Genomic DNA, 144179 nt, shown 5'->3' with positions numbered 1-144179 from the left:
GTCTCCTTTATGGCTCTAATTTGATCATGGTTAGTGGGGTGGTAGATGTTCATTCTACATTATGGCTCTAATCTGATAGTGGTAGTGGATGTCTAGTCTCCCTTTTGGCTATAATCTGATAGTGGTATATGCCTAGTCTGCTTGACGGCTCTAATCTGATCGTGGTAGTGGGGTGGTAGATGTCGAGTTTCCCTTATGGCTCTAATCTGATAGTGGTAGTGGGGTGGTAGATGTCTAGTCTCCTTTATGGCTCTAATGTGATAATGGTAATGGGGTGGTAGATGTCTAGTCTCCCTTATGGCTCTAATCTGATAGTGGTAATAGGGTGGTAGATGTCTAGTCTCCCTTATGGCTCTAATCTGATAGTGGTAATGGGGTGGTAGATGTCTAGTCTCCCTTATGGTTCTAATCTTATAGTGGGTGGTAGATGTCTAGTCTGCTTTATGTCTCTAATCTGATACTGGAAGTGGGGTGGTAGATGTCTAATCTCCAATATGGTTCTAATCTGATAGTGGTAGTGGGTTGGTAGATGTCGAGTTTCCCTTATGGCTCTAATCTGATAGTGGTAGTGGAGTGGTAGATGTCTAGGCTCCCTTATGGCCCTAATCTGATAGTGGTAATTGGGTGGTAAATGTCTAGGCTACCTTATGGCTCTAATCTGATAGTGGAAGTGGGGTGGTAGAGGTCTAGTTACCCTTATGGCTCTAATCTGATAGTGGTATATGCCTAGTCTGCTTTATGGCTCTAATCTGATAGTGGTAAAGGGGTGGTAGATATCTAGTCTCCCTTATGGCTCTAATTTGATAGTGGTAATGGAGTGGTAGATGTCTAGTCTCCCTTATGGCTCTAATCTGATAGTGGAAGTGGGGTGGTCGATGTCTAGTTACCCTTATGGCTCTAATCTGATAGTGGTATATGCCTAGTCTGCTTTATGGCCCTAATCTGATAGTGGTAGTGGGGTGGTAGATGTCTAGTCTCCCTTTTGGCTATAATCTGATAGTGGTATATGCCTAGTCTGCTTGACGGCTCTAATCTGATCGTGGTAATGGAGTGGTAGATGTCTAGTCTACCTTATGGCTCTAATCTGATAGTGTTTCGTGGGGTGGTAGATGTCTAGTCTACATTATGGCTCTAATCTGATAGTGGTAGTGGGGTGGTAGACGTCTAGGCTCCTTTATGGCTCTAATCTGATAGTGGTAATGGGGTGGTAGATGTCTAGTGTCCCTTATGGCTCTAATCTGATAGTGTTATATGCCCAGTTTGTTTTATGGCTCTAATATGATAGTGGTAGTGGAGTGGTAGATGTTGATTCTCCATTATGGCTCTAATCTGATATTGGTAGTGGGGTGGTAGATGTATAGTCTCCTTTATGGCTCTAATCTGATAGTGGTAGTTGGGTGGTAGATGTCTAGGCTCCCTTATGGTTCTAATCTGATAGTGGTAGTGGGGTTGTAGATGTCTAGTCTCCCTTTTGGCTCTAATCTGATAGCGGTAATTGGGTGGTAGATGTCTAGGCTCCCTTATGGCTCTAATGTGATAATGGTAATGGTGTGGTAGATGTCTAGACTCCCTTATGGTCTTAATCTGATAGTGGTTGTGGGGTAGTAGCTGTCTAGTCTCCCTTTTGGCTCTAATCTGATAGTGGAAGTGGGGTGGTAGATGTCAAGTATCCTTTATGACTCTAATCTGATAGTGGTAATGGGTTGGTAGATATCTAGTCTCCCTTTTGGCTCTAATCTGACAGTGGTAATTGGGTGGTAGATGTCTAGGCTCCCTTATGACTCTAATGTGATAGTGGTAATGGGGTGGTAGATGTCTAGTCTCCCGTATGATTCTAATCTGAGAGTGGTAGTGGGTTGGTAGATGTCTGGGCTCCCTTATGGTTCTAATCTGATAGTGGTAGTGGGTTGGTAGATTTCTAGTCTCCCATTTGGCTCTAATCTGATAGTGGTAATGGGGTGGTAGATGTCTAGCCTCCATTATGGCTCTAATCTGATAGTGGAATTGGGGTAGTGGATGTCTAATCTCCCTTTTGGCTATAATCTGATAGTGGTAGATGCCTAGTCTGCTTGATGGCTCTAATCTGATAGTGGTAATGGGGTGGTAGATGTCTAGTGTCCCTTATGGCTCTAATCTGATAGTGTTATATGCCCAGTCTGCTTTAGGGCTCTAATCTGATTTTGGTTATTGGGTGGTAGATGTCTAGGCTCCCTTATGGCTCTAATGTGATAGTGGTAGTGGGGATGTATATGTCTAGTCTCCCTTATGGCTCTAATCTGATAGTAGTAATTGGGTGGTAGATGTCTAGGCTCCCTTATGACTCTAATGTGATAGTGTTAATGGGGTGTTAGATGTCTACCCTCCCCTATGGTTCTAATCTGATAGTGGTAGTGGGTTGGTAGATGTCTGGGCTCCCTTATGGTTCTAATCTGATAGTGGTAGTGGGGTGGTAGATGTCTAGTCTCCCTTATGGCTCTAATCTGATAGTGGTAATGAGGTGGTAGATGTCTAGTCTGCTTTATGGCTCTAATCTGATACTGGAAGTGGGGTGGTAGATGTCTAGTTACCCTTATGGCTCTAATTTGATAGTGGTATATGCCTATTCTGCTGTATGGCTCTAATCTGATAGTGGTAGTGGAGTGGTAGATGTCTAGTCTCCCTTATGGCTTTAATCTGATAGTGGTAGTGGTGTAGTGGATGTCTAGTCTCCCTTTTGGCTCTAATTTGATAGTGGTATATGCCTAGTCTGCTTTATGGCTCTAATCTGATAGTGGAAGTGGGGTGGTAGATGTCTAGTTTCCCTTATGGCTCTAATCTGATAGTGGTATTTGCCTAGACTGCTTTATGGCTCTAATCTGATAGTGTTTAGTGGGGTGGTAGATGTTCGGTCTACATTATGGCTCTAATCTGATAGTGGTATTTGCCTAGACTGCTTTATGGCTCTGATCTGATAGTGTTTAGTGGGGTGGTAGATGTTCGGTCTACATTATGGCTCTAATCTGATAGTGGTAGTGGGGTAGTGGATGTCTAGTCTCCCTTTTGGCTATAATCTGATAGTGGTATATGCCTAGTCTGCTTGACGGCTCTAATCTGATCGTGGTAGTGGGGTGGTAGATGTCTAATCTCCAATATGGTTCTAATCTGATAGTGGTAGTGGGTTGGTAGATGTATAGCCTCCCTTATGGCTCTAATCTGATAGTGGTAATGGGGTGGTAGATGTCTAATCTCCCTTATGGCTCTAATCTGATAGTGGTAGTGGGGTAGTGGATGTCTAGTCTCCCTTTTGGCTATAATCTGATAGTGGTATATGCCTAGTCTGCTTAGCGGCTCTAATCTGATCGTGGTAGTGGGGTGGTAGATGTCTAATCTCCAATATGGTTCTAATCTGATAGTGGTAGTGGGTTGGTAGATGTATAGCCTCCCGTATGTCTCTAATCTGATAGTGGTAATGGGGTGGTAGATGTCTACTCTCCCTTATGGTTCTAATCTGATTGTGGGTGGTAGATGTCTAGTCTACATTATGGCTCTAATCTGATAGTGGTAGTGGGGTAGTAGATGTCTAGTTACCCTTATGGCTCTAATCTGATACTGGTATATGCCTAGTCTGCTTTATGGCTCTAATCTGATAGTGGTAGTGGAGTGGTAGATGTCTAGTCTCCTTTATGGCTCTAATCTGATCATGTTTAGTGGGGTGGTAGATGTTCATTCTACATTATGGCTCTAATCTGATAGTGGTAGTGGATGTCTAGTCTCCCTTTTGGCTATAATCTGATAGTGGTATATGCCTAGTCTGCTTGACGGCTCTAATCTGATCGTGGTAGTGGGGTGGTAGATGTCGAGTCTCCCTTATGGCTCTAACATGATAGTGGTAGTGGGGTGGTAGATGTCTAGTCTCCTTTATGGCTCTAATGTGATAATGGTAATGGGGTGGTAGATGTCTAGTCTCCCTTATGGCTCTAATCTGATAGTGGTAATAGGGTGGTAGATGTCTAGTCTCCCTTATGGCTCTAATCTGATAGTGGTAATGGGGTGGTAGATGTCTACTCTCCCTTATGGTTCTAATCTGATTGTGGGTGGTAGATGTCTAGTCTACATTATGGCTCTAATCTGATAGTGGTAGTGGCGTGGTAGATGTCTAGTTACCCTTATGGCTCAAATCTGATACTGGTATATGCCTAGTCTGCTTTATGGCTCTAATCTGATAGTAGTAGTGGAGTGGTAGATGTCTAGTCTCCTTTATGGCTCTAATTTGATCATGTTTAGTGGGGTGGTAGATGTTCATTCTACATTATGGCTCTAATCTGATAGTGGTAGTGGATGTCTAGTCTCCCTTTTGGCTATAATCTGATAGTGGTATATGCCTAGTCTGCTTGACGGCTCTAATCTGATCGTGGTAGTGGGGTGGTAGATGTCGAGTTTCCCTTATGGCTCTAATCTGATAGTGGTAGTGGGGTGGTAGATGTCTAGTCTCCTTTATGGCTCTAATGTGATAATGGTAATGGGGTGGTAGATGTCTAGTCTCCCTTATGGCTCTAATCTGATAGTGGTAATAGGGTGGTAGATGTCTAGTCTCCCTTATGGCTCTAATCTGATAGTGGTAATGGGGTGGTAGATGTCTAGTCTCCCTTATGGTTCTAATCTTATAGTGGGTGGTAGATGTCTAGTCTGCTTTATGTCTCTAATCTGATACTGGAAGTGGGGTGGTAGATGTCTAATCTCCAATATGGTTCTAATCTGATAGTGGTAGTGGGTTGGTAGATGTCGAGTTTCCCTTATGGCTCTAATCTGATAGTGGTAGTGGAGTGGTAGATGTCTAGGCTCCCTTATGGCCCTAATCTGATAGTGGTAATTGGGTGGTAAATGTCTAGGCTACCTTATGGCTCTAATCTGATAGTGGAAGTGGGGTGGTAGAGGTCTAGTTACCCTTATGGCTCTAATCTGATAGTGGTATATGCCTAGTCTGCTTTATGGCTCTAATCTGATAGTGGTAAAGGGGTGGTAGATATCTAGTCTCCCTTATGGCTCTAATTTGATAGTGGTAATGGAGTGGTAGATGTCTAGTCTCCCTTATGGCTCTAATCTGATAGTGGAAGTGGGGTGGTCGATGTCTAGTTACCCTTATGGCTCTAATCTGATAGTGGTATATGCCTAGTCTGCTTTATGGCCCTAATCTGATAGTGGTAGTGGGGTGGTAGATGTCTAGTCTCCCTTTTGGCTATAATCTGATAGTGGTATATGCCTAGTCTGCTTGACGGCTCTAATCTGATCGTGGTAATGGAGTGGTAGATGTCTAGTCTACCTTATGGCTCTAATCTGATAGTGTTTCGTGGGGTGGTAGATGTCTAGTCTACATTATGGCTCTAATCTGATAGTGGTAGTGGGGTGGTAGACGTCTAGGCTCCTTTATGGCTCTAATCTGATAGTGGTAATGGGGTGGTAGATGTCTAGTGTCCCTTATGGCTCTAATCTGATAGTGTTATATGCCCAGTTTGTTTTATGGCTCTAATATGATAGTGGTAGTGGAGTGGTAGATGTTGATTCTCCATTATGGCTCTAATCTGATATTGGTAGTGGGGTGGTAGATGTATAGTCTCCTTTATGGCTCTAATCTGATAGTGGTAGTTGGGTGGTAGATGTCTAGGCTCCCTTATGGTTCTAATCTGATAGTGGTAGTGGGGTTGTAGATGTCTAGTCTCCCTTTTGGCTCTAATCTGATAGCGGTAATTGGGTGGTAGATGTCTAGGCTCCCTTATGGCTCTAATGTGATAATGGTAATGGTGTGGTAGATGTCTAGACTCCCTTATGGTCTTAATCTGATAGTGGTAATGGGGTGGTAGATGTCTAGTCTCCCGTATGATTCTAATCTGAGAGTGGTAGTGGGTTGGTAGATGTCTGGGCTCCCTTATGGTTCTAATCTGATAGTGGTAGTGGGTTGGTAGATTTCTAGTCTCCCATTTGGCTCTAATCTGATAGTGGTAATGGGGTGGTAGATGTCTAGCCTCCATTATGGCTCTAATCTGATAGTGGAATTGGGGTAGTGGATGTCTAATCTCCCTTTTGGCTATAATCTGATAGTGGTAGATGCCTAGTCTGCTTGATGGCTCTAATCTGATAGTGGTAATGGGGTGGTAGATGTCTAGTGTCCCTTATGGCTCTAATCTGATAGTGTTATATGCCCAGTCTGCTTTAGGGCTCTAATCTGATTTTGGTTATTGGGTGGTAGATGTCTAGGCTCCCTTATGGCTCTAATGTGATAGTGGTAGTGGGGATGTATATGTCTAGTCTCCCTTATGGCTCTAATCTGATAGTAGTAATTGGGTGGTAGATGTCTAGGCTCCCTTATGACTCTAATGTGATAGTGTTAATGGGGTGTTAGATGTCTACCCTCCCCTATGGTTCTAATCTGATAGTGGTAGTGGGTTGGTAGATGTCTGGGCTCCCTTATGGTTCTAATCTGATAGTGGTAGTGGGGTGGTAGATGTCTAGTCTCCCTTATGGCTCTAATCTGATAGTGGTAATGAGGTGGTAGATGTCTAGTCTGCTTTATGGCTCTAATCTGATACTGGAAGTGGGGTGGTAGATGTCTAGTTACCCTTATGGCTCTAATTTGATAGTGGTATATGCCTATTCTGCTGTATGGCTCTAATCTGATAGTGGTAGTGGAGTGGTAGATGTCTATTCTCCCTTATGGCTTTAATCTGATAGTGGTAGTGGTGTAGTGGATGTCTAGTCTCCCTTTTGGCTCTAATTTGATAGTGGTATATGCCTAGTCTGCTTTATGGCTCTAATCTGATAGTGGAAGTGGGGTGGTAGATGTCTAGTTTCCCTTATGGCTCTAATCTGATAGTGGTATTTGCCTAGACTGCTTTATGGCTCTAATCTGATAGTGGTAGTGGAGTGGTAGATGTCTAGTCTCCCTTATGGCTCTAATCTGATAGTGTTTCGTGGGGTGGTAGATGTCTAGTCTCCTTTATGGCTCTAATCTGATAGTGGTAGTTGGGTGGTAGATGTCTAGGCTCCTTTATGGCTCTAACCTGATAGTGGTAATTGGGTGGTAGATGTCTAGGCTCCCTTATGGCTCTAATGTGATGATGGTAATGGTGTGGTAGATGTCTAGTCTCCCTTATGGCTCTAATCTGATAGTGGGGTAGTAGATGTCTAGTCTCCCTTTTGGCTCTAATCTGATAGTGGTAATGGGGTGGTAGATGTCTAATCTCCCTTATGGCTATAATCTGATAGTGGTATATGCCTAGTCTGCTTGACGGCTCTAATCTGATCGTGGTAGTGGGGTGGTAGATGTCGAGTTCCCTTATGGCTCTAATCTGATAGTGGTAGTGGGGTGGTAGATGTCTAGTCTCCTTTATGGCTCTAATGTGATAATGGTAATGGGGTGGTAGATGTCTAGTCTCCCTTATGCCTCTAATCTGATAGTGGTAATAGGGTGGTAGATGTCTAGTCTCCCTTATGGCTCTAATCTGATAGTGGTAATGGGGTGGTAGATGTCTACTCTCCCTTATGGTTCTAATCTGATTGTGGGTGGTAGATGTATAGTCTACATTATGGCTCTAATCTGATAGTGGTAGTGGGGTGGTAGATGTCTAGTTACCCTTATGGCTCTAATCTGATAGTGGTATATGCCTAGTCTGCTTTATGGCTCTAATCTGATAGTGTTTAGTGGGGTGGTAGATGTTCGGTCTACATTATGGCTCTAATCTGATAGTGGTAGTGGGGTAGTGGATGTCTAGTCTCCCTTTTGGCTATAATCTGATAGTGGTATATGCCTAGTCTGCTTGACGGCTCTAATCTGATCGTGGTAGTGGGGTGGTAGATGTCTAATCTCCAATATGGTTCTAATCTGATAGTGGTAGTGGGTTGGTAGATGTATAGCCTCCCTTATGGCTCTAATCTGATAGTGGTAATGGGGTGGTAGATGTCTAATCTCCCTTATGGCTCTAATCTGATAGTGGTAGTGGGGTAGTGGATGTCTAGTCTCCCTTTTGGCTATAATCTGATAGTGGTATATGCCTAGTCTGCTTAGCGGCTCTAATCTGATCGTGGTAGTGGGGTGGTAGATGTCTAATCTCCAATATGGTTCTAATCTGATAGTGGTAGTGGGTTGGTAGATGTATAGCCTCCCGTATGGCTCTAATCTGATAGTGGTAATGGGGTGGTAGATGTCTACTCTCCCTTATGGTTCTAATCTGATTGTGGGTGGTAGATGTCTAGTCTACATTATGGCTCTAATCTGATAGTGGTAGTGGGGTAGTAGATGTCTAGTTACCCTTATGGCTCTAATCTGATACTGATACTAATCTGATAGTGGTAATAGGGTGGTAGATGTCTAGTCTCCCTTATGGCTCTAATCTGATAGTGGTAATGGGGTGGTAGATGTCTACTCTCCCTTATGGTTCTAATCTGATTGTGGGTGGTAGATGTCTAGTCTACATTATGGCTCTAATCTGATAGTGGTATGGGCGTGGTAGATGTCTAGTTACCCTTATGGCTCAAATCTGATACTGGTATATGCCTAGTCTGCTTTATGGCTCTAATCTGATAGTAGTAGTGGAGTGGTAGATGTCTAGTCTCCTTTATGGCTCTAATTTGATCATGTTTAGTGGGGTGGTAGATGTTCATTCTACATTATGGCTCTAATCTGATAGTGGTAGTGGATGTCTAGTCTCCCTTTTGGCTATAATCTGATAGTGGTATATGCCTAGTCTGCTTGACGGCTCTAATCTGATCGTGGTAGTGGGGTGGTAGATGTCGAGTTTCCCTTATGGCTCTAATCTGATAGTGGTAGTGGGGTGGTAGATGTCTAGTCTCCTTTATGGCTCTAATGTGATAATGGTAATGGGGTGGTAGATGTCTAGTCTCCCTTATGGCTCTAATCTGATAGTGGTAATGGGGTGGTAGATGTCTAGTCTCCCTTATGGTTCTAATCTTATAGTGGGTGGTAGATGTCTAGTCTGCTTTATGTCTCTAATCTGATACTGGAAGTGGGGTGGTAGATGTCTAATCTCCAATATGGTTCTAATCTGATAGTGGTAGTGGGTTGGTAGATGTCGAGTTTCCCTTATGGCTCTAATCTGATAGTGGTAGTGGAGTGGTAGATGTCTAGGCTCCCTTATGGCCCTAATCTGATAGTGGTAATTGGGTGGTAAATGTCTAGGCTACCTTATGGCTCTAATCTGATAGTGGAAGTGGGGTGGTAGAGGTCTAGTTACCCTTATGGCTCTAATCTGATAGTGGTATATGCCTAGTCTGCTTTATGGCTCTAATCTGATAGTGGTAAAGGGGTGGTAGATATCTAGTCTCCCTTATGGCTCTAATTTGATAGTGGTAATGGAGTGGTAGATGTCTAGTCTCCCTTATGGCTCTAATCTGATAGTGGAAGTGGGGTGGTCGATGTCTAGTTACCCTTATGGCTCTAATCTGATAGTGGTATATGCCTAGTCTGCTTTATGGCCCTAATCTGATAGTGGTAGTGGGGTGGTAGATGTCTAGTCTCCCTTTTGGCTATAATCTGATAGTGGTATATGCCTAGTCTGCTTGACGGCTCTAATCTGATCGTGGTAATGGAGTGGTAGATGTCTAGTCTACCTTATGGCTCTAATCTGATAGTGTTTCGTGGGGTGGTAGATGTTCATTCTACATTATGGCTCTAATCTGATAGTGGTAGTGGATGTCTAGTCTCCCTTTTGGCTATAATCTGATAGTGGTATATGCCTAGTCTGCTTGACGGCTCTAATCTGATCGTGGTAGTGGGGTGGTAGATGTCGAGTTTCCCTTATGGCTCTAATCTGATAGTGGTAGTGGGGTGGTAGATGTCTAGTCTCCTTTATGGCTCTAATGTGATAATGGTAATGGGGTGGTAGATGTCTAGTCTCCCTTATGGCTCTAATCTGATAGTGGTAATAGGGTGGTAGATGTCTAGTCTCCCTTATGGCTCTAATCTGATAGTGGTAATGGGGTGGTAGATGTCTAGTCTCCCTTATGGTTCTAATCTTATAGTGGGTGGTAGATGTCTAGTCTGCTTTATGTCTCTAATCTGATACTGGAAGTGGGGTGGTAGATGTCTAATCTCCAATATGGTTCTAATCTGATAGTGGTAGTGGGTTGGTAGATGTCGAGTTTCCCTTATGGCTCTAATCTGATAGTGGTAGTGGAGTGGTAGATGTCTAGGCTCCCTTATGGCCCTAATCTGATAGTGGTAATTGGGTGGTAAATGTCTAGGCTACCTTATGGCTCTAATCTGATAGTGGAAGTGGGGTGGTAGAGGTCTAGTTACCCTTATGGCTCTAATCTGATAGTGGTATATGCCTAGTCTGCTTTATGGCTCTAATCTGATAGTGGTAAAGGGGTGGTAGATATCTAGTCTCCCTTATGGCTCTAATTTGATAGTGGTAATGGAGTGGTAGATGTCTAGTCTCCCTTATGGCTCTAATCTGATAGTGGAAGTGGGGTGGTCGATGTCTAGTTACCCTTATGGCTCTAATCTGATAGTGGTATATGCCTAGTCTGCTTTATGGCCCTAATCTGATAGTGGTAGTGGGGTGGTAGATGTCTAGTCTCCCTTTTGGCTATAATCTGATAGTGGTATATGCCTAGTCTGCTTGACGGCTCTAATCTGATCGTGGTAATGGAGTGGTAGATGTCTAGTCTACCTTATGGCTCTAATCTGATAGTGTTTCGTGGGGTGGTAGATGTCTAGTCTACATTATGGCTCTAATCTGATAGTGGTAGTGGGGTGGTAGACGTCTAGGCTCCTTTATGGCTCTAATCTGATAGTGGTAATGGGGTGGTAGATGTCTAGTGTCCCTTATGGCTCTAATCTGATAGTGTTATATGCCCAGTTTGTTTTATGGCTCTAATATGATAGTGGTAGTGGAGTGGTAGATGTTGATTCTCCATTATGGCTCTAATCTGATATTGGTAGTGGGGTGGTAGATGTATAGTCTCCTTTATGGCTCTAATCTGATAGTGGTAGTTGGGTGGTAGATGTCTAGGCTCCCTTATGGTTCTAATCTGATAGTGGTAGTGGGGTTGTAGATGTCTAGTCTCCCTTTTGGCTCTAATCTGATAGCGGTAATTGGGTGGTAGATGTCTAGGCTCCCTTATGGCTCTAATGTGATAATGGTAATGGTGTGGTAGATGTCTAGACTCCCTTATGGTCTTAATCTGATAGTGGTTGTGGGGTAGTAGCTGTCTAGTCTCCCTTTTGGCTCTAATCTGATAGTGGAAGTGGGGTGGTAGATGTCAAGTATCCTTTATGACTCTAATCTGATAGTGGTAATGGGTTGGTAGATATCTAGTCTCCCTTTTGGCTCTAATCTGACAGTGGTAATTGGGTGGTAGATGTCTAGGCTCCCTTATGACTCTAATGTGATAGTGGTAATGGGGTGGTAGATGTCTAGTCTCCCGTATGATTCTAATCTGAGAGTGGTAGTGGGTTGGTAGATGTCTGGGCTCCCTTATGGTTCTAATCTGATAGTGGTAGTGGGTTGGTAGATTTCTAGTCTCCCATTTGGCTCTAATCTGATAGTGGTAATGGGGTGGTAGATGTCTAGCCTCCATTATGGCTCTAATCTGATAGTGGAATTGGGGTAGTGGATGTCTAATCTCCCTTTTGGCTATAATCTGATAGTGGTAGATGCCTAGTCTGCTTGATGGCTCTAATCTGATAGTGGTAATGGGGTGGTAGATGTCTAGTGTCCCTTATGGCTCTAATCTGATAGTGTTATATGCCCAGTCTGCTTTAGGGGTCTAATCTGATTTTGGTTATTGGGTGGTAGATGTCTAGGCTCCCTTATGGCTCTAATGTGATAGTGGTAGTGGGGATGTATATGTCTAGTCTCCCTTATGGCTCTAATCTGATAGTAGTAATTGGGTGGTAGATGTCTAGGCTCCCTTATGACTCTAATGTGATAGTGTTAATGGGGTGTTAGATGTCTACCCTCCCCTATGGTTCTAATCTGATAGTGGTAGTGGGTTGGTAGATGTCTGGGCTCCCTTATGGTTCTAATCTGATAGTGGTAGTGGGGTGGTAGATGTCTAGTCTCCCTTATGGCTCTAATCTGATAGTGGTAATGAGGTGGTAGATGTCTAGTCTGCTTTATGGCTCTAATCTGATACTGGAAGTGGGGTGGTAGATGTCTAGTTACCCTTATGGCTCTAATTTGATAGTGGTATATGCCTATTCTGCTGTATGGCTCTAATCTGATAGTGGTAGTGGAGTGGTAGATGTCTAGTCTCCCTTATGGCTTTAATCTGATAGTGGTAGTGGTGTAGTGGATGTCTAGTCTCCCTTTTGGCTCTAATTTGATAGTGGTATATGCCTAGTCTGCTTTATGGCTCTAATCTGATAGTGGAAGTGGGGTGGTAGATGTCTAGTTTCCCTTATGGCTCTAATCTGATAGTGGTATTTGCCTAGACTGCTTTATGGCTCTAATCTGATAGTGGTAGTGGAGTGGTAGATGTCTAGTCTCCCTTATGGCTCTAATCTGATAGTGTTTCGTGGGGTGGTAGATGTCTAGTCTCCTTTATGGCTCTAATCTGATAGTGGTAGTGGGGTGGTAGATGTCTAGGCTCCTTTATGGCTCTAACCTGATAGTGGTAATTGGGTGGTAGATGTCTAGGCTCCCTTATGGCTCTAATGTGATGATGGTAAGGGTGTGGTAGATGTCTAGTCTCCCTTATGGCTCTAATCTGATAGTGGGGTAGTAGATGTCTAGTCTCCCTTTTGGCTCTAATCTGATAGTGGTAATGGGGTGGTAGATGTCTAATCTCCCTTATGGCTCTAATCTGATAGTGGTAGTGGGGTAGTGGATGTCTAGTCTCCCTTTTAGCTATAATCTGATAGTGGTATATGCCTAGTCTGCTTAACGGCTCTAATCTGATCGTGGTAGTGGGGTGGTAGATGTCTAATCTCCAATATGGTTCTAATCTGATAGTGGTAGTGGGTTGGTAGATGTATAGCCTCCCGTATGGCTCTAATCTGATAGTGGTAATGGGGTGGTAGATGTCTACTCTCCCTTATGGTTCTAATCTGATTGTGGGTGGTAGATGTCTAGTCTACATTATGGCTCTAATCTGATAGTGGTAGTGGGGTAGTAGATGTCTAGTTACCCTTATGGCTCTAATCTGATACTGGTATATGCCTAGTCTGCTTTATGGCTCTAATCTGATAGTGGTAGTGGTGTGGTAGATGTCTAGTCTCCTTTATGGCTCTAATCTGATCATGTTTAGTGGGGTGGTAGATGTTCATTCTACATTATGGCTCTAATCTGATAGTGGTAGTGAATGTCTAGTCTCCCTTTTGGCTATAATCTGATAGTGGTATATGCCTAGTCTGCTTGACGGCTCTAATCTGATCGTGGTAGTGGGGTGGTAGATGTCGAGTCTCCCTTATGGCTCTAATCTGATAGTGGTAGTGGGGTGGTAGATGTCTAGTCTCCTTTATGGCTCTAATGTGATAATGGTAATGGGGTGGTAGATGTCTAGTCTCCCTTATGCCTCTAATCTGATAGTGGTAATAGGGTGGTAGATGTCTAGTCTCCCTTATGGCTCTAATCTGATAGTGGTAATGGGGTGGTAGATGTCTACTCTCCCTTATGGTTCTAATCTGATTGTGGGTGGTAGATGTCTAGGCTACATTATGGCTCTAATCTGATAGTGGTAGTGGGGTGGTAGATGTCTAGTTACCCTTATGGCTCTAATCTGATAGTGGTATATGCATAGTCTGCTTTATGGCTCTAATCTGATAGTGTTTAGTGGGGTGGTAGATGTTCGGTCTACATTATGGCTCTAATCTGATAGTGGTAGTGGGGTAGTGGATGTCTAGTCTCCCTTTTGGCTATAATCTGATAGTGGTATATGCCTAGTCTGCTTGACGGCTCTAATCTGATCGTGGTAGTGGGGTGGTAGATGTCTAATCTCCAATATGGTTCTAATCTGATAGTGGTAGTGGGTTGGTAGATGTATAGCCTCCCGTATGGCTCTAATCTGATAGTGGTAATGGGGTGGTAGATGTCTACTCTCCCTTATGGTTCTAATCTGATTGTGGGTGGTAGATGTCTAGTCTACATTATGGCTCTAATCTGATAGTGGTAGTGGGGTGGTAGATGTCTAGTTACCCTTATGGCTCAAATCTGATACTGGTATATGCCTAGTCTGCTTTATGGCTCTAATCTGATAGTAGTAGTGGAGTGGTAGATGTCTAGTCTCCTTTATGGCTCTAATCTGATCATGTTTAGTGGGGTGGTAGATGTCGAGTTTCCCTTATGGCTTTAATCTGATAGTGGTAGTGGATGTCTAGTCTCCCTTTTGGCTATAATCTGATAGTGGTATATGCCTAGTCTGCTTGACGGCTCTAATCTGATCGTGGTAGTGGGGTGGTAGATGTCGAGTTTCCCTTATGGCTCTAATCTGATAGTGGTAGTGGGGTGGTAGATGTCTAGTCTCCTTTATGGCTCTAATGTGATAATGGTAATGGGGTGGTAGATGTCTAGTCTCCCTTATGGCTCTAATCTGATAGTGGTAATAGGGTGGTAGATGTCTAGTCTCCCTTATGGCTCTAATCTGATAGTGGTAATGGGGTGGTAGATGTCTAGTCTCCCTTATGGTTCTAATCTTATAGTGGGTGGTAGATGTCCAGTCTGCTTTATGTCTCTAATCTGATACTGGAAGTGGGGTGGTAGATGTCTAATCTCCAATATGGTTCTAATCTGATAGTGGTAGTGGGTTGGTAGATGTACAGTCTCCCTTATGGCTCTAATCTGATGGTGGTAATGGGGTGTTAGATGTCTAGTCTCCCTTATGGCTATATTCTGATAGTGGGTGGTAGATGTCTAGTCTGCTTTATGGCTCTAATCTGATACTGGAAGTGGGGTGGTAGATGTCTAGTTACCCTTATGGCTCTAATCTGATAGTGGTATATGCCTAGTCTGCTTTATGGCTCTAATCTGATAGTGTTTAGTGGGGTGGTAGATGTTCGGTCTACATTATGGCTCTAATCTGATAGTGGTAGTGGGGTAGTGGATGTCTAGTCTCCCTTTTGGCTATAATCTGATAGTGGTATATGCCTAGTCTGCTTGACGGCTCTAATCTGATCGTGGTAGTGGGGTGGTAGATGTCTAATCTCCAATATGGTTCTAATCTGATAGTGGTAGTGGGTTGGTAGATGTATAGCCTCCCTTATGGCTCTAATCTGATAGTGGTAATGGGGTGGTAGATGTCTAATCTCCCTTATGGCTCTAATCTGATAGTGGTAGTGGGGTAGTGGATGTCTAGTCTCCCCTTTGGCTATAATCTGATAGTGGTATATGCCTAGTCTGTTTAACGGCTCTAATCTGATCGTGGTAGTGGGGTGGTAGATGTCTAATCTCCAATATGGTTCTAATCTGATAGTGGTAGTGGGTTGGTAGATGTATAGCCTCCCGTATGGCTCTAATCTGATAGTGGTAATGGGGTGGTAGATGTCTACTCTCCCTTATGGTTCTAATCTGATTGTGGGTGGTAGATGTCTTGTCTACATTATGGCTCTAATCTGATAGTGGTAGTGGGGTAGTAGATGTCTAGTTACCCTTATGGCTCTAATCTGATACTGGTATGTGCCTAGTCTGCTTTATGGCTCTAATCTGATAGTGGTAGTGGAGTGGTAGATGTCTAGTCTCCTTTATGGCTCTAATCTGATCATGTTTAGTGGGGTGGTAGATGTTCATTCTACATTATGGCTCTAATCTGATAGTGGTAGTGGATGTCTAGTCTCCCTTTTGGCTATAATCTGATAGTGGTATATGCCTAGTCTGCTTGACGGCTCTAATCTGATCGTGGTAGTGGGGTGGTAGATGTCGAGTCTCCCTTATGGCTCTAATCTGATAGTGGTAGTGGGGTGGTAGATGTCTAGTCTCCTTTATGGCTCTAATGTGATAATGGTAATGGGGTGGTAGATGTCTAGTCTCCCTTATGGCTCTAATCTGATAGTGGTAATAGGGTGGTAGATGTCTAGTCTCCCTTATGGCTCTAATCTGATAGTGGTAATGGGGTGGTAGATGTCTACTCTCCCTTATGGTTCTAATCTGATTGTGGGTGGTAGATGTCTAGTCTACATTATGGCTCTAATCTGATAGTGGTAGTGGGGTGGTAGATGTCTAGTTACCCTTATGGCTCAAATCTGATACTGGTATATGCCTAGTCTGCTTTATGGCTCTAATCTGATAGTGGTAGTGGAGTGGTAGATGTCTAGTCTCCTTTATGGCTCTAATCTGATCATGTTTAGTGGGGTGGTAGATGTTCATTCTACATTATGGCTCTAATCTGATAGTGGTAGTGGATGTCTAGTCTCCCTTTTGGCTATAATCTGATAGTGGTATATGCCTAGTCTGCTTGACGGTTCTAATCTGATCGTGGTAGTGGGGTGGTAGATGTCGAGTCTCCCTTATGGCTCTAATCTGATAGTGGTAGTGGGGTGGTAGATGTCTAGTCTCCTTTATGGCTCTAATGTGATAATGGTAATGGGGTGGTAGATGTCTAGTCTCCCTTATGGCTCTAATCTGATAGTGGTAATAGGGTGGTAGATGTCTAGTCTCCCTTATGGCTCTAATCTGATAGTGGTAATGGGGTGGTAGATGTCTAGTCTCCCTTATGGTTCTAATCTTATAGTGGGTGGTAGATGTCTAGTCTGCTTTATGTCTCTAATCTGATACTGGAAGTGGGGTGGTAGATGTCTAGTTACCCTTATGGCTCTAATTTGATAGTGGTATATGCCTATTCTGCTGTATGGCTCTAATCTGATAGTGGTAGTGGAGTGGTAGATGTCTAGTCTCCCTTATGGCTTTAATCTGATAGTGGTAGTGGGGTAGTGGATGTCTAGTCTCCCTTTTGGCTATAATCTGATAGTGGTAGATGCCTAGTCTGCTTGACGGCTCTAATCTGATCGTGGTAGTGGGGTGGTAGATGTCTAATCTCCAATATGGTTCTAATCTGATAGTGGTAGTGGGTTGGTAGATGTATAGTCAACCTTATGGCTCTAATCTGATAGTGGTAATGGGGTGGTTGATGTCTAGACTCCCTTATGGTTCTAATCTGATAGTAGTATATGCCTAGTGTACATTATGGCTCTAAACTGATAGTGGTAGTGGGGTAGTAGATGTCTAGTCTCCCTTTTGGCTGTAATCTGATAGTGGATGTGGGGTGATAGATGTCTAGTGTCCCTTATGGCTCTAATCTGATAGTAGTATATGCCTAGTGTACATTATGGCTCTAAACTGATAGTGGTAGTGGGGTAGTAGATGTCTAGTCTCCCTTTTGGCTGTAATCTGATAGTGGATGTGGGGTGATAGATGTCTAGTGTCCCTTATGGCTCTAATCTGATAGTGGTATATGCCCAGTGTGCTTTCTGGCTCTAATATGATAGTGGTAGTGGAGTGGTAGATGTCTAGTTTCCCTTACGGCTCAAGTCTGATAGTAGTAAATGCCTAGTCTCCCTTATGGCTCTAATCTGATAGTGGTAATGGGGTGGTAGATGTCTAGGGTCCCTTATGGTTCTAATCTTATAGTGGGTGTTAGATGTCTAGTTACCCTTATGGCTCTAATTTGATAGTGGTATATGCCTATTCTTCTGTATGGCTCTAATCTGATAGTGGTAGTGGAGTGGTAGATGTCTAGTCTCCCTTATGGCTTCAATCTGATAGTGGTAGTGGGGTAGTGGATGTCTAGTCTCCCTTTTGGCTATAGTCTGATAGTGGTAGATGCCTAGTCTGCTTGACGGCTCTAATCTGATCGTGGTAGTGGGGTGGTAGATGTCTAATCTCCAATATGGTTCTAATCTGATAGTGGTAGTGGGTTGGTAGATGTATAGTCAACCTTATGGCTCTAATCTGATAGTGGTAATGGGGTGGTAGATGTCTAGTCTCCCTTATGGCTATATTCTGATAGTGGTAATGGGGTGGTAGATGTCTAGTCTCCCTTATTGTTCTAATCTGATAGTAGTATATGCCTAGTGTACATTATGGCTCTACACTGATAGTGGTAGTGGGGTAGTAGATGTCTAGTCTCCCTTTTGGCTGTAATCTGATAGTGGATGTGGGGTGGTAGATGTCTAGTGTCCCTTATGGCTCTAATCTGATAGTGTTATATGCCCAGTGTGCTTTCTGGCTCTAATATGATAGTGGTAGTGGAGTGGTAGATGTCGAGTCTCCCTTATGGCTCTCATCTGATAGTGGTAGTGGGGTGGTAGATGTCTAGGTTCCCTTATGGCTCTAATCTGATAGTGGTAGTGGGGTAGTGGATGTCTAGTCTCCCTTTTGGCTATAATCTGATAGTGGTAATGGAGTGGTAGATGTCTACGCTCCCTTATGGTTCTAATCTGATAGGAGTATATGCCTAGTGTACATTATGGCTCTAAACTGATAGTGGTAGTGGGGTAGTGGATGTCTAGTCTCCCTTTTGGCTATAATCTGATAGTGGTATATGCCTAGTCTGCTTGACGGCTCTAATCTGATCGTGGTAGTGGAGTGGTAGATGTTCATTCTACATTATGGCTCTAATCTGATAGTGGTAGTGGGGTAGAGGATGTCTAGTCTCCCTTTTGGCTATAATCTGATAGTGGTATATGCCTAGTCTGCTTGACGGCTCTAATCTGATCGTGGTAGTGGGGTGGTAAATGTCGAGTCTCCCTTATGGTTCTAATCTGATAGTGGTAGTGGGGTGGTAGATGTCTAGGCTACCTTATGGCTCTAATATGACATTGGTAATTGGGTGGTAGATGTCTTGGCTCCCTTATGGCTCTAATGTGTTAATGGTAATGGGGTGGTAGATGTCTAGTCTCCCTTATGGCTCTAATCTGATAGTGGTAATGGGGTGGTAGATGTCTAGTCTCCCTTATGGCTCTAATCTGATAGTGGTAATGGGGTGGTAGATGTCTAGTCTCCCTTATGGTTCTAATCTTATAGTGGGTGGTAGATGTCTAGTCTGCTTTATGTCTCTAATCTGATACTGGAAGTGGGGTGGTAGATGTCTAGTTACCCTTATGGCTCTAATTTGATAGTGGTATATGCCTATTCTGCTGTATGGCTCTAATCTGATAGTGGTAGTGGAGTGGTAGATGTCTAGTCTCCCTTATGGCTTTAATCTGATAGTGGTAGTGGGGTAGTGGATGTCTAGTCTCCCTTTTGGCTATAATCTGATAGTGGTAGATGCCTAGTCTGCTTGACGGCTTTAATTTGATCGTGGTAGTGGGGTGGTAGATGTCTAATCTCCAATATGGTTCTAATCTGATAGTGGTAGTGGGTTGGTAGATGTATAGTCAACCTTATGGCTCTAATCTGATAGTGGTAATGGGGTGGTTGATGTCTAGACTCCCTTATGGTTCTAATCTGATAGTAGTATATGCCTAGTGTACATTATGGCTCTAAACTGATAGTGGTAGTGGGGTAGTAGATGTCTAGTCTCCCTTTTGGCTGTAATCTGATAGTGGATGTGGGGTGATAGATGTCTAGTGTCCCTTATGGCTCTAATCTGATAGTAGTATATGCCTAGTGTACATTATGGCTCTAAACTGATAGTGGTAGTGGGGTAGTAGATGTCTAGTCTCCCTTTTGGCTGTAATCTGATAGTGGATGTGGGGTGATAGATGTCTAGTGTCCCTTATGGCTCTAATCTGATAGTGGTATATGCCCAGTGTGCTTTCTGGCTCTAATATGATAGTGGTAGTGGAGTGGTAGATGTCTAGTTTCCCTTACGGCTCTAGTCTGATAGTAGTATATGCCTAGTCTCCCTTATGGCTTTAATCTGATAGTGGTAGTGGGGTAGTGGATGTCTAGTCTCCCTTTTGGCTATAATCTGATAGTGGTAATGGAGTGGTAAATGTCTAGTCTCCCTTTTGGCTCTAATCTGATAGTGTTTAGTGGGGTGGTAGATGTCTAGTCAACATTATGGCTCTAATCTGATAGTGGTAGTGGGGTAGTGGATGTCTAGTCTCCCTTTTGGCTATAATCTGATAGTGGTAGATGCCTAGTCTGCTTGACGGCTCTAATCTGATCGTGGTAGTGGGGTGGTAGATGTATAGTCAACCTTATGGCTCTAATCTGATAGTGGTAATGGAGTGGTAGATGTCTAGTCTCCCTTTTGTCTCGAATCTGATAGTGTTTAGTGGGGTGGTAGATGTCTAGTCAACATTATGGCTCTAATCTGATAGTGGTAGTGGGGTAGTGGATGTCTAGTCTCCCTTTTGGCTATAATCTGATAGTGGTAGATGCCTAGTCTGCTTGACGGCTCTAATCTGATCGTGGTAGTGGGGTGGTAGATGTCTAGTCTCCTTCATGGCTCTAATCTGATAGTGGAAGTGGGGTGGTAGATGTCTAGTCTCCCGTATGGCTCTAATCTGATAGTGGTAATGGGGTGGTAGATGTCTACTCTCCCTTATGGTTCTAATCTGATAGTGTTATATGCCCAGTCTTCTTTATGGCTCTAATATGATAGTGGTAGTGGAGTGGTAGATGTTGAGTCTCCCTTATGGCTCTAATCTGATAGTGGTAAAGGGGTGGTAGATATCTAGTCTCCCTTATGGCTCTAATCTGATAGTGGTAATGGAGTGGTAGATGTATAGTCTCCCTTATGGTTCCAATCTGATAGTGGAAGTTGGGTGGTAGATGTCTAGTCTCCCTTATGGCTCTAATCTGATAGTGGTTGTGGGGTGGTAGATGTATAGTCTCCTTTATGGCTCTAATCTGATAGTGGTAGTTGGGTCGTAGATGTCTAGGCTCCCGTATGGTTCTAATCTGATAGTGGTAGTGGGGCTGTAGATGTCTAGTCTCCCTTTTGGCTCTAATCTGATAGTGGTAATTGGGTGGTAGATGTCTAGGCTCCCTTATGGCTCTAATGGGATAATGGTAATGGGGTGGTGGATGTCTAGACTCCCTTATGGTTCTAATCTGATAGTGGTAGTGGGGTCGTAGATGTCTAGTCTCCCATTTGGCTCTAATCTGATAGTGGAAGTGGGGTGGTAGATGTCTAGTCTCCCTTATGGCCCTAATCTGATAGTGGTAGTAGGGTGGTAGATGTCTAGTCTCCTTTATGGCTCTAATCTGATAGTGGTAGTGGGGTGGTAGATGTCGAGTCTCCCTTTTGGCTCTAATCTGATAGTGTTTAGTGGGGTGGTAGATGTCTAGTCAACATTATGGCTCTAATCTGATAGTGGTAGTGGGGTAGTGGATGTCTAGTCTCCCTTTTGGCTATAATCTGATAGTGGTAGATGCCTAGTCTGCTTGACGGCTCTAATCTGATCGTGGTAGTGGGGTGGTAGATGTATAGTCAACCTTATGGCTCTAATCTGATAGTGGTAATGGAGTGGTAGATGTCTAGTCTCCCTTTTGGCTCGAATCTGATAGTGTTTAGTGGGGTGGTAGATGTCTAGTCAACATTATGGCTCTAATCTGATAGTGGTAGTGGGGTAGTGGATGTCTAGTCTCCCTTTTGGCTATAATCTGATAGTGGTAGATGCCTAGTCTGCTTGACGGCTCTAATCTGATCGTGGTAGTGGGGTGGTAGATGTCTAGTCTCCTTCATGGCTCTAATCTGATAGTGGAAGTGGGGTGGTAGATGTCTAGTCTCCCGTATGGCTCTAATCTGATAGTGGTAATGGGGTGGTAGATGTCTACTCTCCCTTATGGTTCTAATCTGATAGTGTTATATGCCCAGTCTTCTTTATGGCTCTAATATGATAGTGGTAGTGGAGTGGTAGATGTTGAGACTCCCTTATGGCTCTAATCTGATAGTGGTAAAGGGGTGGTAGATATCTAGTCTCCCTTATGGCTCTAATCTGATAGTGGTAATGGAGTGGTAGATGTATAGTCTCCCTTATGGTTCCAATCTGATAGTGGAAGTTGGGTGGTAGATGTCTAGTCTCCCTTATGGCTCTAATCTGATAGTGGTTGTGGGGTGGTAGATGTATAGTCTCCTTTATGGCTCTAATATGATAGTGGTAGTTGGGTCGTAGATGTCTAGGCTCCCGTATGGTTCTAATCTGATAGTGGTAGTGGGGCTGTAGATGTCTAGTATCCCTTTTGGCTCTAATCTGATAGTGGTAATTGGGTGGTAGATGTCTAGGCTCCCTTATGGCTCTAATGGGATAATGGTAATGGGGTGGTGGATGTCTAGACTCCCTTATGGTTCTAATCTGATAGTGGTAGTGGGGTCGTAGATGTCTAGTCTCCCTTTTGGCTCTAATCTGATAGTGGAAGTGGGGTGGTAGATGTCTAGTCTCCCTTATGGCCCTAATCTGATAGTGGTAGTAGGGTGGTAGATGTCTAGTCTCCTTTATGGCTCTAATCTGATAGTGGTAGTGGGGTGGTAGATGTCGAGTCTCCCTTATGGCTCTAATCTGATCGTGGTAGTGGGGTGGTAGTTGTCTAGTCTCCTTTATGGCTCTAATCTGATATTGGTAGTGGGGTGGTAGATGTCTTGGCTCACTTATGGCTCTAATCTGATAGTGGTAAAGGGGTGGTAGATGTCTAGTCTCCCTTATGGCTCTAATCTGATAGTGTTTAGTGGGGTGGTAGATGTCTAGTCTACACTATGGCTCTAATCTGATAGTGGTAGTGGGGTAGTGGATGTCTAGTCTCCCTTTTGGGTATAATCTGATAGTGGTAGATGCCTAGTCTGCTTGATGGCTCTAATCTGATCATGGTAGTGGGGTGGTAGATGTCTAGTCTCCTTCATGGCTCTAATCTGATAGTGGTAGTTGGGTGGTAGATGTCTACGCTCCCATATGGTTCTAATCTGATAGTGGTAGTTGGGTGGTAGATGTCTAGGCTCCCATATGGTTCTAATCTGATAGTGGTAGTGGGGTTGTAGATGACTAGTCTCCTTTATGGCTCTAATCTGATAGTGGTGGTGGGGTGGTAGATGACTAGTCTCCTTTATGGCCCTAATCTGATAGTGGTGGTGGGGTGGTAGATGCCTAGTCTCCTTTATGGGTCTAATCTGATAGTGGTGGTGGGGTGGTAGATGACTAGTCTCCTTTATGGCTCTAATCTGATAGTGGTGGTGGGGTGGTAGATGCCTAGTCTCCTTTATGGCTCTAATCTGATAGTGGTAGTGGGGTGGTAGATGTCTAGTCTCCCTTATGGCTCTAATCTGATAGTGGTGGTGGGGTGGTAGATGCCTAGTCTCCTTTATGGCTCTAATCTCATAGTGGTAGTGGGGTGGTAGATGTCTAATCTCCCTTATGGCTATAATCTGATAGTGGTATATGCCTAGTCTGCATTATGGCTCTAATCTGATAGTGGTAGTTTGGTGGTAGATGTCTAGTCTCCCGTATGGTTCTAATCTTATTGTGGTAGTGGGGTGGTAGATGTCTCGTCTCCCTTATGATTCTAATCTGATAGTGGAAGTGGGGTGGTAGATGTCTATTCTCCATTTTGACTATAATCTGATAGTGGTAGATGCTTAGTCTCTCCTTATGGCTCTAATATGATAGTGGTAATGGGGTGGTAGATGTCTAGGCTCCCTTATGGCTCTAATTTGATAGTGGTAGTGGGGTGGTCAATGTCTAGTTTCCCTCATAGCTCTAATCTGATAGTGGTATATGGCTAGTCTGCTTTATGGCTCTAATCTGATAGTGGTGGTGGGATGGTAGATGTCTATTCTCCCTTATGATTAAAATCTGATAGTGGAAGTGCGGTGGTAGATGTCTAGTCTCCCTCATGGCTCTAATCTGATAGTGGTAGATGCTTAGTCTCCCTTATGGCTCTAAACTGATAGTGGAAGTGCGGTGGTAGATGACTAGTCTCCCTTATGGTTCTAATCTGATAGTGGAAGTTGGGTGGTAGATATATATTCTCCCTTTTGGCTCTAATCTGATAGTGGTATATGCATAGTCTGCTTTATGGCTCTAATCTGATAGTGGTAATGGGGTGGTAGATGTCTAGACTCCCTTAATGCTCTAATCTGATAGTGGTTGTGGGTTGGTAGATGACTAGTCTCCCTTAATGCTCTAATCTTATGGTGGTAGTGGAGTGGTAGATGCCTAGTATTCTTTATGGCTTTAATCTGATAGTGGTTGTGGGTTGGTAGATGACTAGTCTCCTTTATGGCTCTAATCTGATAGTGGTAGTTTGGTGGTAGATGCCTAGTCTCCTTTATGGCTCTAATCTGTTAGCCGTTGTGGGGTGGTAGATGCCTAGACTCCCTATGGCTCTCATCTGGTAGTGGTAGATGTAAAGTCTCCTTTATGGCTCTAATATGACCCACCACTACGATATGAAGCATGGTGTTATCCAAAACTATAAAATTATGCATGGTGTTTTCCACCATTACTATGTGAAGCATGGTGTTTTCCACCATTACTATGTGAAGCATGGTGTTTTCCACCTTTATGATGTGAAGCATGGTGTTTTCTACCATTATGATGTGAAGCATGGTGTTTTCTACCATTATGATATGAAGCATGGTGTTTTCTACCATTATGATGTGAAGCATGGTGTTTTCCACCACTACAATATGAAGCATGGTGTTTTCTACCATTATGATGTGAAGCATGGTGTTTTCTACCATTATGATGTGAAGCATGGTGTTTTCCACCACTACAATATGAAGCATGGTGATTTCTACCATTATGAATCTGGGACCACCCCTCCCCCTCAGTACAATTTGATCTGTCCCTAATGGGGATATAGACCTGTCTATCAGCTCCATTATCCTACTACCTCTCTGGTCTGGACTAACTAATAGGGATGTAAACCTGTCTGTCAGCTCCATTATCTAACTACCTCTCTGGACTGGACTAACTAATGGGGATATATAGACCTGTCTGGCAGCTCCATTAACCTACTACCTCTCTGGTCTGGACTAACTAATAGGGATGTAAACCTGTCTGTCAGCTCCATTATCTAACTACCTCTCTGGACTGGACTAACTAATGGGGATATATAGACCTGTCTGGCAGCTCCATTAACCTACTACCTCTCTGGTCTGGACTAACTAATGGGGATATAGACCTGTCTGGCAGCTCCATTATCCTACCTCCTCTCTGGTCTGGACTAAGTAATTGGGATACTGACCCGTCTGTCAGCTCCATTATCCTACTACCTCCCTGGTCTGGACTAACTAATGGGGATACTGACCTGTCTGTCAGCTCCATTCTCCTACTACCTCTCTGGTCTAACAAATGGCGATATAGACCTGTCTGTCAGCTCCATTATCCTACTACCTCTCTGGTCTGGACTAACTAATGGGGATACTGACCTGTCTGGCAGCTCCATTATCCTACTACCTCTCTGGTCTGGACTAAATAATGGGGATATAGACCTGTCTGTCAGTTCCATTATCCTACTACCTCTCTGGTCTGGACTAACTAATGGCGAAATAGACCTGTCTGTCAGCGCCATTATCATACTACCTCTCTGGTCTGGACTAACTAATGGGGATATAGACCTGTGTCAGCTCCACTATCCTACTACCTCTCTGGTCTGGACTAATTAATGGCGATATAGACCTGTCTGTCAGCTCCATTATCCTACTACCTCTCTGGTCTGAACTAACTAATGGGAATATAGGCCTGTCTGTCAGCTCCATTATCCTACTACCTCTCTGGTCTGGACTAACTAATCGGGATACTGACCTGTATGTCAGCTCCATTATCCTACTACCTCTCTTGTCTGGACTAACTAATGGCGATATAGACCTGTCTGTCAGCTCCATTATCCTACTACCTCTCTGGTCTGGACTAACTAATGGGGATAGAGACCTGTCTGTCAGCTCCATTATCCTACTACCTCTCTGGTCTGTACTAACTAATGGGGATATAGGCCTGTCTGTCAGCTTATTGAGACAGGGAACTGAGTCCCAAATGACACCCTATTCACGGCCCATAGGGTTCTGTTCTAAAGTGGTGCACTATACAGGGAATAGGGCTCTGGTCTAAAGTAGTGCACTATACAGGGAATAGGGCTCTGGTCTAAAGTAGTGCACTATACAGGGAATAGGGCTCTGTTATAAAGTAGTGCACTATACAGGGAATAGGGTTCTGTTCTAAAGTAGTGCACTATACAGGGAATAGGGCTCTGTTATAAAGTAGTGCACTATACAGGGAATAGGGCTCTGTTATAAAGTAGTGCACTATACAGGGAATAGGGCTCTGTTATAAAGTAGTGCACTATACAGGGAATAGGGCTCTGTTATAAAGTAGTGCACTATACAGGGAATAGGGTTCTGTTCTAAAGTAGTGCACTATACAGGGAATAGGGTTCCATTTTGGACACAGCCAAGAGAAATAAGGAGAGTTAGAGTGACATGTAAGAGATCAGCAGGTATCTCCCCTGGGGAAGGACTGAGCTCAGACCTCCAGAGCTGTGGCAGCCTGTCTAAGGGCAGACACCCTGCCGACCTTAACTGCAACGTAAATGGCACCCTATTCCCTATATAGTGCACTTTGTTTGACCGCGACCCATCGGGGCTCTGGACAAAAGTATTCCACCGTATAGGGAATAGGGTGCCATTTGGGATGCAGGCCCGGCTCTGTTAGCTGGACCCCTGCTGAGCTTTATTGATTGTGGGCTAGCTGATTAGGAGAGGAGGCATTAGCAAGTCATGCCCTTTGTGGCAGAAGCTTGTTCATTAGTATGGAAACCAGACTAGAAGACCTGTTTCTCATTGCCTTCCCTTAGCCACAACCTCAGGCATAGTTCAATATCGGTGCTTTATTCATGGACACAACACCCTGCAAAGTGCTGTGTTCAGGTTATACACAATCTGATGTTGTTTTTCCCCTTTTGAAATATTTTAGCTTTTTGGGGAGAAGTCAAAGATTTCCTTGATTAGGTAGTAGAATGTACACAGCGTGATATGCACGTCTGGTTGATTAGGAAGTACAATGTACACAGCATGATATGCACGTCTGGTTGATTAGGAAGTACAATGTACACAGCATGATAGAAACGTCTGGTTGATTAGGAAGTACAATGTACACAGCATGATAGAAACGTCTGGTTGATTAGGAAGTACAATGTACACAGCATGATAGAAACGTCTGGTTGATTAGGAAGTACAATGTACACAGCATGATAGAAACGTCTGGTTGATTAGGTAGTACAATGTACAGAGTGACAGCAGTCAGTCCAGCACCATTCAACACATGTAGCAGTCAGTCCAGCACCATTCAACATATGTAGCAGTCAGTCCAGCACCATTCAACATATGTAGCAGTCAGTCCAGCACCATTGCTTTCCTCCGGCTTGTCAGAGCACAACCTAGCTTGGGAAATTCTAGGTCCCGGCCAGGCAGATTGTGGTATAGCAGGGACTGTCTGGTCCTGGACAGGCAGATTGTGGTATAGCAGGGACTGTCTGGTCCTGGACAGGCAGATTGTGGTATAGCAGGGACTGTCTGGTCCCGGCCAGGAAGATTGTGGTATAGCAGGGACTGTCTGGTCCTGGACAGGCAGATTGTGGTATAGCAGGGACTGTCTGGTCCCGGCCAGGCAGATTGTGGTATAGCAGGGACTGTCTGGTCCTGGACAGGCAGATTGTGGTATAGCAGGGACTGTCTGGTCCCGGACAGGCAGATTGTGGTATAGCAGGGACTGTCTGGTCCCGGACAGGCAGATTGTGGTATAGCAGGGACTGTCTGGTCCTGGCCAGGCAGAGCATAGCCATCCTGGTTCTCTTACACATTGGTCAGTGCTCTCCGGGATCCTTGGGACTTCCCTTACCCTAATCCCTAAACTTAACCCTAACCCTCTTACATTTGAACTTCATTGGGGCCCCGGATAGCACAGACCCTTACACATCACCCAGACAGGCTGTTCCATGGTGTCCTATGCAACAAACACAAGTGTTTCCTAGAATGAAGTCTGACACGGCCCCCTGGTAATACTTTATCAGAAGCACTATGATTCCAAGAAGAGTCCGTTGAGAGATGAGAGATGAACACGAAAACGAACATCAAGAGAAGATGAACATCTCCTGTGAGTATATTGTCATCATCATGGGAGGACAGGATGTTGTAGACGGTTGGGACTAAATCATCCCTCCGAGTGCTCATATTGTTGATCACACACACAGAGAGAGAGAGAGAGAGACAGTATACAATCCTCTGAAGTGACGTAATATGAAGCCTAATTTCATAGCTGAGTGCCCTAAGACATCAACATTCTCTTCCAACCCTCAGGAGTCAATGAACTGTTTGTCTTCAGGAGTCAATGAACTGTTTGTCTTCAGAAGTCAATGAACTGTTTGCCTTCAAGACTCAGGAGTCAATGAACTGTCTTCACTCATCAGGAGTCAATGAGCTGTTTGTCTTCAAGACTCAGGAGTCAATTAACTGTTTGTCTTCACCTCAGGAGTCAATGAACTGTTTGTCTTCAAGACTCAGGAGTCAATTAACTGTTTGTCTTCAAGACTCAGGAGTCAATGAACTGTTTGTCTTTCAAGACCCAGGAGTCAATGAACTGTTTGTCTTCACTCCTCAGGAGTCAATGAACTGTTTGTGTTCACTTCTATTGTGTCAGTACAGATGATAACTCCAGCTAGACACAGGGGACATACTAAGATGTATAGGCAGTAAACTCTTTGATGCTACCTTTATATAATTCCTGTTTTAAATGTTTTTAGTGATTCATGATGTGTGAAGCAGTGAAGGCCTTTACCCTTTTACAATGTTAGTCATTTAGCCGACGCTCTTTTCCAGAGAGACTTACAGTCAGTGCATTCAGATAGCTAGGTGGGACAACCACATATCTTATCCAGAGAGACTTAGTCTATGCATTCAGATAGCTAGGTGGGACAACCACATATCTTATCCAGAGAGACTTACAGTCAGTGCATTCAGATAGCTAGGTGGGACAACCACATATCTTATCCAGAGAGACTTACAGTCAGTGCATTCAGATAGCTAGGTGGGACAACCACATATCTTATCCAGAGAGACTTACAGTCAGTGCATTCCGATAGCTAGGTGGGACAACCACATATCTTATCCAGAGAGACTTACAGTCAGTGCATTCAGATAGCTAGGTGGGACAACCACATATCTTATCCAGAGAGTCTTACAGTCAGTGCATTCAGATAGCTAGGTGAGACAACCACATATCTTATCCAGAGAGACTTACAGTCAGTCGTCTTCAGATAGCTAGGTGAGACAACCACATATCTTATCCAGAGAGACTTACAGTCAGTGCATTCAGATAGCTAGGTGGGACAACCACATATCTTATCCAGAGAGACTTACAGTCAGTGCATTCAGATAGCTAGGTGAGACAACCACATATCTTATCCAGAGAGACTTACAGTCAGTGCATTCAGATAGCTAGGTGGGACAACCACATATCTTATCCAGAGAGACTTACAGTCAGTGCATTCAGATAGCTAGGTGAGACAACCACATATCTTATCCAGAGAGACTTACAGTCAGTGCATTCAGATAGCTAGGTGGGACAACCACATATCTTATCCAGAGAGACTTACAGTCAGTGCATTCAGATAGCTAGGTGAGACAACCACATATCTTATCCAGAGAGACTTACAGTCAGTCGTCTTCAGATAGCTAGGTGAGACAACCACATATCTTATCCAGAGAGACTTACAGTCAGTGCATTCAGATAGCTAGGTGAGACAACCACATATCTTATCCAGAGAGACTTACAGTCAGTCGTCTTCAGATAGATAGCTAGGTGAGACAACCACATATCTTATCCAGAGAGACTTACAGTCAGTCGTCTTCAGATAGCTAGGTGAGACAACCACATATCTTATCCAGAGAGACTTACAGTCAGTCGTCTTCAGATAGCTAGGTGGGACAACCACATATCTTATCCAGAGAGACTTACAGTCAGTCGTCTTCAGATAGCTAGGTGAGACAACCACATATCTTATCCAGAGAGACTTACAGTCAGTCGTCTTCAGATAGCTAGGTGGGACAACCACATATCTTATCCAGAGAGACTTACAGTCAGTGCATTCAGATAGCTAGGTGGGACAACCACATATCTTATCCAGAGAGACTTACAGTCAGTGCATTCAGATAGCTAGGTGAGACAACCACATATCTTATCCAGAGAGACTTACAGTCAGTGCATTCAGATAGCTAGGTGGGACAACCACATATCTTATCCAGAGAGACTTACAGTCAGTGCATTCAGATAGCTAGGTGAGACAACCACATATCTTATCCAGAGAGACTTACAGTCAGTCGTCTTCAGATAGCTAGGTGAGACAACCACATATCTTATCCAGAGAGACTTACAGTCAGTGCATTCAGATAGCTAGGTGAGACAACCACATATCTTATCCAGAGAGACTTACAGTCAGTCGTCTTCAGATAGCTAGGTGAGACAACCACATATCTTATCCAGAGAGACTTACAGTCAGTCGTCTTCAGATAGCTAGGTGAGACAACCACATATCTTATCCAGAGAGACTTACAGTCAGTCGTCTTCAGATAGCTAGGTGGGACAACCACATATCTTATCCAGAGAGACTTACAGTCAGTCGTCTTCAGATAGCTAGGTGAGACAACCACATATCTTATCCAGAGAGACTTACAGTCAGTCGTCTTCAGATAGCTAGGTGGGACAACCACATATCTTATCCAGAGAGACTTACAGTCAGTCGTCTTCAGATAGCTAGGTGAGACAACCACATATCACACTCGTAGTAAGTATATTCATCTTCAGATAGCTAGGTGAGACAACCACATATCACAGTAGTTAGTATATTCAGATAGCTAGGTGGGACAACACTATATCACAGTAGTTAGTATATTCATCTTCAGATATCTAGGTGAGACAACCACATATCACAGTAATTAGTATATTCAGATAGCTAGGTGAGACAACCACATATCACAGTAGTTAGTATATTCAGATAGCTAGGTGGGACAACACTATATCACAGTAGTTAGTATATTCAGATAGCTATGTGGGACAACACTATATCACAGTAGTTAGTATATTTATCTTCAGATATCTAGGTGGGACAACCACATATCACAGTAGTTGGTATATTCATCTTCAGATAGCTAGGTGAGACAACCACATGTCACAGTAGTTAGTATATTCAGATAGCTAGGTGAGACAACCACATATCACAGTAGTTGGTATATTCATCTTCAGATAGCTAGGTGAGACAACCACATATCACAGTAGTTAGTATATTCAGATAGCTAGGTGGGACAACCACATATCACAGTAGTTAGTATATTCAGATAGCTAGGTGGGACAACACTATATCACAGTAGTTGGTATATTCAGATAGCTAGGTGAGACAACCCCAAATCACACTCGTAGTAAGTTCATTTTTCCTCAGTAAAGTAGCTATCAGCTAGGTCAGAGCTAGTAAGAGGGAAAATAGTCAAGCTCGAGTGTTAGGTCACGAAATGCTTTTCAATATCTAAAAATTAAAATAAAAATGGAAATGATGTTGATACATTGTCAGTATAACACAGTATATCCTACAGTATATCCTACAGTATATCCTACAGTATAACACAGTATATCCTACAGTATATCCTACAGTATAACACAGTATATCCTACAGTATATCCTACAGTATATCCTACAGTATAACCTACAGTATATCCTACAGTATAACACAGTATATCCTACAGTATATCCTACAGTATAACACAGTATATCCTACAGTATATCCTACAGTATATCCTACAGTATATCCTACAGTATAACACAGTATATCCTACAGTATAACACAGTATATCCTACAGTATAACACAGTATATCCTACAGTATATCCTACAGTATATCCTACAGTATATCCTACAGTATAACACAGTATATCCTACAGTATATCCTACAGTATATCCTACAGTATAACACAGTATATCCTACAGTATATCCTACAGTATAACACAGTATATCCTACAGTATAACACAGTATATCCTACAGTATAACACAGTATATCCTACAGTATAACCTACAGTATATCCTACAGTATAACACAGTATATCCTACAGTATAACACAGTATATCCTACAGTATATCCTACAGTATAACACAGTATATTCTACAGTATATCCTACAGTATAACACAGTATATCCTACAGTATATCCTACAGTATAACACAGTATATCCTACAGTATATCCTACAGTATATCCTACAGTATATCCTACAGTATATCCTACAGTATAACCTACAGTATATCCTACAGTATAACACAGTATATCCTACAGTATATCCTACAGTATAACACAGTATATCCTACAGTATATCCTACAGTATATCCTACAGTATATCCTACAGTATAACACAGTATATCCTACAGTATATCCTACAGTATAACACAGTATATCCTACAGTATAACACAGTATATCCTACAGTATATCCTACAGTATATCCTACAGTATAACACAGTATATCCTACAGTATATCCTACAGTATATCCTACAGTATAACACAGTATATCCTACAGTATATCCTACAGTATAACACAGTATATCCTACAGTATATCCTACAGTATAACACAGTATATCCTACAGTATAACACAGTATATCCTACAGTATATCCTACAGTATAACACAGTATATCCTACAGTATAACACAGTATATCCTACAGTATATCCTACAGTATAACACAGTATATCCTACAGTATATCCTACAGTATAACACAGTATATCTTACAGTATAACACAGTATATCCTACAGTATATCCTACAGTATATCCTACAGTATATCCTACAGTATAACACAGTATATCCTACAGTATATCCTACAGTATAACACAGTATATCCTACAGTATAACACAGTATATCCTACAGTATATCCTACAGTATATCCTACAGTATAACACAGTATATCCTACAGTATAACACAGTATATCCTACAGTATATCCTACAGTATATCCTACAGTATATCCTACAGTATAACACAGTATATCCTACAGTATAACACAGTATATCCTACAGTATATCCTACAGTATAACACAGTATATCCTACAGTATATCCTACAGTATAACACAGTATATCCTACAGTATATCCTACAGTATAACACAGTATATCCTACAGTATATCCTACAGTATAACACAGTATATCCTACAGTATATCCTACAGTATAACACAGTATATCCTACAGTTTAACCTACAGTATAACACAATATATCCTACAGTATATCCTACAAAATAACATAATACGCCATAAACCTTATCAATAAATCTATTGCTTATTGTAGAGTCAGTATTATTGCATGTGCCTCCCGCCATGTCTGTCTCGTTGTTTAGTGGGGAGTAGGCCTCCGCTGTGGATTTATTGTCCTTTGGTCGCTTATTACTTATTGTAGAGTCAGTATTATTGCAGGTGCCTCCCGCCATGTCTGTCTCGTTGTTTAGTGGGGAGTAGGCCTCCGCTGTGGATTTATTGTCCTTTGGTCGCTTATTACTTATTGTAGAGTCAGTATTATTGCAGGTGCCTCCCGCCATGTCTGTCTCGTTGTTTAGTGGGGAGTAGGCCTCCGCTGTGGATTTATTGTCCTTTGGTCGCTTATTACTTATTGTAGAGTCAGTATTATTGCAGGTGCCTCCCGCCATGTCTGTCTCGTTGTTTAGTGGGGAGTAGGCCTCCGCTGTGGATTTATTGTCCTTTGGTCGCTTATTACTTATTGTAGAGTCAGTATTATTGCAGGTGCCTCCCGCCATGTCTGCCTCGTTGTTTAGTGGGGAGTAGGCCTCCGCTGTGGATTTATTGTCCTTTGGTCGCTTATTACTTATTGTAGAGTCAGTATTATTGCATGTGCCTCCCGCCATGTCTGTCTCGTTGTTTAGTGGGGAGTAGGCCTCCGCTGTGGATTTATTGTCCTTTGGTCGCTTATTACTTATTGTAGAGTCAGTATTATTGCATGTGCCTCCCGCCATGTCTGTCTCGTTGTTTAGTGGGGAGTAGGCCTCCGCTGTGGATTTATTGTCCTTTGGTCGCTTATTACTTATTGTAGAGTCAGTATTATTGCAGGTGCCTCCCGCCATGTCTGTCTCGTTGTTTAGTGGGGAGTAGGCCTCCGCTGTGGATTTATTGTCCTTTGGTCGCTTATTACTTATTGTAGAGTCAGTATTATTGCATGTGCCTCCCGCCATGTCTGTCTCGTTGTTTAGTGGGGAGTAGGCCTCCGCTGTGGATTTATTGTCCTTTGGTCGCTTATTACTTATTGTAGAGTCAGTATTATTGCAGGTGCCTCCCGCCATGTCTGTCTCGTTGTTTAGTGGGGAGTAGGCCTCCGCTGTGGATTTATTGTCCTTTGGTCGCTTATTGCTTATTGTAGAGTCAGTATTATTGCATGTGCCTCCCGCCATGTCTGTCTCGTTGTTTAGTGGGGAGTAGGCCTCCGCTGTGGATTTATTGTCCTTTGGTCGCTTATTACTTATTGTAGAGTCAGTATTATTGCATGTGCCTCCCGCCATGTCTGTCTTGTTGTTTAGTGGGGAGTAGGCCTCCGCTGTGGATTTATTGTCCTTTGGTCGCTTATTACTTATTGTAGAGTCAGTATTATTGCAGGTGCCTCCCGCCATGTCTGTCTCGTTGTTTAGTGGGGAGTAGGCCTCCGCTGTGGATTTATTGTCCTTTGGTCGCTTATTACTTATTGTAGAGTCAGTATTATTGCATGTGCCTCCCGCCATGTCTGTCTCGTTGTTTAGTGGGGAGTAGGCCTCCGCTGTGGATTTATTGTCCTTTGGTCGCTTATTACTTATTGTAGAGTCAGTATTATTGCAGGTGCCTCCCGCCATGTCTGTCTCGTTGTTTAGTGGGGAGTAGGCCTCCGCTGTGGATTTATTGTCCTTTGGTCGCTTATTACTTATTGTAGAGTCAGTATTATTGCAGGTGCCTCCCGCCATGTCTGTCTCGTTGTTTAGTGGGGAGTAGGCCTCCGCTGTGGATTTATTGTCCTTTGGTCGCTTATTACTTATTGTAGAGTCAGTATTATTGCAGGTGCCTCCCGCCATGTCTGTCTCGTTGTTTAGTGGGGAGTAGGCCTCCGCTGTGGATTTATTGTCCTTTGGTCGCTTATTACTTATTGTAGAGTCAGTATTATTGCAGGTGCCTCCCGCCATGTCTGTCTCGTTGTTTAGTGGGGAGTAGGCCTCCGCTGTGGATTTATTGTCCTTTGGTCGCTTATTACTTATTGTAGAGTCAGTATTATTGCATGTGCCTCCTGCCATGTCTGTCTCGTTGTTTAGTGGGGAGTAGGCCTCCGCTGTGGATTTATTGTCCTTTGGTCGCTTATTACTTATTGTAGAGTCAGTATTATTGCAGGTGCCTCCCACCATGTCTGTCTCGTTGTTTAGTGGGGAGTAGGCCTCCGCTGTGGATTTATTGTCCTTTGGTCGCTTATTACTCGGCATTTTCATATAAAAAGTTACAATCTTGTATTAGAAAGAAACGTTTGTTGTAAAAAGTGCCATAAAGTAGGTTAAATATGATTATTTTGCCAAAAAGTTGCAGGAGCCTCTCACGCACAGCCGTTCACTCCAACATGCTAGCTCCTACAGAGTCAGTATTATTAGACTGCTACATTAATTTGTTCTTTGAGATATATGGCAGGAAGGCAGGTTGTGTAGAGAGGAGAGGGAGGATGGAGGTCGATGGCTTTTAACCGTACAGTTGCCAAGGCGCTCGAGATTCCTGACACGTGATTGGCCAAGGAGTCGATGCGCGTCCACGTGCTAGTTGTGAGAGCGCTCCCGATAGCCCAGCGCCCGTCTGCAACAGAGAGGATGGTGAAGCGAGAGTGATATCTGGGCAACCAAAAATATATTTTCCAGCCGGTGTCATTTTTCCCCCGTTTTTTTCGCTTACCGGTGAGGATTTTTTTTATATGGGATGTTGTAACATTTGGTTTAAAAAACATGCATTTGCTCCGTGTGGCTTATTTAATCAAATAGACGTTTAGTAATGATGAGGTTATTACGAGTGTACTGATATAAGTAGGACACGAGACATCCGGGAAACTTTGAGAAAAAAACACTTTATATCGGAGTTGTGCCTTGACGTCACTAGTTATCACAGTCACAAAGTGATAGAACCGCCCATCTATACAATTTATCTTCTTAGAATTGGATTTTAAACCTAACCCTAACGCCACTGTTAACCTTATGGCTAACCTTAAATGATGACCAAAATTTGTGATAAGACATTCCGACTTTGTGGCTTTGGCAACTATTGGAAACCGTTGTGCCTGTTGTTTCACAGGCGTATCTGCCCTTGTCATTGGCTAGAATGGTCCCACCTGATCTTGCCGCCTCCGGACTGCCTTCCATTTTTGAAGACACTTATTTTCCGTTGTTAGAGCGGCCACTTGATTATCTGACCAATATAATAGATAATCTGTGTCTGACATCAAGCCCCGTTCGTGGTGTAGAGAGAAGAGAAGAGTAAAGAGGAGAGGACTGGTAGAGAGAGTGCCACAATCTGACTGCAAGCATCGATAGAAATAACGCCACATTTCCATTAATTTCCAAATGAATTATCATCACATGCCTTCGACTGACAACTGACAACCTGATCTGAGGGTCTCTATCGGAACACAGAGTCTTCCTCACGGGCTGTGGTCGGGTAGGATACACCTCAAATATCTCTCGTGGTTTAGCTAGTAACACGTATTTGTTTTCTCCACCGGGGGAACGTACCGGGACAACATATCTAGATAGGACAGCTGTACCAGTTGCATTGCGCGCCTCACTTCAGCTATAGGAGCTGTCCCAGGTCCTGGAACCGATTATAGCTCCTAATACATTACTGGCTTTTCAGCCATTATTTATTTTGTAAAGCGAAAAACATTTGACTGAATACGTTAATGTGGGTTGTTTGCTACACTGCGCGTGTTGATACACTAAAAGTGTCCGTTTTTAAAACCGACTAGACTAGGATACGGCCATTTAACATCATATTTGAAAAATAATGTGTCACCTTCTTCGTTGACGGTTCTAGAACATCTATGTCAAATTAGTTGATTGCTCATTTTGAGAAAAAAGTAAGTATTGTGAGGGTTATCTACACTGTTTTTCGCTGAAAGGTTCAGGATTTTACATGTTTTTATTCTAAAACTAGATATTTCTAAAACAGAATACCTAAATTGTAATCCTACAATGAAACAGCCACCCAATAACTCTTCTATCTGCAGTAGGTAACAGAATTACAGTCCATGAACAGCATCCAATAAGAGTCAAGAATCGTTGTTAGCTGGCGATAACAAGGCGATAACAGAGGTTCTGTAGTCTAGTCCAGCCGATCAAAACACACTGAAGACCAGTAAACTGATATTTATCTCTTGTGATTCTCTGATCCACCTCTACCCAGACGACACCATTCTGTATACTTCTGGCCCTTCTTTGGACACGGTGTTAACAAACCTCCAGACGAGCTTCAATGCCATACAACTGTCCTTCCGTGGCCTCCAACTGCTCTTAAATGCAAGTAAAACTAAATGCATGCTCTTCAACCGATCGCTGCCTGCACCTGCCCGCCCGTCCAGAATCACTACTCTGGACGGCTCAGACTTAGAATATGTGGGCAACTACAAATACCTAGGTGTCTGGTTATACTGTAAACTCTCCTTCCAGACTCACATTAAGCATCTCCAATCCAAAATTAAATCTAGAATCGACTTCCTATTTCACAACAAAGCATCCTTCACTCATGCTGCCAAACATACCCTTGTAAAACTGACCATCCTACCGATCCTCGACTTCGGCGATGTCATTTACAAAATATCCTTCAACACTCTACTCAGCAAATTAGATGCAGTCTATCACAGTACTATCCATTTTGTCACCAAAGCCCAATATACTACCCACCACCGCGACCTGTATGCTCCCGTTGGCTGGCCCTCGCTTCATACTCGCCAAACCCACTGGCTCCAGGTCATCTGATAGTCATTGCTAGGTAAAGCCCCGCCTTATCTCAGCTCACTTGTCACCATAGCAACACCCACCCGTAGCACGCGCTCCAGCAGGTATATTTCACTGGTCACCCCCAAAGCCAATTCCTACTTTGGCCGCCTTTTCTTCCAGTTCTCTGCTGCCAATGACTGGAACGAACTGCAAAAATCAATGAAGCTGGAGACTCATATCTCCCTCACTAACTTTAAGCACCAGCTGTCAGAGCAGCTCACATATCACTGTACCTGTACATAGCCCATCTGTAAATAGCACATCTATCTACCTCATCTACCTCATTTATTTATTTATCTTGCTCCTTTGCACCCCAGTATCTCTACTTGCACATTCATCATCTGCACATCTATCACTCCAGTGTTTAATTGCTAAATTGTAATTATTTCGCCACTATGGCCTATTTATTCCTTTACCTCCCTGATCTTACCACGTTTGCACACACTGTATATAGATTTTTCTATTGTGTTATTGACTGTACGTTTGTTTATTCCATGTGTAACTCTGTGTTGTTGTTTGTGTCTCACTGCTTTGCTTTATCTTGTCCAGGTCGCAGTTGTAAATGAGAACTTGTTCTCAACTAGCCTACCTGGTTAAATAAAGGTGTTCTCAACTAGCCTACCTGGTTAAATAAAGGTGTTCTCAACTAGCCTACCTGGTTAAATAAAGGTGTTCTCAACTAGCCTACCTGGTTAAATAAAGGTGTTCTCAACTAGCCTACCTGGTTAAATAAAGGTGTTCTCAACTAGCCTACCTGGTTAAATAAAGGTGAAATAAATTATAAATAAAAAATCTGCTCTTTCCCATCTCTCTTTCAGGAGCCCTTCACACTGCCAGGAGATCACGTTAAGTCATGGCGCAGACAAACAGTTGTAGTCAGAGCAGCAATGGAGTGGCTGATGAATCCCCCAACATGCTGGTCTACAGAAAGGTAAGAAAGGCATCTAACGTAAATAACCTAATGGGTTCTGATACTTCTCCTCAGACCCCCGACCCAAATTGTTCAGGTAGTGGGTGCTCTTTCCATACTGGAATGATAACTCATAGATACCTGCCTTCTATGGATGGTCATGTCTTGGGTTTTGGATACCATAGAATCAGGGGTTTGGGGTGGAAAAGGGTTTGGGTTTTGGATATCTTCATTTCATCTTTGTTTATTGTACCACAAATCCATAGCATGTTATTGCTGCTCTGTGTTCACATTCAATGCTTTGTTTTGTTTTAAAGAAACCCCTGAACACTTTTTGACAATGTGTTGAAACAGAATCTAAATCATCCTCTGACTCTGAATGCCCCTTGGTTTGGTGTTGAAGTAGACTCTGAATGCCCCTTGGTTTGGTGTTGAAGTAGACTCTGAATGCCCCTTGGTTTGGTGTTGAAGTAGACTCTGAATGCCCCTTGGTTTGGTGTTGAAGTAGACTCTGAACGCCCCTTGGTTTGGTGTTGAAGTAGACTCAATGCCCCTTGGTTTGGTGTTGAAGTAGATTCTGAACGCCCCTTGGTCTGGTGTTGAAGTAGATTCTGAATGCACCTTGGTTTGGTGTTGAAGTAGACTCAATGCCCCTTGGTTTGGTGTTGAAGTAGACACTGAATGCCCCTTGGTTTGGTGTTGAAGTAGACTCTGAATGCCCCTTGGTTTGGTGTTAAAGTAGACTGTGAATGCCCCTTGGTTTGGTGGTGAAGTAGACTGGATTCCCCTTGGTTTGGTGTTGAAGTAGACTCTGAATGCCCCTTGGTTTGGTGTTGAAGTAGACTCAATGCCCCTTGGTTTGGTGTTGAAATGTACTCTGATTGACCCTTGGTTTGGTGTTGAAGTAGACTCAGAATGCCCCTTGGTTTGGTGTTGAAGTAGCCTCTGAATGCCCCTTGGTTTGGTGTTGAATTAGACTGAATGCCCCTTGGTTTGGTGTTGAAGTAGACTGAATGCCCATTGGTTTGGTGTTGAAGTAGATTCTTAATGCCCTTTGGTTTGGTGTTGAAGTAGACTCTGAATGCCCCTTGGTTTGGTGTTGAAGTGGACTCAGAATGCCCCTTGGTTTGGTGTTGAAGTAGACTCAGAATGCCCCTTGGTTTGGTGTTGAAGTAGACTCAGAATGCCCCGTGGTTTGGTGTTGAAGTAGACTCTGAATGCCCCTTGGTTTGGTGTTGAAGTAGACTGTGAATGCCCCTTGGTTTGGTGGTGAAGTAGACTCTAAATTCCCTTGGTTTGGTGTTGAAGTAGATGCATCTCAAATGTCTGTTCCCTACATAGTGCACTACTTTTGACCAGGTCCCATAGAAGTCTGGGCCCAGAGTACCCAGAAGCATCTCAAGGCTAAGTTAATGGTTAGAATCTTCATAGGAGCATCGTTAAATCTCTGAGCTGTTTCCCAGAAACCGTCGTTAGTGAAGTTGATGGCTTTCCACTCGTAGAACAGCTACTTGCGCCAGATGCTTTTCTGACCTTCCGCATCACTTTATACACAGAAGAGATCTGCTAAACATAGAATCAAATTTATTTATAAAGCCCTTCTTAAATCAGCTGATATCTCAGAGTGCTGTACAGAGGGCCTCCCGGGTGGCACAGTGGTCAAGGGCACTGCATCGCAGCGCTAGCTGTGCCACCAGAGACCGGGAGGCCCGTGGGGCGACGCACAAATGGCCTAGCGTCGTCTGAGTTAGGGAGGGTTTGGCCGGTAGGGATATCCTTGTCTCATCGCGCACCAGCGACTCCTGTTGCGGGCCGGGTGCAGTGTTTCCTCAGACACATTGGTGCGGCTGGTTGGATTAAGAAGCAGTGTGGCTTGTTGGGTTGTGTTTCGGAGGATGCATGACTTTCGACCTTCATCTCTCCCGAGTACGGGAGTTGAAGCGATGAGACAAGACAGTAGCTACTAATAATTGGATGCTATGAAATTGGGGAGAAAAGTTTATATTTTTTATTTTTTAAAGTGCTGTACAGAAACCAGCCTAAAACCCAAACCAGCAAGCAATGCAGGTGTAGAAGCAATGACGCTGTTTATCTGTCTCTTGGGAACGAAGTTCACTCTGAACACAAAGTTGCCCAACGTCTTTACAATTGAACAAACCGAGGATAAAACATATGCTTCAAATGAAAACCGAGATGACTGCATAAAAAAAACCAAATACAGATATATTTAAATCATATTGAAATAAATATAATGTTGAACAAATCGTCTATTCGTAGTTTACACCTCGATATACAGTGTTGCATGATGACGTGCCAAATAAATCTGTGATTGAGTGCATTATTATACGGTACGCATTAGAATAAGCCGCCTCAATATTTGCAGCCGTTTAGGTGATAATCTCTGTAGGAGCTGATCCGTCATCAGTATTGTGGAATAATTGGAATGTTAAGGTAAGATTGGAATGGAGTAAAGCTGATCCTAGAACAGCGATGCCCTTTCCTTCGATCCCATCAGTATCGACACTATGCTCTAACGACGCACTTAGTGACCGTTCTGTCTGCGTGGTGTTTTGGGAAAAGCAGCTTTGGCCGTTGTAGGAAAGATGTTAAAACACTCCTAAGTTCCATCACTATGGGGAAACCAGGCCCACGTCAAAGGTTGTTCCATCACTATGGGGAAACCAGGCCAACGTCAAAGGTTGTTCCATCACTATGGGGAAACCAGGCCCACGTCAAAGGTTGTTCCATCACTATGGGGAAACCAGGCCCACGTCAAAGGTTGTTCCATCGCAATGGGGAAACCAGGCCAACGTCAAAGGTTGTTCCATCGCAATGGGGAAACCAGGTTGTTTCATCACTATGGGGAAACCAGGCCCACGTCAAAGGTTGTTCCATCACTATGGGGAAACCAGGCCCACGTCAAAGGTTGTTCCATCACTATGGGGAAACCAGGCCCACGTCAAAGGTTGTTCCATCGCAATGGGGAAACCAGGTTGTTTCATCGCTATGGGGAAACCAGGCCCAGGTCAAAGGTTGTTCCATCGCTATGGGGAAACCAGGCCCAGATCAAAGGTTGTTCCATCGCAATGGGGAAACCAGGTTGTTTCATCGCTATGGGGAAACCAGGCCCAGATCAAAGGTTGTTCCATCGCAATGGGGAAACCAGGTTGTTTCATCGCTATGGGGAAACCAGGCCCAGGTCAAAGGTTGTTCCATCGCTATGGGGAAACCAGGCCCAGATCAAAGGTTGTTCCATTGCTATGGGGAAACCAGGCCCAGGTCAAAGGTTGTTCCATCGCAATGGGGAAACCAGGCCTAGGTCAAAGGTTGTTCCATCGCTATGGGGAAACCAGGCCCAGATCAAAGGTAGTTCCATTGCTATGGGGAAACCAGACCTGTATTCCTGAGGCAGACATCTTTAGCTGTGATTATAACTAGGACCAGACCTGTATTCCTGAGGCAGCCATCTTTAGATGTGATTATAACTAGGACCAGAACTGTATTCCTGAGGCAGCCATCTTTAGCTGTGATCATAACTAGGACCAGAGCTGAGGCAGCCATCTTTAGCTGTGATTATAACTAGGACCAGACGTGTATTCCTGTGGTAGCCATCTTTAGCTGTGATTATAACTAGGACCAGACCTGTATTCCTGAGGTAGCCATCTTTAGCTCTGATTATATCAGAACCAGACCTGTATTCCTGAGGCAGCCATCTTTAGCTGTGATCATAACTAGGACCAGACCTGTATTCCTGAGGCAGCCATCTTTAGCTGTGATCATAACTTGGACCAGACCTGTATTCCTGAGGCAGCCATCTTTTACTGTGGTCATAACTAGGACCAGACCTGTATTCCTGAGGCAGCCATCTTTAGCTGTGATTATAACTAGGACCAGACCTGTATTCCTGAGGCAGCCATCTTTAGCCACTATTATAACTAGGACCAGACCTGTATTCCTGAGGCAGACATCTTTAGCTGTGGTCCCTAAATGACTGTGATCATAACTAGGACCAGACCTGAGGCAGCCATCTTTAGCTGTGGTCATAACTAGGACCAGACCTGAGGCAGCCATCTTTAGATGTGATTATAACTAGGACCAGACCTGTATTCCTGAGGCAGACATCTTTAGCTGTGGTCCCTAAATGACTGTGTAATGTGTAATGACACTTCACTTTTCTCAAGCTGATCCTCTCCAACGGACTTGGATGTTGTAGCTAAATACCTGTCAGTTAGGGGAAGTTTAAGTAGCAACGTATTTAAGTTGATCATGTTGTGACGTGGAAGTATTTTTCTGTTGGTGGTGAGCGAACTTGTTCAACAAAAATATGGAATATAATTGTTGTTTTAAGGGGGAAGGTGTTACAGGCTTTGGTTTTTCCATTTATGTTTTGGAAAGTTGGACGTTCGCACGTGGGACTCACCGATCGGCGTCACCTCGTTAGTCAGTATGTGTTACACCTGTGCTGGTTTGCCATCTCACTAGTGGGAATGTGTTTCACCTGTGCTGGCCCAGGTGCTATTTAAGAGCGGCTGGCCCAGGTGATATGTAAGAGCGACTGGCCCAGGTGATATGTAAGAGCGACTGGCCCAGGTGATATGTAAGAGCGACTGGCCCAGGTGATATTTAAGAGCGGCTGGCCCAGGTGATATTTAAGAGCGGCTGGCCCAGGTGATATTTAAGAGCGGCTGGCCCAGGTGATATTTAAGAGCGGCTGGCCCAGGTGATATTTAAGAGCGGCTGGCCCAGGTGATATTTAAGAGCGGCTGGCCCAGGGCTCCAGTTGTCTTGATAGATGCGGAGGTTTAACACCTTCTAGTTGGCGCTCCCTGTTTGATTTCTAGACAATCCTGTATCTGACCTTCCCTGTTTTTGGTTTTGCCCCAACCCTTTTTTGGCTTGCTTCCTGTCTTTAAGATTGGTGTTGTTGTTGCTAGGCAACTTTCAGTGGACACCCCCCATCAGTGTCTTTCAGAACCCCTCCAAAAACCAAACACCTGTTTCATTTGGGTTGTTAGTGACTCTTTGTGTTAATTCCCCCTTTCTATTTGAGCGACAATTTTTATGTTTCTTCCTGGGGAACGTAACAATGTCAATAACAGGAACATTACCTTATCCATAGTCAGCTTGTTTAATAGACGGGGAACATTACCTTATCCATAGTCAGCTTGTTTTATAGACGGGGAACATTACCTTATCCATAGTCAGCTTGTTTTATAGATCGGGGAACATTACCTTATCCATAGTCAGCTTGTTTTATAGACAGGGAACATTACCTTATCCATAGTCAGCTTGTTTTATAGACGGGGAACATTACCTTATCCATAGGGAGCTTGTTTTATAGACGGGGAACATTACCTTATCCATAGTCAGCTTGTTTTATAGATCGGGGAACATTACCTTATCCATAGTCAGCTTGTTTTATAGACAGGGAACATGACCTAATCCATAGTCAGCTTGTTTTATAGACAGGGAACATTACCTTATCCATAGTCAGCTTGTTTTATAGACAGGGAACATTACCTTATCCATAGTCAGGTTGTTTTCTAGACAGGGAACATTGCCTTATTTATTTATTTATTTATTTATTTTACCTTTATTTAACCAGGTAGGCAAGTTGAGAACAAGTTCTCATTTACAATTGCGACCTGGCCAAGATAAAGCAAAGCAGTTCGACAGATAAAACGACACAGAGTTACACATGGAGTAAAAACAAACATACAGTCAATAATGCAGTATAAACAAGTCTATATACAATGTGAGCAAATGAGGTGAGAAGGGAGGTAAAGGCAAAAAGGCCAAGATGGCAAAGTAAATACAATATAGCAAGTAAAATACTGGAATGGTAGTTTTGCAATGGAAGAATGTGCAAAGTAGAAATAAAAAAATAATGGGGTGCAAAGGAGCAAAATAAATAAATAAATTAAAATTAAATACAGTTGGGAAAGAGGTAGTTGTTTGGGCTAAATTATAGGTGGGCTATGTACAGGTGCAGTAATCTGTGAGCTGCTCTGACAGTTGGTGCTTAAAGCTAGTGAGGGAGATAAGTGTTTCCAGTTTCAGAGATTTTTGTAGTTCGTTCCAGTCATTGGCAGCAGAGAACTGGAAGGAGAGGCGGCCAAAGAAAGAATTGGTTTTGGGGGTGACTAGAGAGATATACCTGCTGGAGCGTGTGCTACAGGTGGGAGATGCTATGGTGACCAGCGAGCTGAGATAAGGGGGGACTTTACCTAGCAGTGTCTTGTAGATGACATGGAGCCAGTGGGTTTGGCGACGAGTATGAAGCGAGGGCCAGCCAACGAGAGCGTACAGGTCGCAATGGTGGGTAGTATATGGGGCTTTGGTGATAAAACGGATTGCACTGTGATAGACTGCATCCAATTTGTTGAGTAGGGTATTGGAGGCTATTTTGTAAATGACATCGCCAAAGTCGAGGATTGGTAGGATGGTCAGTTTTACAAGGGTATGTTTGGCAGCATGAGTGAAGGATGCTTTGTTGCGAAATAGGAAGCCAATTCTAGATTTAACTTTGGATTGGAGATGTTTGATATGGGTCTGGAAGGAGAGTTTACAATCTAACCAGACACCTAAGTATTTGTAGTTGTCCACGTATTCTAAGTCAGAGCCGTCCAGAGTAGTGATGTTGGATAGGCGGGTAGGTGCAGGCAGCGATCGGTTGAAGAGCATGCATTTAGTTTTACTTGCATTCAAGAGCAATTGGAGGCCACGGAAGGAGAGTTGTATGGCATTGAAGCTTGCCTGGAGGGTTGTTAACACAGTGTCCAGAGAAGGGCCGGAAGTATACAGAATGGTGTCGTCTGCGTAGAGGTGGATCAGGGACTCACCAGCAGCAAGAGCGACCTCATTGATGTATACAGAGAAGAGAGTCGGTCCAAGAATTGAACCCTGTGGCACCCCCATAGAGACTGCCAGAGGTCCGGACAGCAGACCCTCCGATTTGACACACTGAACTCTATCAGAGAAGTAGTTGGTGAACCAGGCGAGGCAATCATTTGAGAAACCAAGGCTGTCGAGTCTGCCGATGAGGATATGGTGATTGACAGAGTCGAAAGCCTTGGCCAGATCAATGAATACGGCTGCACAGTAATGTTTCTTATCGATGGCGGTTAAGATATCGTTTAGGACCTTGAGCGTGGCTGAGGTGCACCCATGACCAGCTCTGAAACCAGATTGCATAGCAGAGAAGGTATGGTGAGATTCGAAATGGTCGGTAATCTGTTTGTTGACTTGGCTTTCGAAGACCTTAGAAAGGCACGGTAGGATAGATATAGGTCTGTAGCAGTTTGGGTCAAGAGTGTCCCCCCCTTTGAAGAGGGGGATGACCGCAGCTGCTTTCCAATCTTTGGGAATCTCAGACGACACGAAAGAGAGGTTGAACAGGCTAGTAATAGGGGTGGCAACAATTTCGGCAGATAATTTTAGAAAGAAAGGGTCCAGATTGTCTAGCCCGGCTGATTTGTAGGGGTCCAGATTTTGCAGCTCTTTCAGAACATCAGCTGAATGGATTTGGGAGAAGGAGAAATGGGGAAGGCTTGGGCGAGTTGCTGTTGGGGGTGCAGTGCTGTTGTCCGGGGTAGGAGTAGCCAGGTGGAAAGCATGGCCAGCCGTAGAAAAATGCTTATTGAAATTCTCAATTATGGTGGATTTATCAGTGGTGACAGTGTTTCCTATCTTCAGTGCAGTGGGCAGCTGGGAGGAGGTGTTCTTATTCTCCATGGACTTTACAGTGTCCCAGAACTTTTTAGAGTTAGTGTTGCAGGAAGCAAATTTCTGCTTGAAAAAGCTAGCCTTGGCTTTTCTAACTGCCTGTGTATAATGATTTCTAGCTTCCCTGAACAGCTGCATATCACGGGGGCTGTTCGATGCTAATGCAGAACGCCATAGGATGTTTTTGTGTTGGTTAAGGGCAGTCAGGTCTGGGGAGAACCAAGGGCTATATCTGTTCCTGGTTCTAAATTTCTTGAATGGGGCATGTTTATTTAGGATGGTTAGGAAGGCATTTTAAAAAAAAATATCCAGGCATCCTCTACTGACGGGATGAGATCAATATCCTTCCAGGATACCCCGGCCAGGTCGATTAGAAAGGCCTGCTCGCAGAAGTGTTTCAGGGAGCGTTTTACAGTGATGAGTGGCGGTCGTTTGACCGCTGACCCATTACGGATGCAGGCAATGAGGCAGTGATCGCTGAGATCTTGGTTGAAGACAGCAGAGGTGTATTTAGAGGGGAAGTTGGTTAGGATGATATCTATGAGGGTGCCCGTGTTTAAGGTTTTGGGGAGGTACCTGGTAGGTTCATTGATAATTTGTGTGAGATTGAGGGCATCAAGTTTAGATTGTAGGATGGCTGGGGTGTTAAGCATGTTCCAGTTTAGGTCGCCTAGCAGCACGAACTCTGAAGATAGATGGGGGGCAATCAGTTCACATATGGTGTCCAGAGCACAGCTGGGGGCAGAGGGTGGTCTATAGCAGGCGGCAACAGTGAGAGACTTGTTTTTAGAGAGGTGGATTTTTAAAAGTAGAAGTTCAAATTGTTTGGGTACAGACCTGGATAGTAGGACAGAACTCTGCAGGCTATCTTTGCAGTAGATTGCAACACCGCCCCCTTTGGCAGTTCTATCTTGTCTGAAAATGTTGTAGTTTGGAATTAAAATGTCTGAGTTTTTGGTGGTCTTCCTAAGCCAGGATTCAGACACAGCTAGAACATCCGGGTTGGCAGAGTGTGCTAAAGCAGTGAATAGAACAAACTTAGGGAGGAGGCTTCTAATGTTAACATGCATGAAACCAAGGCTATTACGGTTACAGAAGTCGTCAAAAGAGAGCGCCTGGGGAATAGGAGTGGAGCTAGGCACTGCAGGGCCTGGATTCACCTCTACATCGCCAGAGGAACATAGGAGGAGTAGAATAAGGGTACGGCTAAAAGCTATGAGAATTGGTCGTCTAGAACGTCTGGAACATAGAGTAAAAGGAGGTTTCTGGGGGCGATAAAATAGCATCAAGGTATAATGTACAGACAAATGTATGGTAGGATGTGAATATAGTGGAGGTAAACCTAGGTATTGAGTGATGAAGAGAGAGATATTGTCTCTAGAAACATCGTTGAAACCAGGAGATGTCATTGCATGTGTGGGTGGTGGAACTAATAGGTTGGATAAGGTATAGTGAGCAGGACTAGAGGCTCTACAGTGAAATAAGCCAATAAACACTAACCAGAACAGAAATGGACAAGACATATTGACATTAAGGAGAGGCATGCTTAGTCGAGTGATCAAAAGGGTCCGGTGAGTGGAGAGGTTGGTTGGTGATTTAGACAGCTAGCCAGGGCATCGGTAGCAAGCTAGCATAGGATGGAGGTCTGTTGTTAGCTACCTCTTGCGTTCCGTCAGTAGATTAGTGGGGTTCCGTGTGGTAATCCAAATCACACAACAACAACAAAAATAAAAACAATAGATATAGTTATAGAGGCCCAAGAAGAAAACATAATAATAATAATAAAAAATAAAAAAATAAATATATAAAAAAAATTGTCCGATTGTCTATTCAGATAGCAGCCGGTAAGACAGCTAACGGTTAGCAGGCCGCAGATGGGCGTTCAGGAGCCAGCCGAATAACTCCTTCGGGTAGATAACGTCGGCAGTCCAGTTGTGAAGGCCCGGTGGGGCTCCGCGAAAGCAGTAAAACGGGTCCGGATAGGTGACTGCAGCCCAGGTGTGATTGATGGAACTCAGGAGTGATTGACGGAGCTTGCTAGCTCCGGAATAATTGATGTTTGCTCCGGAATCGACGAAGGCCGATAGTCACACGGATAGCAGCTAGCTAGCTGTGAGATCCGGGTATGAATGTCCAGAGAGCAGTCGAAATCCAGGGACATGGAGAGAAAAATTGGTCCGGTATGTTCCGTTCCGAGCCGCGCTGCGCCGTACAGAACTGGCGATAGATTTTCGAGCTAAAGGATAGCTGATGACCACAAACCGTGGTTAGCTGAATACTAACGATTTGCCAGTAAAGGAGCTAACTAGCTTTTGAACTAGCTTCTGGATTAGCTTCTGGCTAGTTTCAGGCTAGCTTCTTGGAGTTTCTGGCTACCTTCTTGGAGGATTACAGATCTGAGGTAAATAATACTTTTTTATAAATATACATTGGTGAGGCGGGTTGCAGGAGAGTGTTTTGAAGATGAGTTGATGGAAAATAAAAATAAAATGTATGTGAAAAAGTTGTAAATATATATATATACAGGACACGACAAGACGAGGACAAAAGACGTCTGAACTGCTATGCCACCTTGGCAGCTTGTTTTATAGACGGGGAACATTACCGTATCCATAGTCAGCTTGTTTTATAGACAGAGAACATTACCTTATCCATAGTCAGCTTGTTTTATAGATCGGGGAGCATTACCTTATCCATAGTCAGCTTGTTTTATAGACAGGGAACATTACCGTATCCATAGTCAGCTTGTTTTATAGACAGGGAACATTACCTTATCCATAGTCAGGGTGTTTTATAGACAGGGAACATTGCCTTATCCATAGGCAGCTTGTTTTATAGATGGGGAACATTACCTTATCCATAGTCAGCTTGTTTTATAGACAGGGAACATTACCTTATCCATAGTCAGCTTGTTTTATAGATGGGGAACATTACCTTATCCATAGTCAGCTTGTTTTATAGACGGGGAACATTACCTTATCCATTGTCAGCTTGTTTTATAGACAGGGAACATTACCTTATCCATAGTCGGTTGTTTTATAGACAGGGAACATTACCTTATCCATAGTCAGTTGTTTTATAGGCAGGGAACATTACCTTATCCATAGGGAGCTTGTTTTATAGACGGGGAACATTACCTTATCCATAGGCAGCTTGTTTTATAGACGGGGAACATTACCTTATCCATAGTCAGCTTGTTTTATAGACGGGGAACATTACCTTATCCATAGGCAGCTTGTTTTATAGACGGGGAACATTACCTTATCCATAGGCAGCTTGTTTTATAGACGGGGAACATTACCTTATCCATAGGCAGCTTGTTTTATAGATCGGGGATTTGTGTTTCATTCGTTCACTCTCTTGTCCTGTCTTGTCCTGTCTGTCACTAGGGGTTGCTGAGGGTTACCCAGTGTGCCCCCACCCCACTCATCTGTTGTGTGCATTTGGTGACATGCCCCAGCGGGTCTCACGTTGAGCCTGTGTGACCTTCCCTGAACGGAACATGCGGTTGACGACGGTGCGTTGACGACGGTGCGTTGACGACGGTGCATTGACGACGGTGCGATGACGACGGTGCGGTGACGACGGTGCGTTGACGACGGTGCGGTGAAGACGGTGCGATGGCGACCGTGCGTTGACGACGGTGCGTTGACGACGGTGCGTTGACGAAGGTGCGATGACGACCGTGCGTTGACGACCGTGCGTTGACGACGGTGCGTTGACGACGGTGCATTGAAGGTGCGTTGACGACGGTGCGATGACGACCGTGCGTTGACGACGGTGCGATGACGACGGTGCGTTGACGACGGTGCGATGACGATGGTACGATTTCGACGTGCGTTGACGACGGTGCGGTGAAGACGGTGCGGTGACGACGGTGCGGTGACGACGGTGCGATGACGACGGTGCGTTGGCGACGGTGCGTTGACGACGGTGTGGTGACGACGGTGCGATGACGACGGTGCGTTGACGACGGTGCGTTGACGACGGTGATTCATCTCCTCTGGATGTGTTTCATTAAGCACCTCGCTAGTCGCCAGGACTTATAATTTGGTCACATGAGCTCAGAGAGCCTCTGGAAATACAGAGGCCCCAATTCATCACCTGGCTACCTCTGCTCCAAGACACCAGGTAGGAGCTCCTCTCCTGTCCAAAAGAGCAACTTTAACAGCAAGATCTGCCCCTGTCTTTTGGCTAAGGTTGCAAGATCGAATCCCTGAGCTGACAAGATAAATATCTGTCGTTCTGCCCCTGAACAAGGCAGTTAACCCACTGTTCCTATGCCATCATTGAAAATAAGAATTTGTTATTAACTGACTTGGCTGGTTAAATAAAGGTAAAATTAAAAAACACCTCAGCTGTTGGTACGTTTAAGTACGATCTTTTTCTCTAGGGACAGTCCTGCCAAAAGCTAGCAGGTAGGAGGGGCTTCTCTGCTGTAGGGCAGGTGTCTGGACCTCCAGACCACGGGGTGTGTGTCATGCCAAACCTTTAGCATGGATCTGCTCTGAAAACATCCCAAAGAATCAAATGACTACATCTGCTATGACGAACAAAGATCAATGAAAGGGCCACTGTTGTGTCGACATGAAACAAGAGAAGTCCTAGGTTAAATGGTTGGACTCTGTAGACGTATGAAATCTTTATATGAGAGAGAGAGTGTGTAAAGTAACAGATGGTTTGTTGTTAAAGGAAGTGCTCAGGTTAATGACTTCCCAGGAGTGCTTTCCATCCTGAGGAGAAAGGCCAGCTGTCATTAATGTCCATGTCAAGCTAATTAAAGGCTATACCCTGCTCCTCCCTCTATGGTTCCTATGGCTGTTACAGAGTCCACCCCCTGCTGCTGTATGGTTCATATGGCTGTTAGAGAGTCCACCCCCTGCTGCTGTATGGTTCATATGGCTGTTACAGAGCCCACCCCCTGCTGCTGTATGGTTCCTATGGCTGTTACAGAGTCCACCCCCTGCTTCTGTATGGTTCCTATGGCTGTTACAGAGTCCACCCCCTGCTACTGTATGGTTCCTATGGCTGTTACAGGGTCCACCCCCTGCTACTGTATGGATCCTATAGCTGTTACAGAGCCCACCCCCTGCTGCTGTATGGTTCCTATGGCATTTAGAGTCCACCCCCTGCTACTGTATGGTTCCTATGGCTGTTACAGGGTCCACCCCCTGCTGCTGTATGGTTCCTATGGCATTTAGAGTCCACCCCCTGCTGCTGTATGGTTCCTATGGCATTTAGAGTCCACCCCCTGCTGCTGTATGGTTCCTATGGCTGTTACAGGGTCCACCCCCTGCTGCTGTATGGTTCCTATGGCTGTTACAGAGCCCACCCCCTGCTGCTGTATGGTTCCTATGGCATTTAGAGTCCACCCCCTGCTGCTGTATGGTTCCTATGGCTGTTACAGAGTCCACCCCCTGCTGCTGTATGGTTCCTATGGCTGTTACAGGGTCCACCCCCTGCTGCTGTATGGTTCCTATGGCTGTTACAGAGTCCACCCCCTGCTGCTGTATGGTTCCTATGGCATTTAGAGTCCACCCCCTGCTGCTGTATGGTTCCTATGGCTGTTACAGAGTCCACCCCCTGCTGCTGTATGGTTCCTATGGCTGTTACAGGGTCCACCCCCTGCTGCTGTATGGTTCCTATGGCTGTTACAGAGTCCACCCCCTGCTGCTGTATGGTTCCTATGGCTGTTACAGAGTCCACCCCCTGCTGCTGTATGGTTCCTATGGCTGTTACAGAGTCCACCCCCTGCTACTGTATGGATCCTATGGCTGTCAGAGTCCACCCCCTGCTGCTGTATGGTTCCTATGGCATTTAGAGTCCACCCCCTGCTACTGTATGGTTCCTATGGCTGTTACAGGGTCCACCCCCTGCTACTGTATGGATCCTATGGCTGTCAGAGTCCACCCCCTGCTGCTGTATGGTTCCTATGGCATTTAGAGTCCACCCCCTGCTGCTGTATGGTTCCTATGGCTGTTACAGGGTCCACCCCCTGCTACTGTATGGATCCTATGGCTGTCAGAGTCCACCCCCTGCTGCTGTATGGTTCCTATGGCATTTAGAGTCCACCCCCTGCTGCTGTATGGTTCCTATGGCTGTTACAGGGTCCACCCCCTGCTACTGTATGGTTCCTATGGCTGTTACAGAGTCCACCCCCTGCTGCTGTATGGTTCCTATGGCTGTTACAGAGTCCACCCCCTGCTGCTGTATGGTTCCTATGGCTGTTACAGAGTCCACCCCCTGCTGCTGTATGGTTCCTATAGCTGTTACAGAGCCCATCCCCTGCTGTTACCATTAGTTACCGTTAACTACTGTTTGTTGAGCTACAGTCGCCACTGTCTGTTGCCTGAGACTGGGGGTTCACTGTGTTCACCAGCCACCTCCCATACAGGCTGGAGTACTGCCCCACAAGAGGAAACAGAGAAGCACAGGAAGAAGGTGGATTTACTTTAGGAGAAGCTAGAGAAGCTTCTTGATCAGAGGGTTTAAATACAGGAATACTATGAGCCAGGTCAGTATTAGGGTAAAGTCCTGTAGGAGAACCAGGTCAGTTTTAGGGTAAAGTCCTGTAGGAGAACCAGGTCAGTTTTAGGGTAAAGTCCTGTTGGGAGAACCAGGTCAGTATTAGGGTAAAGTCCTGTAGGAGAACCAGGTCAGTATTAGGGTAAAGTCCTGTAGGAGAACCAGGTCAGTTTTAGGGTAAAGTCCTGTTGGGAGAACCAGGGCAGTATTAGGGTAAAGTCCTGTAGGAGAACCAGGTCAGTATTAGGGTAAAGTCCTGTTGGGAGAACCAGGGCAGTATTAGGGTAAAGTCCTGTAGGAGAACCAGGTCAGTATTAGGGTAAAGTCCTGTAGGAGAACCAGGTCAGTATTAGAGTAAAGTCCTGTAGGAGAACCAGGTCAGTATTAGGGTAAAGTCCTGTAGGAGAACCAGGTCAGTATTAGAGTAAAGTCCTGTAGGAGAACCAGGTCAGTATTAGAGTAAAGTCCTGTAGGAGGGTTTCCTCTCCTCTTCTGAAGCTGGAGTTCCTCTCCTCTCCTCTTCTGAAGCTGGAGTTCCTCTCCTCCTCTGAAGCAGGAGTTCTCTCCTCTCCTCCTCTGAAGCAGGAGTTCTCTCCTCTCCTCCTCTGAAGCTGGAGTTCTCTCCTCATCTTAAGCAGGAGTTCTCTCCTCTCCTCCTCTGAAGCAGGAGTTCTCTCCTCTCCTCCTCTGAAGCAGGAGTTCTCTCCTCTCCTCCTCTGATGCAGGAGTTCTCTCCTCTCCTCCTCTGAAGCTGGAGTTCTCTCCTCTCCTCCTCTGAAGCTGGAGTTCTCTCCTCTCCTCCTCTGAAGCAGGAGTTCTCTCCTCTCCTCCTCTGAAGCTAGAGTTCTCTCCTCCTCTGAAGCAGGAGTTCTCTCCTCTCCTCCTCTGAAGCAGGAGTTCTCTCCTCTCCTCATCTGAAGCTGGAGTTCTCTCCTCTCCCCAGGCCCCATGCAGTTCTGCTTGCTTAATCCCCAGTGTCTCCTGAGTGGTAGAATATCATGGTCAGGTACCCGTTTGAGACTCATATTTAAGTGAATCAAATGTGAGGTACTTTGAAGCTTTCAGAAAAGAGTGGTGCTGGAGCAGAGAGATGTGGAGGTATGGTGGGCAGCAGTTCTCTCATCCCTCTCTCTCTCTTCTCCTCCACCAAGCCCGTTTATCAATCATTTCATTCCAGAGTTTCTCATCTCTCTCTGATTCTCTGCCAACAGAATCACGCTGTCTCTGACAGCTCGCGCTGTCTCTCGCGCTGTCTCTCGCGCTGTCTCTCGCTCTGTCTCTCGCGCTGTCTCTCGCGCTGTCTCTCTCCCCTAATCTTCTCTTTGATGTCTACTTGAGGCCATGATACTGACTCCAACCAGTCTTTTGTGGGTGTAACAGAAGTAGATGTCTTCTGTGGCAGAAAGGGACCATAGTAGTGGATTCATGTAAACCTCTAATGCCTCTGTGAGAACGTGTTTGTCAAATTAAAAACATGTAACTATATTAAAATGTAAAAATACTGACCTGGTTCTCCTACAAGACTTTACCCTAATACTGACCTTGTTCTACTACAGGACTTTACCCTAATACTGACCTGGTTCTCCTACAGGACTTTACCCTAATACTGACCTGGTTCTCCTACAGGACTTTACCCTAAAACTGACCTGGTTCTCCTACAAGACTTTACCCTAATACTGACCTGGTTCTCCTACAGGACTTTACTCTAATACTGACCTGGTTCTCCTACAGGACTTTACCCTAATACTGACCTGGTTCTCCTACAGGACTTTACCCTAATACTGCCCTGGTTCTCCCAACAGGACTTTACCCTAATACTGACCTGGTTCTCCTACATGACTTTACCCTAATACTGCCCTGGTTCTCCCAACAGGACTTTACCCTAATACTGACCTGGTTCTCCTACAGGACTTTTCCCTAATACTGACCTGGTTCTCCTACAGGACTTTACCCTAATACTGACCTGGTTCTCCTACAGGACTTTACCCTAATACTGACCTGGTTCTCCTACAGGACTGCACCCTAATACTGACCTGGTTCTCCTACAGGACTGCACCCTAATACTGACCTGGTTCTCCCAACACCCCACAGGACTTTACCCTAATACTGACCTGGTTCTCCTACAGAACTTTACCCTAATACTGACCTGGTTCTCCTACAGGACTTTACCCTAATACTGACCTGGTTCTCCCAACACCCCACAGGACTTTACCCTAATACTGACCTGGTTCTCCTACAGGACTTCACCCTAATACTGACCTGGTTCTCCTACAGGACTTTAACCTAATACTGACCTGGTTCTCCTACAGGACTGCACCCTAATACTGACCTGGTTCTCCTACAGGACTGCACCCTAATATTGACCTGGTTCTCCTACAGAACTTTACCCTAATACTGACCTGGTTCTCCTACAGGACTTTACCCTAATACTGACCTGGTTCTCCGAACACCCCACAGGACTTTACCCTAATACTGACCTGGTTCTCCTACAGGACTTCACCCTAATACTGACCTGGTTCTCCTACAGGACTGCACCATAGTACTGCCCTGGTTCTCCTACAGGACTTTATGCTAATACTGACCTGGTTCTCCTACAGGACTTTACCCTAATACTGACCTGGTTCTCCTATAGGACTTTACCCTAATACTGACCTGGTTCTCCTACAGGACTTTACCCTAATACTGCCCTGGTTCTCCCAACAGGACTTTACCCTAATACTGCCCTGGTTCTCCTAACACCCCACAGGACTTTACCCTAATACTGACCTGGTTCTCCTACAGAACTTTACCCTAATACTGACCTGGTTCTCCTACAGGACTTTACCCTAATACTGACCTGGTTCTCCCAACACCCCACAGGACTTTACCCTAATACTGACCTGGTTCTCCTACAGGACTTTACCCTAATACTGACCTGGTTCTCCTACAAGACTTTACCCTAATACTGACCTGGTTCTCCTACAGGACTTTACTCTAATACTGACCTGGTTCTCCTACAGGACTTTACCCTAATACTGACCTGGTTCTCCTACAGGACTTTACCCTAATACTGCCCTGGTTCTCCCAACAGGACTTTACCCTAATACTGACCTGGTTCTCCTACATGACTTTACCCTAATACTGCCCTGGTTCTCCCAACAGGACTTTACCCTAATACTGACCTGGTTCTCCTACAGGACTTTACCCTAATACTGACCTGGTTCTCCCAACAGGACTTTACCCTAATACTGACCTGGTTCTCCCAACAGGACTTTACCCTAATACTGACCTGGTTCTCCTACAGGACTTTACTCTAATACTGACCTGGTTCTCCTACAGAACTTTACCCTAATACTGACCTGGTTCTCCTACAGGACTTTACCCTAATACTGACCTGGTTCTCCTACAGGACTTTACCCTAATACTGACCTGGTTCTCCTACAGGACTTCACCCTAATACTGACCTGGTTCTCCTACAGGACTTTAACCTAATTCTGACCTGGTTCTCCCAACACCCCACAGGACTTTACCCTAATACTGACCTGGTTCTCCTACAGGACTTTACCCTAATACTGACCTGGTTCTCCTACAGGACTGCACCCTAGTACTGCCCTGGTTCTCCTACAGGACTTTATGCTAATACTGCCCTGGTTCTCCTACAGGATTTTACCCTAATACTGACCTGGTTCTCCTATAGGACTTTACCCTAATACTGACCTGGTTCTCCTACAGGACTTTACCCTAATACTGCCCTGGTTCTCCCAACAGGACTTTACCCTAATACTGCCCTGGTTCTCCTAACACCCCACAGGACTTTACCCTAATACTGACCTGGTTCTCCTACAGAACTTTACCCTAATACTGACCTGGTTCTCCTACAGGACTTTACCCTAATACTGACCTGGTTCTCCCAACACCCCACAGGACTTTACCCTAATACTGACCTGGTTCTCCTACAGGACTTTACCCTAATACTGACCTGGTTCTCCTACAAGACTTTACCCTAATACTGACCTGGTTCTCCTACAGGACTTTACTCTAATACTGACCTGGTTCTCCTACAGGACTTTACCCTAATACTGACCTGGTTCTCCTACAGGACTTTACCCTAATACTGACCTGGTTCTCCTACAGGACTGCACCCTAATACTGACCTGGTTCTCCTACAGGACTGCACCCTAATACTGACCTGGTTCTCCCAACACCCCACAGGACTTTACCCTAATACTGACCTGGTTCTCCTACAGAACTTTACCCTAATACTGACCTGGTTCTCCTACAGGACTTTACCCTAATACTGACCTGGTTCTCCCAACACACCACAGGACTTTACCCTAATACTGACCTGGTTCTCCTACAGGACTTCACCCTAATACTGACCTGGTTCTCCTACAGGACTTTAACCTAATTCTGACCTGGTTCTCCCAACACCCCACAGGACTTTACCCTAATACTGACCTGGTTCTCCTACAGGACTTTACCCTAATACTGACCTGGTTCTCCTACAGGACTGCACCCTAGTACTGCCCTGGTTCTCCTACAGGACTTTATGCTAATACTGCCCTGGTTCTCCTACAGGACTTTACCCTAATACTGACCTGGTTCTCCTATAGGACTTTACCCTAATACTGACCTGGTTCTCCTACAGCACTTTACCCTAATACTGCCCTGGTTCTCCCAACAGGACTTTACCCTAATACTGCCCTGGTTCTCCTACAGGACTTTACCCTAATACTGACCTGGTTCTCCTACAGGACTTTACCCTAATACTGACCTGGTTCTCCTACAGGACTTTACCCTAATACTGACCTGGTTCTCCTACAGGACTGCACCCTAATACTGACCTGGTTCTCCTACAGGACTGCACCCTAATACTGACCTGGTTCTCCCAACACCCCACAGGACTTTACCCTAATACTGACCTGGTTCTCCTACAGAACTTTACCCTAATACTGACCTGGTTCTCCTACAGGACTTTAACCTAATTCTGACCTGGTTCTCCCAACACCCCACAGGACTTTACCCTAATACTGACCTGGTTCTCCTACAGGACTTTAACCTAATTCTGACCTGGTTCTCCCAACACCCCACAGGACTTTACCCTAATACTGACCTGGTTCTCCTACAGGACTTTACCCTAATACTTACCTGGTTCTCCTACAGGACTGCACCCTAGTACTGCCCTGGTTCTCCTACAGGACTTTATGCTAATACTGCCCTGGTTCTCCTACAGGACTTTACCCTAATACTGACCTGGTTCTCCTATAGGACTTTACCCTAATACTGACCTGGTTCTCCTACAGGACTTTACCCTAATACTGCCCTGGTTCTCCCAACAGGACTTTACCCTAATACTGCCCTGGTTCTCCTACAGGACTTTACCTTAATACTGACCTGGTTCTCCTACAGGACTTTACCCTAATACTGACCTGGTTCTCCTACAGGACTTTACCCTAATACTGACCTGGTTCTCCTACAGGACTGCACCCTAATACTGACCTGGTTCTCCTACAGGACTGCACCCTAATACTGACCTGGTTCTCCCAACACCCCACAGGACTTTACCCTAATACTGACCTGGTTCTCCTACAGAACTTTACCCTAATACTGACCTGGTTCTCCTACAGGACTTTACCCTAATACTGACCTGGTTCTCCCAACACCCCACAGGACTTTACCCTAATACTGACCTGGTTCTCCTACAGGACTTCACCCTAATACTGACCTGGTTCTCCTACAGGACTTTAACCTAATTCTGACCTGGTTCTCCCAACACCCCACAGGACTTTACCCTAATACTGACCTGGTTCTCCTACAGGACTTTACCCTAATACTGACCTGGTTCTCCTACAGGACTGCACAGGCTGGCTGAATGGAAGGAGACAGGCTGACTGAATGGAGCGAGACAGGCTGGCTGATTGGAGGGAGACAGGCTGGCTGAATGGAGGGAGACCGGCTGGGTGAATGCAGGGAGACAGGCTGGGTGAATGGATGGAGACAGGCTGGCTGAATGGATGGAGACAGGCTGGCTGAATGGAGGGAGACAGGCTGGCTGAATGGAGCGAGACAGGCTGGCTGAATGGAGCGAGACAGGCTGGGTGAATGGAGGGAGACAGGCTGGCTGAATGGAGGGAGACAGGCAGGCTGAATGGAGGGAGACAGGCAGGCTGAATGGAGGGAGACAGGCTGGCTGAATGGAGGGAGACAGGCTGGGTGAATGGAGCGAGACAGGCTGGCTGAATGGAGGGAGACAGGCTGGCTGAATGGAGGGAGACAGGCTGGCTGAATGGAGGGAGACAGGCTGGGTGAATGGAGGGAGACAGGCTGGCTGAATGGAGGGAGACAGGCTGGCTGAATGGAAGGAGACAGGCTGGGTGAATGGAGGGAGACAGGCTGGCTGAATGGAGGGAGACAGGCTGGCTGAATGGAGGGAGACAGGCTGGCTGAATGGAGGGAGACAGGCAGGCTGAATGGAGGGAGACAGGCTGGCTGAATGGAGGGTGACAGGCTGGGTGAATGGAGGGAGACAGGCTGGCTGAATGGAGGGAGACCGGCTGGCTGAATGGAGGGAGACCGGCTGGCTGAATGGAAGGAGACAGGCTGGCTGAATGGAGGGAGACAGGCTGGCTGAATGGAGGGAGACAGGCTGGCTGAATGGAAGGAGACAGGCTGGCTGAATGGAGGGAGACAGGCTGGCTGAATGGAAGGAGACAGGCTGGCTGAATGGAAGGAGACAGGCTGGCTGAATGGAGGGAGACAGGCTGGCTGAATGGAAGGAGACAGGCTGGCTGAATGGAAGGAGACAGGCTGGCTGAATGGAAGGAGACAGGCTGGCTGAATGGAAGGAGACAGGCTGGCTGAATGGAGGGAGACAGGCTGGCTGAATGGAAGGAGACAGGCTGGCTGAATGGAGGGAGACAGGCTGGCTGAATGGAAGGAGACAGGCTGGCTGAATGGAAGGAGACAGGCTGGCTGAATGGAGGGAGACAGGCTGGCTGAATGGAAGGAGACAGGCTGGCTGAATGGAAGGAGACAGGCTGGCTGAATGGAGGGAGACAGGCTGGCTGAATGGAGGGAGACAGGCTGGCTTAATGGAAGGAGACAGGCTGGCTGAATGGAAGGAGACAGGCTGGCTGAATGGAAGGAGACAGGCTGGCTGAATGGAGGGAGACAGGCTGGCTGAATGGAGGGAGACAGGCTGGCTGAATGGAGGGAGACAGGCTGGCTGAATGGAGGGAGACAGGCTGGCTGATTAAACGAAATGACAAAATAATCACAAAATAATAAAGTCGGTGCAAAACTGTGGCCATCCAGTACGACGACATTTTCCTACCAATGAGGACTCTGAACAATCTTTCTCTCAATTCAATTTCAATTCAATTTCAATTCAATATCAATTCAATATCAATTCAATATCAATTCAATATCAATTCAATTTCAATTCAATATCAATTCAATTTCAATTCAATTTCAATTCAATTTCAAATCAATATCAATTCAATATCAATTCAATTTCAATTCAATATCAATTCAATATCAATTCAATATCAATTCAATATCAATTCAATATCAATTCAATATCAATTCAATTTCAATTCAATATAAATTCAATATCAATTCAATATAAATTCAATATCAATTCAATTTCAATTCAATATAAATTCAATATCAATTCAATTTCAATTCAATATCAATTCAATATAAATTCAATATCAATTCAATATAAATTCATGTTAAGGGTCTTTATTGGCAAAGCAAGTGAAATACATAATAAACAGAAGTGAAAAAAAAACGTTTTTAAATAATATTTTTTACAGGAAACATTACACACAAGTTCCAAAAGAATAAAGACATTTCAAATGTGGTATTTCACCCAGTAGATGTGGGAGTTTATCAAAATTGGATTTGTTTTCTAATTCTTTGTGGGTCTGTGTAATCTGAGGGAAATATGTCTCTCTAATATGGTCATATATTAGGCAGGAGGTTAGGAAGTGAGCTGTACTGGTAGGTCCCTTCCTCCCTCCACCCCCACCTCCACCCTGCCAGTACAGCTCAGGTCCCTCCACCCCCACCTCCACCCTGCCAGTACAGCTCAGGTCCTTTCTTCCCTCCACCCCCACCTCCACCCTGCCAGTACAGCTCAGGTCCTTTCTTCCCTCCACCCCCACCTCCACCCTGCCAGTACAGCTCAGGTCCCTCCACCCCCACCTCCACCCTGCCAGTATAGCTCAGGTCCCTCCACCCCCACCTCCACCCTGCCAGTACAGCTCAGGTCCTTTCTTCCCTCCAACCCACCTCCACCCTGCCAGTACAGCTCAGGTCCCTTCCTCCCTCCACCCCAACGTCCACCCTGCCAGTACAGCTCAGGTCCCTCCACCCCCACCCTGCCAGTGCAGCTCAGGTCCCTTCCTCCCTCCACCCCCACCTCCACCCTGCCAGTACAGCTCAGGTCCCTCCACCCCCACCCCCACCCTGCCAGTACAGCTCAGGTCCCTTCCTCCCTCCACCTCCACCCTGCCAGTACAGCTCAGGTCCCTTCCTCCCTCCACCTCCACCCTGCCAGTACAGCTCAGGTCCCTCCCTCCACCCCCACCTCTACCCTGCCAGTACAGCTCAGGTCCCTCCCTCCCTCCACCCCCACCCTGCCAGTACAGCTCAGGTCCCTCCACCCCCACCTCCACCCTGCCAGTACAGCTCAGGTCCTTTCCTCCCTCCACCCGCACCCTGCCAGTACAGCTCAGGTCCTTTCCTCCCTCCACCTCCACCCCCACCCTGCCAGTACAGCTCAGGTCCGTCCACCCCCACCTCCACCCTGCCAGTACAGCTCAGGTCCCTCCACCCCCACCTCCACCCTGCCAGTACAGCTCAGGTCCTTTCCTCCCTCCACCCCCACCCCCACCCTGCCAGTACAGCTCAGGTCCCTCCACCCCCACCCCCACCCTGCCAGTACAGCTCAGGTTCCTCCACCCCCACCCCCACCCTGCCAGTACAGCTCAGGTTCCTCCACCCCCACCCCCACCCTGCCGGTACAGCTCAGGTCCCTCCACCCCCACCCCCACCCTGCCAGTACAGCTCAGGTCCCTCCACCCCCACCCCCACCCTGCCAGTACAGCTCAGGTCCCTTCCTCCCTCCCCCAACCCTGCCAGTACAGCTCAGGTCCTTTCCTCCCTCCACCCCCACCCCCACCCTGCCAGTACAGCTCAGGTCCCTCCACCCCCACCCCCACCCTGCCAGTACAGCTCAGGTCCCTCCACCCCCACCTCCACCCTGCCAGTACAGCTCAGGATATTTTGGCAGAATTCTGCATGAAGAGTATCAATTTGGTGTTTGTCCCATTTTGTGAATTCCTGGTTGGTGTGCGGACCCCAGACCTCACAACCATAAAGGGCAATGGGCTCTATAACTGATTTAAGTATTTTTAGCCAGATCCTAATTGGTATGTTGAATTTTATGTTCCATTTGATGGCATAGAAGGCTCTTCTTGCCTTGTCTCTCAGCTCGTTCACAGCTTTGTGGAAGTTACCTGTGGTGCTGATGTTTAGGCCAAGGTATGTATAGTTTTCTGTGTGCTCAAGGGCAAAGGTGTCTATATGGAATTTGTATTTTTGGTCCTGGTGACTGGACCTTTTTTGGAACACCATTATGCTTGTCTGTCAGGGCCCAGGTCTGTCAGGGCCCAGGTCTGTCAGGGCCCAGGTCTGTCAGGGCCCAGGTCTCTCAGGGCCCAGGTCTGTCAGGGCCCAGGTCTGTCAGAATCTGTGCAGTCTGACAGAATCTGATTCTGACAGAATCTGTGCAGAAGATCTAGGTGCTGCTGTAGGCCCTCCTTGGTTGGTGGCAGAAGGACCAGATCATCAGCAAACAGTAGACATTTGACTTCCAAATCTAGTAGGTTGAGGCCGGCTGCTGCAGACTGTTGTAGTGCCTTGCCAATATATATATTGAAGAGGGTGGGGCTTAAGCTGCATTCCTGTCTCACCCCACGGCCCTGTGGGAAGATTTATTTTTTATTTTTATTTTTTTAAATTTAGCCGCACACTTGTTTGTGTACATGGGTTTTATAATGTTGTATATTTTTGGCCCAACACTACTTTCCATCAGTTTGTATAGCAGACCCTCATGCCAAAATAGTCAAAAGGTATTTTTTTTATCAACAAGGCATGAGGAGACTTTGCCTTTGTTTTGGTTTATTTCTTCGTCAATAAGAGTGTGCAGGGTGAATACGTGGTCTGTCGTATGATAATTTGGTAAAAAGCCAATTTGACATTTTCTCAGTACATTGTTTTCGCTGAGGAAATGTACGAGTCTGCTGTTAATGATAATGCAGAGGATTTTCCCAAGGTTGCTGTTGACGCATATCCCACGGTAGTTATTGGGGTCATATTTGTCTCCACTTTTGTGGATTGGGGTGATGATGCTTTGGTTCCAAGTGTTGGGGAAGATGCCAGAGCTAAGGATGATGTCAATGAGTATAAGTTTAGCCAATTGGAATTTATGGTCTGTATATTTTATCATTTAATTTCGGATACCATCAACACCACATGCCATTTTGGGATGGAGGGTTTGTATTTTGTCCTGTAGTTCATTGAATGTAATTGGAGAATCTAGTGGGTTCTGGTCTTTAACAGTTGATTCTAAGATTTGTATTTGATCAGCTATATGTTTTTGCTGTTTCATCTTTGTTATAGAGCCAAGAAGATTGGAGAAGTGGTTTATACTGTACATCTCCATTTTGGATAGATAACTCTTCCTGTTGTTGTTTGTTTAGTGTTTGCCAATTTTCCCAGAAGAGGTTTGATTCTATGGATTCTTCAATTGCATTGAGCTGATTTCTGACGTGTTCCTTCTTTTTTCCGTAGTGTATTTCTGTAGTTTTAGTGATTCACCATAGTGAAGGCGTAGACTCAGGTTTTCTGGGTCTCTATGTTTTTGGTTTGACAGGTTTCTCAATTTCTTCATCAAAATTGTCAATGTTGTTCATTTTCTTAGAATTTCTGCTTGACATTTTAAAGATTTATAGGGAAGCTGAGAGGTCAATTATACTGTTTAGGGTTTAAACTGCCAAGTTTATACCTTCACTATTACAGAGAAATGTTTTGTCCAGGAAGTTGTCTGAAAGGGATTGAATTTACTGTTGCCTAATTGTTTTTTGGTAGGTTTCCACATTACTTTCCTTCCATCTATAGCATTTCTTAATATTATTCACTTCCTTTGTCTTTGATTCCTCATGACTGAGTATTCCTCTGTTCTAGTAGACTGTGATTTTGCTGTGGTCTGATCGGGGTGTCAGTGGGTTTGACTGTGAACGCTCTGAGAGACTCTGGGTTGAGGTCGGTGATAAAGTAGTCTACAGTACTACTGCCAAGAGATTAACTATAGGTGTACCTACAGTAGGAGTCCTCTCGAAGCCTACCATTGACTATTTACATACCCAGTGTGCGACAGAGCTGTAGGAGTTGTGACCCATTTTTGTTAGTTATGTTGTCATAGTTGTGTCTAGGGGGGCATATTGGGGAGGAAATGCTGTCATCTCCAGATAGGTGTTTGTCCCCCTGTGTGCTGAGGGTGTCAGGTTCTGGTTCAGTTCTGGCATTTAGGTCGCCACAGACTAGTACATGTCCCTGGGCCTGGAAATTATCGATTTCCCCCTCCAGGGTGGAGAAGCTGTCTTCATTAAAGTATGGGGATTCTAGTAGTGGGATATTGGTAGCACACAGTAGGCCATTTTTCTCTGTTGAGATCATTTCCTTTAGAATTTCTAGCCAAATGTAGAATGTTCCTATTTTGATTAATTTAATAGAGTGAGTTAGGTCTGCTCTATACCAAATTAGCATCTCCCCTGAGTCTCTTCCCTGTTTCACACCTGGTAGTTTGGTGGATGGGACTACCAGCTCTCTGTAACCTAGAGGGTAACCAGTGGGTCCATCTCCTCTATACCACCCACCTGGTAGTGTGGTGGATGGGACTACCAGCTCTCTGTAACCTAGAGGGCAACCAGTGGGTCCGTCTCCTCTATACCACCCACCTGGTAGTGTGGTGGATGGGACTACCAGCTCTCTGTAACCGAGAGGGCAACCAGTGGGTCCATCTCCATCGTTTCCTGTAGGATTACAATGTCTTTATTTCTGATTTCTTTGGTTTAGTCCAGGTTCCTGCTCTCTCTCTCTTTTGCTCTCCCTCTCTCTCTCCCTCTCTCTGTGTGTCTCTGTGTCTCTCTCCCTCTCTCTCCCTTTCTCTCTCTCCCTTTCTCTCTCTCTCTCTCTCTCTCTCTCTCTCCCTTTCTCTCTCTCTCTCCCTTTCTCTCTCTCTCTCCCTTTCTCTGTCTCTCTCTCTCCCTTTCCCTCTCTTTCTCCCTCTCTCCCTCTCTCTCTCTCCCTCTTTCTCTTTCTCTTTCTCTTTCTCTTTCTCTTTCTCTTTCTCTTTCTCTTTCTCTTTCTCTGTCTCTTTCTCTTTCTCTTTCTCTTTCTCTGTCTCTGTCTCTGTCTCTGTCTCTGTCTCTCTCAACTAGAGCCCTATGGTAATAATGCACCATTTGGGAGTCAGTCCCTCTAGTCCTCTGAGGTGATTCCAGGCGCATCATCCCATTTGCACTTTACTCATGAACGTAATGTTCTCTGTATTTTTAGAAGACACTTCCTGCAGGTATTTATAGTGTCTGTCTGGGATTGTCTCATGCTTGGTGTTTCAGAGTAAAACACGTCTGGGAAAGTGTTTTGATGTCCTTTAATGTCTGAGGAGTCAGTTTGATGTCCTTTAATGTCTGAGGAGTCAGTTTGATATCTGAGGAGTCAGTTTGATGTCTGGGGAGTCAGTTTGATATCTGAGGAGTCAGTTTGATGTCTGAGGAGTCAGTTTGATGTCTGGGGAGTCAGTTTGATGTCCTTTAATGTCTGAGGAGTCAGTTTGATGTCCTTTAATGTCTGAGGAGTCAGTTTGATGTCTGAGGAGTCAGTTTGATGTCTGAGGAGTCAGTTTGATGTCCTTTAATGTCTGAGGAGTCAGTTTGATGTCTGAGGAGTCAGTTTGATGTCTGAGGAGTCAGTTTGATGTCTGAGGAGTCAGTTTGATGTCTGCTAATGTCTGAGGAGTCAGTTTGATGTCTGGGGAGTCAGTTTGATGTCCTTTAATGTCTGATGAGTCAGTTTGATGTCCTTTAATGTCTGAGGAGTCAGTTTGATGTCTGAGGAGTCAGTTTGATGTCCTTTAATGTCTGAGGAGTCAATTTGATGTCGGAGGAGTCAGTTTAATGTCTGAGGAGTCAGTTTGATGTCTGAGGAGTCAGTTTGACGTCTGAGGAGTCAGTTTGATGTCTGAGGAGTCAGTTTGATGTCTGCTAATGTCTGAGGAGTCAGTTTGATGTCTGGGGAGTCAGTTTGATGTCCTTTAATGTCTGAGGAGTCAGTTTGATGTCCTTTAATGTCTGATGAGTCAGTTTGATGTCCTTTAATGTCTGAGGAGTCAGTTTGATGTCTGAGGAGTCAGTTTGATGTCTGAGGAGTCAGTTTGATGTCTGAGGAGTCAGTTTGATGTCCGAGGAGTCAGTTTGATGTCTGAGAAGTCAGTTTGATGTCTGAGGAGTCAGTTTGATGTCTGAGGAGTCAGTTTGATGTCTGAGGAGTCAGTTTGATGTCTGAGGAGTCAGTTTGATGTCTGGGGAGTCAGTTTGATGTCTGAGGAGTCAGTTTGATGTCTGAGGAGTCAGTTTGATGTCTGAGGAGTCAGTTTGATGTCTGAGGAGTCAGTTTGATGTCTGAGGAGTCAGTTTAGAAGACACTTAGAAGACACTTCCTGCAGCTATTCATAGTGTCTGTCTGGGATTGTCTCATGCTTGGTGTTTCAGAGTAAAACACGTCTGGGAAAGTGTTTTGATGTCCTTTAATGTCTGAGGAGTCAGTTTGATGTCCTTTAATGTCTGAGGAGTCAGTTTGATGTCCGAGGAGTCAGTTTGATGTCTGAGGAGTCAGTTTGATGTCTGAGGAGTCAGTTTGATATCTGAGGAGTCAGTTTGATGTCTGAGGAGTCAGTTTGATGTCTGGGGAGTCAGTTTGATGTCCTTTAATGTCTGAGGAGTCAGTTTGATGTCCTTTAATGTCTGAGGAGTCAGTTTGATGTCTGAGGAGTCAGTTTGATGTCTGAGGAGTCAGTTTGATGTCTGAGGAGTCAGTTTGATGTCCTTTAATGTCTGAGGAGTCAGTTTGATGTCTGAGGAGTCAGTTTGATGTCTGAGGAGTCAGTTTGATGTCTGAGGAGTCAGTTTGATGTCTGCTAATGTCTGAGGAGTCAGTTTGATGTCTGGGGAGTCAGTTTGATGTCCTTTAATGTCTGATGAGTCAGTTTGATGTCCTTTAATGTCTGAGGAGTCAGTTTGATGTCTGAGGAGTCAGTTTGATGTCCTTTAATGTCCGAGGAGTCAATTTGATGTCGGAGGAGTCAGTTTAATGTCTGAGGAGTCAGTTTGATGTCTGAGGAGTCCGTTTGACGTCTGAGGAGTCGGTTTGATGTCTGAGGAGTCAGTTTGATGTCTGAGGAGTCAGTTTGATGTCTGAGGAGTCAGTTTGATGTCTGAGGAGTCAGTTTGATGTCTGAGGAGTCAGTTTAGAAGACACTTAGAAGACACTTCCTGCAGGTATTCATAGTGTCTGTCTGGGATTGTCTCATGCTTGGTGTTTCAGAGTAAAACACGTCTGGGAAAGTGTTTTGATGTCCTTTAATGTCTGAGGAGTCAGTTTGATGTCCTTTAATGTCTGAGGAGTCAGTTTGATGTCCGAGGAGTCAGTTTGATGTCTGAGGAGTCAGTTTGATGTCTGAGGAGTCAGTTTGATATCTGAGGAGTCAGTTTGATGTCTGAGGAGTCAGTTTGATGTCCTTTAATGTCTGAGGAGTCAGTTTGATATCTGAGGAGTCAGTTTGATGTCTGAGAAGTCAGTTTGATGTCTGAGGAGTCAGTTTGATGTCTGAGGAGTCAGTTTGATGTCTGAGGAGTCAGTTTGATGTCTGAGGAGTCAGTTTGATGTCTGGGGAGTCAGTTTGATGTCTGAGGAGTCAGTTTGATGTCTGAGGAGTCAGTTTGATGTCTGAGGAGTCAGTTTGATGTCTGAGGAGTCAGTTTGATGTCTGAGGAGTCAGTTTGATGTCTGAGGAGTCAGTTTAGAAGACACTTAGAAGACACTTCCTGCAGGTATTCATAGTGTCTGTCTGGGATTGTCTCATGCTTGGTGTTTCAGAGTAAAACACGTCTGGGAAAGTGTTTTGATGTCCTTTAATGTCTGAGGAGTCAGTTTGATGTCCTTTAATGTCTGAGGAGTCAGTTTGATGTCCGAGGAGTCAGTTTGATGTCTGAGGAGTCAGTTTGATGTCTGAGGAGTCAGTTTGATATCTGAGGAGTCAGTTTGATGTCTGAGGAGTCAGTTTGATGTCTGGGGAGTCAGTTTGATGTCCTTTAATGTCTGAGGAGTCAGTTTGATGTCCTTTAATGTCTGAGGAGTCAGTTTGATGTCTGAGGAGTCAGTTTGATGTCTGAGGAGTCAGTTTGATGTCTGAGGAGTCAGTTTGATGTCCTTTAATGTCTGAGGAGTCAGTTTGATGTCTGAGGAGTCAGTTTGATGTCTGAGGAGTCAGTTTGATGTCTGAGGAGTCAGTTTGATGTCTGCTAATGTCTGAGGAGTCAGTTTGATGTCTGGGGAGTCAGTTTGATGTCCTTTAATGTCTGATGAGTCAGTTTGATGTCCTTTAATGTCTGAGGAGTCAGTTTGATGTCTGAGGAGTCAGTTTGATGTCCTTTAATGTCTGAGGAGTCAATTTGATGTCGGAGGAGTCAGTTTAATGTCTGAGGAGTCAGTTTGATGTCTGAGGAGTCAGTTTGACGTCTGAGGAGTCAGTTTGATGTCTGAGGAGTCAGTTTGATGTCTGCTAATGTCTGAGGAGTCAGTTTGATGTCTGGGGAGTCAGTTTGATGTCCTTTAATGTCTGAGGAGTCAGTTTGATGTCCTTTAATGTCTGATGAGTCAGTTTGATGTCCTTTAATGTCTGAGGAGTCAGTTTGATGTCTGAGGAGTCAGTTTGATGTCTGAGGAGTCAGTTTGATGTCTGAGGAGTCAGTTTGATGTCCGAGGAGTCAGTTTGATGTCTGAGAAGTCAGTTTGATGTCTGAGGAGTCAGTTTGATGTCTGAGGAGTCAGTTTGATGTCTGAGGAGTCAGTTTGATGTCTGAGGAGTCAGTTTGATGTCTATGGAGTCAGTTTGATGTCTGAGGAGTCGGTTTGATGTCTGAGGAGTCAGTTTGATGTCTGAGGAGTCAGTTTGATGTCTGAGGAGTCAGTTTGATGTCTGAGGAGTCAGTTTGATGTCTGAGGAGTCAGTTTAGAAGACACTTAGAAGACACTTCCTGCAGGTATTCATAGTGTCTGTCTGGGATTGTCTCATGCTTGGTGTTTCAGAGTAAAACACGTCTGGGAAAGTGTTTTGATGTCCTTTAATGTCTGAGGAGTCAGTTTGATGTCCTTTAATGTCTGAGGAGTCAGTTTGATGTCCGAGGAGTCAGTTTGATGTCTGAGGAGTCAGTTTGATGTCTGAGGAGTCAGTTTGATATCTGAGGAGTCAGTTTGATGTCTGAGGAGTCAGTTTGATGTCCTTTAATGTCTGAGGAGTCAGTTTGATATCTGAGGAGTCAGTTTGATGTCTGAGGAGTCAGTTTGATGTCTGAGGAGTCAGTTTGATGAACACCTTCAGTACCAGAAGTAAAATGGATGGAAAAGTCCAGTGCCGCTCTTGGGAAGCAAATCATTATTCAAATTCTTTGGGCGAATGTCCTTTGATGTCTGCTACTGTTTGAATATCATGCACATTGTCGATACCTTTTAATCCCCAGATGTGATTTATATTATTATTCCTATGTATGCCATCTCCTAACTCCCTCAACCCTGTCTGGCAGAGGATGGCTCAATGACAGATTAAATCACAGCCCTGCTGCCTGCCGTGTCATTGTGTTATTTTATCCTTTTTCGCTCCAGGGAATCACCACCTAATCAACAGTAAGAGGTGATGTAGTGATCCTGTTATTAGATCTAATTTCTTAATGATTATCCAGATTAATGTTAGACGGAGGAAGGTCATCCCTCTCCTCGCTGTCCTCTCCCTCCAAACTTTCCTCTCCCCTCTCTCCTCTCTTTCCTCTCCTCTCTCTCCTCTCCTCTCATCTCTCTCCTCACTTTCCTCTCCTCTCTTGTCCTCTCCTCTCTTGTCCTCTCCTCTCTCCTCTCCTCTCCTCTTCTCTCTTGTCCTCTCTCCTCTCCTCTCTTGTCCTCTCCTCTCTCCTCTCCTCTCGTGTCCTCTCCTCTCTCCTCTCCTCTCTTGTCCTCTCCTCTCTCCTCTCCTCTCTTGTCCTCTCCTCTCTCTCCTCTCTTGTCCTCTCCTCTCTTGTCCTCACCTCTCTCCTCTCCTCTCTTGTCCTCTCCTCTCTCCTCTCTTGTCCTCTCCTCTCTCCTCTCCTCTCTTGTCCTCTCCTCTCTTGTCCTCTCTCCTCTCCTCTCTTGTCCTCTCCTCTCTTGTTCTCTCCTCTCCTCTCTTGTCCTCTCCTCTCTTGTCCTCTCCTCTCTCCTCTCCTCCTCTCTTGTCCTCTCCTCTCTCTCCTCTCCTCTCTTGTCCTCTCCTCTCCTCTCCTCTCTTGTCCTCTCCTCTCCTCTCTTGTCCTCTCTCTCCTCTCTTGTCCTCTCCTCTCTCTCCTCTCTTGTCCTCTCCTCTCCTCTCTTGTCCTCTCCTCTCTTGTCCTCTCCTCTCTTGTCCTCTCCTCTCTCTCCTCTCTTGTCCTCTCCTCTCTTGTCCTCTCCTCTCTTGTCCTCTCCTCTCCTCTCTTGTCCTCTCCTCTCTTGTCCTCTCCTCTCTCTCTCTCCTCTCTCTCCTCTCTTGTCCTCTCTTGTCCTCTCTTCTCTTGTCCTCTCCTCTCTCTCCTCTCTTGTCCTCTCCTCTCTCTCCTCTCTTGTCCTCTCCTCTCTCTCCTCTCTTGTCCTCTCCTCTCTCTCCTATCTTGTCCTCTCTTGTCCTCTCCTCTCTCTCCTCTCTTGTCCTCTCCTCTCTCTCCTCTCTTGTCCTCTCCTCTCTCTTTCCTCTCTCTCTTCTCCTCTCTCTCCTCTCTTGTCCCCTCCTTGCTTATCATCTTCTATCCTGTCTCCCCTTTCCTCTCTTGTCCTCTTCTCTCCTCTCTCCCCTTTCCTCGCTCTCCTCTCTCTCCTCACCTCTCTTGTCCTCTTCTCTCCTCTCTCCCATTTCCTCTCTCTCCTCTCCTCTCTTGTCCTCTTGTCCTCTCCTCTCTTGTCCTCTCCTCTCTTGTCCTCTCCTCTTTCCTCTCTCTCTTCTCCTCTCTCTCCTCTCTTGTCCTCTCCTTGCTTGTCCTCTTCTCTCCTCTCTCCCCTTTCCTCTCTCTCCTCTCTCTCCTCTCCTCTCTTGTCCTCTCCTCTCTCTCTCTCTCTCTCTCTCTCTCTCCCCTTTCCTCTCTCTCCTCTCTCTCCTCTCCTCTCTTGTCCTCTCCTCTCCTCTCTCTCTCTCCCCTTTCCTCTCTCTCCTCTCTTGTCCTGTCCTCTTCTCTCCTCTCTCCTCTCTCTCCTCTCCTCACTTGTCCTCTTCTCTCCTCTCTCTCCTCTCTTGTCCTCTCCTCACTTGTCCTCTTCTCTCCTCTTTCCTCTCTCTCCTCTCCTCTCTCCCCTTTCCTCTCCTCTCCTCGCTTTCCTCTCCTCTCTTGCCCTCTCCTCTCTCTCTCCTCTTTCCTCTCTCTCCTCTTTCCTCTCTCTCCTCTCTTGTCCTCTCCTCTCTTGTCCTCTCCTCTCTTTCTCCTCTTTCCTCTTTCCTCTCTCTCTCTCTGCTCTCCTCTGTTCTCTCTCCAACACAGTTTAGCTTGCTGCTGAATCAATTATAGTCCTGGAGGGAAGCTGTGAATACAACAACGGGCGGCGACCTCTGATGCTCTGAAAGTCGTTGCACTGAAACATTTTGCATCTTCTAAATCAGTTTTGCTCTCTCTTCAAACGGTCTGATAATGAATAAGAGCTATTTTAAATTAGAGCATCACGGCTGATGATAATGAATAAGGGTTATTTTAGATTAGAGCATCACGGCTGATGATAATGAATAAGGATTATTTTAAATGAGAGCATCATGGCTGATGATAATGAATAAGGGTTAGTGTCACGACTTCCGCCAAAGTCGGTTCCTCTCCTTGTTCGGGCAGCATTCGGCGTCGCCGGTCTTCTAGCCATCGTCGATCCACTTTTCATTTTCCATTTGTTTTGTCTTGTTTTCCCACACACCTGGTTGCCATTTCCCTCATTAAGTGCTGTGCGTCGGGTTTTCTACCCATGTTGGTATTTTCTTTATGTCGTTGGGTTTTGATATTACACTGCTCCGGCTGTTATCTAGTTCTATTATCTAGTTCTATTATCTAGTTCTATTATCTAGTTCTATTACCTAGTTCTATTACCTAGTTCTATTACCTAGTTCTATTGCCTAGTTCTATTATCTAGTTCTATCATCTAGTTCTATTATCTAGTTCTATTACCTAGTTCTATTATCTAGTTCTATTATCTAGTTCTATTATCTAGTTCTATTATCTAGTTCTATTACCTAGTTATGTTACCTAGTTCTATTACCTAGTTCTGTTACCTAGTTCTGTTTCCTAGTTCTATTATCTAGTTCTATTACTTAGTTCTATTATCTAGTTCTATTACCTAGTTCTGTTACCTAGTTCTGTTACCTAGTTCTGTTACCTAGTTCGGTTACCTTGTTCTATTACCTAGTTCTATTACCCCTTGTTCTATTACCTAGTTCTGTTACCTAGTTCTGTTACCTAGTTCTATTACCTATTACCTAGTTCTATTACCTAGTTCTATTACCTATTACCTCGTTCTATTACCTAGTTCTATTACCCCTTGTTCTATTACCTAGTTCTGTTACCTAGTTCTGTTACCTAGTTCTATTACCTATTACCTAGTTCTATTACCTAGTTCTATTACCTATTACCTCGTTCTATTACCTTGTTCTATTACCTAGTCCTAGTTCTATTACCTAGTTCTATTTTCTAGTTCTATTACCTCGTTCTATTACCTAGTTCTATTACCTAGTTCTATTACCTCGTTCTATTACCTAGTTATATTACCTCGTTCTATTACCTAGTTCTATTACCTCGTTCTATTACCTCGTTCTATTACCTAGTTCTATCACCTAGTTCTATTACCTACTTCTATTACCTACTTCTATTACCTATTACCTAGTTCTAATACCTAGTTATATTACCTAGTTCTATTACCTATTTCTATTACCGAGTTCTATTACCTAGTTCTATTACCTAGTTCTATTACCTAGTTCTATTACCTCGTTCTATTACCTCGTTCTATTACCTCGTTCTATTACCTACTTCTATTACCTAGTTCTATTACCTACTTCTATTACCTAGTTCTGTTACCTAGTTCTATTACCTAGTTCTATTACCTAGTTCTATTACCTAGTTCTGTTACCTAGTTCTATTACCTATTACCTAGTTCTAATACCTAGTTCTATTACCTCATTCTATTACCTCGTTCTATTACCTCGTTCTATGACCTAGTTCTATGACCTAGTTATATTACCTAGTTCTATTACCTAATTCTATTACCTAGTTCTATTACCTAGTTCTGTTACCTAGTTCTGTTACCTAGTTCTATTACCTAGTTCTGCCCTCCTGCGTCTGACTTCACTGCCACCAGTTACGCACCACTTACAGTTAGTTTTGGAATTCATTTTTTAGGGTGTAATGTTAATATTGCAGATTGTAGCTTCCATCAATGTAATTGTCTGCATTATTTCCAATCCCCCATATGTTAATATATATTAATATATATATATAGTACCCGTCAAAAGTTTGGGACACACCTACTCATTCCAGGGTTTTTCTTTATTTTTTACTATTTTCTACATTGTAGAATAATAGTGAAGACATCAAAACCATATAATAACACATATGGAATCATGTAGTAACAAAAAAAGTATTAAAGAAATCAAAATATGTTTTATATTTGAGATTCTTCAAACCCTTTGCCTTGATGTAAAAGTAGACACGCATATACAGAGGGGAGAACAAGTATTTGATACACTACCGATTTTGCAGGTTTTCCTACTTACAAAGCATGTAGAGGTCTGTAATTTTTATTATAGGTACACTTCAACTGTGTGAGACGGAATCTAAAACAAAAATCCAGAAAATCACATTGTATGATTTATAAGTAATTAATTTGCATTTTATTGCACGACATAAGTATTTGATACATTAGGAAAGCAGAACTTAATATTTGTTACAAATCAAATCAAATGTATTTGGGGCGGCAGGGTAGCCTAGTGGTTAGAGCGTTGGACTAGTAACCGAAAGGTTGCAAGTTCAAATCCCCGAGCTGACAAGGTACAAAATCTGTCATTCTGCCCCTGAACAGGCAGTTAACCCACTGTTCCTAGGCCGTCATTGAAAATAAGAATTTGTTCTTAACTGACTTGCCCTAGTTAAATAAAGGTAAAATAAATAAAATAAAATATAGCCCTTTGTACATCAGCTGACATCTCAAAGTGCTGTGCAGAAACCCAGCCTAAAACCCCAAACAGCGGAGAAGCACGGTGGCTAGGAAAAACTCCCTAGGAAGGACAAAACCTAGGAAGAAACCTAGAGAGGGGTATGAGGGGTGGCCAGTCCTCTTCTGGCTGTGCCGGGTGGAGATTATAACAGAACATGGCCAAGATGTTCAAATGTTCATAAATGACCAGCATGGTCAAATAATAATAATCACAGGCAGAACAGTTGAATCTGGAGCATCTTCACGTCCAGGTGGACTGGGGACAGCAAGGAGTCATCATGCCAGGTAGTCCTGAGGCATGGCCCTAGGGCTCAGGTCCTCTGAGAGAAAGAAAGAGAGAATTAGAGAACGCATACTTAAATTCACACAGGACACCGGATAGGACAGGAAAAGTACTCCAGATATAACAAACTGACCCTAGCCCCCCGACACAAACTACTGCAGCATAAATACTGGAGGCTCGGTCAGGAGACACTGTGGCCCCATCCGATGACACCCCTGGACAGGGCCAAACAGGAAGGATATAACCCCATCCACTTTGCCAAAGCACAGGCCCCACACCACTAGAGGGATATCTTTAAACACCAACTTACCATCCTGAGACAAGGCCGAGTATAGCCCACAAAGATCTCCGCCACGGCACAACCCAAGGGGGGGCGCCAACCCAGACAGGAAGATCACATCAGTGACTCAACCAACTCAAGTGACGCACCCCTCCTAGGGACGGTATGAAAGAGCCCAAGTAAGCCAGTGACTCAGCCCCTGTAATAGGGTTAGAGGTAGAGAATCCAAGTGGAAAGTGGGGAATCGGCCAGGCAGAGACAGCAAGGGTGGTCCGTTGCTCCAAGGTTACAGAAACCTTTGCAATTACAGAGATCATACGTTTCCTGTAGTTTTTGACCAGGTTTGCACACACTGTAGCAGGGATTTTGGCCCACTCCTCCATACAGACAGATACAGGGGCTGTCGCTGGGCAATACGGACTTTCAGCTCCCTCCAAAGATTTTCTATTGGGCTCAGGTCTGGAGACTGGCTAGGCCACTCCAGGACCTTGAGATGCTTCTTACGGAGCCACTCCTTAGTTGCCTTGGAATGTGTTTCGGGTCATTGTCATGCTGGAAGACCCCAGCCACGACCCATCTTCAATGCTCTTACTGAGGGAAGGAGGTTGATGGCCAAGATCTTGCGATACATGGCCCCATCCATCCTCCCCTCAATATGGTGCAGTCGTCCTGTCCCCTTTGCAGAAAGCATCCCCAAAGAATGATGTTTCCACCTCCATGCTTCACGGTTGGGATCGTGTTCTTGGGGTTGTACTTATCCTTCTTCTTTCTCCAAACACGACTAGTGGAGTTTAGACCAAAATGCTCTATTTTTGTCTCAACAGACCACATGACCTTCTCCCATTCCTCCTCTGGATCATCCAGAATGTCATTGGCAAACTTCAGACGGGCCTGGACATGCGCTGGCTTGAGCAGGGGGACCTTGCGTGCGCTGCAGGATTTTAATCCATGACGGCGTAGTGTTACTAATGGTTTTCTTTGAGACTGTGGTCCCAGCTATCTTCAGGTCATTGACCAGGTTCTGCTGTGTAGTTCTGGGCTGATCCCTCACCTTCCTCATGATCATTGATGCCCCATGAGGTGAGATCTTGCATGGAGCCCCGGACCAAGGGTAATTGACCGTCATCTTGAACTTCTTCCATTTTCTAATAATTGCGCCAACAGTTGTTGCCTTCTCACCAAGCTGCTTGCCTATTGTCCTGTAGCCCATCCCAGCCTTGTGAAGGTCTACAATTTTATCCCTGATGTCCTTACACAGCTCTCTGGTCTTGGCCATTGTGGAGAGGATGGAGTCTGTTTGATTGAGTGTGTGGACAAGTGTTAACAGGTGTAGTTAATACAGGTAATGAGTGGAGAACAGGAGGGGTTCTTAAAGAAAAACTAACAGGTCTGTGAGAGTCGGAATTCTAACTGGTTGGTAGGTGATCAAATACTTATGTCATGCAATAAAATGCAAATTAATTACTTAAAAATCATACAAGGGATTTTCTGGGTTTTTGTTTTAGATTCCATCTCTCACAGTTGAAGTGTACCTATGATAAAAATTACAGACCTCTACATGCTTTGTAAGTAGGAAAACCTGCAAAATTGTCAGTGTATCAAATACTTGTTCTCCCCACTGTATATATATATATATATATTGTCTTGATGCCAGCTGTAACAAACCAGTTTCCTTGATGAAAGTGTTTTGTGGTTGTACAGTATCCTCAAACAATAGCATGGTATTGTTTCACTCGGATAGCTACTGTATATTGGACACTGCAGTTAGATTAACTATCATTTAGGCTTTCTGATGATATAAGACATGTCAATGTCCCGGAAAGTTGGCTGTTGTTTACAACACCATTCTAGTCACATATCACATATTGAGCAGCAACTGCCCCGATTTTGGGACTCTGTACCTGTAGAGGTTAACGAAGTTAGCTCCTTGACTCTCTGTCAATCAGAGAAGATTACTGCTGCGACAAACATGTTGGCTCTATGATGGCTTTTTGGGTGGGTAGGGAGGCGAGAGATGAGTGAACGAGAGGAGGGAGAGAGAGAGAGAGAGAGAGGAGTGAATGACAGGAGGGAAAGAGAGAGAGGAGGGAGAGAGAGGAGATTATGAGGGAGAGGGAGATCAGGGAGTGAGAGGAGAGTTAGAGGGGGGAGAAGGAAAAGAAGAAGAGGAGGGAGGGAAATTAGGAAGGGGATGGATGGAGAGGTGAGGAGGAGAGGATAGGAGAGGAGGAGAGGAGAGGAGAGGAGAGGAGAGGAGAGGAGAGGAGAGGAGAGGAGAGGAGAGGAGAGGAGAGGAGAGGAGAGGAGAGGAGAGGAGAGGAGAGGAGAGGAGAGGAGAGGAGAGGAGAGGAGGAGAGCAGAAGAGAGAATGAGGAGATGGATAGAGAATGGAGCCTGTATCCATCTGGCTGCCAAGCCCCTCCAGGAGAGAGCCAGGGGGAGGGATCCTCCTGATCCAAATGTCATCACTGTTTTGGGATTATCCTGCATTTCCTGTCACTGATCTCTCCCTCTCTCTCTCTGTTATCTTTCTCAAACCCCCTGTTTACTGTATTCTGCCAGGGAATTCTAAAATACTTCTGGTTGATGGGTAGTTGTGAAAATCTGAAATAAAAAGTTATGAGCCATATACTGTAGCTTCCTCTGGGTATGGGGTGGTCTCTGGGTATGGAGTGGTCCCTGTATGGGGTGGTCTATGGGTATGGGGTGGTCCCTGGGTATGGGGTGGCCCCTGGGTATGGGGGGGTAACTGGGTATGGAGTGGTCCCTGGGTATGGGGTGGTCCCTGGGTATGGGGTGGTCCCTGGGTATGGAGTGGTCCCTGGGTATGGAGTGGTCCCTGTATGGGGTGGTCTCTGGGTATGGGGTGGTCCCTGGGTTTGGGGTGGTATATGGGTATGGAGTGGTCCCTGGGTATGGGGTGGTCTCTGGGTATTGGGTGGTCCCTGGGTATGGGGTGGTATCTGGGTATGGGGTGGTCCCTGGGTATGGAGTGGTATCTGGGTATGGAGTGGTCCCTGTTTGGGGTGGTATCTGGGTATGGGGTGGTCCCTGGGTATGGGGTGGTATCTGGGTATGGAGTGGTCCCTGTATGGGGTGGTCTCTGGGTATGGGGTGGTCCCTGGGTATGGTGGGGGGGTACCTGGGTATGGGGTGGTCCCTGGGTATGGGGTGGTCCCTGGGTATGGCGTGGTCCCTGGGTATGGGGTGGTCCCTGGGTATGGAGTGGTATCTGGGTATGGAGTGGTCCCTGGGTATGGGGTGGTCCCTGGGTATGGGGTGGTCCCTGGGTATGGAGTGGTATCTGGGTATGGAGTGGTCCCTGTTTGGGGTGGTATCTGGGTATGGGGTGGTCCCTGGGTATGGGGTGGTCCCTGGGTATGGCGTGGTCCCTGGGTATGGAGTGGTATCTGTGTATGGGGTGGTATATGGGTATGGAGTGGTCCCTGGGTATGGGGTGGTATCTGGGTATGGGGTGGTATCTGGGTATGGGGTGGTATCTGGGTATGGGGTGGTATCTGGTTATGGGGTGGTATCTGGGTATGGGGTGGTATCTGGTTATGGAGTGGTATCTGGGTATGGAGTGGTCCCTGTTTGGGGTGGTATCTGGGTATGGGGTGGTCCCTGGGTATGGAGTGGTCCCTGTTTGGGGTGGTATCTGGGTATGGGGTGGTCCCTGGGTATGGAGTGGTATGGGGAAGAAAACAGAAACATTTACTGAACTTGATATGGCTCAACTTACACCAAGGCAAACATTTTGACTATATTAGCCTACACAGCTTCAAGGATGCACTTTCATACTATATTTAGGACATCATATTGAAGCTAATAGAGGCCCCAACTGATGTTTATAATTATGTTAAAATTATCTACTTTGGTTTAGATACAAGCATAAGAAAACCTCTAACACAATAAAATCATTTGACTTGGTGAAAATCTGTTGTTTTGGACCTAACTTGCTGGTCACTTTTTCCATGTGGTTTCATCCTTCAGACTCCATGAACTGATGACCTCTTCCTGCATATTTGGTCACATGATTCATTTGTGTTTCCTAGGAACAATGGTGACTAAACCTCCCCCTTTGGTTCAACTTCCCCCTTTGGTTCACCTTCCCCCTTTGGTTCACCTTCCCCCTTTGGTTCAACTTCCCCCTAAGGTTCAACTTTCCCCTAAGGTTCAACCTTCCCCCTTTGGTTCAACCTCCCCCTTTGGCTCAACTTCCCCCTTTGGCTCAACTTCCCCCTTTGGTTCACCTTCCCCCTTTGGTTCAACTTCCCCCCTTTGGTTCAACTTCCCCCCTTTGGCTCAACTTCCCCCACTCTACCCTGAGTATTGATGCTGCTGATTGAGCTTTTCCTTCAACCATCTCCTTTCTTTTCCAGATGGAAGATGTCATCGCTCATATGCAAGATGAGACAAATGGAATTCCTGTCCGCACAGTCAAGAGTTTTTTATCTAAAATCCCAAGTGTTTTTTCAGGTAAGATACATTTTTTTAATAGTTACAGTAAAAAGATGTGTGTGTGTTTGAGAGAGAGTGAGAGCGAAAGAAAGATATATATATATATATATAAGGTTGAAGTCGGATATTTACATACACTGAGGTTGGAGTCATTAAAACTCATTTTCAACCACTCCACAAATTTCTTGTCAACAAACTATAGTTTTGGCAAGTCGGTTCGGACATCTACTTGTGCATGACACAAGACATTTTTCCAACGATTCTTTACAGATAGATTATTTCACTTATAACTCACTGTATCACAATGCATGTGGGTCAGAAGATTACATACACTAAGTTGACTGTGCCTTTAAACAGCTTGGAAAATTTCTGAAAATGATGTCATGGCTTTAGAAGCTTCTGATAGGCTAATCGACATAATTTGAGTCAATTGGAGGTGTACCTGTGGATGTATTTCAAGGCCTACATTCAAACTCAGTGCCTCTTTGCTTGACATCATGGGGAAATCAAAAGAAATCAGCCAAGACCTCAGAAAATACATTTTAGACCTCCACAAGTCTGGTTCATACTTGGGAGCAATTTACAAATGCCTGAAGGTGCCATGTTCATCTGTAGAAACAACGATATGCAAGTATAAACACCATGGAACCACGCAGCCGTCATACCTCTCAGGAAGGAGACGTGTTCTGTCTCTTAGAGATGAACGTACTTTGGTGTGAAAAGTTCAAATCAATTCCAGAACAGCAGCAAAGGACCTTGTGAAGATGCTGGAGGAAACATGGGGACAAAAGTATCTATATCCACAGTAAAACGAGTCCTATATTAACATAACCTGAAGGCTGTTTAACAAGGAAGAAGCCACTGTCAAAACTGTCATAAAAAAGCCAGACTACGGTTTGCAACTGCACATGGGGACAAAGAACAGCATCCCAACCGTGAAGCACGGGGGTGGCAGCATCATGTTGTGGGGGTGCTTTGCTGCTGGAGGGACTGGTGCACTTCACAAAATAGATGACATCATGAGGTGGGAAAATTATGTGGATATATTAAGCAACATTTCAAGACATCAGTTGTGGCAAAATGGCTTAAGGACAACAAAGTCAAGGTATTGGAGTGCCATCACAAAGTCCTGACCTCAATCCTATAGAAAAATGTGTGGGCAGAACTGAAAAAGCATGTGCGAGCAAGGAGGCCTAGAAACCTGACTCAGTTACACCAGCTCTGTCAGGAGGAATGGGCCAAAATTCATCCAACTTATTGTGAGAAGCTTGTGGAAGGCTACCCGAAACATTTGACCCAAGTTTAACAATTTAAACTTCTGACCCACTGAGAATGTGATGAAAGAAATATAAGCTGAAATAAATCATTCTCTCTACTATTATTCTGACATTTCACATTCTTAAAATGAAGTGGTGATCGTAGCTGACCTAAGACAGGGAATTTCTACTAGGATTTAAATGTCAGGAATTTTGAAAAACTGAGTTAATGTATTTGGCTTAGGTGTATGTAAACGTCCGACTTTAACTCTATATGTATATATTTATAGAGAGGAAAAATAGATGGAGGCAGAGAGAGAGAAAGACCGGTTACATGACTGTCTGGGAAGAATGGGCAGATCAGACTGATGGAGGGGGGGGGGGAGAGGGGGTGACAGTAACCAGGCGCTCTCTCTCCCACAGAGAAGAGAGGGGGAGTTGCTGGATGGTCACCCTTCACACCCTGCTGTAAATCTCTATAGGGGGAGTTGCTGGATGGTCACCCCCTTCACACCCTGCTGTAAATCTCTAGAGGGGGAGTTGCTGGATGGTCACCCTTCACACCCTGCTGTAAATCTCTAGAGGGGGAGTTGCTGGATGGTCATCCTTCACCACCCTGCTGTAAATCTCTAGAGGGGGAGTTGCTGGATGGTCACCCTTCACACCCTGCTGTAAATCTCTAGAGGGGGAGTTACTGGATGGTCACCCTTCACACCCTGCTGTAAATCTCTAGAGGGGGAGTTGCTGGATGGTCACCCTTCACATACTGCTGTAAATCTCTAGAGGAGGAAACTTTCTCTCTCTACCCTTCAGTATTGGAATCAGAAGGTCTTTGTCTAGAGAGAGACTTTCGCCAAAAACTCTAACGTCCAAAAAGGGAGCTTTGGAAAAACATGTCTAACATCTGAATATGGGATATGGTCAGTGGGGACCTAAAGAATAATAATGTTTTTCATTTTGTGATGTTATTAACTGTATGAACCAAATACTGTAACTTAACACCCCCTCTAGCTGTTAAGTTTCCATCCCCAATGTTGGATGTAGGAGTCATAAGACAGAACTTATAATCATATCCTTTGCACATTAAATAGCCATGCCCTGAATGAGGTCAGAGAGCTTGTCAGAGTGATGGAATTGCCCTTTTTGACCAGAGTGCTTAAAAGGACTGACTAAGAATTTACATACCAGACCAGAAGATGTGAGACCGTGGTCCACACGTTGAAATGGTTAAAACTCTGAAATTCTCAACCTCAACACTAGATGAGAAGATAACCTCACCTACCAGACCAGGAAACGTGGAGTGTTCGCTCCATGTGGGAAATGGTTGAAACAACACGAGGTGAAGAAGATGAACTCACCAAACTATACCCGAACATGAACAGGCTGCAGCTGTCCATGTAAAGGGGTTCAAACTCTGAATATCCATATGGGCTAAGAACAAGTTCTGAACAAAAACAGCCCATTGGAGACCGGACAACTAAGAAGAAGGACATTGTGACATCTGCTGGACAACCAGAATATGTACAAGTGGCCGGGGTGAGGCCAACAGATCCCCATTTCAAGAAGGTTTGGTTTCAACAGAGATAGATGATGAACAACGGTATTCAAACACGTAAATACATTCATTGCTTCTTATTACCAAAACGGGCGGCGGTTCGTGAGAAAGGTATATGATTAATGTAAAGACAGTCCTAGAATGTTTCCACGATAAATGTCACTTTTTCTCTATGTATGTGTATTCTGTGTTTTTATTTAGTTAGTTAGTAAATAGATCATTAAAACAATTTGCATAGTACTGAATGATGTGCAAAGGTTGGGGTTCTTGCAGATCCAAGAAGGTTACGACTGTTCAGAATGAGGCTGATATGAGGTAATGATTAATAAGTGACTGTAATCGATATATAACATATATATATATCTTCTAGAGTTTAATTTTGGAGATGCTAACTCGTTAAACAATTTATTCCGTGTTGCCCCCAAATCCCTCATGAGTTAAATGTTTCATTTAATTGGGTAACAATTAAACATAGTGGATTCAATAAATAACAGTCATCAGGTTAATGTACGTCACTTCACAGCATACTAACCTCAACATTAAAACCTTCCAAATCCAAATGCCATACCTAAAACCTTGATTTTGAACCAAATTACCTGAATGGACTGGTGGAGCTGGACGGCTGTCTGAGAGAGCTGGCTGCTCTATGGACTGATGGAGATGGACGGCTGTCTGAGAGAGATGGCTGCTCTACGGACTGGTGGAGATGGACGGCTGTCTGAGAGAGATGGCTGCTCTACGGACTGGTGGAGATGGACGGCTGTCTGAGAGAGATGGCTGCTCTACTGACTGATGGAGATGGACGGCTGTCTGAGAGAGATGGCTGCTCTGCGGACTGGTGGAGATGGACGGCTGTCTGAGAGAGCTGGCTGCTCTACGGACTGGTGGAGATGGACGGCTGTCTGAGAGAGATGGCTGCTCTACGGACTGGTGGAGATGGACGGCTGTCAGAGAGATGGCTGCTCTACTGACTGGTGGAGATGGACGGCTGTCTGAGAGAGATGGCTGCTCTACGGACTGGTGGAGATGGACGGCTGTCTGAGAGAGCTGGCTGCTCTACGGACTGGTGGAGATGGACGGCTGTCTGAGAGAGATGGCTGCTCTACGGACTGGTGGAGATGGACGGCTGTCTGAGAGAGCTGGCTGCTGAATGGACTGGTGGAGATGGACAGCTGTCAGAGAGAGCTGGCTGCTCTACGGACTGGTGGAGATGGATGGCTGTCTGAGAGAGCTGGCTGCTGAATGGACTGGTGGAGATGGACGGCTGTCTGAGAGAGATGGCTGCTCTACGGGCTGGTGGAGATGGACGGCTGTCTGAGAGAGCTGTCTGCTCTACGGACTGGTGGAGATAGACGGCTGTCTGGGAGAGATGGCTGCTCTACGGACTGGTGGAGATGGACGGCTGTCTGAGAGAGATGGCTGCTCTACGGACTGGTGGAGATGGACGGCTGTCTGAGAGAGATGGCTGCTCTACGGACTGGTGGAGATGGACGGCTGTCTGAGAGAGATGGCTGCTCTACGGACTGGTGGAGATGGACGGCTGTCTGAGAGAGATGGCTGCTCTACGGACTGGTGGAGATGGACGGCTGTCTGAGAGAGATGGCTGCTCTACGGACTGGTGGAGATGGACGGCTGTCTGAGAGAGATGGCTGCTCTACGGACTGGTGGAGATGGACGGCTGTCTGAGAGAGCTGGATGCTCTACGGACTGGTGGAGATGGACGGTTGTCTGAGAGAGATGGCTGCTGAATGGACTGGTGGAGATGGACGGCTATCTGAGAGAGCTGGCTGCTGAATGGACTGGTTCAACAGACCATCAGTAGGTAATAACAGATCAACAGACCATCAGTAGGTAATAGCAGATCAATAGATCATCAGTAGTTAATAATAGTTCAACAGTAACAGACCATCAGTGGGTAATAGCAGATCAACAGTAACAGACTATCAGTAGGTAATAACAGATCAACAGTAACAGATCATCGGTAGGTAATAACAGATCAACAGACCATCAGTAGGTAATAACAGATCAACAGTAACAGATCATCCGTAGGTAATAACAGATCAACAGACCATCAGTAGACAATAACAGATCAACAGTAACAGACCATCAGTAGGTAATAACAGATCAACAGTAACAGATCATCAGTAGGTCATACCAGATCAACAGACCATCAGTAGGTAATAACAGATCAACAGTAACAGATCATCCGTAGGTAATAACAGATCAACAGTAACAGACCATCAGTAGGTAATAACAGATCAACAGTAACAGACCATCAGTAGGTAATAACAGATCAACAGTAACAGACCATCAGTAGGTAATAACAGATCAACAGTAACAGATCATCAGTAGGTAATAACAGATCAACAGACCATCAGTAGGTAATAACAGATCAACAGTAACAGATCATCCGTAGGTAATAACAGATCAACAGTAACAGACCATCAGTAGGTAATAACAGATCAACAGTAACAGATCATCCGTAGGTAATAACAGATCAACAGACCATCAGTAGACAGTAACAGATCATCCGTAGGTAATAACAGATCAACAGACCATCAGTAGACAATAACAGATCAACAGTAACAGACCATCAGTAGGTAATAACAGATCAACAGTAACAGACCATCAGTAGGTAATAACAGATCAACAGCAACAGACCATCAGTAGGTAATAACAGATCAACAGTAACAGACCATCAGTAGGTAATAACAGATCAATAGACCATCAGTAGGTAATAACAGATCAATAGACCATCAGTAGGTAATAACAGATCAATAGACCATCAGTAGGTAATAACAGATCAATAGACCATCAGTAGGTAATAACAGATCAATAGACCATCAGTAGGTAATAACAGATCAATAGACCATCAGTCAGCCCATATTGACGCTCTGACACACAAACAACTATTCTGCTTATGTTGACGCTGTCTGTTCTTCACACACCTGGTGTGTGTCCTGCTCCATGAGGTTTGAGATGACAGCCCAGTGTCTGTCACCTGGTGTGTGTCCTGCTACATGAGGGTTGAGATGACAGCCCAGTGTCTGTCACCTGGTGTGTGTCCTGTTACATGAGGGTTGATAAGGCTGTAATTAAAGTCTAGTGCCTCTTCTGTTACTATAGTGATGTCCCAAATGGTACCCTGTTCCCTTTGTAGAGCACTTCTGTTGACCAGGGCCCTATTCCAGTTCTAGAACACTACTGTTGACCAGAGCCCTATTCCCTATATAGAACACTCATGTTGATCAGAGCACAGTAGGGCACTACATAGGAAATAGGGTGCCATTTGAAACACAGCCTGTTTTATTCTCCTGTCCAGATCTGCCCAGGTTCTGTAATAACAATGAGTCCTGTTTTACCTTCCCGGGATATAATGATTACATACTGTAGGAGCTGTTAGTAGTGCTGTCCATGGTGCTGAAAGGAGCCTCGATTCTGGTAGCAGCTACTATCAAAACTGTAGGAGCTGTTAGTAGTGCTGTCCATGGTGCTGAATGGAGACTTTTATATTAGAATCATATGGGTCTATTAGAATCCTATGGGTCCATAGAGAGTCTGTTAGAATCATATGGGTCCATAGAGGGTCTATTAGAATCTTATGGGTCCATAGAGGGTCTATTAGAATCCTATGGGTCCATAGAGAGTCTGTTAGAATCATATGGGTCCATAGAGAGTTTATTAGAATCATATGGGTCCATAGAGGGTCTATTAGAATCTTATGGGTCTATTAGAATCATATGGGTCTATTAGAATCATATGGGTCCATAGAGGGTCTATTAGAATCTTATCAGTTTATTACAATAATATCTGTCTATAGAGTGTCTATTAGAATCATATGGGTCCATAGAGAGTCTGTTAGAATCATATGGGTCTATAGAGGGTCTATTAGAATCTTATGGGTCTATTAGAATCATATGGGTCCATAGAGGGTCTATTAGAATCTTATGGGTTTATTACAATAATATCTGTCTATAGAGTGTCTATTAGAATCATATGGGTCCATAGAGGGTCTATTAGAATCTTATGGGTCTATTAGAATCATATGGGTCCATAGAGGGTCTATTAAAATCTTATGGGTTTATTACAATAATATCTGTCTATAGAGTGTCTATTAGAATCATATGGGTCTATAGATGGTCTGTTAGAATCATATGGGTCCATAGAGAGTCTGTTAGAATCATATGGGTCCATAGAGAGTTTATTAGAATCATATGGGTCCATAGAGGGTCTATTAGAATCTTATGGGTCTTTTAGAATCTTATGGGTCTTTTAGAATCATATGGGTCCATAGAGGGTCTATTAGAATCTTATGGGTTTATTACAATAATATCTGTCTATAGAGTGTCTATTAGAATCATATGGGTTTATTACAATAATATCTGTCTATAGAGTGTCTATTAGAATCATATGGGTCTATAGAGGGTCTGTTAGGATTCCATGGGTCCGTAGAGGGTCTATTAGAATCCTATGGGTCTATAGAGGGTCTGTTAGGATTCCATGGGTCCATAGAGTGTCTATTAGAATCATATGGGTCTATAGAGGGTCTGTTAGGATTCCATGGGTCCATAGAGTGTCTATTAGAATCATATGGGTCTATAGAGGGTCTGTTAGGATTCCATGGGTCCGTAGAGTGTCTATTAGAATCCTATGGGTCTATAGAGGGTCTGTTAGGATTCCATGGGTCCGTAGAGTGTCTATTAGAATCCTATGGGTCTATAGAGGGTCTGGTAGGATTCCATGGGTCCGTAGAGGGTCTGGTAGGATTCCATGGGTCCGTAGAGGGTCTGTTAGGATTCCATGGGTCCGTAGAGTGTCTATTAGAATCCTATGGGTCTATAGAGTGTCTATTAGAATCCTATGGGTCTATAGAGGGTCTGTTAGGATTCCATGGGTCCGTAGAGGGTCTATTAGAATCCTATGGGTCTATAGAGGGTCTGGTAGGATTCCATGGGTCCGTAGAGTGTCTGGTAGGATTCCATGGGTCCGTAGAGTGTCTATTAGAATCCTATGGGTCTATAGAGGGTCTGGTAGGATTCCATGGGTCTATAGAGGGTCTGGTAGGATTCCATGGGTCCGTAGAGGGTCTATTAGAATCCTATGGGTCCGTAGAGGGTCTGGTAGGATTCCATGGGTCCGTAGAGGGTCTATTAGAATCCTATGGGTCCGTAGAGGGTCTGGTAGGATTCCATGGGTCCGTAGAGGGTCTGGTAGGATTCCATGGGTCCATAGAGTGTCTATTAGAATCCTATGGGTCTATAGAGGGTCTGGTAGGATTCCATGGGTCCATAGAGTGTCTATTAGAATCCTATGGGTCTATAGAGGGTCTGTTAGGATTCCATGGGTCCGTAGAGTGTCTATTAGAATCCTATGGGTCTATAGAGGGTCTGGTAGGATTCCATGGGTCCGTAGAGGGTCTGGTAGGATTCCATGGGTCCGTAGAGGGTCTGGTAGGATTCCATGGGTCCGTAGAGGGTCTGGTAGGATTCCATGGGTCCGTAGAGGGTCTGGTAGGATTCCATGGGTCCGTAGAGGGTCTATTAGAATCCTATGGGTCCGTAGAGGGTCTGGTAGGATTCCATGGGTCCGTAGAGGGTCTGGTAGGATTCCATGGGTCCGTAGAGGGTCTGGTAGGATTCCATGGGTCCGTAGAGGGTCTGGTAGGATTCCATGGGTCCGTAGAGTGTCTGGTAGGATTCCATGGGTCCGTAGAGGGTCTGGTAGGATTCCATGGGTCCGTAGAGGGTCTGGTAGGATTCCATGGGTCCGTAGAGTGTCTATTAGAATCATATGGGTCTATAGAGGGTCTGGTAGGATTCCATGGGTCTATAGAGGGTCTGGTAGGATTCCATGGGTCCGTAGAGTGTCTATTAGAATCCTATGGGTCTATAGAGGGTCTGGTAGGATTCCATGGGTCTATAGAGGATCTGGTAGGATTCCATGGGTCCGTAGAGTGTCTATTAGAATCCTATGGGTCTATAGAGGGTCTGGTAGGATTCCATGGGTCTATAGAGGGTCTGGTAGGATTCCATGGGTCCGTAGAGTGTCTATTAGAATCCCATGGGTCTATAGAGGGTCTGGTAGGATTCCATGGGTCTATAGAGGGTCTGTTAGGATTCCATGGGTCCGTAGAGTGTCTATTAGAATCCTATGGGTCTATAGAGGGTCTGTTAGGATTCCATGGGTCCGTAGAGGGTCTGGTAGGATTCCATGGGTCCGTAGAGGGTCTGGTAGGATTCCATGGGTCCGTAGAGGGTCTGGTAGGATTCCATGGGTCTATAGAGGGTCTGGTAGGATTCCATGGGTCCGTAGAGTGTCTGGTAGGATTCCATGGGTCCGTAGAGTGTCTGGTAGGATTCCATGGGTCCGTAGAGTGTCTATTAGAATCCTATGGGTCTATAGAGGGTCTGGTAGGATTCCATGGGTCCGTAGAGGGTCTGGTAGGATTCCATGGGTCCGTAGAGGGTCTGGTAGGATTCCATGGGTCCGTAGAGGGTCTGGTAGGATTCCATGGGTCCGTAGAGTGTCTATTAGAATCCTATGGGTCCGTAGAGGGTCTGGTAGGATTCCATGGGTCTATAGAGGGTCTGGTAGGATTCCATGGGTCCGTAGAGTGTCTGGTAGGATTCCATGGGTCCGTAGAGTGTCTGGTAGGATTCCATGGGTCCGTAGAGGGTCTGGTAGGATTCCATGGGTCCGTAGAGTGTCTGGTAGGATTCCATGGGTCCGTAGAGTGTGTGTGTGCATCTCTACAGTATATGTTGATGTTATTTAGATTGGTCCAGGCTTGTATTCCAGGCCATGGATTTTATGTTGGCAAGGCCTTGCTTTTTGTTCACTGTCAAATTACATTGTAAAAAAAAATGCTCCATAGAATTTACACTGATTGTATGTCATTTTATTTGATAAGCTAACCGTGATTAAAGGCATTCAGGGAAATATAGGCCCTTGACTTGTTTATCCAAACACAGCAGTTGGCTTTGTGTGTTCTATATTCTAATCTACATTCTATTGTTGTCTCTGCAGATTGACTGTCAGCCTCGCTTTTTAATTGATTCTGTAATGTTGTCTCTGCAGATTGACTCTGTCTTGTTTAATTTATTCTGTAATGTTGTCTCTGCAGATTGACTCTGTCTCGCTTTTTCATTTATTCTGTAATGTAGTCTCTGTAGATTGACTCTGTCTTGTTTCATTTATTCTGTAATGTAGTCTCTGCAGATTTACTGTCAGACTTGCTTTTTCATTTATTCTGTAATGTAGTCTCTGTAGATTGACTCTGTCTTGTTTCATTTATTCTGTAATGTAGTCTCTGCAGATTGACTGTCAGACTTGCTTTTTCATTTATTCTGTAATGTAGTCTCTGCAGATTGACTCTGTCTTGTTTAATTTATTCTGTAATGTAGTCTCTGCAGATTGACTCTGTCTTGCTTTTTCATTTATTCTGTAATGTAGTCTCTGCAGATTGACTGTCAGACTTGCTTTTTCATTTATTCTGTAATGTAGTCTCTGTAGATTGACTCTGTCTTGTTTCATTTATTCTGTAATGTAGTCTCTGCAGATTGACTCTGTCTTGTTTCATTTATTCTGTAATGTAGTCTCTGCAGATTGACTCTCAGACTTGCTTTTTCATTTATTCTGTAATGTAGTCTCTGTAGATTGACTGTCAGACTTGCTTTATTCTGTCTGGTCCTTCAGAAATGGATTGGATTGGGGAGCGGTGAACATAAACTGGTAGGAGATTTGCTGCAGTAAGGAAAGGAGAGCTGTGGCGATGTTTCAGACTCACATCTCCTTTAGATATGCATGTAACAATATACTGTACATGAGAAGGGACATTTATCTAAAGTTATTTCAATATGTTGTTTTTTCCGCTCACATGTTTTTGATACCAGCAGAAGCAGAATGTTGAGTGTTTTATGTTTTGTCTTACAGAAGCAGAATGTTGAGTGTTTTGTCTTACAGAAGCAGAATGTTTTGTCTTACAGAAGCAGAATGTTGAGTGTTTTGTCTTTACAGAAGCAGAATGTTGAGTGTTTTGTCTTACAGAAGCAGAATGTTGAGTGTTTTGTCTTACAGAAGCAGAATGTTGAGTGTTTTGTCTTACAGAAGCAGAATGTTGAGTGTTTTGTCTTACAGAAGCAGAATGTTGAGTGTTTTGTCTTACAGAAGCAGAATGTTGAGTGTTTTGTCTTACAGAAGCAGAATGTTGAGTGTTTTGTCTTGTAGAAGCAGAATGTTGAGTGTTTTGTCTTACAGAAGCAGAATGTTGAGTGTTTTGTCTTACAGAAGCAGAATGTTGAGTGTTTTGTCTTACAGAAGCAGAATGTTGAGTGTTTTGTCTTACAGAAGCAGAATGTTGAGTGTTTTGTCTTACAGAAGCAGAATGTTGAGTGTTTTGTCTTACAGAAGCAGAATGTTGAGTGTTTTGTCTTACAGAAGCAGAATGTTGAGTGTTTTGTCTTACAGAAGCAGAATGTTGAGTGTTTTGTCTTACAGAAGCAGAATGTTGAGTGTTTTATGTTTTGTCTTGTAGAAGCAGAATGTTGAGTGTTTTGTCTTGTAGAAGCAGAATGTTGAATGTTTTGTCTTGCAGAAGCAGAATGTTGAGTGTTTTGTGTTTTGTCTTGCAGAAGCAGAATGTTTTATGTTGTGTCTTGTAGAAGCAGAATGTTGAGTGTTTTGTCTTGTAGAAGCAGAATGTTGAGTGTTTTTTTTGTAGAAGCAGAATGTTGAGTGTTTTGTCTTGTAGAAGCAGAATGTTGAGTGTTTTGTCTTACAGAAGCAGAATGTTGAGTGTTTTGTCTTACAGAAGCAGAATGTTGAGTGTTTTGTCTTACAGAAGCAGAATGTTGAGTGTTTTGTCTTACAGAAGCAGAATGTTGAGTGTTTTGTCTTACAGAAGCAGAATGTTGAGTGTTTTGTCTTACAGAAGCAGAATGTTGAGTGTTTTGTCTTACAGAAGCAGAATGTTGAGTGTTTTATGTTTTGTCTTGTAGAAGCAGAATGTTGAGTGTTTTGTCTTGTAGAAGCAGAATGTTGAATGTTTTGTCTTGCAGAATGTTGAGTGTTTTGTGTTTTGTCTTGCAGAAGCAGAATGTTTTATGTTGTGTCTTGTAGAAGCAGAATGTTGAGTGTTTTGTCTTGTAGAAGCAGAATGTTGAGTGTTTTGTTTTGTAGAAGCAGAATGTTGAGTGTTTTGTCTTGTAGAAGCAGAATGTTGAGTGTTTTGTCTTACAGAAGCAGAATGTTGAATGTTTTGTCTTACAGAAGCAGAATGTTGAGTGTTTTGTCTTGTAGAAGCAGAATGTTGAGTGTTTTGTGTTTTGTCTTACAGAAGCAGAATGTTGAGTGTTTTATGTTTTGTCTTACAGAAGCAGAATGTTGAGTGTTTTGTCTTACAGAAGCAGAATGTTGAGTGTTTTGTCTTACAGAAGCAGAATGTTGAGTGTTTTGTCTTACAGAAGCAGAATGTTGAGTGTTTTGTCTTACAGAAGCAGAATGTTGAGTGTTTTGTCTTACAGAAGCAGAATGTTGAGTGTTTTGTCTTACAGAAGCAGAATGTTGAGTGTTTTGTCTTACAGAAGCAGAATGTTGAGTGTTTTGTCTTACAGAAGCAGAATGTTGAGTGTTTTGTCTTACAGAAGCAGAATGTTGAGTGTTTTGTCTTACAGAAGCAGAATGTTGAGTGTTTTGTCTTGCAGAAGCAGAATGTTGAGTGTTTTGTCTTGTAGAAGCAGAATGTTGAGTGTTTTGTCTTGTAGAAGCAGAATGTTGAATGTTTTGTCTTGCAGAAGCAGAATGTTTTATGTTTTGTCTTGTAGAAGCAGAATGTTGAATGTTTTGTCTTGTAGAAGCAGAATGTTGAATGTTTTGTCTTGCAGAATGTTGAATGTTTTGTTTTGTCTTGTAGAAGCAGAATGTTGAGTGTTTTGTCTTGTAGAAGCAGAATGTTGAATGTTTTGTTTTGTCTTGTAGAAGCAGAATGTTGAGTGTTTTGTTTTGTCTTGCAGAAGCAGAATGTTGAGTGTTATGGTTTGTCTTGCAGGTTCTGACATTGTACAGTGGATGATCAAAAACCTGAACATTGATGATCAAGGTAAGATTTATTTGATGTTATTTACATTCAATGTGTCTGTTTTTGTTGTTGACGTATCATTGAAAATGTCAACAACTCAAGTGTTCTTTAAATAATGTTTTGGTTTTCCTAATGAAGGATGTAAATGATTCAAACTCTACTTTCCTAGAAAATCCAGAATATTCCAACAGCCATTGAAATACATGATTTTGTTTCCTCTGAAATGCTTCAGATTTTATTTTACACTCAATGCGATTTGATTTCAGTGCCATCATGTTACGGTTTTCTTTCTCCTCTTCCTCTGAAGAGGAGGTGTAGCAGGGATCGGATCAAAATGCAGCGTGGTTAATTCGATACATCTTTAATGAAGATGAAACACGAACAATACAAAAACAATAAACGTAACGTGAAAACCGAAACAGCCTAAACTGGTGACAACTAACACAGAGACAGGAACAATCACCCACCAAACACTCAAAGAATATGGCTGCCTAAATATGGTTCCCAATCAGAGACAACGAAAAACACCTGCCTCTGATTGAGAACCACTTCAGGCAACCATAGACTTTTCTAGATAACCCCACTATACCACAATCCCAATACCTACAAAACAACCCCAAGACAAAACACACCACATAAATAACCCATGTCACACCCTGGCCTGACCAAAATAATAAAGAAAACACTAAATACTAAGACCAGGGCGTGACACATCAGCTCAATAGTCTTGACTTTTTGTGTCAATAGTATTGACTTGTTGAATCAATGCCATTAGCTCAATAGTCTTGACTTGTTGTATCAATAGTCTTGACTTGTTGTATCAATAGTATTGACTTGTTGTATCAATAGTATTGACTTGTATCAGTAGTCTTGACTTGTATCAGTAGTCTTGACTTGTGTCAATAGTCTTGACTTGTTGAATCAATGCCATTAGCTCAATAGTCTTGACTTGTTGTATCAATAGTCTTGACTTGTTGTATCAATAGTATTGACTTGTTGTATCAATAGTATTGACTTGTATCAGTAGTCTTGACTTGTATCAGTAGTCTTGACTTGTGTCAATAGTCTTGACTTGTGTCAATAGTCTTGACCTGTGGTATCAATGGTCTTGACCTGTGGTATCAATGGTCTTTACCTGTTGAATCAATGCCATTAGCTCAATAGTCTTGACTTGTTGTATCAATAGTCTTGACTTGTTGTATCAATAGTATTGACTTGTTGTATCAATAGTATTGACTTGTATCAGTAGTCTTGACTTGTGTCAGTAGTCTTGACTTGTGTCAGTAGTCTTGACTTGTGTCAATAGTCTTGACCTGTGGTATCAATGGTCTTGACCTGTGGTATCAATGGTCTTGACTGGTGTCAGTAGTCTTGACTTGTGTCAGTAGTCTTGACTTGTGTCAGTAGTCTTGACTTGTGTCAATAGTCTTGACCTGTGGTATCAATGGTCTTGACCTGTGGTATCAATGGTCTTGACCTGTGGTATCAATGGTCTTGACCTGTGGTATCAATGGTCTTGACCTGTGGTATCAATGGTCTTGACCTGTGGTATCAATGGTCTTGACTTGTGTCAGTAGTTTTGACTTGTGTCAATAGTCTTGACTTGTGTCAGTAGTCTTGACTTGTTGTATCAATAGTAGTGGATCGTTGCGTTTCTGAACACCTCTAATGGCCATGTCCTGCATTCTGGAGCTCAACATGGCTTTATAAACCACATTTCCATCCACAGATTTTATGGAGTAAAGTCAGACAATATAAAACAACATTACGACGTTTTGGTTCTGTTGTATAAAAACAGCTGGGATGGAAACAGGACATTTTGGTTCTATTGTATAAATACAGCTGTGATGGAAACAGGGCGTTTTGGTTCTATTGTATGAATACAGCTGGGATGGAAACAGGGCGTTTTGGTTCTATTGTATGAATACAGCTGGGATGGAAACAGGGCGTTTTGGTTCTATTGTATGAATACAGCTGGGATGGAAACAGGGCGTTTTGTTTCTATTGTATGAATACAGCTGGGATGGAAACAGGGCGTTTTGGTTCTATTGTATAAATACAGCTGGGATGGAAACAGGGCGTTTTGGTTCTATTGTATGAATACAGCTGTGATGGAAACAGGACATTTTGGTTATATTCTATAAATACAGCTGGGATGGAAACAGGGAGTTTTGGTTCTATTGTATGAATACAGCTGTGATGGAAACAGGGCGTTTTGGTTCTATTGTATAAAAAAACAATAGACAATTTGTTTGTTTTTCATGGCAGGATCTTTTTGTCACGCGATGATACGGTGTGTGATCCTCCCACTACGACTCAGGAAACCATGTAGTTTATTAGGCTACAGATGAAATCGATTATGATGAACTTCACAGGGTGGTGAAAGTGTATGGTGATGAACTTGATGCTCCTTTCCAATATATATCGAGGGTCTTATTCTGGTTACATGATGATCGATGCTTGGCTGCTGTTTGACAAATAAAATATTGTTGCTCTTATCCGTAATAATCTCATCAAGTACACTAGCATAGCTGCAGAACTATATATGTGAGCTGTTGGCTAGAGTGCACATGCCAAGAACAGAGAAGACAAATGTTCAATTCAACGCTACAGTTTGTGATAAAACTATCGGTAGATTTGAAAATGCAATGGAAACACATTAAACATTTGATTTTTATTCGGTACATAAAAACTGTAGCCCAATAACCGTTTCCTACAATTCCCTCCCCTCAAACTCCATTTCCTCTAATCCCCCTTGCCTCCCCTCAAACTCCATTTCCTCTAATCCCCCTGCCCTCAAACTCCATTTCCTCTAATCCCCCTCCCCTCCCCTCAAACTCCATTTCCTCTAATCCCCCTCTCCTCAAACTCCCTTTCCTCTAATCCCCCTCCCCTCAAACCCCCCTCCCCTCAAACTCCATTGCCTCAAACTCCATTTCCTCTCATCCTCTTCTCCTCAAACTCCATTTCTTCCAATCCTCTTCTCCTCAAACTCCCTCTCCCCTAGCTCTCCTTGAGTGACTCCTCTCCAGCTGAGCGATGAGCCCCTGAGCGATGAGCCCCTCTGCAGTCCCCTGGCACCTGGTCTGCCCAGCACAGCATCCCAGCTCCCAGCCATCAGCCCAGCACATGGCAGCTCCCAGCTGTGGACAGAGTAGAGGCTAAACCCCTCAAACCATGACCCTTCGTTTGATGAGCCTTAGAGCAGAGACTGGAGGGACAGAGGGGGAGGGGAGGACAGCTCGGAAAGCCTTCTCACTGGTGGGAGGGGATGCTGGCTTTGAAGTGTTGCAGGAGGATAAAAAAACATTTCTGATGTAGCACTCTTCTTTCCCTTTCACTAGGCCATCATGATGCTAGTAACCATATGCAAATACAACTGGACTCTAACGAAGGTTCAACCTCATGGTTAATTGGCTTTTTACCAATTTACCGTACAACAGACCACGTATTCACCCTGCGCACCCTAATTGACAAACAAACAAACCAAAACAAAGGCAAAGTCTTCTCATGCTTTGTTAATTTCAAAAAAAGCTTTCGACTCAGTTTGGCATCAGGGTCACCTATACAAATTGATGGAAAGTGGTGTTGGGGGAAAACATACGACATTATAAAATGTATGTACACAAACAAAAAGTGTGTGGTTAAAATTGGCTAAAAACACACACATTTCTTCCCACAGGGCCGTGGGGTGGGACAGGAATGCAGCTTAAGCCCCACCCTCTTCAACATATATATTGGCAAGGCACTACAACAGTCTGCAGCACCCGGCCTCAACCTACTAGAAACTGAAGTCAAATGTCTACTGTTTGCTGATGATCTGGTTCTTCTGTCCCCAACCAAGGAGGGCGTACAGTAGCACCTAGATCTTCTGCACAGATTCTGTCAGACCTGGGCCCTGACAGTAAATCTGACAGTACATTTTGGAACACCAAAATAATGGTGTTCCAAAAAGTTGCCAGGACCAGTTGCCAGGACCACAAATACAAATTCCATCTAGACACCGTAGCCCCAGAGCACATAAAAAACTATTCCTCTGAGAAGTTCCCTAAGCAAGCTGGTCCTGGGGCTCTGTTCACAAACACAAACAGACCCCACAGAGCCCCAGAACAGCAACACATTTAGACCCAACCAAATCATGAGAAAACAAAAGGATAATTACTTGACACATTGGAAAGAATTTACAAAACAACAGGGCAAACTAGAATGCTATTTGTCCCTAAACAGAGAGTACACACAGTGGCAGAATACCTGACCACTGTGACTGACCCAAACTTAAAGAAAGCTTTGACTATGTACAGATTCAGTGAGCATAGCCTTGCTATCAAAAGAGGGCGCCGTAGGCAGACCTGACTCTCAAGAGAAGACAGGCTATGTTTCACGCCCTGGTCTTAGTATTTTGTGTTTATATATTTATTTTGGTCAGGCCAGGGTGTGACATGGGTTTATTTTGTGTTGTGTTTATGTATTGGGGGTTTTTCATAGGTTTTGGGATTGTGGCTTAGTGGGGGTTCTCTAGCAGAGTCTATGGCTGCCTGAGGCGGTTCTCAATCAGAGTCAGGTGATTCTCGTTGTCTCTGAATGGGAACCATATTTAGGTAGCCCGGGTTTCACTGTGTGTTTGTGGGTGATTGTTCCTGTCTTTGTGTTTGCACCAGATAGGGCTGTTTCGGTTTTCATTTCGTTAGTTTTGTAGTTTCTGTATGTATAGGTTTTCCTTCATTAAAATATATCATGAATCATCATCACGCTGCATTTTGGTCCGATCCTTGTTCTACCTCTTCGTCAGAGGAGGAGATAGAATAGAGCCGTTACACTATGTGCTCACTGCCCACAAAATGAGGTGGAAACTGAGCTCCACTTCCTATTCTCCTGCCAAATGTATGACCATACTAGAGACACATATGTGACCGACTGGCTCAAATTGGAATTTGAAGTTGTGTTTTTTACATTGGATAAAAGTAGTGACTCAGAGCTACAAAATGGTATATCATACACTTGATTTCAGGAACAATGGAAAGTAATTCTGCTTTGAAAGTTGATCAACTTGTAAACTCACTTTTGAGGAAATGGCCTTTGAATGTTTTGGTACCTACTGGAGAGCCCGTCATTGTCTACACCCATTCAGCATCGTTCCCACCCTCTTAAGCTTTAGCCCCACCCATCTCTTTAAGGGTTGATCCGAGCGTTCTCAACTAACAGCAGTCAAGCACCCAAACTTGCTAGCTACTTCCAGACACAAATGACAGAACTGCTCACTGAACATTACATTCCAGACATCTAAGTGAGAGAGAACCGCTAACATTACTCACCCTAGCAGAGCTGGTTAGGCTGTTATGTTATCCAGAGTGTTGGTGACTGTAACTGTGCTGTCAGATTGTCCGTTCATAAATTCAGAGCATTTCGCTCTCTGAGCGTTCAGAGTGCACACTGGACGCTCTGGCAGTAAAGCACCTAAGCTAACTGGCTAACATTGGCTTGCTTGCTAGTTACTTTCAGACACAAATGAGAGAACACCTCACTCTGATCATTTTACTCACCCTAGCAGAGCTGATTAGGCTGTTTTCATGTTATCCAGAGCGTTGGTTGACTGTCACTGTGCTGCTGGCAACAATTTAATTACGCTTTTTTTTGCCAACGTTTACTGACACATATTCAACGGGTGTTGAGTGTTCGTAAAGTCATCAGTAATTCTGCACTCTGTCACACTTAGACGAGAGTGCTCTGAAATCGGACTAGACTGAATTTACGAAAGCACCTGAAGTGGTTACTTGCATAGTGGAGTGAAGACATTTAGTTAGCTAGCTACGTAAACAACTCAGGATGTTACTACCTTGCATGAATCTGCAGATAGCTAACCAACCAGGTCCAATGTTAGCTAGCTAACATTAAGCGTTAACTAGTCAAGCAAATGGCTCTGAGATACGAATAATAAGATCATGCACGTAACATTAGCTAGCAGGCCAGCTAAAGTCAGCTAGCTAACAGTACACTTTAACTTGAAATGAAAAGACTATGACAAAATTATAAACGTGTAATTTCTGAAAATGAAGCTAGCTAGACTATCTTACCCGTAACATAATGGATAGACGTGTGTCCTGTCGGTTGCCATGGTTGCCCTTAGTTTGAAGATGTAATCCAGAGACAGGTGTTTTACTCAAATTCCACTATTTAAAAACTCGGTCCTCCTGAAAGTGGAAAACGACACTTATACAGTTTTACTACGCAATAAAAGAAATGTAAAGTCATGTTAGAACAGATTACTTAAACATACTGACCTGCTCAAATAGACAGAAGTCATGTTAGAACAGATTACTTAAACATACTGACCTGCTCAAATAGACAGAAGTCATGTTAGAACAGATTACTTAAACATACTGACCTGCTCAAATAGACAGAAGTCATGTTAGAACAGATTACTTAAACATACTGACCTGCTCAAATAGACAGAAGTCATGTTAGAACAGATTACTTAAACATACTGACCTGCTCAAATAGACAGAAGTCATGTTAGAACAGATTACTTAAACATACTGACCTGCTCAAATAGACAGAAGTCATGTTAGAACAGATTACTTAAACATACTGACCTGCTCAAATAGACAGAAGTCATGTTAGAACAGATTACTTAAACATACTGACCTGCTCAAATAGACAGAAGTCATGTTAGAACAGATTACTTAAACATACTGACCTGCTCAAATAGACAGAAGCGTGCTATATGGCAGACCAATCCAAACTCATCTCAGCACACTCATTGTCTCAGCCAATCATGGCTAGTCTTTCAGCATGTCCAGCCCACTCATTGTCTCAGCCAATTTTTTATTAATTTTTTATTTTACCTTTATTTAACCAGGTAGGCAAGTTGAGAACAAGTTCTCATTTACAATTGCGACCTGGCCAAGATAAAGCAAAGCAGTTCGACAGATACAACGACACAGAGTTACACATGGAGTAAAACAGACATACAGTCAATAATACAGTATAAACAAGTCTATATACAATGTGAGCAAATGAGGTGGGAAGGGAGGTAAAGGCAAAAAGGCCATGGTGGCAAAGTAAATACAATATAGCAAGTAAAACACTGGAATGGTAGTTTTGCAATGGAAGAATGTGCAAAATAGAAATAAAAATAATGGGGTGCAAAGGAGCAAAATAAATAAATAAATACAATTAAATACAGTTGGGAAAGAGGTAGTTGTTTGGGCTAAATTATAGGTGGGCTATGTACAGGTGCAGTAATCTGTGAGCTGCTCTGACAGTTGGTGCTTAAAGCTAGGGAGGGAGATAAGTGTTTCCAGTTTCAGAGATTTTTGTAGTTCGTTCCAGTCATTGGCAGCAGAGAACTGGAAGGAGAGGCGGCCAAAGAAAGAATTGGTTCTGGGGGTGACTAGAGAGATATACCTGCTGGAGCGTGTGCCACAGGTGGGAGATGCTATGGTGACCAGCGAGCTGAGATAAGGGGGGACTTTGCCTAGCAGGGTCTTGTAGATGACATGGAGCCAGTGGGTTTGGCGACGAGTATGAAGCGAGGGCCAGCCAACGAGAGCGTACAGGTCGCAATGGTGGGTAGTATATGGGGCTTTGGTGACAAAACGGATTGCACTGTGATAGACTGCATCCAATTTGTTGAGTAGGGTATTGGAGGCTATTTTGTAAATGACATCGCCAAAGTCGAGGATTGGTAGGATGGTCAGTTTTACAAGGGTATGTTTGGCAGCATGAGTGAAGGATGCTTTGTTGCGAAATCATGGCCAGTGGGAAGGTTGCCCACTTTTTCTGTGGCTAAACCAACTAGGCTTGTAATTGAACAATTGTATTCATATTTACAGATTACATACAAGTTTGTTAATAAGGCACATGAAAGTTCACGTTTGAGAAGGCATTTCTGCTAAAAAAGTTTTCGTTCAAATGGCTCTTCTGTGAAGTAGTGACCTGCGACATACGCCTAGTTGCCTGAAACAAGACACATATTTCCCTCAGATTACACAGACCCACAAAGAATTTGAAAAACAAATCCAATTTTGATCAACTCCCATATCTATTGGGTGAAATACCACTGTGTGCCATCACAGCAGCAAGATTTGTGACCTGTTGCCACAAGAAAAGGGCAACCAGTGCAGTACAAACACCATCTCTCCACAGGAGAATAAGAGGGAGAGGGATAGAGAGAGAATCTGCAGCTCATCTGTGTGTGTGTGCCATTATTTGTGAGAGCAGCCTTACGGTGACGTACCGGTCTAATGAATAGCTGAAGGCAGACATCAAACACTTGACATTTAAAACCTTCAGCCTTTAAATCTTCCCAGGTGAGATCAGTTTTTTTCTACGGTTTAAATGAAAGGCTTTTTTCCCCCTCTGCCAATGATCTTTAAATCACATTAAAACTAGACTTTGTGATTCAAGATGGTAATGATTCAACTTCATAAACTCTGGCTGTTGGATAACATATGTTTTTCCCTCCGAGCCATGATGGAACAACTGAACCAAATGGTTCTATTCCCTTTATAGTGCAAGATTTTTGAATTTGTTTTTGTACTTTTCCGCCTTTTTTCACCCCAATTAGTAGTTACAGTCTTGTCCCATAACTGCAATTTCCCTACGGACCCGGAAAAATGACCCTGCAAAGCCGCACTACTTCTCAATGTGTCGGAGGAAACACTGTACAACTGGCAACCGAAGTCAGCGTGCATGCGCCCGGCCCACCACAAGAAGTCGCTAGAGCGCGATGGGACAATGACATCCCGGCCGGCCAAACCCTCCCCTAACCTAACCTGGGCCAATTGTGCGCCGCCTCATGGATCTCCCGGTCACGGCCGGCTGTGACACAGCCTGGGATCGAACCCGTGTCTTTAGTGACGCGATGCAGTGCCTTAGAACGCTGGGGCCCTGGCTTTGAACAGGTCTAAACTGCTTCCTCTACTACCTCTTCATTGTCTTCAATGACACCTGGGTCAAGGCTGTGTGATTCAACACCTGGGTCAAGGCTGTGTGATTCAACACCTCGGTCAAGGCTGTGTGATTCAACACCTGGGTCAAGGCTGTGTGATTCAACACCTGGGTCAAGGCTGTGTGATTCAACACCTGGGTCAAGGCTGTGTGATTCAACACCTGGGTCAAGGCTGTGTGATTCAACACCTGGGTCAAGGCTGTGTGATTCAACACCTGGGTCAAGGCTGTGTGATTCAACACCTGGGTCAAGGCTGTGTGATTCAACACCTGGGTCAAGGCTGTGTGATTCAACACCTGGGTCAAGGCTGTGTGATTCAACACCTGGGTCAAGGCTGTGTGATTCAACACCTGGGTCAAGGCTGTGTGATTCAACACCTGGGTCAAGGCTGTGTGATTCAACACCTGGGTCAAGGCTGTATGATTCAACACCTGGGTCAAGGCTGTGTGATTCAACACCTGGATCAAGGCTGTGTGATTCAACACCTGGGTCAAGGCTGTGTGATTCAACACCTGGGTCAAGGCTGTGTGATTCAACACCTGGGTCAAGGCTGTGTGATTCAACACCTGGATCAAGGCTGTGTGATTCAACACCTGGGTCAAGGCTGTGTGATTCAACACCTGGGTCAAGGCTGTGTGATTCAACACCTGGGTCAAGGCTGTGTGATTCAACACCTGGGTCAAGGCTGTGTGATTCAACACCTGGGTCAAGGCTGTGTGATTCAACACCTCGGTCAAGGCTGTGTGATTCGACACCTGGATCAAGGCTGTGTGATTCGACACCTGGGTCAAGGCTGTGTGATTCGACACCTGGATCAAGGCTGTGTGATTTGACACCTGGGTCAAGGCTGTGTGATTCAACACCTGGGTCAAGGCTGTGTGATTCGACACCTGGGTCAAGGCTGTGTGATTCAACACCTGGGTCAAGGCTGTGTGATTCAACACCTGGGTCAAGGCTGTGTGATTCAACACCTGGGTCAAGGCTGTGTGATTCGACACCTGGATCAAGGCTGTGTGATTCAACACCTGGGTCAAGGCTGTGTGATTCAACACCTCGGTCAAGGCTGTGTGATTCAACACCTGGGTCAAGGCTGTGTGAATGGACACCTGGATCAAGGCTGTGTGATTCAACACCTCGGTCAAGGCTGTATGTTTCGTTGCAAAGTGCCTTCAGAACACAAGAGACTGTGCTGATGTCACTCATCATACTTATGTGACACATAGTCCTTCATAACTGCTGTGGTGTAAGAGTTAAGGTCACCTACCTATCTGGCATCCAGTCAGTCAGCATGATTACGTCCTCGCTCGTTTATAGGCTTTGTGGGTGAGACCTTGGATTGACCTTGAGGGGTTTAAATGGTAAAATATGGTAAACGTTTGTGATGTGAGACCATGGATTGACCTTGAGGGGTTTAAATGGTAAAATATGGGAAAGGTTTGTGATGTGAGACCCTGGATTGACCTTGAGGGGTTTAAATGGTAAAATATGGTAAAGGTTTGTGATGTGAGACCCTGGATTGACCTTGAGGGGTTTAGATGGTAAAATTTGGTAAAACATCCTCTTGTGAAAACATTTCACAGTTTTCTTAGAACGGGTGATGACACACGTGAGTCAGTCCTACACAGCATCGCCTTCAGAATGTTTAGCTTCTGGGGAAATGCATGGAACCTAGGTCACATTACAGACAACTGATAGAACGAGTTGTAGGATTTTCTGCCCCGCACCAGCAGGTGTAGGCACGAGGAGAGGAGAGGAGAGGTGGAGTGGAGTGGAGAGGAGGATGGATGTGAGTCTGTCGCAGCCAGTCAAGGTCACCTAGTCAGACAAGTCACATCATTACACCTGGGGGTAACAGTAATAAACGGAAGAAATTCCTTTGTTCTCTCTATGAAAACTCACTCTCTCTTATACTCTGGCCATGAGGAGAGAACTCATCTAGGAATTTATGACCTGCCTAACAGAGTCTGGTGTTGGGGTGAAGAGAGAGGAGGATGGTGTGCGCTGTACCCAAAGAGGGTCACGTCATGACACCCTGGATTGTAAACTGTCATGGTCAAAACATATTCATAAAACAGTAGCTAAGATGGAAGTCTGTCTATAATAAAGCGCTGCTCTACTTTCTTAACAACACTATCAACAAGGTAGGTCCTACAGGCCCTAGTTTCTACTTTCTTAACAACACTATCAACAAGGTAGGTCCTACAGGCCCTAGTTTCTACCTTCTTAACAACACTATCAACAAGGCAGGTCCTACAGGCCCTAGTTTCTACCTTCTTAACAACACTATCAACAAGGCAGGTTCTACAGGCCCTAGTTTCTACCTTCATAACAGCACTATCAACAAGGTAGGTCCTACAGGCCCTAGTTTTGTCACACCTGGACTACTGTTCAGTCATGTGGTCAGGTGCCACAAAGAGGGACTTGGGAAAATTGCAGTTGGCTCACAACAGGGCAGCACGGCTGGCCCTTAAATGTACACGGAGATCTAACATTAATAATATGCATGTCAATCTCTCATGGCTCAAAGTGGAGGAGAGATTGACTTCATCACTACTTGTATTTGTGAGAGGTATTGACATGTTGAAAGCACCAAGCTGTCTGTTTAAACTACTGGCACATAGCTCAGACACCAATGCATACCCCATAAGACATGCCACCAGAGGTCTCTTCACAGTCCCCAAGTCCAGAACAGACTATGGGAGGTGCACAGTACAACATAGAACCATGACTGCATGGAACTCATGGAACTCTATTCAACATCAAATAATAATAATAATAATAATAGTAATAATAATAATTATTAGCTTAATCATTTTGCACGCCCAATTTTTCAGTTTTTGATTTGTTAAAAAAGTTTGAAATATCCAATAAATGTCGTTCCACATCATGATTGTGTCCCACTTGTTGTTGATTCTTCACAAAAAAATACAGTTTTATATCTTTATGTTTGAAGGCTGAAATGTGGCAAAAGGTCGCAAAGTTCAAGGGGTCCGAATACTTTCGCAAGGCACTGTATATACCACTATCAGATTAGACCATAAGAGAGACTAGACATCTACCACCCCACAACCACTATGAGATATGAGCCATAAGGGAGACTAGACATCTACCACCCCACAACCACTACCAGATTAGAGACATAAAGGAGACTAGACATCTACCACCCCACTACCACTATCAGATTAGAGCCATAAGGGAGGCTAGAAATCTACCACCCCACTACCACTATCAGATTAGAGCCAAAAAGGGAGACTAGACATCTACCACACCACTACCACTATCAGATTAGAGCCATAAGGGAGACTAGTCATCTACCACCCCACTACCACTATAGGATTAGAGCCATAAGGGAGACTAGACATCTACCACCCCACTACCCCTGTAGATTAGAGCCATAAGGGAGACTAGACATCTATCACCCATTACCACTATCAGATTAGAGCCATAAGGGAGGCTAGACATCTACCACCCCACTACCACTATCAGATTAGAGCCAAAAAGGGAGACTAGACATCTACCACCCCATTATCACTATCATTTCAGACCCATAAAGCAGACTAGGCATATACCACTATCAGATTAGAGCCATAAGGGAGATACGACATCTGCCACCCCATTACTACTATCAGATTAGAGCCATAAGAGAGACTAGGCATCTACCACCCCATTACCACTATCAGATTAGAGCCAAAAGGGAGACTATAGACATCTACCACCATCAGATTAGAGCCATAAGGGAAATACGACATCTACCACCCCATTACCACTATCAGATTAGAGCCATAAGAGAGACTAGACATCTACCACCCCAATACCACTATCAGATTAGAGCCATAAGGGAGACTAGACATCTACCACCCCAGTACCACTATCAGATTAGAGCCATAAAGCAGACTAGGCATATACCACTATCAGATTAGAGCCATAAGCGAGACTAGACATCTACCACCCCATTACCACTATCAGATTAGAGCCAAAAGGGAGATTCGACATCTACCACCACATTACCACTATCAGATTAGAGCCATAAGGGAGACTATAGACATCTACCACCATCAGATTAGAGCCATAAGGGAGACTAGACATCTACCACCATCAGATTAGAGCCATAAGGGAGACTAGACATCTACCACCCCACTATCACTATCAGATTAGAGCCATAAGGGAGACTAGTCATCTACAGCTAGTCACCCCACTACCACTATCAGATTAGAGCCATAAGGGAGACAATGCATATACCACTATCAGATTAAAGCCACAAGGGAGTCTAGACATCTACCACCATCAGATTAGAGCCATAAGGGAGACTAGACATCTACCACACCACTACCACTATCAGATTAGAGCCATAAGGGAGACTAGTCATCTACCACCCCACTACCACCTATCAGATTAGAGCCATAAGGGAGACTAGACATCTACCACCCAGTTACCAGTATCAGATTAGAGCCAAAAGGGAAACTAGACATCTACCACCCCATTACCACTATCATATCAGAGCAATAAAGCAGACTAGGCATATACCACTATCAGATTAGAGCCATAAGGGAGACTAGACATCTACCACCCCACTACCACTATCAGATTAGAGCCATAAAGTAGACTAGACATCTACCACCCACTACCACTATCAGATTAGAGCCATAAGGGAGACAATGCATATACCACTATAAGAATAGAGCCATAAGCGAAACTAGACATCTACCACCCCAGTACCACTATCAGATTAGAGCCATAAAGCAGACTAGGCATATACCACTATCAGATTCGAGCCAGAAGGGAAACTAGACATCTACCACCCCATTACCACTATAAGATTAGAGCCAAAAGGGAGTCTAATTATCTACTACCCCAATAACACTATCACATTAGAGCCATAAGGGAGACTAGACATCTCCCACACCAGTACCACTATCAGAATAAAGACATAAAGTAGACTAGGCATCTACCACTATCAGATTAGAGCCAACATGGAAATAGACATCTACCACCCCATTACCACTATCAGATTAGAGCCATAAGGGAGTCTAGACATTTACCACCCCAAAGCCAATATCAGATTAGAGCCAAAAGGGAGATTCGACATCTACCACCCCACTACCACTATCAGATTAGAGCCATAAGGGAGAAAATGCATATACCACTATCAGATTAAAGCCACAAGGGAGTCTAGACATCTACCACTATCAGATTAGAGCCATAAGCGAGACTAGACATCTACCACCCCATTACCACTATCAGATTAGAGCCAAACGGGAGATTCGACATCTACCACCACATTACCACTATCAGATTAGAGCCATAAGGGAGACTATAGACATCTACCACCATCAGATTAGAGCCATAAGGGAGACTAGACATCTACCACCCCACTATCACTATCAGATTAGAGCCATAAGGGAGACTAGTCATCTACCACCCATTACCACTATCAGATTAGAGCCAAAAGGGGAGACTAGACATCTACCACCCCACTACAACAATCAGATTAGAGCCATAAGGGAGACTAGACATCTACCACCCCATTACCACTATCAGATTAGAGCCAAGAGGGAGATTCGACATCTACCACCCCATTACCACTATCAGATTAGAGCCATAAGGGAGGCTAGAAATCTACCACCCCACTACCACTATCAGATTAGAGCCAAAAAGGGAGACTAGACATCTACCACACCACTACCACTATCAGATTAGAGCCATAAGGGAGACTAGTCATCTACCACCCCACTACCACCTATCAGATTAGAGCCATAAGGGAGACTAGACATCTACCACCCAGTTACCAGTATCAGATTAGAGCCAAAAGGGAAACTAGACATCTACCACCCCATTACCACTATCATATCAGAGCAATAAAGCAGACTAGGCATATACCACTATCAGATTAGAGCCATAAGGGAGACTAGAAATCTACCACCCCACTACCACTATCAGATTAGAGCCATAAAGTAGACTAGACATCTACCACCCACTACCACTATCAGATTAGAGCCATAAGGGAGACAATGCATATACCACTATAAGAATAGAGCCATAACTGAAACTAGACATCTACCACCCCAGTACCACTATCAGATTAGAGCCATAAAGCAGACTAGGCATATACCACTATCAGATTCGAGCCAGAAGGGAAACTAGACATCTACCACCCCAGTACCACTATCTGATTAGAGCCACAAAGCAGACTAGGCATATACCACTATCAGATTAGAGCCCTAAGGGAGACTAGACATCTACCACCCCATTACCACTATAAGATTAGAGCCAAAAGGGAGTCTAATTATCTACTATCCCAATAACACTATCACATTAGAGCCATAAGGGAGACTAGACATCTCCCACACCACTACCACTATCAGAATAAAGCCATAAAGTAGACTAGGCATCTACCACTATCAGATTAGAGCCAACATGGAAATAGACATCTACCACCCCATTACCACTATAAGATTAGAGCCAAAAGGGAGTCTAATTATCTACTATCCCAATAACACTAACACATTAGAGCCATAAGGGAGAATAGACATCTCCCACACCACTACCACTATCAGAATAAAGCCATAAAGTAGACTAGGCATCTACCACTATCAGATTAGAGCCAACATGGAAATAGACATCTACCACCCCACTACCACTATCAGATTAGAGCCAAAAGGGAGACTAGACATCTACCACTATCAGATTAGAGCCATAAGGGAGACAATGCATATACCACTATCAGATTAAAGCCACAAGGGAGTCTAGACATCTACCACCATCAGATTAGAGCCATAAGGGAGACTAGACATCTACCACTCCACTACCAGATTAGAGCCATAAGGTAGACTAGACATCTACCACCCCACTACCACTATCAGATTAGAGCCAAAAAGGGAGACTAGACATCTACCACACCACTACCACTATCAGATTAGAGCCATAAGGGAGACTAGTCATCTACCACCCCACTACCACTATAGGATTAGTGCCATAAGGGAGACTAGACATCTACCACCCCACTACCCCTGTAGATTAGAGCCATAAGGGAGACTAGACATCTATCACCCATTACCACTATCAGATTAGAGCCATAAGGGAGGCTAGACATCTACCACCCCACTACCACTATCAGATTAGAGCCAAAAAGGGAGACTAGACATCTACCACCCCATTATCACTATCATTTCAGACCCATAAAGCAGACTAGGCATATACCACTATCAGATTAGAGCCATAAGGGAGATACGACATCTGCCACCCCATTACTACTATCAGATTAGAGCCATAAGAGAGACTAGACATCTACCACCCATATACCACTATCAGATTAGAGCCATAAGGGAGACTAGACATCTACCACCCCAGTACCACTATCAGATTAGAGCCATAAAGCAGACTAGGCATATACCACTATCAGATTAGAGCCATAAGCGAGACTAGACATCTACCACCCCATTACCACTATCAGATTAGAGCCAAAAGGGAGATTCGACATCTACCACCACATTACCACTATCAGATTAGAGCCATAAGGGAGACTATAGACATCTACCACCATCAGATTAGAGCCATAAGGGAGTCTAGACATCTACCACCATCAGATTAGAGCCATAATGGAGACTAGACATCTACCACCCCACTATCACTATCAGATTAGAGCCATAAGGGAGACTAGTCATCTACAGCTAGTCACCCCACTACCACTATCAGATTAGAGCCATAAGGGAGACAATGCATATACCACTATCAGATTAAAGCCACAAGGGAGTCTAGACATCTACCACCATCAGATTAGAGCCATAAGGGAGACTAGACATCTACCACACCACTACCACTATCAGATTAGAGCCATAAGGGAGACTAGTCATCTACCACCCCACTACCACCTATCAGATTAGAGCCATAAGGGAGACTAGACATCTACCACCCAGTTACCAGTATCAGATTAGAGCCAAAAGGGAGACTAGACATCTACCACCCCACTATCACTATCAGATTAGAGCCATAAGGGAGACTAGTCATCTACCACCCATTACCACTATCAGATTAGAGCCAAAAGGGGAGACTAGACATCTACCACCCCACTACAACAATCAGATTAGAGCCATAAGGGAGACTAGTCATCTACCACCCCAGTACCATTATCAGATTAGAGCCATAAAGCAGACTAGGCATATACCACTATCAGATTAGAGCCATAAGGGAGACTAGACATCTACCACCCAATTACCACTATCAGATTAGAGCCAAGAGGGAGATTCGACATCTACCACCCCATTACCACTATCAGATTAGAGCCATAAGGGAGGCTAGAAATCTACCACCCCACTACCACTATCAGATTAGAGCCAAAAAGGGAGACTAGACATCTACCACACCACTACCACTATCAGATTAGAGCCATAAGGGAGACTAGTCATCTACCACCCCACTACCACCTATCAGATTAGAGCCATAAGGGAGACTAGACATCTACCACCCAGTTACCAGTATCAGATTAGAGCCAAAAGGGAAACTAGACATCTACCACCCCATTACCACTATCATATCAGAGCAATAAAGCAGACTAGGCATATACCACTATCAGATTAGAGCCATAAGGGAGACTAGACATCTACCACCCCACTACCACTATCAGATTAGAGCCATAAAGTAGACTAGACATCTACCACCCACTACCACTATCAGATTAGAGCCATAAGGGAGACAATGCATATACCACTATAAGAATAGAGCCATAACTGAAACTAGACATCTACCACCCCAGTACCACTATCAGATTAGAGCCATAAAGCAGACTAGGCATATACCACTATCAGATTCGAGCCAGAAGGGAAACTAGACATCTACCACCCCAGTACCACTATCTGATTAGAGCCACAAAGCAGACTAGGCATATACCACTATCAGATTAGAGCCCTAAGGGAGACTAGACATCTACCACCCCATTACCACTATAAGATTAGAGCCAAAAGGGAGTCTAATTATCTACTATCCCAATAACACTATCACATTAGAGCCATAAGGGAGACTAGACATCTCCCACACCACTACCACTATCAGAATAAAGCCATAAAGTAGACTAGGCATCTACCACTATCAGATTAGAGCCAACATGGAAATAGACATCTACCACCCCATTACCACTATAAGATTAGAGCCAAAAGGGAGTCTAATTATCTACTATCCCAATAACACTATCACATTAGAGCCATAAGGGAGAATAGACATCTCCCACACCACTACCACTATCAGAATAAAGCCATAAAGTAGACTAGGCATCTACCACTATCAGATTAGAGCCAACATGGAAATAGACATCTACCACCCCACTACCACTATCAGATTAGAGCCAAAAGGGAGACTAGACATCTACCACTATCAGATTAGAGCCATAAGGGAGACAATGCATATACCACTATCAGATTAAAGTCACAAGGGAGTCTAGACATCTACCACCATCAGATTAGAGCCATAAGGGAGACTAGACATCTACCACTCCACTACCAGATTAGAGCCATAAGGTAGACTAGACATCTACCACCCATTACCACTATCAGTTTAGAGCCATAAGGGAGACAATGCATATACCACTATCAGAATAGAGCCATAAGCGAAACTAGACATCTACCACCCCAGTACCACTATCAGATTAGAGCCATAAAGCAGACTAGGCATATACCACTATCAGATTAGAGCCATAAGGGAGACTAGACATCTACCACCCAATTACCAGTATCAGATTAGAGCCAAAAGGGAAACTAGATATCTACCACCCCATTACCACTATCATATCAGAGCAATAAAACAGACTAGGCATATACCACTATCAGATTAGAGCCATAAAGTAGACTAGACATCTACCACCCATTACCACTATCAGTTTAGAGCCATAAGGGAGACAATGCATATACCACTATCAGAATAGAGCCATAAGCGAAACTAGACATCTACCACCCCAGTACCACTATCAGATTAGAGCCATAAGGGAGACTAGTCATCTACCACCCCACTACCACTATAGGATTAGAGCCATAAGGGAGACAATGCATATACCACTATAAGAATAGAGCCATAAGCGAAACTAGACATCTACCACCCCAGTACCACTATCAGATTAGAGCCACAAAGCAGACTAGGCATATACCACTATCAGATTAGAGCCCTAAGGGAGACTAGACATCTACCACCCCACTACCACTATCAGATTAGAGCCATAAGGGATCCTAGTCATCTACCACCCCACTACCCCTGTCATATTAGAGCCATAAGGGAGACTAGACATCTATCACCGCATTACCACTATCAGATTAGAGCCATAAGGGAGACTAGACATCTACCACCCCAGTACCATTATCAGATTAGAGCCATAAACAGACTAGGCATATACCACTATCAGATTAGAGCCGTAAAGCAGACTACGCATATACCACTATCAGATTAGAGCCATAAGGGAAACTAGACATCTACCACCCCAGTACCATTATCAGATTAGAGCCATAAAGTAGACTAGACATCTACCACCCACTACCACTATCAGATTAGAGCCATAAGGGAGACAATGCATATACCACTATAAGAATAGAGCCATAACCGAAACTAGACATCTACCACCCCAGTACCACTATCAGATTAGAGCCATAAAGCAGACTAGGCATATACCACTATCAGATTCGAGCCAGAAGGGAAACTAGACATCTACCACCCCAGTACCACTATCAGATTAGAGCCACAAAGCAGACTAGGCATATACCACTATCAGATTAGAGCCCTAAGGGAGACTAGACACATACCACCCCATTACCACTATAAGATTAGAGCCAAAAGGGAGTCTAATTATCTACTATCCCAATAACACTATCACATTAGAGCCATAAGGGAGACTAGACATCTCCCACACCACTACCACTATCAGAATAAAGCCATAAAGTAGACTAGGCATCTACCACTATCAGATTAGAGCCAACATGGAAATAGACATCTACCACCCCATTACCACTATAAGATTAGAGCCAAAAGGGAGTCTAATTATCTACTATCCCAATAACACTATCACATTAGAGCCATAAGGGAGAATAGACATCTCCCACACCACTACCACTATCAGAATAAAGCCATAAAGTAGACTAGGCATCTACCACTATCAGATTAGAGCCAACATGGAAATAGACATCTACCACCCCACTACCACTATCAGATTAGAGCCAAAAGGGAGACTAGACATCTACCACTATCAGATTAGAGCCATAAGGGAGACAATGCATATACCACTATCAGATTAAAGCCACAAGGGAGTCTAGACATCTACCACCATCAGATTAGAGCCATAAGGGAGACTAGACATCTACCACTCCACTACCAGATTAGAGCCATAAGGTAGACTAGACATCTACCACACCACTACCACTATCAGATTTGAGCCATAAGGGAGGCTAGTCATCTACCACCCCACTACCACTATAGGATTAGAGCCATAAGGGAGACTAGACATCTACCACCCCACTACCCCTGTAGATTAGAGCCATAAGGGAGACTAGACATCTATCACCCATTACCACTATCAGATTAGAGCCATAAGGGAGGCTAGACATCTACCACCCCACTACCACTATCAGATTAGAGCCAAAAAGGGAGACTAGACATCTACCACCCCATTATCACTATCATTTCAGACCCATAAAGCAGACTAGGCATATACCACCATCAGATTAGAGCCATAAGGGAGATACGACATCTGCCACCCCATTACTACTATCAGATTAGAGCCATAAGAGAGACTAGACATCTACCACCCCATTACCACTATCAGATTAGAGCCATAAGAGAGACTAGACATCTACCACCCCAATACCATTTTCAGATTAGAGCCATAAGGGAGACTAGACATCTACCACCCCAGTACCACTATCAGATTAGAGCCATAAAGCAGACTAGGCATATACCACTATCAGATTAGAGCCATAAGGGAAATACGACATCTACCACCCCATTACCACTATCAGATTAGAGCCAAAAGGGAGATTCGACATCTACCACCACATTACCACTATCAGATTAGAGCCATAAGGGAGACTAGACATCTACCACCATCAGATTAGAGCCATAAGGGAGACTAGACATCTACCACCCCACTATCACTATCAGATTAGAGCCATAAGGGAGACTAGTCATCTACAGCTAGTCACCCCACTACCACTATCAGATTAGAGCCATAAGGGAGACAATGCATATACCACTATCAGATTAAAGCCACAAGGGAGTCTAGACATCTACCACCATCAGATTAGAGCCATAAGGGAGACTAGACATCTACCACACCACTACCACTATCAGATTAGAGCCATAAGGGAGACTAGTCATATACCACCCCACTACCACCTATCAAATTAGAGCCATAAGGGAGACTAGACATCTACCACCCAGTTACCAGTATCAGATTAGAGCCAAAAGTTAAACTAGACATCTACCACCCACTACCACTATCAGATTAGAGCCATAAGGGAGACAATGCATATACCACTATAAGAATAGAGCCATAAGCGAAACTAGACATCTACCACCCCAGTACCACTATCAGATTAGAGCCATAAAGCAGACTAGGCATATACCACTATCAGATTCGAGCCAGAAGGGAAACTAGACATCTACCACCCCATTACCACTATAAGATTAGAGCCAAAAGGGAGTCTAATTATCTACTACCCCAATAACACTATCACATTAGAGCCATAAGGGAGACTAGACATCTCCCACACCACTACCACTATCAGAATAAAGCCATAAAGTAGACTAGGCATCTACCACTATCAGATTAGAGCCAACATGGAAATAGACATCTACCAACCCATTACCACTATCAGATTAGAGCCATAAGGGAGTCTAGACATTTACCACCCCAAAGCCAATATCAGATTAGAGCCAAAAGGGAGATTCGACATCTACCACCCCACTACCACTATCAGATTAGAGCCATAAGGGAGAAAATGCATATACCACTATCAGATTAAAGCCACAAGGGAGTCTAGACATCTACCACTATCAGATTAGAGCCATAAGCGAGACTAGACATCTACCACCCCATTACCACTATCAGATTAGAGCCAAAAGGGAGATTCGACATCTACCACCACATTACCACTATCAGATTAGAGCCATAAGGGAGACTATAGACATCTACCACCATCAGATTAGAGCCATAAGGGAGACTAGACATCTACCACCATCGGATTAGAGCCATAAGGGAGACTAGACATCTACCACCCCACTATCACTGTCAGATTAGAGCCATAAGGGAGACTAGTCATCTACCACCCATTACCACTATCAGATTAGAGCCAAAAAGGGAGACTAGACATCTACCACCCCACTACAACAATCAGATTAGAGCCATAAGGGAGACTAGTCATCTACCACCCCAGTACCATTATCAGATTAGAGCCATAAAGCAGACTAGGCATATACCACTATCAGATTAGAGCCATAAGGGAGACTAGACATCTACCACCCAATTACCACTATCAGATTAGATTCAAGAGGGAGATTCGACATCTACCACGCCATTACCACTATCAGATTAGAGCCATAAGGGAGGCTAGAAATCTACCACCCCACTACCACTATCAGATTAGAGCCAAAAAGGGAGACTAGACATCTACCACACCACTACCACTATCAGATTAGAGCCATAAGGGAGACTAGTCATCTACCACCCCACTACCACCTATCAGATTAGAGCCATAAGGGAGACTAGACATCTACCACCCAGTTACCAGTATCAGATTAGAGCCAAAAGGGAAACTAGACATCTACCACCCCATTACCACTATCATATCAGAGCAATAAAGCAGACTAGGCATATACCACTATCAGATTAGAGCCATAAGGGAGACTAGACATCTACCACCCCACTACCACTATCAGATTAGAGCCATAAAGTAGACTAGACATCTACCACCCACTACCACTATCAGATTAGAGCCATAAGGGAGACAATGCATATACCACTATAAGAATAGAGCCATAACCGAAACTAGACATCTACCACCCCAGTACCACTATCAGATTAGAGCCATAAAGCAGACTAGGCATATACCACTATCAGATTCGAGCCAGAAGGGAAACTAGACATCTACCACCCCAGTACCACTATCAGATTAGAGCCACAAAGCAGACTAGGCATATACCACTATCAATTAGACCTAACATGAAATAGACATCTACACCCCATTACCACTATAAGATTAGAGCAAAAGGGAGTCTAATTATCTCTATTCCCATAACACTATCACTTAAAGCCATAAGGGAGAATAGACATCTCCCACACCACTAACACTATCAGAATAAAGCCCTGAATAGACTAGGCATCTACCACTATAAGATTAAGAGCCAACAGGAAATATACTCTACCACCCACTCCACTATCAGATTAGAACAAAGGGACTATACATTACCACTAACAGATTAGAGCCATAGGGGAGACAATGCATATACACGATCTATTAAAGCCACAGGGAGGTCTAGAATCTACCACCATCAGATTAGAGCGCCTAAGGGAGTCTAAGACATCTACTAACCCACTACCACTATCAGATTAGAGCCAAAAACTATGGGAGACTAGACATCTACCACACCCACTACCACTATCAGATTAGAGCCATAAAGGAAGACTAGTCATCTACCACCCCACTACCACTATAGGATAAGAGCCATAAGGGAGACTAGACATCTACCACCCCACTACCCCTGTAGACTAGAGCCATAAGGGAGACTAGACATCTATCACCCATTACCACTATCAGATTAGAGCCATAAGGGAGACTAGACATCTACCACCCCACTACCACTATCAGATTAGAGCCAAAAAGGGAGACTAGACATCTACCACCCCATTACCACTATCATATCAGACCCATAAAGCAGACTAGGCATATACCACTATCAGATTAGAGCCATAAGGGAGACTATAGACATCTACCACCATCAGATTAGAGCCATAAGGGAGATACGACATCTGCCACCCCATTACTACTATCAGATTAGAGCCATAAGAGAGACTAGACATCTACCACCCCATTACCACCATCAGATTAGAGCCATAAGGGAGACTCGACATCTACCACCATCAGATTAGAGCCATAAGGGAGACTAGACATCTACCACCCCACTACCACTATCAGATAGAGCCGTAAAGCAGACCAGGCATATACCACTATCAGATTAGAGCCATAAGGGAAACTAGACAATCTACCACCCCAGTACCACTATCAGATTAGAGCCATAAGGGAGTCTAGACATCTACCACCCAATTACCACTATCAGATTAGAGCCAAGAGGGAGATTCGACATCTACCACCCCATAACCACTATCAGATAGAGCCATAAGGGAGGCTAGAAATCTACCACCCCACTACCCACTATCAGATTAGAGCCAAAAGGGAGACTAGACATCTACCAACCCCACTACCACTATAGGATTAGAGCCATAAGGGAGACTAGACATCTACCACCCCACTACCCCTGTAGACTAGAGCCATAAGGGAGACTAGACATCTATCACCCATTACCACTATCAGATTAGAGCCATAAGGGAGACTAGACATCTACCACCCCACTACCACTATCAGATTAGAGCCAAAAAGGGAGACATCTACCACCCCATTACCACTATCATATCAGACCCATAAAGCAGACTAGGCATATACCACTATCAGATTAGAGCCATAAGGGAGACTATAGACATCTACCACCATCAGATTAGAGCCATAAGGGAAATATGACATCTGCCACCCCATTACTACTATCAGATTAGAGCCATAAGAGAGACTAGACATCTACCACCCCAATACCACTATCAGATTAGAGCCATAAGGGAGACTATAGACATCTACCACCATCAGATTAGAGCCATAAGGGAGAATAGTCATCTACCACCATCAGATTAGAGCCATAAGGGAGACTAGACATCTACCACCCCACTACCACTATCAGATTAGAGCCATAAGGGAGACTAGTCATCTACCACCCCACTACCACTATCAGATTAGAGCCATTAGTGAGTCTAGACATCTACCACCCATTACCACTATCAGATTAGAGCCAAAAAGGGAGACTAGACATCTACCACCCCACTACCACAATCAGATTAGAGCCATAAAGCAGACTAGGCATATACCACTATCAGATTAGAGCCATTAGGGAAACTAGACATCTACCACCCAGTACCACTATCTGATTAGAGCCATAAAGCAGACTAGGCATATACCACTATCAGATTAGAGCCATAAGGGAGACTAGACATCTACCACCCCACTACCACTATCAGATTAGAGCCATAAGGGAGACTAGACATCTACCCCCCCACTACCACTATCAGATTAGAGCCATAAGGGAGACTAGTCATCTACCACCCCAATACCACTATAAGATTAGAGCCATAAGGGAGACAATGCATATACCACTATAAGAATAGAGCCATAAGCGAAACTAGACATCTACCACCCCAGTACCACTATCAGATTCGAGCCATAAAGCAGACTAGGCATATACCACTATCAGATTAGAGCCATAAGGGAAACTAGACATCTACCACCCCAGTACCACTATCAGATTAGAGCCATAAAGCAGACTAGGCATATACCACTATCAGATTAGAGCCATAAAGTAGACTAGACATCTACCACCCACTACCACTATCAGATTAGAGCCATAAGGTGGAGACAATGCATATACCACTATAAGAATAGAGCCATAAGCGAAACTAGACATCTACCACCCCAGTACCACTATCAGATTAGAGCCACAAAGCAGACTAGGCATATACCACTATCAGATTAGAGCCCTAAGGGAGACTAGACATCTACCACCCCACTACCACTATCAGATTAGAGCCAAAAGGGAGACTAGACATCTACCACCCCATTACCACTATCATATCAGACCCATAAAGCAGACTAGGCATATACCACTATCAGATTAGAGCCATAAGGGAGACTATAGACATCTACCACCATCAGATTAGAGCCATAAGGGAGATACGACATCTGCCACCCCATTACTACTATCAGATTAGAGCCATAAGAGAGACTAGACATCTACCACCCCATTACCACCATCAGATTAGAGCCATAAGGGAGACTCGACATCTACCACCATCAGATTAGAGCCATAAGGGAGACTAGACATCTACCACCCCACTACCACTATCAGATTAGAGCCGTAAAGCAGACTAGGCATATACCACTATCAGATTAGAGCCATAAGGGAAACTAGACATCTACCACCCCAGTACCACTATCAGATTAGAGCCATAAGGGAGTCTAGACATCTACCACCCAATTACCACTATCAGATTAGAGCCAAGAGGGAGATTCGACATCTACCACCCCATAACCACTATCAGATTAGAGCCATAAGGGAGGCTAGAAATCTACCACCCCACTACCACTATCAGATTAGAGCCAAAAAGGGAGACTAGACATCTACCAACCCCACTACCACTATAGGATTAGAGCCATAAGGGAGACTAGACATCTACCACCCCACTACCCCTGTAGACTAGAGCCATAAGGGAGACTAGACATCTATCACCCATTACCACTATCAGATTAGAGCCATAAGGGAGACTAGACATCTACCACCCCACTACCACTATCAGATTAGAGCCAAAAAGGGAGACATCTACCACCCCATTACCACTATCATATCAGACCCATAAAGCAGACTAGGCATATACCACTATCAGATTAGAGCCATAAGGGAGACTATAGACATCTACCACCATCAGATTAGAGCCATAAGGGAAATATGACATCTGCCACCCCATTACTACTATCAGATTAGAGCCATAAGAGAGACTAGACATCTACCACCCCAATACCACTATCAGATTAGAGCCATAAGGGAGACTATAGACATCTACCACCATCAGATTAGAGCCATAAGGGAGAATAGTCATCTACCACCATCAGATTAGAGCCATAAGGGAGACTAGACATCTACCACCCCACTACCACTATCAGATTAGAGCCATAAGGGAGACTAGTCATCTACCACCCCACTACCACTATCAGATTAGAGCCATTAGTGAGTCTAGACATCTACCACCCATTACCACTATCAGATTAGAGCCAAAAAGGGAGACTAGACATCTACCACCCCACTACCACAATCAGATTAGAGCCATAAAGCAGACTAGGCATATACCACTATCAGATTAGAGCCATTAGGGAAACTAGACATCTACCACCCAGTACCACTATCTGATTAGAGCCATAAAGCAGACTAGGCATATACCACTATCAGATTAGAGCCATAAGGGAGACTAGACATCTACCACCCCACTACCACTATCAGATTAGAGCCATAAGGGAGACTAGACATCTACCCCCCCACTACCACTATCAGATTAGAGCCATAAGGGAGACTAGTCATCTACCACCCCAATACCACTATAAGATTAGAGCCATAAGGGAGACAATGCATATACCACTATAAGAATAGAGCCATAAGCGAAACTAGACATCTACCACCCCAGTACCACTATCAGATTCGAGCCATAAAGCAGACTAGGCATATACCACTATCAGATTAGAGCCATAAGGGAAACTAGACATCTACCACCCCAGTACCACTATCAGATTAGAGCCATAAAGCAGACTAGGCATATACCACTATCAGATTAGAGCCATAAAGTAGACTAGACATCTACCACCCACTACCACTATCAGATTAGAGCCATAAGGTGGAGACAATGCATATACCACTATAAGAATAGAGCCATAAGCGAAACTAGACATCTACCACCCCAGTACCACTATCAGATTAGAGCCACAAAGCAGACTAGGCATATACCACTATCAGATTAGAGCCCTAAGGGAGACTAGACATCTACCACCCCACTACCACTATCAGATTAGAGCCAAAAGGGAGACTAGACATCTACCACCCCATTACCACTATCATATCAGACCCATAAAGCAGACTAGGCATATACCACTATCAGATTAGAGCCATAAGGGAGACTATAGACATCTACCACCATCAGATTAGAGCCATAAGGGAGATACGACATCTGCCACCCCATTACTACTATCAGATTAGAGCCATAAGAGAGACTAGACATCTACCACCCCATTACCACTATCAGATTAGAGCCAAAAGGGAGACTATAGACATCTACCACCATCAGATTAGAGCCATAAGGGAAATATGACATCTGCTTCCCCATTACTACTATCAGATTAGAGCCATAAGAGAGACTAGACATCTACCACCCCAATACCACTATCAGATTAGAGCCATAAGGGAGACTATAGACATCTACCACCATCAGATTAGAGCCATAAGGGAGACTAGACATCTACCACCATCAGATTAGAGCCATAAGGGAGACTAGACATCTACCACCCCACTACCACTATCAGATTAGAGCCAAAAAGGGAGACTAGACATCTACCACCCCACTACCACAATCAGATTAGAGCCATAAGGGAGACTAGTCATCTACCACCCCAATACCACTATCAGATTAGAGCCATAAAGCAGACTAGGCATATACCACTATCAGATTAGAGCCATTAGGGAAACTAGACATCTACCACCCAGTACCACTATCAGATTAGAGCCATAAAGCAGACTAGGCATATACCACTATCAGATTAGAGCCATAAGGGAGACTAGACATCTACCACCCCACTACCACTATCAGATTAGAGCCATAAGGGAGACTAGACATCTACCACCCCACTACCAGATTAGAGCCATAAGGGAGACTAGTCATCTACCACCCCAATCCCACTATAAGATTAGAGCCATAAGGGAGACAATGCATATACCACTATCAGATTAGAGCCCTAAGGGAGACTAGACATCTACCACCCCACTACCACTATCAGATTAGAGCCAAAAGGGATCCTAGTCATCTACCACCCCACTACCCCTGTCATATTAGAGCCATAAGGGAGACTAGGCATCTATCACCGCATTACCACTATCAGATTAGAGCCATAAGGGAGACTAGACATCTACCACCCCACTACCACTATCAGATTAGAGCCGTAAAGCAGACTAGGCATATACCACTATCAGATTAGAGCCATAAGGGAAACTAGACATCTACCACCCCAGTACGATTATCAGATTAGAGCCATAAAGCAGACTAGGCATATACCACTATCAGATTAGAGCCATAAGGGAGTCTAGACATCTACCACCCCATAACCACTATCAGATTAGAGCCATAAGGGAGGCTAGAAATCTACCACCCCACTACCACTATCAGATTAGAGCCATAAGGGAGACTAGTCATCTACCACCCCACTACCACTATAGGATTAGAGCCATAAGGGAGACTAGACATCTACCACCCATTACCACTATCAGATTAGAGCCATAAGGGAGACTAGACATCTACCACCCCATTACCACTATCATATCAGACCCATAAAGCAGACTAGGCATATACCACTATCAGATTAGAGCCATAAGGGAGACTATAGACATCTACCACCATCAGATTAGAGCCATAAGGGAGATACGACATCTGCCACCCCCATTACTACTATCAGATTAGAGCCATAAGAGAGACTAGACATCTACCACCCCCTTACCACTATCAGATTAGAGCCAAAAGGGAGACTATAGACATCTACCACCATCAGATTAGAGCCATAACGGAAATATGACATCTGCCACCCCATTACTACTATGAGATTAGAGCCATAAGAGAGACTAGACATCTACCACCCCAATACCACTATTAGATTAGAGCCATAAGGGAGACTAGACATCTACCACCCCAGTACCACTATCAGATTAGAGCCATAAAGCAGACTAGGCATATACCACTATCAGATTAGAGCCATTAGGGAAACTAGACATCTACCACCCCCCAGTACCACTATCAGATTAGAGCCATAAAGCAGAAAAGGCACATACCACTCTCAGATTAGAGCCATAAGGGAGATTCGACATCTACCACCCCATTACGACTGTCAGATTAGAGCCATAAAGCAGACTAGGTATATACCACTATCAGATTAGAGCCATAAGGGAGACTAGACATCTACCACCCCAATACCACTATCAGATTAGAGCCATAAGGGAGACTAGACATCTACCACCCCACTACCACTATCAGATTAGAGCCAAAAGGGAGCCTAGAAATCTACCACCCCACTACCACAATCAGATTAGAGCCATAAGGGAGAATAGTCATCTACCACCCCACTACCACTATCAGATTAGAGCCAAAAAGGGAGACTAGACATCTACCACCCCACTGCCACTATCAGATTAGAGCCAAAAAGTGAGACTAGACATCTACCACCCCATTACCACTATCATATCAGACCCATAAAGCAGACTAGGCATATACCACTATCAGAATAGAGCCATAAGCGAAACTAGACATCTACCATCCCAGTACCACTATCAGTTTAGAGCCATAAAGCAGACTAGGCATATACCACTATCAGATTATAGCCATAAGGGAGACTAGACATCTACCACCCCACTACCACTATCAGATTAGAGTAATAAAGTAGACTAGACATCTACCACTATCAGATTAGAGCCATAAGGGAGTCAATGCACATACCACTCTCAGATTAGAGCCACAAGGGAGACTAGTCATCTACCACCCCACTACCACTATCAGATTAGAGCCATAAGGGAGACTAGACATCTACCACCCCATTACCACTATCAGATTAGAGCCAAAAGGGAGATTCGACATCTACCACCCCATTACGACTGTCAGATTAGAGCCATAAAGGATACTAGTCATCTACCACCCCAATACCACTATCAGATTAGAGCCATAAAGCAGACTAGGTATATACCACTATCAGATTAGAGCCATAAGGGAGACTAGACATCTACCACCCCAATACCACTATCAGATTAGAGCCATAAGGGAGACTAGACATCTACCACCCCACTACCACTATCAGATTAGAGCCAAAAAGGGAGCCTAGACATCTACCACCCCACTAACACTATCAGATTAGAGCCAAAAAGGGAGACTAGACATCTACCACCCCACTGCCACTATCAGATTAGAGCCAAAAAGGGAGACTAGACATCTACCACCCCATTACCACTATCATATCAGACCCATAAAGCAGACTAGGCATATACCACTATCAGAATAGAGCCATAAACTAAACTAGACATCTACCATTCCTGTACCACTATCAGATTAGAGCCATAAAGCAGACTAGGCATATACCACTATCAGATTATAGCCATAAGGGAGACTAGACATCTACCACCCCACTACCACTATCAGATTAGAGTCATAAAGTAGACTAGACATCTACCACCATCAGATTAGAGCCATAAGGGAGTCAATGCACATACCACTCTCAGATTAGAGCCACAAGGGAGACTAGTCATCTACCACCCCACTACCACTATCAGATTAGAGCCATAAGGGAGACTAGACATCTACCACCCCATTACCACTATCAGATTAGAGCCATAAGAGAGACTAGACATCTACCACCCCATTACCACTATCAGATTAGAGCCAAAAGGGAGACTATAGACATCTACCACCATCAGATTAGAGCCATAACGGAAATATGACATCTGCCACCCCATTACTACTATCAGATTAGAGCCATAAGAGAGACTAGACATCTACCACCCCAATACCACTATCAGATTAGAGCCATAAGGGAGACTAGACATCTACCACCCCAGTACCACTATCAGATTAGAGCCATAAAGCAGACTAGGCATATACCACTATCAGATTAGAGCCATTAGGGAAACTAGACATCTACCACCCCCCAGTACCACTATCAGATTAGAGCCATAAAGCAGAAAAGGCACATACCACTCTCAGATTAGAGCCATAAGGGAGATTCGACATCTACCACCCCATTACGACTGTCAGATTAGAGCCATAAAGCAGACTAGGTATATACCACTATCAGATTAGAGCCATAAGGGAGACTAGACATCTACCACCCCAATACCACTATCAGATTAGAGCCATAAGGGAGACTAGACATCTACCACCCCACTACCACTATCAGATTAGAGTAATAAAGTAGACTAGACATCTACCACTATCAGATTAGAGCCATAAGGGAGTCAATGCACATACCACTCTCAGATTAGAGCCACAAGGGAGACTAGTCATCTACCACCCCACTACCACTATCAGATTAGAGCCATAAGGGAGACTAGACATCTACCACCCCATTACCACTATCAGATTAGAGCCAAAAGGGAGATTCGACATCTACCACCCCATTACGACTGTCAGATTAGAGCCATAAAGGATACTAGTCATCTACCACCCCAATACCACTATCAGATTAGAGCCATAAAGCAGACTAGGTATATACCACTATCAGATTAGAGCCATAAGGGAGACTAGACATCTACCACCCCAATACCACTATCAGATTAGAGCCATAAGGGAGACTAGACATCTACCACCCCACTACCACTATCAGATTAGAGCCAAAAAGGGAGCCTAGACATCTACCACCCCACTACCACTATCAGATTAGAGCCAAAAAGGGAGACTAGACATCTACCACCCCACTGCCACTATCAGATTAGAGCCAAAAAGGGAGACTAGACATCTACCACCCCATTACCACTATCATATCAGACCCATAAAGCAGACTAGGCATATACCACTATCAGAATAGAGCCATAAGCTAAACTAGACATCTACCATTCCTGTACCACTATCAGATTAGAGCCATAAAGCAGACTAGGCATATACCACTATCAGATTATAGCCATAAGGGAGACTAGACATCTACCACCCCACTACCACTATCAGATTAGAGTCATAAAGTAGACTAGACATCTACCACCATCAGATTAGAGCCATAAGGGAGTCAATGCACATACCACTCTCAGATTAGAGCCACAAGGGAGACTAGTCATCTACCACCCCACTACCACTATCAGATTAGAGCCATAAGGGAGACTAGACATCTACCACCCCATTACCACTATCAGATTAGAGCCATAAGAGATTAGAAATCTACCACCCCACTACCACTATCAGATTAGAGCCAAAAAGGGAGACTAGACATCTGCCACACCACTACCACTATCAGATTAGAGCTATAAGGGAGACTAGTCATCTACCACCCCACTACCACTATAAGATTAGAGCCAAAAGGGAGATTCAACATCTACCACTCCATTACCACTATCAGATTAGAGCCAAAAAGGGAGAATAGACATCTACCACCCCACTGCCAGTCTCAGATTAGAGCCACAAAGCAGACTAGGCATATACCACTATCAGATTAGAGCCATAAGGGAGACTAGACATCTACCACCCCACTACCACTATCAGATTAGAGCCATAAGGGAGACTAGACATCTACCACCACACTACCACTATCAGATTAGAGCCAAAAAGGGAGACTAGACATCTACCACCCCAATACCACTATCAGATTAGAGCTATAAAGCAGACTAGGAATATACCACTATCAGATTAGAGCCATAAGGGATACTAGACATCTACCACCCCAATACCACTATCAGATTAGAGCCATAAGGGAGACTAGACATCTACCACCCCAGTACCACTATGAGATTAGAGCCATAAAGCAGACTAGGCATATACCACTATCAGATTAGAGCCATAATGGAGACTAGACATCTACCACCCCACTACCACTATCAGATTAGAATGATAAGGGAGATTTGACATCTACCACCCCATTACGACTATCAGATTAGAGCCATAAGGGAGACTAGACATCTACCACCCCACTACCACTATCAGATTAGAGCCATAAGGGAGACTAGTCATCTACCACCCCAATACCACTATAAGATTAGAGCCATAAGGGAGTCTAGACATCTACCAACCTCAGATTAGAGCCATAAGTGAGACTCGACATCTACCACCCACTACCAGTATCAGATTACAGCCAAAAAGGGAGACTAGACATCTACCACCCATTCCCACTATCAGATTAGAGCCATAAAGCAGAAAAGGCACATACCACTCTCAGATTAGAGCCATAAGGGAGACTAGACATCTACCACCCCACTGCCAGGCTCAGATTAGAGCCACAAAGCAGACTAGGCATATACCACTATCAGATTAGAGCCATAAGGGAGACTAGACATCTACCACCCCACTACCACTATCAGATTAGAGCCATAAGGGAGACTAGACATCTACCACCACACTACCACTATCAGATTAGAGCCAAAAAGGGAGACTAGACATCTACCACCCCAATACCACTATCAGATTACAGCTATAAAGCAGACTAGGAATATACCACTATCAGATTAGAGCCATAAGGGATACTAGACATCTACCACCCCAGTACCACTATGAGATTAGAGCCATAAAGCAGACTAGGCATATACCACTATCAGATTAGAGCCATAAGGGAGACTAGACATCTACCACCCCACTACCACTATCAGATTAGAGCCATAAGGGAGACTAGACATCTACCACCCCAGTACCACTATGAGATTAGAGCCATAAAGCAGACTAGGCATATACCACTATCAGATTAGAGCCATAAGGGATACTAGACATCTACCACCCCAATACCACTATCAGATTAGAGCCATAAGGGAGACTAGACATCTACCACCCCAGTACCACTATGAGATTAGAGCCATAAAGCAGACTAGGCATATACCACTATCAGATTAGAGCCATAAGGGAGACTAGACATCTACCACCCCACTACCACTATCAGATTAGAGTGATAAGGGAGACTAGACATCTACCACCCCACTACCACTATCAGATTAGAGCCATAAGGGAGACTAGTCATCTACCACCCCAATACCACTATAAGATTAGAGCCATAAGGGGGTCTAGACATCTACCAACCTCAGATTAGAGCCATAAGGGAGACTAGACATCTACCACCCACTACCAGTATCAGATTACAGCCAAAAAGGGAGACTAGACATCTACCACCCATTCCCACTATCAGATTAGAGCCATAAGGGAGACAATGCATATACCACTATCAGAATAGACCCATAAGCAAAACTAGACATCTACCACCCATTACCACTATCAGATTAAAGCCATAAAGCAGAAAAGGCACATACCACTCTCAGATTAGAGCCATAAGGGAGACTAGACATCTACCACCCCATCACCACTATCAGATTAGAGCCAAAAAGGGAGAATAGACATCTACCACCCCACTGCCAGTCTCAGATTAGAGCCACAAAACAGACTAGGCATATACCACTATCAGATTAGAGCCATAAGGGAGACTAGACATCTACCACCACACTACCACTATCAGATTAGAGCCAAAAAGGGAGACTAGACATCTACCACCCCAATACCACTATCAGATTAGAGCTATAAAGCAGACTAGGAATATACCACTATCAGATTAGAGCCATAAGGGATACTAGACATCTACCACCCCAATACCACTATCAGATTAGAGCCATAAGGGAGACTAGACATCTACCACCCCAGTACCACTATGAGATTAGAGCCATAAAGCAGACTAGGCATATACCACTATCAGATTAGAGCCATAATGGAGACTAGACATCTACCACCCCACTACCACTATCAGATTAGAATGATAAGGGAGATTTGACATCTACCACCCCATTACGACTATCAGATTAGAGCCATAAGGGAGACTAGACATCTACCACCCCACTACCACTATCAGATTAGAGGCATAAGGGAGACTAGTCATCTACCACCCCAATACCACTATAAGATTAGAGCCATAAGGGAGTCTAGACATCTACCAACCTCAGATTAGAGCCATAAGTGAGACTCGACATCTACCACCCACTACCAGTATCAGATTACAGCCAAAAAGGGAGACTAGACATCTACCACCCATTCCCACTATCAGATTAGAGCCATAAAGCAGAAAAGGCACATACCACTCTCAGATTAGAGCCATAAGGGAGACTAGACATCTACCACCCCACTGCCAGGCTCAGATTAGAGCCACAAAGCAGACTAGGCATATACCACTATCAGATTAGAGCCATAAGGGAGACTAGACATCTACCACCCCACTACCACTATCAGATTAGAGCCATAAGGGAGACTAGACATCTACCACCGCACTACCACTATCAGATTAGAGCCAAAAAGGGAGACTAGACATCTACCACCCCAATACCACTATCAGATTACAGCTATAAAGCAGACTAGGAATATACCACTATCAGATTAGAGCCATAAGGGATACTAGACATCTACCACCCCAGTACCACTATGAGATTAGAGCCATAAAGCAGACTAGGCATATACCACTATCAGATTAGAGCCATAAGGGAGACTAGACATCTACCACCCCACTACCACTATCAGATTAGAGCCATAAGGGAGACTAGACATCTACCACCCCAGTACCACTATGAGATTAGAGCCATAAAGCAGACTAGGCATATACCACTATCAGATTAGAGCCATAAGGGATACTAGACATCTACCACCCCAATACCACTATCAGATTAGAGCCATAAGGGAGACTAGACATCTACCACCCCAGTACCACTATGAGATTAGAGCCATAAAGCAGACTAGGCATATACCACTATCAGATTAGAGCCATAAGGGAGACTAGACATCTACCACCCCACTACCACTATCAGATTAGAGTGATAAGGGAGACTAGACATCTACCACCCCACTACCACTATCAGATTAGAGCCATAAGGGAGACTAGTCATCTACCACCCCAATACCACTATAAGATTAGAGCCATAAGGGGGTCTAGACATCTACCAACCTCAGATTAGAGCCATAAGGGAGACTAGACATCTACCACCCCAATACCACTATAAGATTAGAGCCATAAGGGGGTCTAGACATCTACCACTATCAGATTAGAGCCATAAGGGAGTCAATGCACATACCACTCTCAGATTAGAGCCACAAGGGAGGCTAGACATCTACCACCCCACTACCCCTGTAGATTAGAGCCATAAGGGAGACTAGACATCTACCACCACACTACCACTATCAGATTAGAGCCAAAAAGGGAGACTAGACATCTACCACCCCATTACCACTATCATATCAGACCCATAAAGCAGACTAGGCATATACCACTATCAGATTAGAGCCATAAGGGAGACTAGACATCTACCACCCCACTACCACTATCAGATTAGAGCCATAAAGTAGACTAGACATCTACCACCCATTACCACTATCAGATTAGAGCCATAAGGGAAACAATGCATATACCACTATCAGAATAGAGCCATAAGCGAAACTAGACATCTACCATCCCAGTACCACTATCAGATTAGAGCCATAAAGCAGACTAGGCATATACCACTATCAGATTATAGCCATAAGGGAGACTAGACATCTACCACCCCACTACCACTATCAGATTAGAGTCATAAAGTAGACTAGACATCTACCACTATCAGATTAGAGCCATAAGGGAGTCAATGCACATACCACTCTCAGATTAGAGCCACAAGGGAGACTAGTCATCTACCACCCCACTACCACTATCAGATTAGAGCCATAAGGGAGACTAGACATCTACCACCCCATACCACTATCAGATTAGAGCCAAAAGGGAGATTCGACATCTACCACCCCATTACGACTGTCAGATTAGAGCCATAAGGGATACTAGTCATCTACCACCCCAATACCACTATCAGATTAGATCCATAAAGCAGACTAGGAATATACCACTATCAGATTAGAGCCATAAGGGAGACTAGACATCTACCACCCCATTACCACTATCAGATTAGAGCCAAAAGGGAAATCCGACATCTACCACCCCATTACCACTATCAGATTAGAGCCATAAGAGAGACTAGAAATCTACCACTCCACTACCAGATTAGAGCCAAAAAGGGAGACTAGACATCTGCCACACCACTACCACTATCAGATTAGAGCCAAAAGGGAGATTCAACATCTACCACTCCATTACCACTATCAGATTAAAGCCAAAAGGGAGATTTGACATCTACCACCCCATTACGACCATCAGATTAGAGCCATAAGGGAGACTAGACATCTACCACCCCACTACCACTATCAGATTAGAGCCATAAGGGAGACTAGTCATCTACCACCCCAATACCACTATAAGATTAGAGCCATAAGGGAGTCTAGACATCTACCAACCTCAGATTAGAGCCATAAGTGAGACTCGACATCTACCACCCACTACCAGTATCAGATTACAGCCAAAAAGGGAGACTAGACATCTACCACCCATTCCCACTATCAGATTAGAGCCATAAGGGAGACAATGCATATACCACTAACATAATAGACCCATAAGCAAAACTAGACATCTACCACCCATTACCACTATCAGATTAGAGCCATAAAGCAGAAAAGGCACATACCACTCTCAGATTAGAGCCATAAGGGAGACTAGACATCTACCACACCATTACCACTATCAGATTAGAGCCAAATAGGGAGAATAGACATCTACCACCCCACTGCCAGTCTCAGATTAGAGCCACAAAGCAGACTAGGCATATACCACTATCAGATTAGAGCCATAAGGGAGACTAGACATCTACCACCCCACTACCACTATCAGATTAGAGCCATAAGGGAGACTAGACATCTACCACCACACTACCACTATCAGATTAGAGCCAAAAAGGGAGACTAGACATCTACCACCCCCAATACCACTATAAGATTAGAGCCATAAGGGGGTCTAGACATCTACCAACCTCAGATTAGAGCCATAAGGGAGACTAGACATCTACCACCCACTACCAGTATCAGATTACAGCCAAAAAGGGAGACTAGACATCTACCACCCATTCCCACTATCAGATTAGAGCCATAAGGGAGACAATGCATATACCACTATCAGAATAGACCCATAAGCAAAACTAGACATCTACCACCCATTACCACTATCAGATTAAAGCCATAAAGCAGAAAAGGCACATACCACTCTCAGATTAGAGCCATAAGGGAGACTAGACATCTACCACCCCATCACCACTATCAGATTAGAGCCAAAAAGGGAGAATAGACATCTACCACCCCACTGCCAGTCTCAGATTAGAGCCACAAAACAGACTAGGCATATACCACTATCAGATTAGAGCCATAAGGGAGACTAGACATCTACCACCCCACTCCCACTATCAGATTAGAGCCATAAGGGAGGCTAGACATCTACCACCCCACTACCCCTGTAGATTAGAGCCATAAGGGAGACTAGACATCTACCACCACACTACCACTATCAGATTAGAGCCAAAAAGGGAGACTAGACATCTACCACCCCATTACCACTATCATATCAGACCCATAAAGCAGACTAGGCATATACCACTATCAGATTAGAGCCATAAGGGAGACTAGACATCTACCACCCCCACTACCACTATCAGATTAGAGCCATAAGGGAGACTAGACATCTACCACCACACTACCACTATCAGATTAGAGCCAAAAAGGGAGACTAGACATCTACCACCCCACTACCACTATCAGATTAGAGCCATAAAGTAGACTAGACATCTACCACCCATTACCACTATCAGATTAGAGCCATAAGGGAAACAATGCATATACCACTATCAGAATAGAGCCATAAGCGAAACTAGACATCTACCATCCCAGTACCACTATCAGATTAGAGCCATAAAGCAGACTAGGCATATACCACTATCAGATTATAGCCATAAGGGAGACTAGACATCTACCACCCCACTACCACTATCAGATTAGAGTCATAAAGTAGACTAGACATCTACCACTATCAGATTAGAGCCATAAGGGAGTCAATGCACATACCACTCTCAGATTAGAGCCACAAGGGAGACTAGTCATCTACCACCCCACTACCACTATCAGATTAGAGCCATAAGGGAGACTAGACATCTACCACCCCATACCACTATCAGATTAGAGCCAAAAGGGAGTTTCGACATCTACCACCCCATTACGACTGTCAGATTAGAGCCATAAGGGATACTAGTCATCTACCACCCCAATACCACTATCAGATTAGATCCATAAAGCAGACTAGGAATATACCACTATCAGATTAGAGCCATAAGGGAGACTAGACATCTACCACCCCATTACCACTATCAGATTAGAGCCAAAAGGGAAATCCGACATCTACCACCCCATTACCACTATCAGATTAGAGCCATAAGAGAGACTAGAAATCTACCACTCCACTACCAGATTAGAGCCAAAAAGGGAGACTAGACATCTGCCACACCACTACCACTATCAGATTAGAGCCAAAAGGGAGATTCAACATCTACCACTCCATTACCACTATCAGATTAAAGCCAAAAGGGAGATTTGACATCTACCACCCCATTACGACCATCAGATTAGAGCCATAAGGGAGACTAGACATCTACCACCCCACTACCACTATCAGATTAGAGCCATAAGGGAGACTAGTCATCTACCACCCCAATACCACTATAAGATTAGAGCCATAAGGGAGTCTAGACATCTACCAACCTCAGATTAGAGCCATAAGTGAGACTCGACATCTACCACCCACTACCAGTATCAGATTACAGCCAAAAAGGGAGACTAGACATCTACCACCCATTCCCACTATCAGATTAGAGCCATAAGGGAGACAATGCATATACCACTAACAGAATAGACCCATAAGCAAAACTAGACATCTACCACCCATTACCACTATCAGATTAGAGCCATAAAGCAGAAAAGGCACATACCACTCTCAGATTAGAGCCATAAGGGAGACTAGACATCTACCACACCATTACCACTATCAGATTAGAGCCAAATAGGGAGAATAGACATCTACCACCCCACTGCCAGTCTCAGATTAGAGCCACAAAGCAGACTAGGCATATACCACTATCAGATTAGAGCCATAAGGGAGACTAGACATCTACCACCCCACTACCACTATCAGATTAGAGCCATAAGGGAGACTAGACATCTACCACCACACTACCACTATCAGATTAGAGCCAAAAAGGGAGACTAGACATCTACCACCCCAATACCACTATCAGATTAGAGCTATAAAGCAGACTAGGAATATACAACTATCAGATTAGAGCCATAAGGGATACAAGACATCTACCACCCCAATACCACTATCAGATTAGAGCCATAAGGGAGACTAGACATCTACCACCCCAGTACCACTATGAGATTAGAGCCATAAAGCAGACTAGGCATATACCACTATCAGATTAGAGCCATAAGGGAGACTAGACATCTACCACCCCACTACCACTATCAGATTAGAGTGATAAGGGAGACTAGACATCTACCACCCCACTACCACTATCAGATTAGAGCCATAAGGGAGACTAGTCATCTACCACCCCAATACCACTATAGGATTAGAGCCATAAGGGAGTCTAGACATCTACCAACCTCAGATTAGAGCCATAAGGGAGACTAGACATCTACCACCCCACTACCAGTATCAGATTACAGCCAAAAAGGGAGACTAGACATCTACCACCCCATTACCACTATCAGATTAGAGCCATAAGGGAGACAATGCATATACCACTATCAGAATAGACCCATAAGCAAAACTAGACATCTACCACCCATTACCACTATCAGATTAGAGCCATAAAGCAGAAAAGGCACATACCACTCTCAGATTAGAGCCATAAGGGAGACTAGACATCTACCACCCCATTACCACTATCAGATTAGAGCCATAAGGGAGACTAGTCATCTACCACCCCAATAACACTATCAGATTAGAGCCATAAGGGAAACTTGACATCTACCACCCCGCTACCACTATCAGATTAGAGCCAAAAAGGGAGACTAGACATCTACCACCCCACTGCCAATATCAGATTAGAGCCTAAAAGGGAGACTAGTCATCTACCACCCCAATACCACTATAAGATTAGAGCCATAAGGGAGTCTAGACATCTACCAACCTCAGATTAGAGCCATAAGGGAGACTAGTCATCTACCACCCCACTACCAGTATCAGATTACAGCCAAAAAGGGAGACTAGACATCTACCACCCATTCCCACTATCAGATTAGAGCCATAAGGGAGACAATGCATATACCACTATCAGAATAGACCCATAAGCAAAACTAGACATCTACCACCCATTACCACTATCAGATTAGAGCCATAAAGCAGAAAAGGCACATACCACTCTCAGATTAGAGCCATAAGGGAGACTAGACATCTACCACCCCACTACCACTATCAGATTAGAGCCAAAAAGGGAGACTAGACATTACCACCCCACTGCCAGTCTCAGATTAGAGCCACAAAGCAGACTAGGCATATACCACTATCAGATTAGAGCCATAAGGGAGACTAGTCATCTACCACCCCAATAACACTATCAGATTAGAGCCATAAGGGAAACTTGACATCTACCACCCCATTACCACTATCATATCAGAGCCATAAAGCAGACTAGGCATATACCACTATCAGATTAGAGCCATAAGGGAGACTAGACATCTACCACCCCACTACCACTATCAGATTAGAGCCAAAAAGGGAGACTAGACATCTACCACCCCACTGCCAATATCAGATTAGAGCCTAAAAGGGAGACTAGTCATCTACCACCCCAATACCACTATCAGATTAGAGCTATAAAGCCGACTAGAAATATACCACTATCAGATTAGAGCCATAAGGGAGACTAGACATCTACCACCCCACTACCACTATCAGATTAGAGCCATAAAGCAGACTAGGCATATACCACTATCAGATTAGAGCCATTAGGGAAACTAGACATCTACCACCCCACTACCACTATCAGATTAGAGCCATAAAGTAGACTAGACATCTACCACCCATTACCACTATCAGATTAGAGCCATAAGGGAGACAATGCACATACCACTATCAGATTAGAGACATAAGGGAGACTAGACATCTACCACCCCACTACCACTATCAGATTAGAGCCAAAAAGGGAGCCTAGACATCTACCACCCCACTACCACAATCAGATTAGAGCCATAAGGGAGACTAGTCATCTACCACCCCACTACCACTATCAGATTAGAGGCAAAAAGGGAGACTAGACATCTACCACCCCACTGCCACTATCAGATTAGAGCCAAAAAGGGAGACTAGACATCTACCACCCCATTACCACTATCATATCAGACCCATAAAGCAGACTAGGCATATACCACTATCAGATTAGAGCCATAAGGGAGACTAGACATCTACCACCCCACTACCACTATCAGATTAGAGCCATAAAGCAGACTAGGCATATACCACTATCAGATTAGAGCCATTAAGGAAACTAGACATCTACCACCCAGTACCACTATCAGATTAGAGCCATAAAGCAGACTAGGCATATACCACTATCAGATTAGAGCCATAAGGGAGACTAGACATCTACCACCCCACTACCACTATCAGATTAGAGCCATAAAGTAGACTAGACATCTACCACCCATTACCACTATCAGATTAGAGCCATAAGGGAGACAATGCACATACCACTCTCAGATTAGAGCCATAAGGGAGCCTAGACATCTACCACCCCACTACCACTATCAGATTAGAGCCATAAAGTAGACTAGACATCTACCACCCACTACCACTATCAGATTAGAGCCATAAGGGAGACAATGCACATACCACTCTCAGATTAGAGCCACAAGGGAGACTAGTCATCTACCACCCCACTACCACTATCAGATTAGAGCCATAAGGGAGACTAGACATCTACCACGCCATTACCACTATCAGATTAGAGCCAAAAGGGAGATTCGACATCTACCACCCCATTACGACTGTCAGATTAGAGCCATAAGGGAGACAATGCACATACCACTCTCAGATTAGAGCCACAAGGGAGACTAGTCATCTACCACCCCACTACCACTATCAGATTAGAGCCATAAGGGAGACTAGTCATCTACCACCCCAATACCACTATCAGATTAGAGCCATAAAGCAGACTAGGTATATACCACTATCAGATTAGAGCCATAAGGGAGACTAGACATCTACCACCCCAATACCACTATCAGATTAGAGCCAAAAAGGGAGACTAGACATCTACCACCCCACTGCCAATATCAGATTAGAGCCTAAAAGGGAGACTAGACATCTACCACCCCATTACCACTATCATATCAGACCCATAAAGCAGACTAGGCATATACCACTATCAGATTAGAGCCATAAGGGAGACTAGACATCTACCACCCCACTACCACTATCAGATTAGAGCCATAAAGCAGACTAGGCATATACCACTATCAGATTAGAGCCATTAGGGAAACTAGACATCTACCACCCCACTACCAGTATCAGATTAGAGCCATAAAGTAGACTAGACATCTACCACCCATTACCACTATCAGATTAGAGCCATAAGGGAGACTAGTCATCTACCACCCCACTACCACTATCAGATTAGAGCCATAATTGAGACTAGACATCTACCACCCCATTACGACTGTCAGATTAGAGCCATAAGGGAGACTAGACATCTACCACCCCATTACGACTGTCAGATTAGAGCCATAAGGGAGACTAGACATCTACCACCCCAATACCACTATCAGATTAGAGCCATAAGGGAGACTAGACATCTACCACCCCACTACCACTATCAGATTAGAGCCAAAAAGGGAGCCAAGACATCTACCACCCCACTACCACAATCAGATTAGAGCCATAAGGGAGACTAGTCATCTACCACCCCACTACCACTATCAGATTAGAGGCAAAAAGGGAGACTAGACATCTACCACCCCACTGCCACTATCAGATTAGAGCCAAAAAGGGAGACTAGACATCTACCACCCCATTACCACTATCATATCAGACCCATAAAGCAGACTAGGCATCTACCACCCATTACCACTCTCAGATTAGAGCCATAAGGGAGACTAGACATCTACCACCCCACTACCACTATCAGATTAGAGCCATAAAGTAGACAATGCACATACCACTCTCAGATTAGAGCCACAAGGGAGACTAGTCATCTACCACCCCACTACCACTATCAGATTAGAGCCATAAGGGAGACAAGACATCTACCACGCCATTACCACTATCAGATTAGAGCCAAAAGGGAGATTCGACATCTACCACCCCATTACGACTGTCAGATTAGAGCCATAAGGGAGACAATTCACATACCACTCTCAGATTAGAGCCACAAGGGAGACTAGTCATCTACCACCCCACTACCACTATCAGATTAGAGCCATAACGGAGACTAGTCATCTACCACCCCAATACCACTATCAGATTAGAGCCATAAAGCAGACTAGGTATATACCACTATCAGATTAGAGCCATAAGGGAGACTAGACATCTACCACCCCAATACCACTATCAGATTAGAGCCAAAAAGGGAGACTAGACATCTACCACCCCACTGCCAATATCAGATTAGAGCCTAAAAGGGAGACTAGACATCTACCACCCCCATTACCACTATCATATCAGACCCATACAGCAGACTAGGCATATACCACTATCAGATTAGAGCCATAAGGGAGACTAGACATCTACCACCCCACTACCACTATCAGATTAGAGCCATAAAGCAGACTAGGCATATACCACTATCAGATTAGAGCCATAAGGGAGACTAGACATCTACCACCCCACTACCCCTGTAGATTAGAGCCATAAGGGAGACTAGACATCTATCACCCATTACCACTATCAGATTAGAGCCATAAGGGAGACTAGACATCTACCACCCCACTACCACTATCAGATTAGAGCCAAAAGGGAGACTAGACATCTACACCCCAATACCACTATCAGATTAGAGCCATAAAGTAGACTAGACATCTACCACCCATTACCACTATCAGATTAGAGCCATAAGGGAGACAAATGCACATACCACTCTCAGATTAGAGCCACAAGGGAGACTAGTCATCTACCACCCCATTACGACTGTCAGATTAGAGCCATAAGGGAGACAATTCACATACCACTCTCAGATTATAGCCACAAGGGAGACTGTCATCTACCACCCCAATACCACTATCAGATTAGAGCCATAAAGCAGACTAGGTATATACCACTATCATATTAGAGCCATAAGGGAGACTAGTCATCTACCACCCCAATACCACTATCAGATTAGAGCCATAAAGCAGACTAGGTATATACCACTATCAGATTAGATCCATAAGGGAGACTAGACATCTACCACCCCAATACCACTATCAGATTAGAGCCAAAAAGGGAGACTAGACATCTACCACCCCACTGCCAATATCAGATTAGAGCCTAAAAGGGAGACTAGACATCTACCACCCCATTACCACTATCATATCAGACCATAAAGCAGACTAGGCATATACCACTATCAGATTAGAGCCATAAGGGAGACTAGACATCTACCACCCCACTACCACTATCAGATTAGAGCCATAAAGCAGACTAGGCATATACCACTATCAGATTGGAGCCATTAGGAAACTAGACATCTACCACCCAGTACCACTATCAGATTAGAGCCATAAAGCAGACTAGGCATATACCACTATCAGATTAGAGCCATAAGGGAGACTAGACATCTACCACCCCACTACCCCTGTAGATTAGAGCCATAAGGGAGACTAGACATCTATCACCCATTACCACTATCAGATTAGAGCATAAGGGAGACTAGACATCTACCACCCCACTACCACTATCAGATTAGAGCCAAAAGGAGACTAGACATCTACCACCCCATTACCACTATCATATCAGACCCATAAAGCAGACTAGGCATATACCACTATCAGATTAGAGCCATAAGGGAGACTAGACATCTACCACCCCACTACCACTATCAGATTAGAGCCATAAAGTAGACTAGACATCTACCACCCCATTACCACTATCAGATTAGAGCCAAAAGGGAGAATCGACATCTACCACCCCATTACGACTGTCAGATTAGAGCCATAAGGGAGACTAGTCATCTACCACCCCAATACCACTATCAGATTAGAGCCATAAAGCAGACTAGGTATATACCACTATCAGATTAGAGCCATAAGGGAGACTAGACATCTACCACCCCACTACCACTATCAGATTAGAGCCAAAAAGGGAGCCTAGACATCTACCACCCCACTACCACAATCAGATTAGAGCCATAAGGGAGACTAGTCATCTACCACCCCACTACCACTATCAGATTAGAGCCAAAAGGGAGACTAGACATCTACCACCCCACTGCCACTATCAGATTAGAGCCATAAGGGAGACTAGACATCTACCACCCCAATACCACTATCAGATTAGAGCCAAAAAGGGAGACTAGACATCTACCACCCCACTGCCAATATCAGATTAGAGCCTAAAAGGGAGACTAGACATCTACCACCCCATTACCACTATCATATCAGACACCATAAAGCAGACTAGGCATATACCACTATCAGATTAGAGCCATAAGGGAGACTAGACATCTACCACCCCACTACCACTATCAGATTAGAGCCATAAAGCAGACTAGGCATATACCACTATCAGATTAGAGCCATTAGGGAAACTAGACATCTACCACCCCACTACCAGTATCAGATTAGAGCCATAAAGTAGACTAGACATCTACCACCCATTACCACTATCAGATTAGAGCCATAAGGGAGACTAGTCATCTACCACCCCACTACCACTATCAGATTAGAGCCATAATTGAGACTAGACATCTACCACCCCATTACGACTGTCAGATTAGAGCCATAAGGGAGACTAGACATCTACCACCCCATTACGACTGTCAGATTAGAGCCATAGGGAGACTAGACATCTACCACCCCAATACCACTATCAGATTAGAGCCATAAGGGAGACTAGACATCTACCACCCCACTACCACTATCAGATTAGAGCCAAAAAGGGAGCCAAGACATCTACCACCCCACTACCACAATCAGATTAGAGCCATAAGGGAGACTAGTCATCTACCACCCCACTACCACTATCAGATTAGAGGCAAAAAGGGAGACTAGACATCTACCACCCCACTGCCACTATCAGATTAGAGCCAAAAAGGGAGACTAGACATCTACCACCCCATTACCACTATCATATCAGACCCATAAAGCAGACTAGGCATCTACCACCCATTACCACTCTCAGATTAGAGCCATAAGGGAGACTAGACATCTACCACCCCACTACCACTATCAGATTAGAGCCATAAAGTAGACAATGCACATACCACTCTCAGATTAGAGCCACAAGGGAGACTAGTCATCTACCACCCCACTACCACTATCAGATTAGAGCCATAAGGGAGACAAGACATCTACCACGCCATTACCACTATCAGATTAGAGCCAAAAGGGAGATTCGACATCTACCACCCCCATTACGACTGTCAGATTAGAGCCATAAGGGAGACAATTCACATACCACTCTCAGATTAGAGCCACAAGGGAGACTAGTCATCTACCACCCCACTACCACTATCAGATTAGAGCCATAACGGAGACTAGTCATCTACCACCCCAATACCACTATCATATCAGACCCATACAGCAGACTAGGCATATACCACTATCAGATTAGAGCCATAAGGGAGACTAGACATCTACCACCCCCCACTACCACTATCAGATAGAGCCATAAAGCAGACTAGGCATATACCACTATCAGATTAGAGCCATAAGGGAGACTAGACATCTACCACCCCACTACCCCTGTAGATTAGAGCCATAAGGGAGACTAGACATCTATCACCCATTACCACTATCAGATTAGAGCCATAAGGGAGACTAGACTCTACCCACCCCACTACCACTATCAGATTAGAGCCAAAAAGGGGAGACTAGACATCTACAACCCCAATACACTATCAGATTAGAGCCATAAAGTAGACTAGACATCTACCACCCATTACCACTATCAGATTAGAGCCATAAGGGAGACAATGCACATACCACTCTCAGATTAGAGCCACAAGGGAGACTAGTCATCTACCACCCCATTACGACTGTCAGATTAGAGCCATAAGGGAGACAATTCACATACCACTCTCAGATTAGAGCCACAAGGGAGACTAGTCATCTACCACCCCAATACCACTATCAGATTAGAGCCATAAAGCAGACTAGGTATATACCACTATCATATTAGAGCCATAGGGAGACTAGTCATCTACCACCCCAATACCACTATCAGATTAGAGCCATAAAGCAGACGGTAGGTATATACCACTATCAGATTAGATCCATAAGGGAGACTAGACATCTACCACCCCAATACCACTATCAGATTAGAGCCAAAAAGGGAGACTAGACATCTACCACCCCACTGCCAATATCAGATTAGAGCCTAAAAGGGAGACTAGACATCTACCACCCCATTACCCACTATCATATCAGACCCATAAAGCAGACTAGGCATATACCACTATCAGATTAGAGCCATAAGGGAGACTAGACATCTACACCCCCACTACCACTATCAGATTAGAGCCATAAAGCAGACTAGGCATATACCACCTATCAGATTGGAGCCATTAGGGAAACTAGACATCTACCACCCAGTACCACTATCAGATTAGAGCCATAAAGCAGACTAGGCATATACCACTATCAGATTAGAGCCATAAGGGAGACTAGACATCTACCACCCCCACTACCCCTGTAGATTAGAGCCATAAGGGAGACTAGACATCTATCACCCATTACCACTATCAGATTAGAGCCATAAGGGAGACTAGACATCTACCACCCCACTACCACTATCAGATTAGAGCCAAAAAGGGAGACTAGACATCTACCACCCCATTACCACTATCATATCAGACCCATAAAGCAGACTAGGCATATACCACTATCAGATTAGAGCCATAAGGGAGACTAGACATCTACCACCCCACTACCACTATCAGATTAGAGCCATAAAGTAGACTAGACATCTACCACCCCATTACCACTATCAGATTAGAGCCAAAAGGGAGAATCGACATCTACCACCCCATTACGACTGTCAGATTAGAGCCATAAGGGAGACTAGTCATCTACCACCCCAATACCACTATCAGATTAGAGCCATAAAGCAGACTAGGTATATACCACTATCAGATTAGAGCCATAAGGGAGACTAGACATCTACCACCCCACTACCACTATCAGATTAGAGCCAAAAAGGGAGCCTAGACATCTACCACCCCACTACCACAATCAGATTAGAGCCATAAGGGAGACTAGTCATCTACCACCCCACTACCACTATCAGATTAGAGCCAAAAGGGAGACTAGACATCTACCACCCCCACTGCCACTATCAGATTAGAGCAAAAAGGGAGACTAGACATCTACCACCCCATTACCACTATCATATCAGACCCATAAAGCAGACTAGGCATATACCACTATCAGATTAGAGCCATAAGGGAGACTAGACATCTACCACTCCACTACCACTATCAGATTAGAGCCATAAAGCAGACTAGCATATACCACTATCAGATTAGAGCCATTAGGGAAAACTAGACATCTACCACCCAGTACCACTATCAGATTAGAGCCATAAAGCAGACTAGGCATATACCACTATCAGATTGAGCCATAAGGGAGACTAGACATCTACCACCCCACTACCACTATCAGATTAGAGCCAAAAAGGGAGACTAGACATCTACCACCCCCATTACCACTATCATATCAGACCCATAAAGCAGACTAGGCATATACCACTATCAGATTAGAGCCATAGGGAGACTAGACATCTAACACACCCACTACCACTATCAGATTAGAGCCATAAAGTAGACTAGACATCTACCACCCATTACCACTATCAGATTAGAGCCATAAGGGAGACAATGCACATACCCACTCTCAGATTAGAGCCACAAGGGAGTCTAGACATCTACCACCCCACTACCACTATCAGATTAGAGCCATAAAGTAGACTAGACATCTACCACCCATTACCACTATCAGATTAGAGCCATAAGGGAGACAATGCACATACCACTCTCAGATTAGAGCCACAAGGGAGACTAGTCATCTACCACCCCTTACCACTATCAGATTAGAGCCATAAGGGAGACTAGACATCTACCACCCCATTACCACCATCAGATTAAGAGCCAAACGGGAGATTCGACATCTACCACCCCATTACGACTGTCAGATTAGAGCCATAAGGGAGACTAGTCATCTACCACCCCAATACCACTATCAGATTAGAGCCATAAAGCAGACTAGGTATATACCACTATAAGATTAGAGCCATAAGGGAGACTAGACATCTACCACCCCAATACCACTATCAGATTAGAGCCAAAAAGGGAGCCTAGACATCTACCACCCCACTACCACAATCAGATTAGAGCCATAAGGGAGACTAGTCATCTACCACCCCCACTACCACTATCAGATTAGGGCCAAAAGGGAGACTAGACATCTACCACCCCACTGCCACTATCAGATTAGAGCCAAAAAGGGAGACTAGACATCTACCACCCCCATTACCACTATCATATCAGACCCATAAAGCAGACTAGGCATATACCACTATCAGATTAGAGCCATAAGGGAGACTAGACATCTACCACCCCACTACCACTATCAGATTAGAGCCATAAAGCAGACTAGGCATATACCACTATCAGATTAGAGCCATTAGGGAAACTAGACATCTACCACCCAGTACCACTATCAGATTAGAGCCATAAAGCAGACTAGGCATATACCACTATCAGATTAGAGGCCATAAGGGAGACTAAGACATCTACACCACCCACTACCACTATCAGATTAGAGCCAA

At 44.3% G+C, this 144179-nt stretch overlaps 1 protein-coding gene across 1 annotated transcript; it reads left to right on the top strand.

The window, feature by feature from the left end:
• The first annotated feature begins 38715 nt into the window (after positions 1 to 38715).
• LOC116373130 (regulator of G-protein signaling 7-like) lies at positions 38716 to 96181 on the top strand. Its single transcript, XM_031821847.1, has 4 exons — positions 38716 to 38822; positions 79561 to 79657; positions 92496 to 92546; positions 95533 to 96181. Exons 1-4 carry the CDS (start codon positions 38745 to 38747, stop codon positions 95544 to 95546), a joined length of 240 nt encoding a protein of 79 aa, XP_031677707.1. The 5' UTR covers positions 38716 to 38744; the 3' UTR covers positions 95547 to 96181.
• The last annotated feature ends 47998 nt before the right edge of the window (positions 96182 to 144179 follow it).

The sequence above is a fragment of the Oncorhynchus kisutch genome, unplaced genomic scaffold (assembly GCF_002021735.2).
Source record: "Oncorhynchus kisutch isolate 150728-3 unplaced genomic scaffold, Okis_V2 scaffold4021, whole genome shotgun sequence".
NCBI lineage: Eukaryota > Metazoa > Chordata > Actinopteri > Salmoniformes > Salmonidae > Oncorhynchus > Oncorhynchus kisutch.
The sequence above is the reverse complement of the archived record's forward strand: the minus strand, read 5'-3'. Positions and strand labels throughout refer to the sequence as shown.

Coding starts and splice junctions, on each gene's coding strand:
- LOC116373130 (XM_031821847.1), top strand. CDS start 38,745: ATGGCGCAGACAAACAGTTGTAGTCAGAGCAGCAATGGAGTGGCTGAT. Junction 38,823..79,560: donor ACATGCTGGTCTACAGAAAG/GTAAGAAAGGCA, acceptor TTTCTTTTCCAG/ATGGAAGATGTCATCGCTCA. Junction 79,658..92,495: donor AATCCCAAGTGTTTTTTCAG/GTAAGATACATT, acceptor TTTGTCTTGCAG/GTTCTGACATTGTACAGTGG.